General features: G+C 39.8%; 2 protein-coding genes across 3 annotated transcripts; one reads left to right on the forward strand and one right to left on the reverse strand.

Annotated features, from left to right (window-relative positions):
• The first annotated feature begins 7,018 nt into the window (after positions 1-7,018).
• On the forward strand, positions 7,019-13,314 carry CCK (cholecystokinin). The gene is made up of 3 exons (XM_041466547.1): positions 7,019-7,087; positions 8,607-8,864; positions 12,931-13,314. The coding sequence occupies exons 2-3, from the start codon at positions 8,609-8,611 to the stop codon at positions 13,065-13,067; spliced, it is 393 nt and encodes a 130-aa protein (XP_041322481.1). The 5' UTR covers positions 7,019-7,087; positions 8,607-8,608; the 3' UTR covers positions 13,068-13,314.
• A 5,014-nt stretch (positions 13,315-18,328) lies between these two features.
• On the reverse strand, positions 18,329-121,619 carry TRAK1 (trafficking kinesin protein 1). Of its 2 annotated transcripts, none has more exons than XM_041466841.1 (17): positions 121,495-121,619; positions 99,457-99,749; positions 83,797-83,991; positions 57,940-58,016; positions 54,597-54,713; positions 48,882-48,982; positions 47,973-48,081; positions 46,121-46,199; positions 45,598-45,728; positions 45,014-45,088; positions 43,668-43,805; positions 42,161-42,237; positions 39,862-40,098; positions 38,601-38,917; positions 34,172-34,387; positions 25,289-25,391; positions 18,329-21,311 (listed from the first exon to the last, which is right to left on the reverse strand). In XM_041466841.1, exons 1-17 carry the CDS (start codon positions 121,578-121,580, stop codon positions 20,513-20,515), a joined length of 3,150 nt encoding a protein of 1,049 aa, XP_041322775.1. In that variant the 5' UTR covers positions 121,581-121,619; the 3' UTR covers positions 18,329-20,512. The 2 variants fall into 2 exon arrangements, with proteins under 2 accessions (XP_041322775.1, XP_041322774.1); XM_041466840.1 differs by having other exon boundaries at positions 34,058-34,387.
• Between the last annotated feature and the right edge of the window lie 19,846 nt (positions 121,620-141,465).

Here is a 141,465-nt window from a genome sequence, read left to right on the forward strand (position 1 = left end):
GAGCATTTCAGGTATGGGTTATCCTGACCAAGTAGCCAACAACCACTTAACAGAGCCTGCATACATTCAAACAGTGGATACTCTATTGTACTGCCGGAACAAGAGGACAACGTGTACAGCTCTCATGAGGCTGATGGTTATAAAGCACCTGCGTTGCTGTCCTCCCACTGGCATTATCTCCCGAAGAACTGTGTCCTCACACAGAACCCCAGCAATCATGTGAGCAGTTAGATCATGTCACTGGATCCCAAAAAATACGGAACATACGTCACCATGCAGGCAACCACCTGTCAGATCAGTACAAAGCGTGATGCCTACACTAGGGGACACCCAGTCTGCTCCTCTTAAACACAAACTGGAGCAGGTGCCTGACACCCTTAACACAGCTCAGCTCCATCAGGCTGCTCCTAACAGTAAGCAGTGTATATCAAGGTCTGCAGGCTTCCAAAGAATCATTCCCCTTAGCTTTAGTTGTTCTGGGTGATAATTCTTGTGTGTTGTAGATTCATAGGATCATTAAAGCTGAAAAAGACATTTGAGATCATCAAGGTATACATCAATATGTGTTCTTAATCCCCAGTGCTTTCAAAATAAATTTATACCTCATAATTCAGGAAAAAAAAATAAATATCAGTTTAGAAGTGTTTCATCTGCTTTTTCAGGGAAGGCTCACTCACTAAGGGACAGGAGGGAGATTTTTTAAGAGCTCTGAGGTAACTGTTTCCTTTTCCTCAGAGTTTCAAGATGTTGGACAGGTTGAAACAATTTGACCTCCTGGAGGTTATGATTATATGGTGGTCACAGAGGTAGGTGTTTCTGAACATGGTAATACCAGAGCACAAATAAGTAAGTGTTGGACATGGCACATGACATGTAACGCCCCCCCCATCACTACACCAAGGAAAAATTGCTGGGCAATCAGTATTAGAGCAGCTTTGTCAAAAGTGGGGAATATTGGGTTCACCCAGTGGGCAATTTCCAGCTAAGTATCTTCTTTACAGCACTCTTAAATCAAATTCCTTTCTTCAGCTCACTGCAAGGCAATCAGAGTTGGTGTCCAAAGAACACTGCTATTTTTTTATTCCACTCTAGCTAATCTAAACAACTGTATAGCACTTACACCTTCCATGGATGTTTCTATCATTTCTATTTAAATAGGAATTGTCAGAATAACAATTCATATTTTTCATATCCAGGTTAACTCAATTTTCTTCCATATTATGAAGCATAATTTAACAGCAGAAGTGAAATAACAAGACTAGCTGTCCTATCTACTTACACATCAAACAAATACTATCTCCTCTCAAGGACACTAAAAAGCTCTTATTGGCTGTCCAATCTGTCCAGTGTCAAATTACTTTGCTATTCTTATGTCCTGATTCTAGTTTTAGCATATATGAAAGTATGCAAGTGTTTGGAAGACAAAATGCTAAAACATTGTACTTGTTATTTATAGAACTTCCTTTTTAAGGTTTTTAGTTGTTTGACAAACTTGATTAGTAAAATATTTCCCTTTCTGAGGAGAGTAGTGTGGAGCAAGCAGTGTCTCCTACAGCATTCTGTTAATTCCACACAATTTAAAAGACAATTTTGTTCCAGTCCATGCAGAGAGGTGGAGAGCACATAGGAAAAGCACAAAGTATTTTGAAAGATACAAAAGGTACAATGTATTTCCTTTCCGTAGTTGTCTATTTTTATAATAAATTAACTAATATGTATATTGAAGTGTGTTGGACTGGCTTCTCCTACATGATCATAAAAGGAAATATTAATTATGGAATAAAGTATAATTGTCTAAACAATAAACAATACCATCAGATTCCAGTACCTGTGAATATGTATTTTAGTTTCATAGATAATGGCACTACCACAGCTTCTTGTTCAAACAAAAAGCACCTGATGAAGCAGGTACTTCAAGTCTTAATGGCAGAGGACACAAGGTCTGTTAGAAACTTCTCTGAAGAAGACCAAAGACTTTCCTGAGATTCACGACATATATCTGAGGTAACAACAAACAAGAGAAGCTCCAACATAACCCTTAAAATACTGCTGAAAGCACAGAGAATTTGCCAGCAGCAGGCACTTCACATATCTTTCCTATTTTTATCTAGCACATTGATTTCTGTTTCCAGTTTTCAGCTTGCACAGAAGCCCCTATACTGTGGAGTTTGGAAGATACATATAGCAAGTTCCCACAGAAAATCAGTTTGGTCTTTCAGAGAGGAAAACATACAAAAAAAACATATAAAAAAGCAAGTGATTTGGGATTGGATGGACTCATAGAAAGTGACTGTGATTTTTTCTGTTCCACTTTGCCGTATCTTCTGGAAACTACAGGGAAAAAAATTTGAAGACATCACACATGTAACTTTTCCAGTTGATCTATAGGAAGCTTGCATACCAACTGCCTGAATTTCATGGGACACAGGTTAAAATCTGATTTTCTAAAAAATCCAACCTTTCTCCTTGGAAAAGGGATTTTTCTTCTTATTTTCCATCTTCACACAACTGCAAGATAGTGGGTAACTCTAATTACAATCCGTGAATTTGCATTAGCGCACATAGTTCACACCAGGAGTACACTTTTGAAACAGACTTCTTTACTGTGAGGCTGGTGAGGCACTGGCACAGGCTGCCCAGAGAAGCTGCGGCTGCCCCACTCCTGAAGGTGTTCAAGGCCAGGATCAGGGGCTCTGAGCAACCTGGTCTAGTGGGAGGTGTCCTTTCCTCTGGCAGGGGAGTTGGAACAAGATAGTCTTCAGGCTCCCTTCCAACCCAAGCCAGTTTATTTTACTATGATTTTTCCCACTTGATGTTCTTTTGTTTCTATTGCAGAGCAGTCTGTGAGTGTTCAAACATCCTCAGCACCAGCTCTGCTGACCTGCTTCTATGGGACCCTTCTTTAGGTACATTAGTCAGGGACTAATATATTAGTTTGAGGCACTGCTCTGTGAAAGGAGGTCAGAACTCTTCAGGCAGAGGACCCAGATCCCTTACTGCTGGTCACTTGCCCAAAATCAAAATTTCTCACTTAGTTTTGGCTCTAAGCAGACTTTACGTTCCTCTCAAGTAGGACAAAAGAGACTACCATGAAAGCACTTACATAGAAATCACTGAATTAAAATTTAAAATATTTGGAAAAATAAAATACAAAAAAATTAACGCCTAAATCAACACCCAAAAGAATAGCAGAACAATGCATTGAATTAAAATATATTCTCTATTTTACATCTAAAACTCATGCAGTTGGTCCTAATAATCTGTTCACTAATTTGTCTGTTAATTCCAGAAAACTATACCATTCCCTTCCTGGCTATACTCTGCCAATTATTCCTACTTCATTGTAATCCTCCAGAGTGACACTCCATCATCTTCACATCAAAATACAAACAAAAAACAAAAAACAAAAAAAAACAAACAATCCCCCTCCCCAAACACTAATTTGACTGAACATAGCACAGAATATTACCTGTAAGTGTTAGGGTCCAGATGGAAGTACAAAAACCCTGCATAGTGGTAATCAGAAAAAAATATAATACTTAGAAACAAAAGAATGTATTTCTTGTCATGCACCTGGACATGAAGGTGCCACAGGATATCTCCAAGGCTGCATCTCCCAGCTTGCTGCCACTCCGACACTCACAGGCAGGCTCTGCTCCAGCTCTCAGCAGAGAGACAGGGACATGAGCACCAGGGCTTGTGCCCTAACTATTCGTGCCAGCCATCCCCACTGCAGGACAGTCATAAGGAAACCTCTCCATCTCTCTGTTCTCATGCTGCCTTCTTGCTCCAAAACTTCCAGCTTTGTGCTGGCACAGCACAAAATGTGTGCTTAACCATACATACACACTCTTTTGCCACCTCAGCTGAACAGGAGAAAACCTTTGGCAGATAAATAGAGAAAGCACTTGAGGATAGAGGTGTCTTGATTGTCAGGAGGAAAGGTTAGAGAAACTCAAATCCTTTAACAGACTCTTGCCAGAAGACAAATCTTTAAAAGCCTGCAGTATCTAAACTATGGCATTTTTCAGCTTCCTCCTCAGGGATGTATCTATATTAGCATTTACTGCATTGCAGGGTTCACTTTAGGTTTAAATTTGTTTTGCATATATACTTGGGTTCTTGCAAGCTCAAGCTCTGGTGCAGTCTCTTTCCTTCCTGGTGCTCTGAGGCTGAAGCCTTGTGTTAGGGCAGCCTCTGTCTCACCCCACCCGTGATGGTGGCACAAGGCTCTCCTGTGGCTGACACTCTCTAATCCACGGCACACACCTAGGCCGAGCACCTGACAAAAACACTGGACCTGGAACCTAGAGGTCACTGCAAATTAAATCCCAATTCCTACCTTTTGTGCCACATCAATAAGTAACGTAATACATAGTCTGCGTTTCTGTAGGCAACTCACCCCAGAGTCCTGCTGTCATATTTGCTCATGCCAAACAGGCTTTCTGGTCTTCCATTCTGCTCAAAACAATTCTAAAATGCCATTAATTAACATATATTTACTGAGGACTGAAACTTTCCTACAGCTTCAAACTTTGAAGAAAAAATGAGTAAGTCAAAAAATAAGCACCAAGGATTGTTCATACAGGTATTAAGGAATTCAGTTAGGAAAATCCAGTGTTCAAAAGTCAATTAGCCAGGCTATAGATCATGCAGCATAGCTGACTTTAATAACCTGACATTATTCCTGTTTCCTTTATTCCATTTCATATGGCATTGCCGTTCTGTCTGTTCATGAGCACAGCTAGGGAGTTTGGTTGTCACACATATACACACACATACACACTCCCTCTCACTCCATTTGTCCAATCCCAGATATATTTATAAGTGAACTGATATTCCAAATCAGCTCAATGTAAATGTAATGCGTATTTGTTCAACCAGGCTAATATGTCACACTTAAATGCCTGCATTTATATCTGTCTGATGTGAATTATTCATGAGCGTGTATTAGCAAGTGCTCTCTCTTTCTCTTCTGTTAAGCTTTGAGCTGGTCCCTTGGGAGCTCATTATCTACAGTGGGTTTCACAAGGGCTTGATGTGACTCTACCAGAATTGTTATTGTACCTTCCCAGAAAGACTGTGATACTCTTTCCAGACACCTACAGTTCAATTCAGAGTCGACTATTTAATTGTCTAATAGCAATGAGTATTTTTTCCCACTGAGCCAAGGTAGTGAAATTGAATTATCTGGAATATTACCGGGTTTTTTTCCAGAGACAGACAGAGCCATTCGACAGGTGCTGCTGAAATAATCTCAGAGTTGTTCCTTTCCCTGGCAATATGCTTCGACTAACTTTTCCCTTTCCAAAGGAGGTTTTGATTTTGCTTGTTTTTTTTTTTTAAGCGCTTCGAGATGGCGATTCTGCCCGATGTGGGAGATGAAAGGCAGCCCGCAGCTTAGGTGCCGTATCCCGCTCGGCAGCAGTCAGCAGCTGGGAGGCGGAGAGCCGGTCCATCGCCGTCCCCGCCACCTCCGAGCCTCGCACCACCAGGGGTGACGGGACACGGGAGCCACGGCATCCCTCTCCCACGCGTCCCGCTCCATCATCACCGGCGCCTCAGCTCGGGCGCGGCTGGGCATCGGCAGCCAGGGCTCCCCGCGCCGAGGAGGCGGCGGCAGGTTGGCTCTTCCCCTCTCGCACGCCTCGTGGCACCGTCCTGCCGCGGCATCTCGTGGCTTTTCCGTGGATCTCCGTCCCTCGTGCCGCTGGATCTCCCCGGGGCGCGCGGGGCCGCGGCGCCCTCTGCAGGCCGCGGCGGGGCCGGCGCTGCGGGAAGGGCGGGAAGCAGGCAGTGTCCCCCCAGGAGCCCTGGGTTCACAGGCTAACAGCACACACGGCCCCCCGTGCCCTGCCTTGGCGGGCTGGAGCTCTCTCAGTGCCGCTTGGGCACGGCCCGGCCGGCGCTCTGCACCCCCGCACAGGCGGCTCGCAGGGGAGCCTCCGTGTCTCGGGGCTGCCCGGCTCCCTTCCCGCAGAGGGAAAAGCAACCCGCCCACTCGCTTGCCTCCACACTGTAAACTTTAAGGCACAGATTAGGCACAGTGACGCCTGAGGCCAGCGCTGGGTCCGAGGAGAGGCTGCTCCCGGGGGTTGAGCTGCGGAGAGTTTCGGGGATAGAGCACGGCTGCCCCCCGGCCCTGCCCGTCCCTCTGGGGCCTCGGCGTGGCAGCCCGGGCAGCCCGAGCTTGAGGGCACTTCCTCCATCCCCCGAAAAGCAGGAGGCGGGAGAGTGTCCGAGGCTGCTGCGGACACCTGGCGAGCATCGCCTCAGGGCAGCACGGCCCGGCCGAGGGCGCGGAAGGGACAGTGGTCCCGGCAGCGGCCGGGGGACACTCTAGTAGTTCTGTGGACTGTGAGGGAGAACCCACGCCGAAGGCACCTCCATCCAAGGCTTTCTGCGGGTATCGTCCATGGCTTTATGCTTGCTTTGCTTTTTAAATAAAAGAGTGTCCCGTCTTCCCGAGCAGATGTTTAGGAGGGGAAGGGGAGGATGGAGGTATTTGTGAGCCCGGAGGCCTCAGAGAATGGAACCCAACGCCCCAGACCCCGCAGCTGCCGCCGCCGGTAAGCGCGGCCAGGACGAGCCCTCCTGCCTGCGGGCGACTCCCGACTGCCGGTGCTGAGGGCATGAGCCCCACCTGGAGCCTCCGGCCGGGGAGGCAGGTGTGGGCATACCCCCGGTCAGGAGCATTTTAATGTTTCCAGCTCCTTCGTGCCCAGCCGGGCGCTTCCCTCCGGGGAGAGCCGGGAGCGCCCGTCGGGGGCCGGGCATTCCCGCGGAACCCGCACTCCTGGAAGCCAGCGGCACCGCGTCCGGCGGCAGGGAAGGAGGGCGGCAAGGAGCCCCGCTCCCCCCGCGGGGCGCACACAGCCCCGGTGCCGGTCCCCGGGGCGGCGAGAGGCGGCAGCGGGGCGCTGAGCGGGCGGGGGCCCCGGCTGCGTCACAAGTGTGTAAACACCGCCTCGGTGCCCGCCGCTATTTAAGGGGCCGAGGCTGAGTCTCCCCCGACTTCCCTGCTCGGGCGCACTCGGGACTCACTGCTCCCAACTCGAGTGGGACCTTGGGAAAGCGCAGCGGAAAGGTAGGGAGCGCTTCTCCTGACGGCACCACTGCTGAGGGCGGGGAGGCAAAGGAAATGGGGATGCCTGGCGCTTACCTGTGCCGCGGCTCGGAGGGCATCCCGCTCTGTGCCGGAGGAAACGCTTCCCGGCGGGGAAGAAGAATTCCGACGAGCGCGGGCAGCCGGGTGGACCCCAGCGCGGGGTGCGGGGAGCAGGGCTTCCCACCGCTGGGCAGCTGGGAAGGGAACCGGCCAGCAGTGGTGAGATGTGGGATTTGGAAACCGTAGCAAAGACATGAGTACTTAGATATGTGTGTGTGTGTGTGTATATTTATGTATGTATGTATGTATATACACAATATATATGTATGTGTGTAAAAAATACAAGACTTGGGACAGCTGAAAGGTGCAATGCACCGTCGGTCTCTGAGTACCCAAACCTCGATGGGTGCATCACTAATAACCACGCTGGAGTGATGTTTTGACATTTCAACTTTCTTCACTCATCGCATGAGAATATTTTAAACCCCCCCATGTTTTATATACTGTGAATTTCAATCTAGTGTATGTATTGGGTAAATAACCTTAATTTTTTCCCCTCTTAAAATTTAAAGGTTTTGTTAAGTGTACTGTTAAAGAACCGAAGCAGTTCAAAAAATCTCACATAACTGAGATAATCCATGTGTATTTATAAGTGAAAATTACCCCCATAGCATGAAGTAATAGTTAGTTTGTTTCTTCTAAGAATTGAAAGTAATTTCTTTGTTTCCAGGAAAAAATACCATTTCAGCCTATGTGATAAAACGATTTAGTAAACCAACATTGTTTTGCTTAGTACATATGTAAGGAAGCAGTAGAAATCTAAATTTTCTGTTTAACATGAAGAAGATTATTAAGTTACACTTTATTTCTTACAGCTTTTAACTATACAGTTTTTACCGCTCCAGCTATTAGATCAAATGTTTTGGGGCAGGAGTATTAGATTTTGGTTTTTCTTTCACTGGGGAAAGATTTTGGTTTTCTATTTGTGCATGATGAGATGAAACCTCTTGAACACTTAAGTTCAAATCAATAAAGGTAGAATAGAGGCTTTTCATAGAATTTGTCAAAACTGAGCGTCTGTAATAACAGCAGGGTTTTAATGCAATGGCAGAATACTGAAATATTTGAATCACGAGTTTTTTCAAGAGATGGATTCAAGTCCCTTAAGTTTTTATGCAACACAGCTTCCAAAGAAAGAAAAGCAAATAAGAATTGAGTAGATCAGGGAGATACAGCACATACTGGTGAAAAAACAAAAGAAACAAAATTTAGAAGAAACAAAATTACCTGTACCTTCCTCTTTAGCAAGGATATTTAGCTATTCACATACATGTTTGCCAACTTAAGACAGATCCTGCAGTTACCTACATCAAAAAAAAAAAACCCAAAATGAGGCTGGTTTCCTCAGAATCCAGCATCCCCAGTGGAAGATGGGGTTAGGGACTGCACGAACTGTAAATCTGGTTACATAACAGCCCCCTGTCCCTTTTCTCCCCAGCAATGTACAGCGGGCTATGCATCTGCGTGTTCCTGGCCGTGCTCTCGGTGAGCTCCCTCGGACAGCAAACTCTGGGCTCGCACGATGGGAATCCTCTGCCTGCCGAGCTGGAGCAGAGCCTGGCAGAGCATCAGCGGCACTCCCGCGCTCCGTCGTCCGCCGGGCCCCTGAAATCCCTGCAACGGCTGGATGTGAGCAGTGACCAAAGAGCCAACATCGGCGCCTTGCTGGCCAAGTATCTCCAGCAAGCCAGGAAAGGTACTGCTTACAGCCTGCTTCTGTGCCACTGGGATTTCCTGCAGGGCTTCCTAGGAGTTGAGATACCCCTGTCATCATCTAACATGAATTCCTAGAGAAGATAGGATTTAGATTTTGCCTGCTTGTCCCTGAAGTAGACAGCATTCCAAATGCTCTCTCTCAAACCCCTGCCAAAAAAAGGGTTTATTTGTAGCAGCCTCTGACTGAGAGTCATATAAAGATAACTGGAGAAAATGTCACTGACCTCTTAGGTTATGGTTCAGCTTTTATTTTTAACTATTTTCATTGCCTTATTATTTTGGTGCTCTTTTCAGTATGTTGTATCTCAGATAAAATAATTATGTTTTCCTTGAAGTCTTTCAATTTAGTTAAAATCCTCCCTCTTTTAAAGTTAGAAGAGCAGGAATACTTTTCTGAGGATAAATGCAGACCAAATGGCTAGCCTCACCTCCGTCAGAAATCCCTGTACCAAGGAAATATTCTGAGTATTGGATTTTTAATATATTTGTTCCCAGAGGAAATTACGGTAGCATGAAAGCTTTCAAAACACAGAATTCATATTTATTAGTGCAATAATTAAAACAAATTATAAGTAAAGGCATATTTGCTTACACACACATTGATTCCTGGTAGGTTTTGGTCTTGGGCAACCTGGGAACACAAACTTGCAGTTATCTGAAGCCTCCATGACACTGTGTAACAAGGACATGAAGAATCAGTAGAGTAGTGGGATTACAGGGCATTCTTATAATGAGATTTATTAGTCACTTGAGGAAACAATTGTATTACACAAGAGAAAGAGTAAAGCTATCCCTGTTGACACTTCACAGAATGTATATTACATAGGCAGAAAAGCATGCCATTGGTGCTACCAGTAAAAATGATGGCTCAAAATCATTGACCACTGAAACTTCCCCAAGAAAACATTTTTCCTGTTGAGCTGTCTCATCTCTGTACTGCTTGGTGTCTCAATAGAGTAAAAGCATGGGCAGCCTAATTGCTGTGGCCTTTTGGCTGCCAACCTCAGTGAGAGCCACCAGAGAAATTTTGTTTACTCATGAAAGCTTCACTCCAGCCTTTGCCCTGTTCTACACAGAAAAGACATCTAAGAAGGAAAGAGGGTTTCAAGAGAAGCCAGTAATTAGGATTAGGATTACCTGGACATACCGACATTGAGAAATTAATTCACACCCAGCCCCAGACAGTGCTTAGGATAAAGTTCACTTTGCATAAGTAGGAGCTTTCTCCACATAATGCAGATCATTTAACCCTCTCCTCTTGACAGCTTCCCTGCTGACCTCTATGCTAGGCAAAGTCCTGTGCTTATCTGTGATGGTGGTCTGCAATTAAGAGATGCCACATCTGGTTTTGTGCATTACATATGCAGCCATACACACGCCTCTGTGTACTCAGAACACAGCCAAATTAGAAACAACAGAAAAATGAATCACTTCCAATAGTGCTTGAAAGATTTCATCTCATGTCAGCAATTTGCACGATATCCATTAAGGAACTCCTTCTAGCTGTTCATGCAATTCAGTAGAAAGATAATTCAGGTATGAAATTCCACAATTCGGTGCCACACTTAAGGCTGTTATTGAATAAGAATGTTACTGCAGCACTCTGCAAAGCAGAATCCTCATTACCTTTCCCCAGCATAGTCATTGTTGTCCACCCACATGGAAACTGAGCTCCTTATTCTAGTTTATGTAGCCATTATATTCTCTTAAGTATGTGGCTGACACTTCCAAATAGATTAACCAGATAAAGCAAAAGAAAAAAACCCTTAGGATTTAAGATGTCTTTTTTTGTAAATATTAATATGAGGGACAATTTCCTGCATATGTGTTATTGACATATATAATTAATTCTAAAAAGAGTCTGTAAGCAGATTATGAGATTCTTGTGATGTGACTAGACTAGTTGGACTCTAGTTTGTAGGTGTAGTTGCTTGTTACAGGAGAGAAAATTCACAGGAAAAACAGTATTTACTTAATTTATAACATACATACAGTGTTCCCATCAAAACATTATATTCTCATTTAATGTGAAGACTCTGGGCAGTACTTCAGAAATCTCTGCAGAACAGTCACATCTACTGTATTAGTCACCATATAAACCATAATAATCACTAGAAAATTCTAGAGAAGGTCAGGTCTTTTGTTAGTGTTAGCAGTCACCAGTAGTGGCGTTTGTCCTCATGATTCATAGAAGGGCTGGTTTTGTAAAGTATTTCTAGTTAGAATAGTGATAGAGCTAAGTTCTCTCAAGGGCTTAGGGATTGATGGCAGCCCTGTAGCTGAACTGCTACAACTTTGTTTTTTGTCATACACTGATTCTGCAATTCCCACATGGCATCTCTGGTGGGTTGAGGAGAGGTAATTAAGGTGCTGTTAGGAAATTTGTGACCCAGGCTTTCAATTCTGTTCATCTGCAGGCCTTCAGCTTGAATCTGGTACTGTGCAGAAGAGATGTTGTAGCTCTCAAGCCTGTGACAGGCACGTTTAATGTCCTCTAAGGAGCCCTTGGCTGGCCAGACAGCAGTGGCAGCAGGGAGACTTTACGGCCCTCAGGTCATGGCAGGCTCAGAAGTCTCCTAAGCACCAACATCTGAGTGATGGTTCTGCATGGCCTCAGCCCTGCCTGGTTATTGTGCTAACGAGCCATTGTCATTGCCTTAATTACACTTTTTGAATTATGAATGTGAACTTCATGGCATTTAATGGCATGAACTTCATGAGCATTTAATGATAGACATTCTATTCTAGGGAAAATTAAATTTTTTTGTTGTTTTGTTGTAGGTAAGTGTCTTAATGGCTATTTTGTGTGTGTGTGTACCTTCAACTCCCTGCAACCACTAACAAAGCAATGCAGTTGCTTTTTGTTTCACTGGGTCCTGTCCATTATAAAGCACTACATGAGGAAGACCTTGAAATATAAAGCACAGAGCCAATAGCAGTTTCTTCAAAACACAAGAAACTGAAAGCAAAACGATTGTGAATTTTTGGATATATGGGATTTAATTTGGTCTCTTTTTCCTTTTTGATCAATTCAAGTATTCCTCAAGCCTCAGTCTGCATTGAATACTAATATATTAAATCTGTCCTTTCTTCACTCAAAGCTTAACTCCATCTAATTACTGTAATATATCAGTTTTGTCTGTTTTCAGGGAGTAGAGAGAGAAGTAATTTACCTGTCCCTGTATTTTTTAGTTACATCATATGATGCTGTGAAAGCAGAGGATTGCAGCCCATTTTTTAAAGCGTAAATTCTCCTTGAAAATAGTTTGTGTCTCCTTTGATGCCTTAAGGAAGGCATACAGAAAGGATAAGGCAAGATAGAAATCAGCATACAACCCTGCTGTGAAAATAATTATGAAGGCTTTGGATAAGCAATGAAAAAATCCCTGACATAGTAAAAAGCCCTGCATAATTCCACCAATAAATATCTCTAACTGTGAATTCCAGACACAACTTTTTCCATATCAGAACTATTCCCACTTTTCCACAAAACCTAGGATTCATAACTCTACCCTGCTTGTTGCCAAATTTGCACTGTAAGAGCTCCTGTACTTACAATTATGTCTTTTTAAGCAAGACAGGGCTGCGGTGTCTCAGGCTTGAGCCTGCTCTCAAGGGTTGTTTTGCATGTAGAACAGCTCTCCCAATATGAGAAAGCAAACGTGGGGCTTTATAGGAATAGTGAGAAATAGTTTGGCTTCTCTTTCTCTAGTAAAACAGGAAGAAAAAAGGAAAAAAATCTATCTATATTCCTTCCTATTAGACAGGAGCAGAATATTCCTGCAGGAGCAGAATATTCCTTTCGCAGGAGGTAGAAAATGATCTGTTCATTTTGCACTGAAAAAATCCAAGCCCCTTGCAGGACATTACCTACAAAGTTTCTGTTGATGTTTTCCCCAATGACGTGACAGTGGTGTTACATGACCTGTATTAGGTCCATTTCAACTATTGCAGACGTCTGCTAATGAGCACAAGCCAGATCAGAACACGGGTGAACCTGGAAAATGTGTCCTCTTACTCTGCTCTCCCAAATGCTTTTTCCTTAGGTTCCACTGGGAGATTCTCAGTTATGGGAAACAGGGTACAGAGCATTGATCCTACTCACAGGATAAATGACAGAGACTACATGGGCTGGATGGATTTTGGACGCCGCAGTGCTGAAGAATACGAGTATTCTTCCTGAAGAACACTGAACTATAGCAATGAGGAAAAAAAAAAATCACACTCCCATGTCTGTACAAAAAAAAGATAAATCAATTTGTTGTCCTCTTCAAATCAGTGTTTTAAACTACTTAAAATCATGTATTTGACATAAGTTTGTCTGTAAGACTATACAATGCAATATATGCGTATGCAGAATTTTCCAGAAAACATTTTCTTTCTTTTGTGGTTTCTCATACATTGATACTATATTAAAATTATTTCACTTATCCCTGCTTGTCCTGTCACTGCATGTTGCTGGGTGTCTTACTATAAAAGAGAGATAGCGTAATGCCTTTATTTGGCACTGTAAATATATTCCATGGGTTGAATAGTCAGATTATATATTTTTTCAGAGAAATCTTGTTCAATCCCAAAAGCTTTGAACTCTAGGGAACTTGCCTAAATATAAACACAGCAGCACAATACTGCCAGAAAAGACCAGCTATTTTCATGGTGACCCTGTTTGCAAAGGACTGAGTTATACACTGAGCCCACATGTTTCCAGTGAACAGCCAACAGTGCTAAAACAGTGAAAAAGAGAGATGACACCAACGTGCTTCATCGTCCTGGCTTATTTGTTTTATGTTCTGAATTCAATGTGAAAGTTTTGCTGATGGCTGCAAATCACAGAATAAACAGAGCATTCCCAGCTGTATGGTGAGCTAAGCAGTCATTTGGGAGGGGGTGAAGACAGCTTCCTGAACAGAGCAGAAGGTGATCCTGAGAGGAAGAGGTGTTGGAGCAGTCTAGTCACAGTGTCCTTACAGGAAAGAGGTGGCTCCCAAGCATCACGCAGGCTGAGCTGGGCATTGCCCACCGATGTGGAGAGAAGGAGGGAGGTTCTGTCCAGCTCTTACCTGGCTCAGAGCAGGGCAGAGGGCCCCAAGATCAGAGCTGGGCAGTGATCCCAGCTTGTGCAAAGCCAGCACCCTGCAGTTGCTGCAGTCATTCCCTTCTGCCCATGGGCAGGCTGCAAAAAAAGTGTTTTACCTGCACGCTCCTCCTCCACCACAGGTAACCAAGCTCTCTGCAGCTCCTGGGTCTCCTTCAGCAGCTGGATCTCGCATCTGAAGAATGCCCTAAATTCTAAAGGAGGTGATTTTTGCATTGCATAATTCACAGAGTTTCTCCCTAATGTATGCGCTAATACAAAAACAAATATATTTGTTACACTTGAGAAAGCAGGTGCTTGTCGAAGGAAAGAAGCAGCAATTTCTACAGCACTTGATAGGCAAACACAGTGTAGAAAACAATACACAGAAAATACTTGCACTAAACCAAAATTCTTCTAAAACCAACACTGGGAAACAAACCAAAATGGTTGTGCCAAGGGCTGAGCACAAAAACACTTTGAGGAACTGCTCCCAACAGCACCTGGGAGAGCAAACAAACAGCACTGCAGAATCTGCAGTGAGAGGAAGAATTCAGCAAACAGGAACAGGGAGTTTTCTTCTCTAGTAACACCTTTTTTTTTTTTTTTTTTTTTTTTTTTTTGTGCATCTCATACAGAAGACATGGAAGTGCTTTTCGGTGTTTCTTCCTCTCACAGTCCACCAAGCCACCTAGCTTGGCTTTTTTATGTTCCTTTCCAAGCATAATGAGTCCTAAATCACCTGAATTCTCTCATTGGTTTTGGTTATTGTTCACAGCAAAATAATGCAAAGTGCCCATTTTTTTCCAAAGCTTTCAAACAAGAGATTAAAACCAATTAATTATTTCTTTTTTTTTTTTTTTTGACTCAGGAAAATACAAATAAATCTAAAAATTCATTTATTTATACATTTGCCACCAAAGGGATGTTTCTTTAACTTGAGAGAAAACTCAGTTTCTGCTTTGCTGTCTTTTGAATTAATGTCAGGAACATTCAAGCAATATTTTTAAATGTTCCCACTCCTGGCTTAAATTGATGAAGGATGCAATATTGTAATATATTGCAGGGGGGCTGGGAGTGGGTGATGTTACAAATCAAGCCTTACTACTGCAGAATGTTATCATTAGGAAAAAACCCAAACCTTTTCTTTTTCTAATTTGTTTAATTTCCTACAGGCAGATGGATGGAGATACAAAGATGTTCTTTCCCATTCCTCTGTTCTGAAGATGTCTGTTAAAGTGCACAGCCCTCAGTGCAGTAAGGTGATGGGTTTGGCAGCTTTTCCGTGTTGCTTCCCCAGGACAGGGATGTCTTTGCCTGAGACACAAAAATGGTTTCAGAACCTGACTGAGTGAGGATTAAGAATAAAGGATTACAGGGGCAGTTGCAGTAGTTACGAAGAGGGACTGTGACTCCAGGACACTGTGCTGTTCCTCGAGGCAAGGGGGAGCTGGCTGCTAGTAGCTGTCTATTGGCAGCTCAGCAACATAATCCTCATTATCATAAAAATATCCATCACCTGCTCCTCTGGGAACAGAAGAAATTCCCCAGATGGGAAAGGGCTGTAAAGGTTGCTGAGACACCAGTCAGCAGGTGACCTGGAGGTGCTAATTTGAGCTAAACAGAGGAGCCAGCAAACCTGGGAAAGTCACACAGCCCTGGTAGCTGCAACCCTTATCCCATGGCTTTAGTGAAGCCACTCTCCAGGCTGCCCTGTTTTAACCCAAGGGAAACAGCAGCCTTAGGAATGCAGGCTCTGCAGCTGGGTAGGAGCCCCTTGCATCCAGCAAAGGCTTTGGGCCAAGAAGTGCCTCACAGATTCCAGCACACACAGCAGTGCACTGACACAACCTCCTGGTGCTGTCTGGGATGTGAGATTTCTGGCACTGCCAACTCTCTTGACATTTAATTTAGTTTTATCTAAATTTATCTTTATGAAAGCATGCGCATAGGTGCTAAATTTAAACTGGCAAAATAGCAAATCAATACCTTTTTGAGTTTAATTGCAGTTTATTTTCTCCATGAGCTTGATTCAATTGGTTCTGTTCCAGCTTTATTAACTTTATTCCAAAATAGGTGCTAGGCAAATCTCCATGAATGGAGCAGCTTGCTGCAAACTCCACATAAATTATTTGGGAAAAGCTTGTGGTTCTGCTTTTGCAGAGTTGTGCATACAACAGCTGTGAAAAGGGTGCAAACAGCAAGTGCTCCTTGTGGGAATGAAGGGAAACCCAGGCAAGAGAGAGGAACACCCATGCCTGGGGAGGGGGCAGCGCTCCCTCGGAGCTGGGGCAGCATGAGAGGGAAACCTCAGCAGCACCATTGCACCTGACCCTGAGCAGTCTCTGGTATTTCATACAGGAACATGTGTGGATCCTGCTCTCCTTTCCCCAGCTTTGATGCATCCCCAGCTGCTCCATCCTTGCTGCATGTGGGCTGGCAACATGCCCCAGCCAGATGTTTGCAGCTGCAGCCCAGCTGTGTACACGTCAGCAAGCCTGACAGCAGACCAGGCACTCCCCTCTCCAAGGCCTGAGCAGAGGAATTTGCAAGTCAAACAAGATGAACATTTCAATGGTCCAGCAGAGCAGCAAAAGGCTTCTCTGTGTGTTCAATTGTTGTATCCCCTAAGTTCATTAAAATTCCCTTAAAGAAAGAAAAAAATTGTGTGCTGTGGGCTTGTTAAAGCTCTAATAATTTCTAAGTACCTGTGTCAATTGAACAGCAATTGGATTCAGCACAGCTTGAAACCTATTTCAGCAGGACAAAGATCTCTGTCATCTTTTAAACACAAACATTACTGGCTCCTCAGGTGTATGCAGTTCTCACATGAAAGCCCACTGCCTACATTATAGCCAAGGACATTGCTTAGCACCAGTAACTTTCAGGCCTTTTATTTTCCTTAGCATTCTGTGGTTCAACTGGCTTGTTAAGTGAATTAAAGCAGGTCTGAGCAGCATCCAGTGAGATGTGGCAGCACAGCTGAACGAGGCTAATTCTTCACTGTGAATACAAGCCACAGGCAGCAGGGGCTGTCTGTACCAAAGGAAGGCAGGACACATCTCACCGGCATTGCTGGACTTTTCAATTCAATGCAGAAAGCTGCCAGGAAATGGGTTCAGGGAGTTGGGAGCAACTCAAACCTCTGTGCACAATAGCAGTATGTTGTGGGGCCATCCAATGCCTAGGATACATGTAAAAGGAAGAGAAGAAGCCTCAAAAGGTATTTTTAGCCAGTCCTGGCTCTCCAAAGAACATCCTGTGTTTCAGGATCCATCTACAGCCCAGTCTTAGACATGATCCTCAGCACCTCATCTTCCTCTCTCCACCAACCCAGCTTTCACAGGAGGACTACCAGAAGTGAAGATGCATCCAGAAAAGTTTCTGAGATACTTAAATATTGCCAGGGTGGAGGACAGTTTCAACACTTGCTCTTCTGTGCATCTCAGAACCAGCTCTCACCTTCCCCGGTTTGGCACTTGCTTAACTGATCCTGTTCCCAAGCCAGGAGGGCTGGATCCCCCCCGTTAACCATTAACTTTCCAACCACAAGCTTCCCTCAGGCTCAGAGCTGTGCAGAGAGGAAGGATGGGTGTCTGTACTCACTGGCAGTCCCTGGCTGTGCCCCTGGCATCAGCCTCTCTCGCAGCTGGCGTAGGGCACTGCGTCACACTAATGCAAGTCCTCCACAAGTTTATTTTGGCATTACTGCTGTCCCATTCTCTCTCTGTAGCAAGTATGTGATATAAATGCTATGATTTCCCTCTCCACCTCATACCCACACACACACACACACACCCTTCTCCTCAACGAGGCTGTCTAATCTTTCTATGAGTTACTGCCTGATTATTCCCTCCTCCAGGGAGCTTTTCCCATTACTTAGCTTTCACCGTGTGTGCAGGTGTTTTGAGCTCCTCACTGCCTGATGTTTCATCATTGTAATGTTCCCTTCCTCAGTAACGAAGATATTGGCTAACAGCAGACCTCAGTCCTGTCTCTTTTGAAAAACACAGGATAGTATTCTGTACTTTCACATTTTGTTACTACAGGCTTTGCACTGTATTACACAGGAGAGTGCAACTCCTCCTCAAAATACAGAAACCATACAACATCCAATTCTGCATTCTCACAATTCAAATTTAAAAATCAAAAGGCACATTTGCTTCTCTTTTTTCTTTTGACTCATGTTTCACTGATTTCAGCAAACTTAAAACCTGAAAACTTTCCAACCAGTTCTATGTCTAAGAATTTTCAAAAAACAAAGGATGACCTCTTATTTTGCTTTAACTAAGAGATAAGAGCAAGGGATCAAAGTGGAAGGTCTTTTATCACCTTAAAAGAACAGGAAAAAGTTGAGGAACACACAACAATGCAACTTTTCTGTTATTTTATTGATATTAGTGAAGAAAAAATTAAATTTCATCATTCTGATGTGTTACAATTGCTTTCTCTGGTGGGTGGACAGCTCCTACAGCTTATTTAAAGGCTAAATAGTACTTCCCGATTGCATTATTACCTTCTACACTTTAAGTTCTCTTATGGTATTGCTTTCTTCCTCTGGGTATATAAAATGGTCCATTAAGTCCATGACTTTTTTTCAGAATCAACTGTTATTCTATCTACTGGTTTAAGATACATTCAAATAAAAAGATACTTAAATTTACTTGCAATAAGTGCACACATACAACAGCAAACAGAGCTGATGGCATTTTACTAAAACATTGTAAGTTCATAGAATAAATAGAAGTCTTCAAACACATGCTGTAACTGACCAATGTGTTTTTTTTTCTTTCTCAAAAAATATCCTTAGTGTCCATAGCACTACTGCAATAACTACTTCATTCAGAAAAAAACAAACCACCCACCTATCTCTCGTCACAAAGACTAAAAGACAGTTTCATTTATACAAGAAATTATCAGTGCTAATAATTTAGTAACAGTCTGGTACAAATGGCAATTCACGGCAATTACGTGTAGTGTGACAATGGTAACAAACGGGGAGCTTGATTTTAGATGCCACAAGAAGTGCAAGGAAAAGAAAGTGGATGCTAAACCCTCCCTGCTTTGCTCCTCTTCATCCCCTCTTCCAAAAAATATTTATATATGAGCTCCACTCTAGAAACAAGCTCCCTCCAGTCTGTTCCAGTTCCAAGGCATTTCAACTCTCTCTACAAGCACCCAGCAGAAGGTTGGGAGAAACAGAGAAAAAATTGCGATACAATTAGGATTGCCTGGCAACTAAAGGTTGCATGAGGTCTTACGTTTCCTTTCTGAAAAAGTAGGGGGTTATATGTTTGTATGGCGGGAATTGCCCTCATTTTGAAAACACTGCGAAAATAAAGCATTTCCCCTACTTTTACCTATGCTAGGGTCCGACTTTGATGAAGAAGGTTTCTCTGAAGAAATGAAACAAAAAATGGGTGGAAAATATTCTCACCCTGCTTACAAGGCCACGGTCTCTGACATGCATGAAACACGAAGATCAGCACGAGGGCTGCAAGCTGCTCCTTCCCGCCTGTACCATTCCGTTACTAAATGTTTTCTGTGGTTCTCTGCTGAGGTTCAAGGACTCACCTTTTCCTAATACTGGTTTTGCTACATGTTCTTTTATAACATTCTTATCTGTCGATCTGTTCCGCAACTGGGACTTCTAGGAAGTCACTGCCATGTTTACCTCGCGAGTTGTGAAAACTGTTTTCTTTGGGCGCACTGACAAAGCATGTTTCAGTGGCAGCAACACATAGTAAAGCATTTTCCCCTCCACAATCCAGTGCAGCATTGAAGAACAAAACAAAACAGAACAAAAGAACAACAAAGAAAGAAGTTGCACAAAGTGTAAGTGTGCCAAAGGAAACAGCCATGGTAGGAATATGCCAATGTCCCAGGTACCCAGTAGGCCTGCTGACCTCAACACAGTATTAGTTCAAGTTTATAAATCCTGGGCAGGAGGCAAATACAGAACAGGGGAAAAAAAATAAGGTTTCATCCATTCAGGCATAATAGCCAGGCACTCCAATAACTCAGCTCAACTCATCTACAGAGGCAAAATTAAAACTTCCATATGTTAAACTGAGTGCTTTTTTCAGTATTTAATGAAGCACAAATGCTCCCATGCTTCAAGTGACGTAATGAGAGGTCTCACATAACACATTCAATAGCTTCCCATGCACCTTTGACTCAAGTTAGGCTAGCTACAGAATTCACCTTTTTCTAGTCAAGTTATTTTTTGTTGGTTTTGCTATTTCGCTTTTATTCAGTGCATCTTTAAAAAAAAAAAAAACCTTTTCAAAAGTTTAGCAAGTTAACCTTAATACAGCAATCATAACATAGAGCCTTTTGCACTTGTTTGAACAGTAAAATAATCCAATTAGTTACAATAGATCTGGTACATATTTACACATTTTATACAAAGTTTACACATTTCTCCCATTAGGCACAAAGTTGATTTGTCAAACTCAAGAGGCAATGAAGGGGTGGTGGGGAAAGAAAAAGGAGATTGGAGAAAGAATCCGAGTATTTTCATTTAAAAAGACTAGCTGTAAAAATAAAGTCCTTCATCGTAAGCTAGTTTGCTTCGGGAGCTTGGTTCCCATGAGGATCCCCGAAGTGAGGGACGTTGGGCCTTTCATCTGCATGCTGGAACCCACCATGGTGGGGAAGCTCCGATTCCTTCGGATGCCAGTGTTCAGCTGGATGCCCCCGATGGCACTGGTCACGGCAGGGCAGCCCAAGGGGAGGCCGTCAGGTGCCAGGCCTCCAGGGACAAGGGCCCTCACTGGTCCCTGTGCCCCACAGAGAAGAGGTCCCTGGTCATTGGTTAAAGGAGCAGCTGACGTTTGCCCTGAACTCACAACTTTGGCAATACCAAACCTCCTGACTTTGTCCACGAGATTAAGGTTGGAAACAGACACGTCAGTTTGGCTCTCACTGTTCCTGATGTTCTTTTTATTCCTCACCTCCTTCAAGATTGAACTAGCAGGCTTCGAAGCCAAGAAGTTGTCATAAGGTGGGCTGGTGCACTTGAACTCAAAAGATGGAGGGGAAGAAGAAGGTGTCTGCATGGGTGAGTTTGGTGGAGTGGAAGGAATGATTGCCATTTTCGGGGAGTACGTGTTCAGCAGGGTGCTCCTGCTGGCTCTGTCCCAGCTCTGTGGATTGTACACTGCTGCTGAGATGCCCCTTTCCTTCAGCAGCCACACCAGCCCCAGGGACGTGCTCATCGTTGTCGTGGATTCCCGGAGGTTGGTGAAGGATTCGGCCAAACTCAGACGCCGAGGAGTGCAGGGAGTAGCCACCGGGGTGCCCTTCAGATTGCTAATGCTGCCACAAGCTGGAGTAGGTGCTGCGTTAAGGCTGAAAGCAAAGGAGCACTCAAATTATTCTCTCCACTAGAAAATTAACATTTACTACAGGCAAGATTTTTAACTCTGAGCAGGGCCTTTTATCCATTTGGAGAGTGAACAGGACACTGACAGTTCCCAGCCTCCCACAAATGTGATTACAAGTGCAAAACCATCAGATCTTACAAAACACATCTCCACTTTGCGCACTTCAGAGCCCAACCTCACAGGATTAATGTCACTGCCAACACCCAGCACCACATTTCTCCTGATAAACTATTTACAAGTTTGTGATCAACACCTTCACTTTTTCTTCCTGATCGACTGGCTGTCACAACTCCCAGTTGCTTCTAAGAGACAAGAAAATGCAGGAGACTGGACTAATGGTATAAGCAAAATGTGCACTTTTTAGTGTCACTTCTGAGCACACAGAACTGAACACTCATTCACTAAGGCATGGTGTACCTAGTTATTCCAGAAACAGGGCATGTGGGATATCTATGACACTCCAAATTCATGTCTGTTTGAGAGAATCCCAAGAGTTCCATGCACCTTCAGAAAAAAAAATTCCAACTTTTTCTAACCACAAGCAAATTATGGTCTTTGCCACAAGTACATACACACAAATAAAAAGAAATTAAAAAAAGAATCCCACAGTAATATCTCCTAAGCATGGGTTCATCCCCTCTAATGGCATTTAAAGAGTCTTGAGCAATGCAACACTTGATGCTAACAAAGGATTTACTGACGTGAGCTCACCACTGTTCAAAGAAGGAAACCTACTCCTTTACCTTGGCAGGTTAGCAAGTAGAAGACACTCAGTAAAAGCCAGACAGAAAGTAAGGCCAGTTCAAGAAAGTGGGAAAACTAAGCAGCTGGGAGGGGAAGGAAGAGGGGAGAGAGTGGGATCTTCCCTTTTCAGCAGAGCCATGCTGTTGGATTGGCTCAGCCATAACGTGCGACTTTAACTTAAGTGGGGTTCTCTGCACCAAGAAAAGCATTTCAAAGAGCCACTTTGAGACAATCTGGTTGGATTTCCAAGAGAAGACTCTAGCTAATGACTAAATTACATCTTTTTTGCCCATATGAACAAAAGGGGGTGAGATGGTATCTTGACTGGAATTTTCAGTCTCATTTCACCTTACGTTAATGAGCTCTGTGTAGCCAACACTACTGTGCATATCAAATTAGACACCCTGGAATGCTTTGAGCTGCAGCTTCTGATGAGCTTAGAACATCATCTAGATCCATGGTTTACAGTAAGTAGGTGATTTGAATCCACATAACACTGGAAACTCTAGTCCCATGGACTAAAATCAGCATATCTTTAAGGCACTCCTTAATTAAGAAAATAGTAGCCTGATGATCTGAAATGTCAAGTAATGTCTTCTTTCCAAGGCTAAATAGGATCTGACCAACATGATCTCTAACAATGATTTGGAACTGTACCAACCTTTACCATAAGCAATTGAAATTGAGGAAGTTGAATTGCAGTTGCAATTCAGCAAGAGCAATCCCATATATTCCTCCTGGTATACTGCAGTGAAACACTTATTTGAGAAAACTGGCAGATGTGATTAGAAATGCAGCCTTGCTAAGTGGCTCTGGACTCAGTCTCCTTGCACCCCCGTGTGTGCTGTCGCTGTCAGTACAGGTGGCAGATGTGTAAGGCACATCCTGATGTCCTGTCCTTTCTGCCTGGGCTGAGGCAGCAGCAGGGCAGAAGGATCTCTCCCAGCACATGGATCTCTCCACAGCTATGGAGGCCACACACCCCCACTGCAGCAGCACACCCACTCTAAAGGCAAGGCTGAATGAAAAGAAGTTGGTTCACAATTCTTCTCTTAAGCACTGATTAAAGCTGGACCGTCATAATCCTCTTTCCAGTGGAACTAAAGAGCAGTGACATCCCACTGTACATCCACCACCACCCCAGTGGTACATCTCCCATACAGCTAAATACAGAATACAGAAGTCTTGAAAAGCATGAGGGAGAGAAAAGAAAGAGAAGTTACTGACTTTCTACAAGATATGACCATATACATTTCAGAAATCCAGACATATGGTGTTAATTACCAGGCTTCCAAGATATCCTAGTGACAAGATAAAAATTACAGCACTCCAACAGTTTAGAGAGCTTCACTCTTTCCAGATACAGATTTCAGTTGCAGAGGCATGTAGATTAGTATTTCTACTAATTTTTCAGCACAGTTATACACTAGAGTGCAATTAAAAAAACAAGCCATCCCTGCAAGAAAGCAGTTGCAGATGCTGCCTTTTTTTCCATTTCATCATTTTGGCATTGCTTTAACTGGGAAATGTTTTCCCCATCAAACTGACCAACACTGCAGGGTGCCCTGGACACCATTGCAGAAACAGACTCAAAGTGGCCTCAGCAGCTCAGCCCAGTGATGGTCTCAGAGTTAGACTGAGAAGAGAAACAAATAAGGGAGCATTTCATTTAGCTGGATGAAATTTAGTCAGGTTAGAGCAACACCTGGGGTAGCACAGGTTAAAATGTAACCAGGCAGGTAAATGCCAAACCTGTTGGGGTTAGCTGGTGCCACACACACTAGCATTCCTTGTACGTGACCCTGCCAACGCAGATGCTGCTGGCAGTGCTGCTCACCCCCGACCACGCTGGGTCACAGTGTCTGCCCTACACCTCCTCTCATCACAATGAGACATAACGAAGCTTCTCGTCCTCCTCACATGACCTGTGAAGAATCATTTATGGTTGGTAAGGAGGAGCTCCTTAAACATCTGCTGAAAACATAATTTTGTTTATTTTGCCCTTTGTTCTCTTGAACGAATGATGAACTTCCACTTAACTGAGGCAGCTGAAAATGCACTGAATTTAGCTGTCTTTTCTGGCTGATTTGTTACATGTAGTACCTAAAAAGTTTATTATGATCACAACTGAGAGAAATTCAACAACAATAAGAAAATTAAAATAGAACTGCAGCCATATAAGATGATCTCTTCAGTAACTGTGCTGAAGGGAAAGACAGAAAAGAGTAAAGAAAAGCCAGCCAGGCCACTAATAACTAACTTAGTTCAGAAAGTTAGGAAAAAGGAAAAAAGTTACATTTAAACACCATATATTTCCTTTCCACCTGACAGGTTTTCATATTCAATACCCTTATTTTTCATGCCCTTCATAGGCATTCAGTGCCTATCTCATGTCTAAACAAGTGTAGGCACAACACCTCTGCATGGGGACCTACACAGTGTACACTCCCACAGAGGAGCTGGAAGGGGCACAGAAAGCAATGAGACATTGTCCTTATAAACAGAAAAGAACATTCTGTAAATGCTGATTTGCTATGGGAGGAAAGCTTCCTCTTTAGGTATGAAATTCACACCACCCACCTCTGGTTCTCAGATCTTCACCTTCCATAAGGTGTGGGCATGCAGTGACTACACTGCCAATTGCTGTTGCATCACCAGCTTGTTACTTTCAGTCTGGCAACTATGAATTAATTTACAATAATTACACCAAGAAACAAAGTAGATATCTCCCTGTTTCCAATTAAGGCATATGTCCTCCTCCATTCCTCATGTAGTTCCTGGATTCCTTAACCTGCACATCCCTTTTTTTTTTTTCTGAGAGGAAATATTTAGACTTCCTCCCTGGAAAACCCTCTCATCTTTTTTGGTAAGAGATTATATCCTGGGCATTCACATATGACACTACAACTAGTCTAAGATGAGGAATAGCCCAGTTTGGATATCAGAAGCCAATATAGTTATGTCTGATCCTGCAATATCTTGAGACAACAAAATTTAAGAAACTTTGATTGGCTTTTTAAAACATCACACATGCCTCCCAAATTCAGGATGTGGTAACTCAAAATGGGAGGAATAATTGGTGGGTGTGTTGTAATTCACCACTGCAGTCAATGCCTATGCTTATGCTATTATTTTGCATTTGCTTAGAGGGGAAACTCTGATAGAGATGAAGGCTTTGCCATCATGAGAATCCCTTACCTTGGCGTGACTCGTGTGAGTTCATCGGAGGGGTGCAGAATGCGGCAGGTGGTGAAGGTGAAGGTGGAGTTGGTTTGTGACATGCACTTCCCAGGATGAGGTACTAAATTAAAAAAAAGCAAATTCTTTGCATTTTACACAGAAAAGGGGAAAACCAAACTTCTGTGTGCTGATAAGACAGATGCAAAAAGTGATGAGGCACCTTGATGGGATCAGTGCAAGAAAAGTGAAATGGCCAAGTCTGCGTTAAACAGACACTTGCTCTCCAAAATAAACACCTCTAGGACTCCAAGGCCAGTGCTAAAAAGGTCTGCTGAAACTTGCCCATGATCACAAACACTGCAAATTAAGTCTTGTTGAAACCAAATTTAGGCCAGGCAGTGCTTGAAATGCTAGTCCTTATCTAAACTAGCAACTTGCATCAGTGGGAAATTACAAGCAAAATTTTCTAGTACCAGCTCAGGAGCACCAGGATTTTCTAAATGCTTGTGCCTTTCAGCTTTTAGATTGATCCGCAAAAAGGTATCCCCATTACTTCTCAGTAATGGATCCATCTGGCTAATGCTACAGGAATACAGATTGTTGGGGTGGGGAGGGGAGGGACACACATTAATTGCTGTTTCTCTGACTTTTCATATCCACAATATGGAAAGTGGTAGTTTTTTGGATCCACTACTGTACATCTGTGACATTTCTCTTGTGCATGTGATTAGGTTCTTTAAAAATGTATGTCCTCAGCTGCATAGTATAGCAGTTTTCAAATATTTGTAGATGGTGCAGTAAGCAAATTTCCTAACAAATGTGGCTGTAAAACTGCCACTCTGGTGATAGATCAGTGATTTGGGAAAGAAGCAATACAGCTTAGTTTTAAAAATGAAGGACTTAGGCCAACTTCTTTCTTCTTAGTAGAAATACTTCTGTGGCTGTGTTAACCTGCTATATAATGCAGCTGTGGTCACTGCAAAAAAACTACAGAATTTAAGAGCCATGCATCTGAAAAGCTGGTTGAAAAACACCCAGAGTTAAATATTACATCAAAGATATCATGATTGCATAGGTTCTTTTACTTAGTAACCAAACTTAGCAGTGATCAAAAGACATGCACAATAAAAACCATGTGTAGCTCCCTCCCCACCAGTCCTACCCAACCCTCTGAGCCATTCCCTGATTAAGCCACATTTTAATACCACAGTACACAACTTTTCAACACATTGCAAAAGACAGACAGATCGACCAGCTGGACCAGACACCATTCTGAACTCCCAGAGCAGCTCAGCAGAAGCAAGGCAAGTCTTAATTGTGGCTGTGTTCCCTTTTCCACATATAAAGTATCACAGCTCCAAAACAGCGTGTGTGGTTAGGTAGCCCTTCAAGAACACGGGTAAGCAGTGTGGGAAGGGTAGAGCATGGGCAGTGTGAACAGTGGAAGCAGAAGTGGCTGAGCACACAGTGTGAGGTGACTTCTAGTCAGCGCTGGAATGTACGGCTGTACATTAGAGAAGGATATTTCTGAGGACCCACTGGAGTGTCATGTTAACACACTCAAATGTTAGCACAGCATAACATAACAACAAGCTCTACTTCACCTCCAGAGATGGTAATTATGATGCTTCAGGAATCCAGTTGCTTTAGAGATTAGTATGAGCACTACAAAAGCTATTACAAGGGAGCACAGCCTAGCAATCATGATTCTCTCCATATTGTAGAGAGTTATAAGAAAATCTGGAGAAAGAACTCAAATAACTGGACATGAAAAACTTGGTTATTTAGAGAAACACAGGACTTTAACATAAATCAATTAGAAACAAAGCAATTATCCCTGGATGATGAATAGAGAACAGAATAAAGCAATGCTGGTTTAAGATTGCAAGCTCAACCCAAAGCACATAGCTGTAATACAATCAGTGCATTTTCCCCATTTGTAATATCCACTGGGCATCCCCTCAGATTGGAGACAGGCACATTGAAGAAACATAGCTGCATTAGCAAAAGCAAGACTCATTGCTATTAATGAGTCAAAGATAGGAGAAGGCTGCTAAAAGTAGAGAAATCACTAACTCTAATCAGAGGAGACAAACTGAAGTGATGAAAAAAATCTATCAATTTCCAAAGATGTATTTCACCCTTCAAATACCACTAAGAAAGTCCTGTACCAGCTTCATCCTTCATCAGTCAACAATGGGTTGAATCATATTTCTGTAGCATTTTCCATCCTTTGGACACAGTAAAAAGAGTGAGAACCTGTTGCTGTAAATGAACAAAGTTTATCAAATAGAAACAAAATTATTAATTTCTAACTTAATAATTTTACAAAGGAATGGTCATCTCCTGAGGTGGTATAAGTTCATGAGGAAGTAATACATTTTTCTAATAAGACAGACTATCTTCACATTTACATATGTCAAAGTATTCTCTTGAATATAAATATCTGTTGCATGTAACTGTCTGAAACCAAATGTTTTACTTATACCCTCTTTTCCAAAGTAGTCGTAGTTTAACAACAAGGCTTCATATCTGTATGAAAAAGAATCTCAGCATAATTCAGTACTTAACAAAATTTACAGAAACTTCATGTACTTTCATCCATCAAGAACCCAACAGGTGCAAACTGTTAGTGCATTTTCACCATAAATTAAAATTAAATTCAAACCTAAGACTTCTGCTGTATCATGTTTTAGCACTCAGGAATTAATGATTCTTCACCTTATTAAGTTTTCTCAAAAAATTCACAGGCATTATGGAAAAATGCAAACCATCATAGCTGAAAGGAACTCTTCTGTAAGAACAAACACTATTGGAAAAACACCTTTTAAAATACTGGAAAAAAAAAAAAAAAAAAAAGGCAGGTTCCAGTCAAACCGAGGGCAGAGAGCTCCATCTTCTGGTAGAACAAACAGGACTTTCCTCACAAAACACAAAAACTGATTTTATGTCTCAGAGCTGTCTCAGATCCAGCTGCAGGACTCAGAGCCTGTGGGCCATTCTGCTAGGTGTAAACAGCAAAATGTTCAGGACATGACCTTCTGCCCAGGGAACTCTCAAATGGCCATTTTTACTGGATTTTCAACCAGCTTGTGCAGAGGAAGGTACAAAGTTACAGTAGGTAAACAAGTGGCCTGCCCCACACATAAGAAGATGTCAAGACAAATTAAGTTTGAGGAAGATTTGTAAGAGGTAGCTATACTAAGATGTCATTAACTTTCATACCATTGGATCAAAATCTAAATTTGTTGTTATGCTGAAATAACAGTGAGGAGGCAGAGAGCTCAAGGTGACCAATAAATCTTTGCATTTTATACAAACACTTATCCTGGCACATACAGATTTATTAGGAAATTAACTTCAAAAAATTTGGGAAATCTTTAGAGTATGGTTTGATCCAGACTGGCACAAAGTTAACACTTTAGTACAACAGTGAAGCAAGCCACTCTACTCCATCATTTTTTTGGCATGTTTCAAGAAAAGGAGGGAACCTGGTTCCCTGCTATTTGAGCAGGGAGCACACTGGAATTAGAGCATCTCTTTAGCACAGGCTGTGGAAACAGGGATGGAATGACAATCAGACTGAGGCATCCTTAGAGCAACAGATAGTGTTTTAAAGCATTAGAAGTTTATTGCTGAATAGAAAAGTTCTGCCTGCTTTAAAAGAGGATAATGAAGGACCATTAGGAGACTGTTTTTTCCTACTGTGTGATCATCTAGAATACAGGCTGTGGACTTCACTTTTGCCAGTTTGTGTCACTAATTCCATTCTTGGGTGCGATGAAATTACCGGAAACTAGGTCACAAAACCCCACTAGGATCCACGGGACAAGACAGTGGCTTCATGCACTGTCTAGATTTAGCAGACTTCATCCCCTTCAGGTGGCTAAAGGTGGGAGCTCTGATATCCAGTGCTACCTGTACTGAAGATGCCTGGCTGACAGAACAGGGGGAATATAGATTAAGCTGGATCTGATGCCTGGATTAACCACTACAACAAGAAGGAGATAAGTGACAAAAACAACAGCTGTAAAATGTGAAATGGTGCTCTCCTAAAGGTGCCACCGTGAATACTCAAAACCTCCGGGAATTCATACATCTGCACCAGGAGCATGGCTTTTGTTAAGTTTCTTAAACAACAAAATTATTTTCTGAATACCTGATTTTCCAAAATTTTAATTTATTTTGCCTTTGGAAACAGAAAGAGTGGAAAGACTGAACAAAGGCAGGTAATCTTTGGAGCAGGTGTTCTTCTGGCTGAGATCACTTTCTCATATGTTTATAACCATTGAGCATAGATGTAAAAAGACTTCAAAGCATTTAATGTGGCTTCAACATAACTTTATGCAGGCTAGGATCCCAAAATTAAAATTCAAGCATTTTAACAGCATAGCATAGAAAGCAACTGCTGACAGCTTTTTGTAAAAAAATAATTACTGTGAAAATATTCATGCCTTTGAAAATAAAGTATATTTAAATATGCATCAATACCTTAGTTCTGAGAAGAGTTACAAAATTTATTGCTTTTCTGTACAATGATAACTTTTTAGAAGCATGTGTAGTAATGCTGCTGAAAACAACTCAAACATAATACATTCATTATGTGTTCTTGTGATTTTGGGCCTCTATTTGAAAAGCCCTCTATGTCATGGTTAAGGTCTAAGCATGAAGTACAAGAGTGCTGATCCCATAATTCTGTGCACATGTCTATTCAAAGCAATCAATCAGTGGAACTAACAAATGCAAGTACTGAAAGACCATTTTATGCACCCAATACTAGCAGGCAATCAAACATACTGCATCAAGTGTAGCCCTTCCAACTTCAAAATTAGAACATTTATAACATTATTAAGTGCTTTGAGTGGCTGGGGTTTCATTTGTTTCTTTAAGGGAAACATGACAGCCAGCAAATTTAAAAAAACACAACAAACCAAACCAAAAGCCAACCCAAACAACCCCTCCCTCCAAAACAGATTCTGTACAGTTTTATAATATACTAGTTTCTTTTACAGAACAAAAACCAAAAAAAACATATTGAGGTTACAAAAAAATTGTGCTGCAAAAATTACTTGTCCCAGATGATTTTAAGAACACTGTGTCCTGTAACTTCTCTACAATTCCACTTATGCTGAGAGTCTACACAAGTGATACACAAAACTCAACCTACTTCTATGTATTAAGCTAGAACTGCAACTTTGGAATTTACAATACTCCATAAAGTTAACTCTACTCAAACACAGTTCATGGCTCCAATAGACTAACTGCAGACCATATGTCATATGTGTGCTAACTTCTCCTGAAATGTTCAGCGCCATAATTGGGATAGAATACACATTTATGGTGAAGAAGCTGTTTTATAGATCAATGGGTACTACAGGTTTCAACATATGGACAAGAAAACACAAGGAACATAACTTTACCTTTTTTAGTCAGAATGATTTCTAACTATCCCAAGAATAGAGTATCTATCACAATTGTTCTGAATACACTTGTTTTGGCTACAAGATATTTTTGGCACCAGCAGTGTTTGCTCTCCTGAGCTGGGAAGTTAAACTAAGTGCTGGGGCTCATTTTGAGCAGCACTCTGCACACACAGAATGGCAATATGAATAGTACTTGTAAGTGCTGTGACAGAGAACATATCCAGTGCAAAAAAGGCAAGATACAAACCTCAGAGCACACAATCAACTGAAGCAGAAACCTGCCCAACAGACTAAGATGATCTACATCTGCTGGGAAGGTCCTTGCAGGCACTGTATTACTAAAGACTTTTTGGTCTGAGGCTAGAAGACCTGTAGCTCTAGACTGGCACACTTTATGGCCTGCCAACAGCAAGTGTAAGAAGATACCTTCTGGTTTTTACAGACCTCTTGAATGAGATTTTTCCACAATAGAGCTATCCTGGATTACAAGCAAAGGCACTATTGCTAGAGACTGTGTGCAAGATTTTTTATTCCTTTCCTTTTTATTTTACTTCCACATTCTCTAGCAAGCGTTTGTTCTGTATGTTGCCAACTGGAACCAATTCCCAACTGGAATCAGGCAAGCAATGATGTTGTAACCTTGTACTCATGATGGGCTCATGATGAGGTGCCACACGTCCATACACACCCCTACCTGCCTTGAATTTCAACACAGAAATCTAGAAGAAAGAATGCTGAGGAGAAGCAATGAGAAGCAATGGCTACACAATATTTAAATACAAAATAAATTCATAAGCTAAGCATTCACCTCCTTCTCCCAAAATATATTCTTCAGCAGGCAGATTGTGGATCCTAAGAAGTACTGCTCCATTAGTAAGTGCCTATTATGAAAAAATCCACAATCATCTCCTCCTTGTACAATGCCTAACAAATTACTTCAACAAAAAGCAGACACAGTGTCTTTACTCCATTTGAGCAACACAACCAACAATGATATGGTATGGAAGCGCCTAAATCCTACGAAACAGGACAATTTGGAAGAAGGCAAAAGAATGGGAAATTAAAGTTTTCAGTGCACTTGTTCATTCTACACAAAGTTATTAATTTTGACCCATTTATTTCTGTAATGTATTAAAATGACTCAGCAAACAATAAAAGGTAAAATAAGATTGCTAGAGCAATTTCATTGATTTTATCTACTTTGTCAATTTATAAGGTGGGGAATTTGCTTAACACCCCTGTCTAAATAGACTTTTCCCAGGAAAAGTCTGCAGTAACCAGTAAATAACCTGTTCATAAACAGTGACCTTTATTCAAATCATAATGGAGACAGAAAATGGAAAGAAATACTAGGTTTTCTTACCAGTTTGTAAACATGAAGCAGGCCTACTTCTATTGCTCTACTTGAAAGAAAGAACTCTTTCAAATTATTATCCAGAAATGTTAGAATAATTTGTTCTTAAAAAAAAAAAAAAACCAAAACAAAAACAACAACAAGGAACTAAACTATATCCTTATCTATGTTTAGCCCATGACAATGAATCTTCTACTTTTTTGAAATGTTCCTGTGTTGAACACTCTTAGAGTTAGAAAATTCTTAAAAACGTAACCCAAGCAACATTTTTTTCACATTTACTCTGCTCTGAGTTTATGAAGAACTGCTAGTTCCCTTCCTCTCTACAGCAACACATTTTAAAATTAATCATATATTTTGTTGAATCTTTTATTCCCTAGATCCTAAAACTGCCAGTTATTTCATTCTTTGATTATTTCAGTCCATGTTTCTTATATCTCCAGCTTTTCTTGCTGTTGTTACTCAGACTCTTCAAAATTATAAAAACCTGGATAATATCCAAAATGGTACACAACTGCCTGAAGAGGTATTATTTATTTTCATATTAATATAAAAAATAATATAAACTTTGTTTCTGGGATCTCACAGAACAAGGACAACTTTTGCCAATGGAAAGGGAAGTTGAAGGGTTTGGATGTTGAAGCACTGGAACAGGCTGCCCAGGGAAGTGGTTGGGTCAGTACCCTGGGAGGTATTTAAAAGATCTGTAGATATGGCACTTAGGGACATGGTTTAGTGGTGGACTTGGCAGTGCTGGGCTAATGCCTGGACTCAATGATCTTAGAGGTCCTTTCCAGCATTAATAATTCCATAATTCGAAGTTTAACCTTAATAAGACTGACTGTAGAAAGTAGCTTACATTCAATAGCTGAAAGCACTGAACTGCCATTGCAGTGAGAGCTGAAGATACTCTGCATGTCATGATAATAACAGAAATATTATTGTTTAGCCCTGAGACAATCTAATCTTCCAAAGATCAGCCAAATATTAAATTATGATTTACCCCAGAAAATGGAGAGGGAAGGAAGCGTCTTCATTTAAAGTAGTTATACAAACACAAGAAGTCTGGAAAAAAAAGGAGTTCTGGCAATTTTCTGATTCTGGACTAAATACAATTCTTTACCAGAATGAAGACTATATAGCTTATTAAAACAAAACCCCCCAAATCCCAAGAACAAGAGAGAAACCACACAAACTCAAAACACATCTATAGTCTTGAGAATCTGTAATCTTTTGCAATAACAGCCTGCTAGTGTCAGTTCAGAGTATCTAACAACTCATGCAGTACTGTGTCACCTAAAAATGTTTACGTCTTAATACGGTATAAATAGGAAGGACAGGATTTAATAGTGTGCTGGAGAAAGAGTAAGGGAAATGTTATTAGTCACTGCAATAAAAACATTCCCTTAATTCTTTATCTCAGAAGGACTTTAAAAACAGGTAACTGTATCTGAGGTACGTGAATTAAACTTTCAGGATTTCTTTGGTGGTTTTCAAGGCACTCCATTTGTTTCAGCAAAGGCAAGATGGAGGCACCTTTAGTGCACCAATCATTTAGTCTTTGTTTTTTCCCAAAGTACAAACATCTAAAACATGGCATCACCTCTTATGAACTGTCAGAAGAGTATCTGCACTACAGCCATACAAAATATATGTAATCTGCACATTACACACACTTAACAGTGCACACTAAATACACACACAAGTTGAATACATGCCACACAAACGTTTGTGAATGAACCACTTCCTTTTAGCAGCCTTCTCTTATCAAAATAGAGTAAAATATTGACCACAGATGCTGTTACTGAAAAACAAATTAAAAGATTATCAAAGAAACGATTTTTGAGCCAATGTTAGAATGGTTATGTTCTAACCACCGCACGCACTATCGTGCAGATGCTACACACAAAGCCATATTATGGATGCTGTTCTGAAGAGACGTGAGAATGGCCCAGTAATCAAAATCCTGTAAAGATGTCAGTTTTACTGGACTTAATGAGTTTCCCTCACCAGACCCCTCATCATCGTCAGTCGCGGACTCCTGCATCTCCTCTGTGAAAGCCTGAGATTGGCGGGGGTTATTCTTGTTCTCTGAAACAGTCACTTGTGCTTGTGACCTCTCACCTGAGGTCTCTGTGTGCTGAACTGGCGTCGAGGTAGTTAGGCCCTTGTAAGAAATGTCACCTGTCTCATCTTCCTCATAGTCATTAAGGCAGTACACTTCATCCAGGTCCAGGTCTAGGGTCCTGAAGCCCTTAGTGACAACCCCAGGCCTTGGGTCCAGGATCCCACCCAAGTGAGGCTGAGCCAGCTGCTGCCAGTGGTGCAAAGTGGCAGAACCTTGAAAGGGAACAGAAAGACAACCAAAATCAATTAGTAAGCAATCCAGGACCTAAAACACAAAGTCCCACTTAATTTACCTAGAAGACCAAAGGTTTGGGAGCCCCAAACCTTTAATGTTTCTGGGTTTAATGTGTCTAGGGAGACATGCTACAGCACAAAACTGCACCTACGCTTCAGCATTTCCACACCAATGTGTAATAAACTGATCACATCAGCACTTGTGCAAAGCCTGGTGGTGAGAAGCAGCACACTTGTGCACATGCACATCCCCTCCCTGTAAATATCCTCATCCACTTCAATTCACAGGATTAAGCAGGAAAAGAAAGAATTTACATGGTAACAGTTGGTCTGAGCACCATCACAGAAAGCTCTAAGAGGAACATATACCACATATTCCCACATTAAGCTCAAACTAGTGCTGAAAACATGCCAGAATTTTCTGCCAGTGGCTAACGGGAGGACAGTAGTCACACAGACTGCACAGAAATTTTAGCTTTGTACCATATGTTAGAAAACCCCATCAACATCAGGCACGTGTAAGCAGATCTGAACTACACATCAAGTCTAAATACCTGTGTGGGCCCTATGCTACAGGAATTCAACTACTACATAACTAAGTGCTACTGTACCTGTAGCTTCATCCTTGGCAGAGAAATGTTTTGAAAAAGGAGGTGCATTTTACAGAGACGAGCATTCAATATTCAGGGTTTAATACAAGACAGTCAGAAATAGTAATGGATCAGGAAAAATTCATATATACACCGAGATGGACCCAGTGAAATCAAGGGAGAATTTATTTGATTCCTTAAGTAGCAATTAAACACTGGGGCCTGCATTTTCCTGTGTGCCCACCATCACTGTGTTGAAAAATGTGACTTAAAATCACACATGTCCTATGACACAAACAAAATATCCTTCTTTTCACCTCTGCCTGCAAATCAGAGCAGTTTTTGCAGTCTTATTCCTGTTCCCTCTCTGCAAAGCAGAATACCCATTTGTTCAACAAGCTGGCACACAAATGTCTCACCCATATTCAAAGTCCAAAAATATTCAATTTGTTACATGGTGTTTGTAAAAGCTTAAACAAGCGTAATGACTAGAGAAGGGGTGGCTCTCATATACATTTTTAATGTGAGAAAAAGCCTATGGAATGAGAAAAATTGCCATTTCACATATTGCACTTGAGGAAGCTTGGTGTAAACAGGAAGTGAACAGGGAAAAAACTCTTTCTCTAGAATGACTAGGAACAATGGGTGGCATTTTAATTAAGCCTATCTCACTTTTTAAGATCTGTAATTTTTTAGCTCAGAATAAATGGACCTGCTAGATTACTTTGGCTAATGACCCTATCTATTTTTTTTTTTTTTGCTTTTATTTAAATAAGTCTAGAGGGACTAGAGAAAATTTGCACCCTTGAGGCTCAAGTAGAAACTATTACAACCCCAAAATGAGAGAAGAGACATCCTTATAATTTGTATTTACTTCTGAATTGTCACAAAGGCCAAGTTTTTTCTTTTTATATAAAAGAAATACCCCAGAATGTGAAGAAGTGGCAGATATTGTCAAGCCTTAACCTAGGAGCAGAGGTTTTCTTTTAGTCTACTCCAAGAATTAAAGAACAAAGGAAATAAAAATTTCTTTCTGCACTGCATGCAAGTATAAAAAAGTTAATTAACTTCTACATGGCAGCTTCTGGAGATGTAATCTTTTTCACCATAAAGCACACCAAAACTTATACTTAAAATAAACTCAGCAGAATACAAGCACTTCATTTTCAATACATATCTCATATTTTTCCATAGGAAATATATTTACCAAAATATCTGCATTGTGAGTTTTAACATTTCTGTTGAAACCACAGAAATCAAAATGGCCTTAGCTCCATCACAAACAAGAGTATACCTGAGCCTAATCTTGATCTCATAAAATGTGTGCAAGGGAGCTTTAATTTCCTATAGAGAAAATGAAAAAAAAAAGTACAAAGGAATCCAACAACTGTAAATCCCCAACAAAAAGAAAAAAGAGAAAGCTGCAGAAGTCAAAGGAAGAGGGAAATACAACACTTCTTTGGCCTACATTCAGTCCCAGGTTCCTAGCAGATGGTTTTATAAATTATCAGAAACAGCTGGCATGAGGGAATTACTGTGTAACAGTGGGACATGCCACTGAAGTTAAGAAAGAATATAAGAACAAAATATATGAACGAAGTAAACTTTTTTCCTCTATTCCTGGTATCTCTGCATGATTGCACATAGGCATTGAGGATCAGAGAAAGCTTAGAAATTCACAGTGTGTTGCTCCCACAATTGCAGTGAAGTGGGTGAAGACATAGTCAGTCCCACTTTTTAGTTTTCCTACAGATAGTGCTGTTTTGTGCTTATGACACAACGAGTCACAGGTGCATCATTAAAAAAAAACCAAAGCAAACAAAACAAATCCCACTGGACTATAATTAAAACAAGTCACATCAAGCAATCCTCCTGTTTGACTAAAAGATAGCATGTATTGATTTTTAAAGGTGCAAAAATTAATTTCTTAGTGCTTCTGCCACTTTTTATCCTGGGGGATTTAAAGATTGCTTTAAAGAAGCAGAAGTCATTAACCTACAGTAAATTTATTACAGAACTAATTTTTTTTTCTGTTTTATGACATGAGCACCCAAACCAGCAATAAAACCAACTACTTATAAGAGTCTGCAGGTACAGCAGACTGTTTTTCCCCAGTAGTCTGAAGGCGTCCATGAAGTTGAAACAAAAACTAAGGCTCATGAAAAATATTCAGAAAATAAACTGAGCTGAAATGAAAAACAAAATCATGAAGATATTTAGCTAATAAAAGTTAACAAACACAAAACTTATGAAACAGGCAAGCACAAACATGCTACAAATAAAATCTAAAACCAAACATGGGAAATACTTTAAAAAGTGCAATAATTTCAAGAGAGAAATGACTCAGTGAAAACATTGAACAAAACCAGGGGGAAAAAAAAACCCAGACAGATAGAAAGATGATAAAGACTTTAAGAGTTTATTGGAAGACAAAAGCAGATATAATGGGATGGTGACAGAAATCTATTACAGTGGTAGCAACGAGAAACTGAAACAAAGTGGGATCATCCTTTCCCTCATGTGGTACAAGAAATTTTATGACCATTTAAAAGCAGCCATGAAAACAAACTATTAAAATCTGCTTGACAGTATGGGTTTGTGTGCTATGGCTATAGTTTCATTTGAATAGGTTGATACAGTACATCACTTTCTTCAGGACATAAGAACGCTTATGTTTGCTTCTGAGTACGCGTCATGCTATATGCTCCTTATAAATGAAATAAATTTGTTCTAAACAGATGAAAAAAAGGAACTTCTGCAATTAAAACACACACAATGCAATGTAATACAAGAGTTCTCTTAAAGGAAAAAGAGAGAGAGAGAGAGAGAGAGAAGCCAAAGCTAAATTATGTTACCTAGTGTATCTGTGAAGTACTACAGGGAAACTTCATTTGTTTTAAAACCTGAAGGAATTGACTCAACTAACTTCCAGCTATAATCTGAAAGAACTGAAGAAAGCCAGGCAGACTATACTACATTTGCTTTGACAGCTTTTTTTAAACAGTCTATTGAAATGAACTTTGAAATACAGCTCTAGCCCTGACTACCATCTATCACTATCTTGCCTTTTTCTGAGACAACGTATGAAGCAAATTTGACTTTAAAAAACCCCACCTATTTAACACATGAAACACAAAGCCATAGAGTGAATAGTGTGACCACTCAAACAACCCGTTAAGTCCAGAGATAATTTTGAATCACTATAACAGTCTTATTAGACCAACAGGACTTACTGAAGTAGGTAATGGCCTTTCCAGATAGTAATTTACAGAACTCTTGCTGTTTAGATTTCATAGGCTTATCCACCTTCCTTTTCCAATTATGAAATGGTAACATTTAGGTCGGATGCAAAGCTGCACTGATGATGTGCATGTGTGGCCTGTAATATTGATTTTACTGCTTTGGCTGGGATTGTTTCCTAACACTTTTAAGGCTTGTGGAAGAATATATTAGTTAGAAGATCTCAAACCAACAGCGTGGAGTACTGTCTCTAAAGTAAAAAGAATATGTATTGCAAAGATTTCCCGCTTTCTGGTAATGGATTAGGGACCACAAAGAGTCACTAATAACAACAGATAAAGGCCGAGGCCCTTTGTTATCACCTTCTAGTGGTTTCACAATCTGAAGCTTTTCTGGCAGGTAGGAGCGACTGCTGATAGACATTCCTGAATATCCAGTGAATTCTGAAAATCTGGAGTGAGTTCCCAGTGACATGATGCTCTCTGTGGGGGTAACGGAACCACTGTGGAGTTCTCCCTTTTCCGCCAGTTCCCGCAACTTCCTTTCCTGCTCTTCCTCAAAGAACTTGCGCTCCGAGAGGTAATTCTCTCGCCTGAGGGAGAGCCTACGCAGGGCAGTCTCTAGGTCACTGGAGCCTGGAGTCCCTGGAGTTCCAGGCTTCTTCATCCTGTCTTCATTTCTAAAACATAAAGGGGGACACAGAAAAATAATAAAAAAAAAAAGGTGGGAGGGGGAAAAACCCCACATTCTTAGAAATGTTTAAGGCTTCCACATGACAGTTTTGAGGCATTCACCAATACCTTTACATTACCATGTCTGGGAACAACTTGCTCCTCATGTGAAGAGCTCAAAGGCAAACGCCAGTCTTTTGTTGATCTTTCATAGAAAAAATTTTGAGTCCTAGTTCCTGCCTGGAAAGTCCTGGTTGGAAACCTGCACTTTACTTAAGAGTTTACTCCTACAAAGAGGTGAGAGTTGTCTACTTGTTGTGCGTCTCTCACAGTTACGTAAACTCAGGTAAGCAGGCCCCATGTTAAAGGGCCAATGCTGTAAGAACACCACAGTGAGTCACAAGAGTATATTATACTGACAAACATATATTGTTTTGAAGTATTAAGCCATTTTAATGAAAAGTAAATGCAGAATACAGTGTGGAGCTGCACTGGGCGAAGAGACAAGTAGCTAAAAAAGCCAAGTTCTGATTGGTTTCATTCATAAGTATTCATACTAGGTAACCTCCAGATGCACACTTTATTCATTTTTAGGATCAAAACAGTTAACTGTAGCTGCATCTGGAATCAGGACTTCCTGGCATTTATTTAACATGGTGAAAATGTAATTATTTTTAAGTGTTGACACATAAAAACAAAGGGTGGTTTTACATCATTTGGTGATGTTGCATCTCAGAACAGGTCTGAGTTGCAGATACTGATTGATACACAGTACTTGCTAAAAGCTTTCTTTTTTTAAACTTGAGTGCCCAAAACCTATAAGCACAAAATAGATTTTGAAGATGTATGCCACTGTGATAACTGCACTACCTAAGACAAAAGGAGGATAACAGGAACACTGCCTTTATGTCAGGAACAAAGCAAAAGCAAATTCCAGTGCTCTGCTACTGACCCATTGTCCGAGGACTCTGTCTCTAAGATGATGCTATTGGTCTTGTTGTCTATCATAATGTTAGAGATGTCTCCCCCATAGAAACTGGAACGTGGAGTGCTGACACAGCTAGAAATGACTGAGTTCATAGCAGAGGACTGGTTAGAGCCTGGGATATTCATTGGAGACGGAGTCATGGATCTCTGCTTGACAACTTGATTGACATTTCTCACCGTCTCGAAGACCCGCTTCTGATGGCTGTAAAACACACACACACACTCAATGACTAATTAGTTAATAGTTAATAATCACTCAGTTAATAGTTAATAATCACTCAATAACTTATTACCATGAGAAGGAACAGGAAGGAGCTTATTAACAGCCTTTCCTATTCACAGGTCTATCAAACACGTTGGTTTTATATATAGTTCTGTAAAGTAGTATGCATAGGGTCCCATACTAGCTACAGTCTGGCCATTACATTCAATCCATCAGCATAATTCTTCCATCACCTTAGAATATTTTTAACAGAACATTTGACAATCATGTGCATGGACCCTTTCAAATATTAATAAAAAATAAGTGAAAGAGCATTTTAGTACATCAGCTAAAACTGCCATAAAGCCATTATGTAAAAATGAGATTTTAAAAACCAGAATTGACCTCCATTCAACTCTTACCTATAAACTGACTAATCCATTTTAAAAGACAGTTTGAATTTACTGTCCTGAGGATCTCCATGCAAGAAAGTCCTGTATCTTTTCTGTCCAAAACCAATTTCCAATCCCCTTAAATAGTACTTTAAAAAAAAAGGAAAAAGATCCCAGAAATATAATGGACCAGGACTTGAGAGAGAGGTTGTCAAGGCTGGAAACCTAATATTTGATCTACTTCTACAGTTCATTCTTTATCACCATTGTCTTTATACCATAACAAACATTGTTCACCTGGTTCAAGACTGACATCAGATGACACTTCAGCAGAAATTTCTTGATAAAATAAAATTACCCTACACCATGCTCCAGCAGTGCCACTACTGCTTTATTTTACAGTTCAGCAATGGCTGAACACAAGGATAGCAAATTCCTTCCATGAAAGGTAACACTTCCAGGTTGTAACAGTGACTGCATGCAGGCTATTTAATGTCATTCAAATTTCTTTCCTTCTGTCCATGAGTGCCCAACCATTGCACCCTTTGTGTGGAGGCTCCAGGTCTATAGCAGTATATCTTTATGAGGTTGAATTTAAGGGTATTTATCAATAAACAGTCCCATGGAGCTTGCAGTTACTACCACTGCACAAATAAATAAAACCGAAACAAGTCACGCAATCAAAAAAAAAAAAAAAAAAAGTATCCTCCTCTGGTACAGGCAAAGTAAATAAGACATTCTATAAAGTTAAACTAGCTTCAAGTTAGATTATAGTGGAAGGATGAAAGGATCCTATGGGTTTGAGCATGCTCACAACTTTCTGATCTTACATTTTTCTAACCAACATTTCACTCTGTCAAAGCCTCATTTGCAGTTCTCGGCTCAGGCTCAGAAAAGGTCAGTGTATGCGTCAGGCATTTTGTAAATGCAATTAGAAGGTTTCTGGGAAGTGCCTACTGTACCTTCCCTGACTGTCCTGTTTTGTAAACTCTGTTTCTGTAACAGACCCTGTAAACTGGATTAACTTATTTCAAATTCAACAATCCATGCTTTGTACAAATCTGTGAGATAAACCTATTGGAGTACACGTGCAACTGGCATCAGCGAGGCCATTTCTGCCAAGCTGTATCTATCTATAGCTTTGGGGCTGTCGCAAGCACTTAACTTGTTTCAAACTACTCTCTTGTTTAATTAAACAGAACTTCAGCACAGGTGTAATGGGCATCACACTAAGTACCCAACCACTGCAAATCCCTTACTGCCCTGATGTTCTTCCTGTAAAAACTGGATTAGATCAACCTGGTAAATTATGTTATAAAAATCACCAAGAACATGAACTCCTCCTCTAACTGGTAACTGAAGAAATCTAGCATGGTAACACAAAAGAAAACAAACCTTTTCTCATTCTCAGCACTCACTAATGAGGAAAGAGGTTTACAAGACAAGGCAAAGCCAGTATATAGGTGTTTTCTTTTAGCAGATTTAGGAGAAAATAAAAACACCCCAAAAACTAGGCAATTTGTTTTCCTTTCTCTCTTATCATTCACATTCAGCTAGAAATACTTCTTTCTAAATATCTAGCTCAACTATTTCCTGTTTTTTCTTTTCTCATCAAATAATTAAATTCAGATATAACCAATCAATTAGGAACCAATTCTTTTCAGTCATACGCCAAGTCAGGAGAGTCGGGTTCATCCAAATGCAGTTCTTTCCTCATTGACCCTTCTATCTCTGCTGCCAAAGAATCCTGTTAAAAGCAAGCACAAAAGAGAAACAAATATCATAGCATTAATAGGTTGGCATGACAGAAAATAATAAATTACTTATACAAAGTAATAAATAATGGAGAGTATTTCTAGAAGAAAAAATGAAGGTTTAAATATGAAAAATGACTGGAAAACTAATGTAGGTATTTAAAGCACTGACAAAATATGGCTTAGCTTCATTTTCCTGCAGTATGTACCATCTGATGATACATAATATCTGCCAAAGAATCTTAAAAAAAGCATTGTAGGCAACAACATGATCCAGCTACCCAGACTGAATTCCATACTCAGTAACACTCACCTTTCATGTATAAAGTTTTGCTCTTTATGTTCTCATTTAGAATAAACATAAAACTCACAGCATTATCCACCCATCCACAAAAATGACATGATTCTTGGCATAAAGCACTACATACTTTCTCCGTAAGGTTACAGGTAGCAGGCCATCAATTTTCCGTAGCTGGTCACTAAGATTTACTGCTGGGTGCAGGGTCTAAGTATCAAACATTAACAAACCTAAATGATCTTTTGTCCCATGATTGAACGTTTGAAAATCATTTTCACACAAAACATGTAAGACCACCTCAGCACAAGCATACTCTTCACAGCTTTCAGCTGTATTTGTGCAAGGACAATTTGTATTATTTTTGCAAGCACAACTTGTATTATTAAATGTCTGCACTTTAATTTGGCCTGCGTACAGTCTCAGAGGAGAGCACAAAAAGGCAAGCAGAGCAAGTCACTGCACACATTCTTATCCACTCTTTTTTTTTCATTTCATTGAGGGTACCGCATATTTCCTGAGTTTAAAATGTCATAATCACATGAAATCAGATAAAGAAAGTTGATAACACCAGTGAAACCACCATAACTTGTTGCCATAATACAGATTAACAACTATCATTCTTTTAATGAACCACTGAATTCTCAGTCACTATAAAACAAGAAGTTATGCTTTTAACCCTGTTCAAAGGTTTAGACTGAAGAACTAAAATGTATATCATAAATTACTAGAAAGATGCCATGTCTGAAAACCATAGTTATGTTATTAGGAAGTTATATCTCCAAGGATATTGAAGATAAACAGGAAGCTCCTAATGAACATCAGCCCCCACAGTACAGGAGATGCCTAACAAAGATGTATAGAAGTGTGTAAGAACCTGTTAACCAGGTTTCACAGCATAAGCACAGACACTGCAGGCTGTACATAACACTGCAGCAGAGCTGCACAGCACCACTGTTTCAGAACCAGGTTTGCAAAACTGATCACTCAGGTATCCTTTAAGACTCTGCAAATACACATTTCACCCATGCTCATGTCAGATCTAGGATCCTATCCCTGAAACTGCAAGTCAGATGCAAATACACATCCTTTGCTTGGTGTGAGCAGGTTTTCCTTAAATCTGCTTACCATAGGGAAGAGACCAAGGGAGTGGTACCGACGTGATATAGCATTTGGCATTGTCTTGTTCCTAAGGTTTTTCAGCTCTTCTTGAGCCTCATGAAGCATTTCCATGCACTCTGCATACTTGTCTTCCAGCTCTCGCAACTGCAACATAGAGAAAACAGTCCAAGACCTTATGAGGTGCACTATTACCATAAAAATCCTACAATTTTTTAATACTGGTAAGCAATAATGGTGTAGGGAAGAATATCCCACTTTAAAGGAATCGATCTCCAACAACTGAGTATCACTGGAAGATCATTAATAACATGGATTAGTGATGGGAAGGCAGGTAGGGAAGGTAACAATGCGGAAGGATTTCCTTCCTTTCCTTCCATGTGAAGCCATTGTCAAGGAGAAGATACAGAGCTAAAAAACTATCTTTAGTCTGATCAGGTTTAGTGCTTAATCACTGCCATGATGACCACAGTGACAAACACCATGGTCTGAGGACAAGACATTCCACAATGGTCCAAAGGACTTAGGAATTTTAAAACCAGGACTTTCATGCATACATACATATACATGTATAGCTTTCAACAGCCTAAGACTATGCCTTATTTTTAGCTTTCCCAGGAAACACATCTTATGTAATCACTCTGTCTACAGATGTCTGTGTGTCCTCACAGCTTTTGGGTTCATCAGCCACTTCAACTAAGTTTGGCAAAGGGGCAGAAATCTGAAACACCACATTCCTACAACTTTCATAAAAATAAGCTATTTGGTTTAGAAAAAGAGATTTGGTTCATTTTCTTTCCTAAGAAAGCAATGGTGAGGCATGAGCCCAATCTTTGTTGAGCACCACAGATACAAAAGGTCCACCCACTGGAAAAGTTTCTCTGGCCATTCCCACCTTCATTACCAAGTAGTGCAAGTGCAAGACACATCCTAAAGGGATCAAGCTCTATTCATTCCATCTTGTCCACTTTTTTTCATGTGAATGCAGCGCCCATAATACAACCAAAAATGCTGGACTGCCTTATGTTAATACACTGAACAAACAGAGCATCAATGAGCTCTTCCATTTATCTCACTAGTCAAAATAGGCTGAAATTACCAGCCTAGAGAAGTCAGCCTCTAAAGGTGTTCCTATACAGCCCACAAGTCTGTGTTTCAAAATGTGTGTCATTTGAAGGAGCAGAGAATAGGAAAGAAAAGGAACATAATACTAGGAACATAAATGTCCCTTCATTGCATATATACAGGCAAAACTATTTAATATTTCTGATCCAACTCAGACTAAACCTCTCATGGCAAAGTGAACAGTCATTGCTGGGCTACTAAATTATTGTATTACTAAGCAATGTACTCACCTCTGCTGTGAGCTGTCTCTGGGCATCTTTAGCTGCTCCCAGATGCTGGACAAGTTCCTCATTTTCAACTGCACACTAAAATATCCCAAAAAATGTTAGAATTACTGCGATGTTTTGTCCTGTGATATTTGTACAACATACTACAGGTAAGTAGGAACACTGTAACTTTTCTCACCTCTCCTCCACAGCAGTATTAATTTACAAATTAGTGTAAAAACATTTCTAATATTTACACAAGAACTCACAGCATTAGAATGCACCTTGCTAAATGAACCTCCAAACAAGTATGTGCCCACTGAAATACTTGCACTGACATTCTTGTCTCACTGACATAACTCAGAGCAGAGTTTTGTATCTAATATTTAAAATAATTTTAACTATTGCATTTGAGAAATCATGTATGCATCTTTTAATAAATTGATGCTTTCTAATCAAGTATGCCAGATATTAAACACCAAACAAGGTCATCCACATAAGGAAGGTGGAATATTTCCTTTAGGCTCTAGTATAGAAAGGATTTTAATCTATCCTCCAGTTACATTAGCAGCAAATAACAACAGTAGTCTCTCAACTGGATTGCTTACAGCTTTTGCCTTTTTCTGCAGCTCGACTATCTGAGAGAGAAGATGAGTGATTTCTTCTTGCTGCCGGGCAGCATCTTCAGTTTTCTTTGCTAGCTCTTCGGAGATATTGGCAATCTGGATGTTTGCATCCCCTTTAAGATAAGTAATTGCAATTAACATGACAAACCCAAAATCAGAAAAGTAAGCATAAAGATGTTCTTTTGGAACATCACTTGCTTCAGCAGAATCCTACCCCCAGTTCACAGTAAGGTATTTTTGAAAAACACAGTAGGACACAAAACCAGAAAGGCATCAAGTGCTCATGCTGCAAAGGAGACTGAACACTTTCAATGCAAAACTGTTTTAAAATGAGAAAGATTTAGCTTTCAGCCAACATTTTCTGGTGTGAAATTTCAGCCCAGAAGTTTTCTCCTCATAACCATTTATAAAATGAAAATAATTACCACAGATAAACAGGACCGACTGGTCTGTTTTGGATTTTTACTGACCTATCTCAAAAAAGTATAAAGAAGTAGACACATACTTAGCTCTTTTACACAGTCATTGACAAGTTGTTGTTCTTTCTCTTCATAAGTAATTGTTTCAGTCTTCAGCTGACAGGCCTGTTCAAGAAATCCACATCAAATATGCTACATTAGCACATTTGTTCTTTGCCAGTCTGCTGTTGCACTTCCATCTGCTCCAGAAAGACAAGCTATTCTAATCACTCCTTCAGGAAGACAGTGAGAAACTACAGTTTTTGCCTGTCCTCCCACATGTTCTGGAAAAAGAGGCCAGGTGAACATTCAGCAGAGACATTATTGTATGGAGAAACTTGCATCATTATCACCATATCCCCACTAGATGTCACTTGTGTATTTTGCACTAAAAGTAAAAAGAAAAAGAAAGGCTTCTACATACAAAACACTATCATGCAGAACTTGATCTGCTCACTGAGCAAAGCTAGGTATCACCAAAAACTAAATAAATAGCGTGGTTTAAATAACTGAATTAAACATTCAAGTATTTAAAAAAAACATGCTATTTGATCCTATTTGAAAAGTTCTGGCACTGTAACCTACAAAAAACCTTAATGCAACCTCCTTCCCTGGTTTGTCTTTCCCACTCTGACTCTGGGAGTGCCAAGAGCAGCATGGCTGCAGCCAGCTGGTTCTGTCTGGCACCACCTAAGTGGGTCTGTAATCTATTCCCAAAGCTGGGGGGCATGCACAGACACCCACAGACTGCATCTACGGAGAACTGCACAGCTCACAGGTTACAGATTTGGCTTCATTCTCTGCCTCGCTGGCACAGACTACATCTCCCTGGATGGGAAGGCAGTGCTGCATGGGGTTTCCTACCAGATCCCGATGCAGTTCTACCAGCTCTCTCAGTTCTAATGTTCATTATTCTCAGACCATCTATTGCTCATCTTCCTTGTGCACCTTCTCAGTTAAGAGCAGTCTCCGTTACCTGGTGTCTCATGCAAAGATGTGGCACTACCTATTTACAATGGGCCCTACATTTGCAGTGGAAAATAGTAGTAACATTCTGTTTTTGTGTATTCACTCTTAGACCAAAGTATCTCTCCTGCTACATGTTTGCAAAGTGGTAACATGCTCCCAGAGTTTAAAAATTGGATTGAAAATATAAAATTATTCACTTCATATTCAATTATTAAACTTTAAAAAACTGTGTCATCTGTGAAACAAACAGAATATCATAAGAAATAAAGAGAAGAAAAGCACATTCAATTTAACTCCCTTGACTTGAAACACAAAATGAAAAATGTAATGCAAATTTAGGCTAGGAATTTGCATTCTGAAAAACACTGAATTGGTATCAGAGACCATGCCAGCCTACAAACTTGAGATCTGCAGCTCAAGTCACACTTATCTGCCAGGTTAACTCTTTACAACCTGTTTCAAAGTGCAATACTGGACTCCAAAACCTGCCCATGCTCCTGCACATTCTTACCGCACAAACACTGCTTTGCAGGTAGCTTCATTTGGGAAGAATTTCTTCACAGAAAAGGTGATACGACATTGGAATGGGCTGGAGTCACTTCCCTAGCAGGTGTTCAAGAAAGGACTGGACATGGCACTCAGGGCTCTGGTCTAGTTGATAAGGTATTCATTGGTCAAAGGCTGGCCACAATGACCTTAGAGCTCTTTTCCAACCTAAGCAATTCTGTGATTCTATGTAGCTTCCACATTTCAGCCTTTCTTTCATTTAAAAGGATAAAGGATTGTGATTAAACAGTCACAGAGAGATCCGTTATACGTGGAATTATACTCTTAGTTAGACACTCAGCTTTAAATACAAGCTTCTCAATACCTGTGTTCTGGCATTTAGATGAACAACTATATTAAGCAAAACAAAGGGAGCAATTTCACCTCAGATCTAAGCACAACATTTTCCTCTTCCAGGTCCTTGAGCTTCTTTTGAAGAGAGTCCAAATGAAAGTAGTTCTGGACGGAGGAAGAAGATTCATTCCTCTTCAGCCTTGTAAGAAACAGCAACAATTTTAAATAATTTTTACATATATTATGGCAAATCTTACAGAAGCACAGACTGAACACAGGTTTCAAAAGCAAACAGAGCCACATGAAATATAGCTTATTCATGCCAGTACTTTTGGGCAGCAATAAATTTGCAGTGCATTTCAAAAGAACATTTAAAAATTTTATTTATTGTTCTGCACATTTCCTATGGAAAAGTTGTTCAGCCAAGGCTATGAGAAAAGCAACCATGTTACTACAGGGAGCAAGCAATCCAATAGCTCCTGATTAATGCTGCACATGCTTCATCAGAATGCAGCAATAACTCTGCAAGGGCAGACAGCCCCTCAGAGCCTGCAATGCTGTTCAGGCAGCTAACTGCCTGGAACCCACGCTGTAAGCCATGCTTTATTTCTTTCCCTTGGCTTGGAATTTTTCCATAGTGCCTTCAGAGGTCCTTCAAGCACAAAGGTCACTCATGTAGCGTGTCCTAGCACATGCAAATGTGTGTGGTGTACTGGGCTGCTGTCAGTGCCACCCACGGCTGCCCCACCACAACAGTGACCCAGTTCCTCTGAAAGTTGCAGCGTTGTGCCAGCAGCCTCCCTATGTACTCTCCCCTCCTGGCTCCTGTAGGCACCTGGATAGCCAGCTGGCTCAGTGCAAGTCCTTCCAGCTGGACCTTGCACCAAGTTCTGAGTCCCATTTATAGTTCCAGCCAATACAGGGGCAATTTTACCACTTTTCCAAGTGATGAAATCATCCAACAGATCAAGGTTCAATACTGCATATGGGTTGACTTACGGGGTGGAACAGACGGATTCTGGTTCACTTTCTTCAGCAGCACTGGTATAGAACTGGAGCAGTTCATCTTTCATGGACAGCTCATGTCGCAGCTGAGAAACCTACACAAAGAAAGACCTCACAGATCAGTAGGCTGATTTTCCAGACACATTTTTAAGCAAAGTCACCACAAATTAGCCTGTTATTCACCCTCCAGGCATCATCTTGGACTAAATCAAGAGTTCAAGACTGAAACGGACCAGAACCATTTCTTTTATTTCTTAGAAAGAAGGGAAAGTGCACCTTTTAAAGTAGCCACTAAGTTATTTTTTTACAGGTCCAAATATGCAATTATTTGCTGCTATTAGACATGCTTCTCTTTTACCTTTTTTAAGATGAGCAATCTTGACTCACTGTTGCATTAGTCTAGATTCACATGAATGATAATGGATATATTGCAATGACACAGCAAGAAATTAATGTAGCATTGTCAAGCCAAACATTGCCTTGATACATTTTGTGTGATGACTGTCACCTTCTGACTTGGATGCTGACCTTGCAGGCCTCAGATGCCGACATCTCCTCTTCTCCAAGAGGCTTTACATAAAATTACTGAAATGCCTGTGTAGTGAGGTTACAATTGTGACTCAAGAGCTGCAGAACACCACCACACAGTGGGTGGCTGCTGTTCTGAGGCTGTTCCAACAGTGAAGGTTGCAGTCACTTTCCGGGTTTTTTTGGCTCCAATAACGTAGTTTGTGGGATTCCCATACTTAGTATAAGCATACATCAAAAATGAATGAAACATCAGAAGTGGGTGATTAAAAATCCTTGTAATTGTGAGCTCTACAAACATAGTCTTTGTTACTTTATATTGCTATTCTCCAAGAAAAGGGTTAAAAGCCCAATTAGACAGTAGCATGTACACCACTTCACAGCTGTGGTTTAAGAAGCCAGCAGCAGGAGATTACTTTTATTTGCCTTGCACAACTACAGACAGCATAACTGATCAGACGCATCCATTCCCTTCCACTTGCACTGCAAGACTTGGCCCTCAGTTTGCACTTTCCCATGTAAAAAATGCACAGTATGTTTCTTTTCAATAAACTTCTGCTTTTCATATTGTAAGCATACTTTTCTTTGTAGTTATTATTAGGAAAAAAAACAGAGAATATCAATTACATAGATTTGAACTCCATTTTCATTGAACAAAAGTGCAGACGCAATCCAAAAGGCACTTGAATTGTTCAGAATTTGAAGCCAACAAGGTCATTTACTTAACTAAGACTGTTCTGTATAATGAGAAGTTCTAAGGCACCAAGTCCTCCTGAGACGTGGGTTCTAAATAGCAAGGGGGAAAAAAACATCCCCATCCAACCATATCTTAGAAAACTATTAAACAAAATTTGTGCATCAATTTCAGGAGGCCCGCTTTCTCCATTTCAGGAAGAGGGAAAATGCTGAACCAAAAATAACGATTTACTTCCCTTCAGCACATTATAACTCAGCCTCTTTAAGAAGCAAGAATTCAGATGCTGTCTGTGGGTGGACACTAGATCATCTCCAGTTCTTGCTACTGTTTTTTTTCCTGTGAATTAAATAGACTGAGGATACTATTTTTACTGCCATTTCTGAGCATTCCAAGCCTCCAAAAGAGGGTGAAAAGTCAGAAAGGTTGATCTTTTAATGGAACAGGACCTGAAACAATAGGCATAAACTGAAACATGGGTGGTTCCTCTTAAACATCAGGTGCAACTTTTTAATTGTGAAGGTGACTGAGCACTGGCACAGGTTGCCCAGAGAGCTTGTGGGGTCTCCATCCTTGGAGACAGTCAAACACCATCTGGACATGGTCCTTAGCAATGGACTGTGCTAAAGGGGGTCCTGCTTGTGAAGCGGGTTTGGACAAGATTAGCTCCAGAGCTCACTTCCAATCTCAGTCAGGTTGTGAAACTGTGAAACACTCACTACAGTAACTTCCAGCAACACCTCCCTTTGATGCAGCATTTTGTGGTGTGTTAACTTTGGTGAGCAGCTAAGCACCCACCTGCTGGGCACAGTCTGCCCCACAATCCCCATAGGATGAAGAAGAGACTCAGAAGCTCAAGAGTGAGAAAAACTTCTTGCTGAGAGAGTTTAATAAGTGAAGTAAAGCTTCCCATGCAAGCAAAGTAAAAGAAGGAATTTATTCACTGTTTCCTATCAGCAGGTGCATGTTCAGTGACTTACTGGAAAGTGGGACCTTGGCACACAGAACTGTAACTTGTGAAGACAAACACCATAACCATGAATGTCCCAGATTCTTCCCCCTTTCCCTGACCTTCTGTTGTTGAACATAACAACATATGGTATAGAAAAACCCCTTTGGTCAGTTTGGGTCAGATTCCCAGCATCTTGTGCAGATGGTGGACAGAGTGATGAGGGGAAGAAAAAAAAAAGGTTGGGGAGGCTGGGAAGGGCATGAAGGGAAAAGAAAAGAGCCTGGTGGATGCTGTGCAAGCATTGCTCCGCAATAGCCAAAACATTGTTATCAACACTAATTTAGTCCCAAACCCAAAGCACAGCACCAGGTAGGCTGGTGAAGAATATTACCGGCATCCCAGACAGACTCAGTACACAATTTCACACTGCAAAACACTGAATTTGTTTTATGAACAGAAATAGCCTGTTCTACATTTTCACAAGCCACTGCCACATGTACCCTCTGGAGCGAATTCTGCCCCGTTATTATTGCACAATCTTGGTATTGTTACCAAGCAATAGAGACTGAGTCCTGGCTGCACATGGGGCAAGGCCCATGACATCTCACAAACCAAGCATGGTGATAACTCATGTCTTCAAGCTTTTAATTGCCTCTGTTAGCCTGACAGCTTTACTCAGCTTCAGAACTAACTCATGAAATAGATGTACCTATCTTAAAATAATTTCAGTAGAAAATAAAAACATCCTCACACAGAGAACAACAGTTTAAAGACTTGGGACCTAATTCACAGGATCAATCTTTACTGAATCATGAACAACTGTTTCAAGAGTAAAGTGATTTGCTTTTCCTGACAGCAGCTAAGTGCTTAACAGGTCAGAATTACTCAAAAAGAAGACACCCTGTTACACCATATGCAAACAGCTTGCATACAAGTACCAAGTCAAAGAGCATTTCTGTCTTTCCAACATTACTTTCTACTCTTAAAAAACCAAGAGCAATGTTCTCTTTTTTAAGCCACCATTCCAGATTATAATTCAACTTTTTCCTTTCCTTTCACTTTACACAGAACAAAATCAAACCTGGACTTTGAAACCTGCTATCATCAAAACACAAACTCTGACAGGTGATCTGAACTCGAATAACAGGTCTAGAGGGCTGTATTACCCAGAAGTTAACACAGGTTTGAGGTGGTGTTATTTGAGGACTGACACTGCATTGGAAGTGCTGCCATTTTAGCTTCAGAAACATAGGACAAAATATGTAGAGGAAAAAGAAGCAGAAACTTGGAAATCTAGAAAGATTAGGAGAAGCTAACACCTAGTGAGCTACTCCAGTCCAAATACAATTCACATTGTGCAGATTTATGGTTTACATTTCTTAGATACTGAGCTGTAATGTCAAAGGAGACAATACCAAAGTGTAAGCAGCACCATCCCAGAGAAAAGGAACATGGAGCTGCAGCATTTTCACTGAACAGCAGACAGACACACTGTACCTGGGAACTACACCCTGCTGCTGAAAAGGCAGACACCCATCTCTGTAAAGCAAAATACTTCACAATTAAGAATGCTTCCTCAGTATACGTTTATGCTTCTAGAATATAGTAGTGAAACAGTAAACTGAGACTGAAGTGTCTGTGCACACACTAAAGGGCTTGCTTCAGTCCACTCACCCTTTAGTTCTCTAGTACAGCAAAAAATCTCAGTTAGAACAGTTTTTACTGAACATGATCACAGCCCCTTCTTAAACTTAGCAAACAAACTCAAAAGACAAACCCAAGAATCTGATGCACTTTGCACAGGTCTTTATAACTTTGACGTGTATCTATCAACGTGGTATGTTCCCAGCACAAAACTCAGTCTGCTTAATGGAATGGACAGAAGGTTTTGTCATGACAAAGGTCAAAGAGATATAAACCTAAATTATTCAAGCCGTAATACATGTACCAATAAAACCTTAATTTTACACCACACATCAGAAATAATTTGTCCCTGTATTATAGAAAGCACATATCTCCCAGGCAAAACATTTTTAGGCAATTTTTACAGAATTTTTACAGAATTTTAGAAATATAAATCAATTTCATTTCTCTTATCTTTTGCCCTTAAAGACAGCTGTCTTAGTTACTGTTCTGTTCAAACATTCAAAATTCAGTTTTAATAGAAAATCTGCAACCCATTAAAGGCAGATTTTCAACACACAAAAGTGTCGTGACTTTAAAGTCTGATGAGCTCTGCCTCAAAAGCATCAGTTTCTGAAGGAATCAAAATAACACTGTGAAAGAGGGGTGTTGACAGAACATATGGCCCAACATACCAAGCCACCTGGTAAGAGGCTTATTTTTGGTGGCACGTTTCCTAATGCTGCTTCTCAGTCCCACTAAATAAAAACAGACGTGGACAGAGGCAGCCTGTCCCTGTCCTCCACCTTCCTCAATCAAATTTTCCACTGTGGATGGACGATATGAACACACAGTCCTGCTCAGTCACCTTGCACATACCTAGTACATGTCATACTGACCAATACACAAATAAATTGGTCTGCCTCATGATGGGAGTTGGGCAGCAAGCAACAGCACTCCTTTGGGAGAGAACAGAACTAATTTTCCATGCCAAAAAGGGTGGGCCACATCAAAGGATATTATTTCATTATGTGTGCTCCACCACAATTTATCACACATCATCGATCACTCCATCTGCACTTTATCCTTTATGTGAGATGTTCATAATACAACATCTCACACCCCTGAGCAGTGTTAATTATGAACAATTTTAAAAGTTTTTACTCCACTGTGGTTCATTGCTCTCTGTCTTGCTTAAAACCACATATGGGTGAGACTCAAAAAGCAAGGCCACTGCCTCAGAATAGGAGAAACAACACTGGCTCCTAGCTCATTTATTAAGTTGGAGTTTAGTGACAGTTGTACTTATAGCTAAAGACCTGTTTTAAAGCACAGGTGCTACATGAAATGATATAAGCTTTCTGGTGTGTTTTATTGATCACACCAATGTGTGCACTCCCAGCCCAGAAAGCCAACAGTACCCTGGGCTGCATCAAAAGAAGCATGGCCAACAAGTTGAGGGAGGTGATTCTCCTCCTCATCTGTTCTCTGGAGAGCACCCAGCTCTGGAGTCCTCAGGACAAGACAGACATGGACCTGTTCAAGCAGGTCCAGAGGAGGGCCACAAAAATACTCCTTCTCCTATAAGGGAAGGCTGAGAGCGTTTGGTTTGTTCAGCATGGAGAAGGTAATGCTCTAGGGAGACCGTATTGCTGCCTTTCAGTACTTTAAAGAGGGTTCATAAGGAAGATGGGAACAGACTTTTTAGCAGGGTCTGTTGTGACAGGATAAAGGGTAATGGTTTTAAACCAAAGGAGAGCAGTTTAGACCAGATATAAGGAAGATATTTCTAGCAGGGAGGATGGTCAGATATGGGAGAAGGTTGCCCATGGCCAAATGCATGGACAAGGTAAAGCTAGAACAAAATTCCTCCCATCACTGCATATACAGCATTCAGGCATAAAAATCTTACCTCTTCTCTGATGTGTTCTACTTGCTCCTCCAGGAAATCATTTCTTTCTGTCAGTGATTTATTCTTCTTTAACAGCGACTGGCCAATCCGAGCAGCTAATTCTAAGTCCCGTTCTTTCTGTGAAGCATAAAGAACAGAAAGCCAATTTCAATTTATATTTTTTAATCATCAAAGGATCAGAGGGAGGGTAAAATTGCCTTGAAAGGGATGAATAAAAATAAAAGTACTTTTTCCTTCTGTGAGGGTTTATTTGTTCAGGGGTTTTTGCTGATTTTCCTTTTATACTCTTGCATATCTTACAACAGCATTATTCAGAAATGACTGACCCTCTCTCAAAGCATTCTGCAGTTTCCACTTGCTCCACCTACAAATAAAAGGCAACGAGCTGTGCAGGAGTAGAAGCCAGTTCCACCACAATGAATGCTCAGCTCCTATTTTTGTGCATGCCAACCATCAGTGCTTTTGTACAAAAATAAATCCTAACTCTCTCCTTTTTGCAGATGCCCCAAACTACATTAAGTGGTTATTCTCATGTCATGCTTGGCCTCTTCCTCCCCCTCCTCTATGAGCACAGTACTGGAAATCACCCATCTTGACAATTCACCACAGGTATCAATAAAAACTAGAAGCTTATCCTGCTGATGACATGTACATAAGGATGTCTCAGCCTTGCAGAAGCTGGTACATGGGACTGTAATCTGCTTGGGAGAGGATGATAAACTGCATAAAATTTTGCGCTGTTCATTAAGCATTTCTATTTATCATTTTCTTATTTAACTACTGGATTTTTTTTTAATAATGGTAAAATGGTGCTGTGGTTAACTCCCTAACATACCCTTAGTTCAACACCATTTGAGGAAGAATTTTCTTCCTGTCACTGAAAATACTGTTTGGAGCTTACTTACTGCCCCTGACTACCACCCAGATTTTATGACTAAATGTTACCTTATGTCATGTGTACGTTCATGACAAAGCCAACAAAACGTACAGGTACTGTTCACATGGATTTGAAGTCAATGAATTTGAATGAAGAGGCTTTCATAATGGAAAAAAAAGTTATATAATAACCAGTGAATAAAAAGAGAGGTGACTGATCAATGCTGTATCTGCAAATAGCATTTTCCAAATGGTTTCTGAAGGTCAGACTTATATTTGCATTGAAAGCTACTGGCATTTTCAAACCATAAAATCTTTATGCAATCTTATGTACAATCTTTCAGAACAATAGATGCCACGAAGTTATCCAAAATATGTTTGGATATATTTTAAGCCAACTTATTGTTCACTAATTTGGCTCACTTCATAAATACTGAGTGGAAAAAATATATTGCTGTGGTTTTGATTCTACAGACGAGGAGCTATCTAGCAGCAATGTTTTTTAACTTCAAATCTGGGGAATGTAAGTCCATGTCCAGGCTCTTCAAATAACCTTCCCAGCCTTCCTACCCAATTTTTAGCAATTCAGCTCTAAATTTCAGTTTGGGGACAGGTCTCTTACTAACACAATGACAAGGAACCAATTTATTACAGCAATATGTAAAAAAAATAATACTGAGAAGCAAGACAAATTTACACTACTATTAGAAAAAGATGAGAGAGCAGATTCATTACAAAATCTGCTCCAATTTTTACCACATACCCAGGCAGGCCTGCTGCCATGTCCTTTCCTTAGTTTCAGGGCTATAGGCACATATTTCTGAAATATCTGCACACATGCTGTTTCAAGATCTTCTCTTTCCTATCTTCCCAAATTAAGCATCTTTCAATGTTGCAATGCAAGCATCTGAAGCTTGAAGGACAGACAAGGGGTATCTTTTGTTTTTTCTCTCACTTGTATGTGTGAAAGAAACACAAGGAGTTAAATTCTGCAAATGGCCGTAATCTCTAATGATAACCACCATATGGAGAACAAAGAAAGGTGCTGTAACTGCACCTATCCCTATGAACAGAGTAATTTAATTGGAAATGATGGTCAAACAAAACAAAAAGGCTCACTGAAAGTATTTGTTTTAATAAAGTTTGACATGTTGTACAGTCCCTTATTTTACCCTTCCAAACATCCAGATAGGAAAGTACACAAGACGCTTTAAAGCACTAGCTTAGCAAGTCCTTCAAGCATTGCTCCCGTGAGTGTTATGCCTGGATCTATAGACACTTGGCTACAGGGACTCAGGGGAGGAAACAGTTTGGCAGAATGCTGCCATCATTACTAGAAGGAGTAACAGACCAAATGCAGTAAATCTCAGCCAAACAAGGCAAAGGGAACAGGGCACAAACAAGTTAACAGACTGTTACTACAAGGTGATGAGTTATTCCAGAAGAAGTCTTTTGTTAAAACATCAGTTTAACAAAAACATCAGTTTTAACAGGTAACTGGTACAGAGGTGTTTGAATGGGTTTGGCTCAAAGCACAAAATATAAGACTGTACTGCATTGAGGGGTATCCAGAATAGGTGGGAACATGAGCATTCATTCCCATGCTTGTTTTATTGCAGAATTAGAAAAATAACAGACCATCCAATCGGCCAGAAATACACCATTTTCAACATTGCTATTGCAATAAGCAAGCAATTGAGTATAAAAGACTAAATTGCAGCCAGCCATGAGCTAACAGAATTGTAACAGTTTTCACCTAAGAATTACTCATAAGCATTCTTCAGAAAATCATTTCTCAAATTTACTGCAGAAAAATAGCTGATTTTAGTCCAACAATTTATCATGATTTTTATTGAACATAAGCATAGTACCATGACAGTTGTTTTTTGACATTTCTTGAGTGCTATGGATTACAAGAATACCAATTTTCATAATAATGGTGTAAAAACCCCACAAACAATAACCAAATCAACCAAACATAAGGGAAACAAGGCAAATGGAGTACTAGGTATTTTCTAATTTTGTGTCTATGTACTTCTGTGGAAAAATTATCTGAACAAATTATTATGAAAACAAGTCTGTGAGCTTTTTTTATAATTTTCTGAAGAGAATATATCCATCAATAATGATACTCTCAGCTTTACATGTACTGTAAAAATATGTGTCATTTTAAGATGATTCCTCCTCCTCCTCCTCCATTAGGGCAAACATTTGGCCAAGAACAAGTCACATGGCCTCAACTGAAAAATAACCAGAAGTAATGAATCCATTTGTCTGAGGCAAACAAATTATCTTTATTTAGAAAGAATATTTAGCTTACCAGTGAGATAAAGTGCACATACACTTAGAGCCCTTATTCTTCCACACTGAAGGACAATCTAGCAACAATGTTTATTAGTGGTACCACATAATTTCAGTACTACTTTGTCACACTGTGTACAGGTCCCTAAACAGACGTAGTACTTGCCTCTTCAAGAAGACGTGTTACAGCATCTATGTCATTGTATGTTTTAGTCATCTGGCCCACTCTTTCAGCACATAAAACTGCAAAGAAATAAAGCAAAACATTAATCAGATAGGGAGTACTATTGGGGGAGGATCACAGAATGTTCTGAGCTGGAAGACAGACAAGGATCACTGAAGTTCAACTGCCATCCATAGCAAGAAACATCTTTTAAAGTTTAGATGTGTGTAAGTTTTCATCTAAAAAACTGCTTATGTCAACTTTTGGATGAGCACATCAAGAGCTAAAAACTCAAAAGAAACAAAACACAAGCAAATAAAACTCAACAGCAACCCCCCCCCTCCCCAAACCCGCCCTCAAAAAAAATCCAAGACTCATGTGATACTGGTAATACAAATGCTTCTCTTGTAATAAGCACTTGCTTTTGTCAGCGGCAGAACAAACTTAAAACGTTAAAATTTTCTTCTCTGAAGAACAATATCTTGAGTTTATTAAAAAAAAAATCTAGAAGTCAAAACAGATGTTCTTAGATACATAATTAAGATTCCATCGTGTCACCTACTCATTGTATGACATGCAGCAGCATTACCCCATGAATGAGCAACTCCAATACTCTAAGGCGGGGGGCACTGTTCATCAGAAAGTGACTATATCATCTAAAGTTGATAAGAAGTGGGTTTTATGGTACAAGGCAGCAAAGTATGCACGCAAAATAAGAAATGTTTTTTGTAATACCCAGCCACACCACAGTGACCATAGTATCACCCATAACAAATATTTACTTAGACTGGTTAAGATTGTTGATCCTTAAGGTGGAACCAGGAGTTTTGTCAGACTGAAGAAAGTATGCACAAGTTCAGTCTACCACCATAGCTGATCCTTCAAGAAGCTACACTGACTTATCTAGAAGTCAACAAGTTTTCGAAAAATTCACCAACAGTCACAGCAAACAACAGCACTTTCTGCTTTACCCTTCTATTTATTTTTTTTTTCCCCAACTACACTTTTTCCTCAAAGCCTGTAATTCTGGGAAAAAGGACTGTTAATGAAATTCAGTGGATCACACGGACTATGAGTTATCAGGCTGCTGTAGCCTGAACTGCTCTTCAGGGGATTTACCCTTGGCAATGTCACTTAAGGATCCGTCTGGCAGATAAGCTAATGTTGTCCTAGCGCACACTAAGGCGGGGGAAGAGACAGATCAGGCCTAATAGGATTTATATACTGAGGAGAAAAAAAAAAGCAGAACTGTACAGTAATATTAGCAGTTTGTCACACTAAGGAAACAACACTACCTAATTAATAAATACACAATCTGCGTATATATAAATATACAGCTGATCACCACTAAGGCACATTGATAATACATGAAATGCAATATTACTTAGATATCTCTTGAAATGCTGGAGGATACCTAAACATCAGAAAATTGCTTAAATCATGGCAAGAAATTAAATTTCTTCATTTATTTTCCCATTTCTCTAATTCTACTTTTGCAGATCACATCCTAAAAGCATTTACAATATTTATTGACATGAGTAAACTCCAGTGAACTCCAAAGAATGCTATACAAAAGTATTCAAAATATAATTGCATTTATCCAAATAGTAAGTCTGAAAGTGGTAACAGTAAAAAGTTTATGTTTTGAAGTAATAACCTGACAAACATGATATATCAATAGAATTACTCTATCACTGCAGAAGTAAAAACACAGTACATCTGTCAACTACAAGCTATACTACCCAAAGGCAGACTAATAAGGATTCCACATAAAAAAAATGCAGTAACTTGCAGAAAAAGGTTTAACAGAAGTTTTCCATAAAAACTTCACATAAGAAGGTACAATGTTCAGAAGACTATTCATCCACACACACAAACAGACACCACCCTAAACTCAATTTTCTTTTAAATATAATAAGTTCATAAGTCATGCCATAAAACATCTATCCGAAACCCTGACGCCAGCAGGTTTTCAATACAACTAAATAGTTCCCCTGGTTACAGCATTCCATCACTACTATAAAATAATATTTGACATTGTCATTAGCAAGCTCATTTAAATTCTGTACCTAGCACTAACAATCACCAATGAGCAGGAGTGTGGCAACCTCACACCATCCTGATTCAAGTAAATGTATAACCTTCCTAACAGCCAGGCTGATAAAGGATGGTGTTCCCACAGACAGAGTAAAGTCACTCAGCTGGGAGAGTGATAAAAGTTGATTGTGTGGATACTCCCTTGGTTATTCCTACAGAACTTGCCATTTAAACTTTAACCTGGCAAGGCAATACCACAGCATTATAACAGCAGACATTACCAGTAGCAAAGTAGAATCTGGTCACCAACAGCTTTTATATCTAGAAATTTCCATCAAAGTTCTGTTGGCGATTGTCAAAACAGAGATCTTTGTACACTGCTGTGCCAGTATAAAAGGGTTACAAAGCAGAAGTGTCCTTTTATGCATTCTCTACATCCAAGTAGAAATAAATTTCAGTAGACTGCATATAATAAAATCTTTCAGTCAACTACTGTCCATACTACTACTACTACAACATACCATACTGTGGAAACACAGAGCTACTGGCTGAAAGGAAGGATTTCCTTTTGGAAGGAGGGCAAACTTGCAAAAAGGTGTTGCTTTCAATTACTCAGAAATCAAGGCTTGTGGGAAAGAGAAGGTGAAAAGTAAGGGGAGAGTGGAATCCAGAAGAATCATTAAAAAAAAAAAACAAAAAAAAACAAAAAACCTAAAAAGTATCTAAATATCTAGTTATTCGGCCTCCACAGACTATGAGATAACATTTGACTAATTCCTACTACAGCAGTTTTTATTTCTTTGGTGATCAAAAAATCTATCAGTGAAAAAACCAGACTATTTTGAAAAACTATTTAGAGGTGTTATCAGTGAAGTATGGAGTGGAAAAATACCCCTCCCCCTCCCCCTCATCACATATGTAATGGATCCTGCATAGTAGGTTTCTAGCCTGCTGGAGTTTCTGATGAGTATGAGAGCCTGGTAACGCTGCTGTAAAGATAAAACAAGAGCAAATGAAGGACAGTGCCTTGTAATGCAAAACCTACAGTGCCAAATTACTGACCTCTTTTTGCTCACTCACACATCAGTAGTTTTTTGCTTGAGGGTGACAGCACTGTGTCTAAGTGCATGGATGCATGCAAACAGCCAAATCAAATATACTTTGCACTTCTCAACGTACGGAGAAGGCTGACAGACAACACAGAAAGAAAGAACAATTTTTAAAAACTCACTGTATTTTGATAAATGCTTTGAAGCTAATGTCACAGATCCAAAATAGGAAACAAAGAACAGAGAAAGCTCCCTTCACATTATTTTCATGACAGCACTAAATACACGGCACTGGGGATACATTTGCAGTCCAAAGTATTCAGGGGTTTTTTTAAGCCAAACCTGCCAATGGACAAACACTATACAGATCAAACATTTCCTCTGCCTTAAAGTACCTAGCACCATCTTTATAACATCCTAAAGCCTACAAATTTACTGGTAACTACATTCCTATGTTTCCCAAAGTAAGTACAGCTCAAAGGATGTACCTTGCATTTATTTCTTGTCATCTAGGTAATGGTGCACTGATTCCCAAGCTGAAGATGCACTGGGATATGAAGGAACACATGCACTTTTCTGGATTTCTCCCTGAATGACCTATTCAACAAGTATGCTACTTAGAGTAAAGGATGTTTGCAGGAATGGGAGACAGCCATAGAAGGAAAGGGGAACAAGAATACCACTATTGGCAGCTTCTGCAATGAGCCACCACCTGCCAAACAAAGGATTCAAAGAGAAGGAGGAAAAAACATATATCACCAGTGCCAGCAGTCATAGGTATCCTCAGCTCCTGCTCCCTGCATCCCTCAACACATACTCCCTCTTCATTTTTGAGACCTATCAACCAAGGATAAACTAACGAAATAAAAGAGAGCTGCAGCTGCTGAAGAGGAAAGCCCAGCTCTCACTGCTCTTCTTCACATCTATTTCTAACTACTGGGAAACATAAAAGGGCTAACATGCCACTGTAAAGTTTCACTTTTGGGGCAGATAATATTGACCTGTATAATTATAGAGTCTAACAGGGAAGGCCTTAATGCATGAAGATTTCCGTACTACCAAAGTTAACTTCTTCAGAAACTCCATCAGGGGAAATGAATACTGTTCACAGAGCACAGATCTCTTGCCATTTAAACATCCATGCTTCTTATTGGCAAGGTGGTGGGAGGGGACTGTGCTTTTTTTTCCATAACAGTTCCCAACCCTTTAACTATGCCTTTAACTATGGCAAGGCCTGCTATATTCTTGGTCAGTCATGACAAGCCTTGCCTCAAAAACAGCTTCTGTCTCACTCCTCTCTGCTCACAGCTCTGTCCAAACATCAAAGATACACTGGCAAGGGCATTGCATCCTGAAGGTTGCACATGGAGGCACACAGAACACACATGGCAAATATGGCTGACTGAGCAGCCGCGCTCCCTGCTGCCACTTGGCAAACGTCAGCCATCAAAGACCCTGGCAGACTCGGACACCTCAGCTCTCGATGGATTCATTCCTCAAAGGCTATTTTTACACTCAAATGATAAAGCACCCACTAAAAATTACAGTTTCAGTTCCAGAGCCACTGATAGTTATGCTCTGGCACAGGTTACTGTGAGCACTACATCAACTTGAGCCAAGCACATGTGGAATTCTGAAACCGTGCCACATTAGGTATATCACCTTTCAAATAAACTCAGGAAAATTATAGCTGAAGTATGCTGTCAGCTGTTACTGATTTTTCACAGTTAAAGATAAATATTGTAGCTTCTCCTCCAATGCAGAGGTGTTTCTCACAGCCCTGGCTAAGCTGGGGCAGAGGCTTCAGATCTGCTGTTGCCTGCCACATTTGAGACAGCCCTAAGAGAATAAACCCATGTAAAGACCTTAAAAATTTTCAAGGTTTACTGTCACCAGAGCTTTAAGAATGTGCTTCTGAGTCACAACTTACTAGAAATCCAGATCCTAACAGAACAGCCCAGCAGTTCCCCCAGGCTCCCCCAGCACTCCCAAAGCAGGGAGCAGGCCAGCTGCTCCAGAAGCAGACGGGGAGGTCAGCGGTGGCGCGACCCTGCTTAGAGCGATAAGGAGCGGTCACAGCGCGCCAACTGCTTCACAACTGTCAGGTCACACCGTGGGCGAGCTCTGTGCAGGAGTCTGGAAGAACATGATGTTGTGAGAGACAAACTCAGTTAGCAAGTTCAACAGATAGTCCAATAGATTCTGGTTTTGTCTTCTTGAAATGCTATAGCATGGCCTTACTGTAATTTCAACGGCACCGTTTGCAAAAGAATATTTTAATATTAAGCTGCAGTTACTGATTCTTCTGGAAGAAGAGATTTTATCTTGCTGTTTAAGGCTATAGTTCAAGGAGTTTTTGTTTACTGCCATATCTCTCATAAGGTACTCAAATAGCTTAGCAAATCCAATATTAAAGCCTTACATACAAACTTTTGTTTTTACTTAAACACAGATTTGCAAAAAAAAACCCCAAAAACAACAAACCACAGCTTTTACTTCTTTTATAAAGCCTCTGCCTGAAACCTCAGGCAGGGAATAATTTCAAAGTACATCCTCTAAGTAGGACATGAACAGCACCAAATTTTCTAGTGATGAATGAAAAATCAAGCTAAAAAAAATTTCAAAAAGAGCATCAGACACTTTTTTATCCTTCTATTTAGCATAAACAGATCAAATGTGGTAACTTGGAAAATACAGACACAAAGTGAAACTAAGAAAATAAGAAAAAGTCCCTGGAGAGAACACCTTAATTCTCTTAATTGCCTTAATGCATATATCATTTACAGACACAGCTCAGGATAGCTCTTCTCTTCAAAGTTAAAACTTTTTTTGCAGGATTTTTTACTACTAGCCACTGAGTTACTGTCTTGACATTCCCTTCCATTCATTTTTTGTCAAGAAATGTCTAGACTGCAGTCAATGTAATTAATAAATGTGTGAAAGATTTAAATCAGGATCTGGACTGTACATCTTTAAAAATCCTAAAATGAAGTTACAAGCCTCTAAGTTAGACATTGTCAGCTGTCTCCTTTCTGAAATATGTGGTCTTTTCCTATTCCAGCTCTTTGGGAGGGAATGGTTGTGCCAAAGCTTTCAAGAATGGCTCCTCTCTATCTTTTTTGTTCTAGTATTCACAGATTCCAGAGCTCTGAATCGTCTCCATTTTATTGTATTCTGCATTTTCAGTCACATCCAGAAGGCAGATCCCTGGAGTGTCTGATTTAAGATTTTAATAGTGATCCCAAGGCCTTTTTTTTTCTTTTTAATTCAGCTGGAGACAGATTCTTTGCCTGCACTTACTAAGTACTTTAGATAAATAGGACTTTTAAACTACTACATGGAAATGGCTGCCATCATAGGTCCTATGTAGGTAAGAGTCTTTTCCTGTCCCAGCTGCAAAAGCAAGAATCAAAACATAGCTCCCTTTCAGAAACAGCTGACTCAACAAATCACTAACCAAAGGAAGCTGACAGGTTGTCCTTTCACAGCTCAGGTTCCTTTATGAAGAAAATCTGAGAAGACATTACCAACAGATATCCCTGAGCAAAGTTTCACTGCAATCACCCCAAGGCCAACTTATCAAATAAAAAGTAAACATATTGCTGTCAGGCAACTTTACAATTCCAAAGCAATGCCAATTCCAAAGGTGCCTTCCACTCTCATCAAGAGAGCCGACTGCAACGCTGCCAGGCATAATGTTAATTCTGTGACAGGCTCCAGAAACAGGACTTAGGGGCGTTACAGCATCTAAACGTCAGCACAGAGAAAAATGACTATGGAAATAACAGTCAAGAAGTGAGTACACATCCTGCATATGGAATAGGCCAAACAGTTAAGGAGCCTTAATGACACAGTTTCTATCCTCCTCTTTTCAATAACTATAACTATAAATGGTTGAAGTGAAGCATATCCTCTGATTTCCCATTTCTGGTACCAGATTTACAGCCAGATATAGCTAAAGTGTTTCCTTTGTTCAGGATGAAAAGGCTACATGCTGGTGTTTCCATCTGCTTTACTTACAGAATGGATTGACTCACCCATTCTCCTAGAGAAATACTACCCTTTGCAAGTACTCCCCCGTGCAAAGATACATAGAAATACCATATATAGGTTTTGTGTATCTGTATCTCTGCTACACTGAGTGTGTAGGCGATATGAACGCATAGGTGGAGAAGAAAAGGCATCTTTAGAAGACATTTCAAACACATACTGAGCTTTTGAGAGGAAGGCACTGCAGAAAGACAGAGCTAAATTTATCCCAGATAGAACTCGAATTTTTCTTTTTTCCCTCTCAAAATCAACAAGAGCAGCTTCAGACTGTTAGATCTCGATGAAAGGTAAAGTCAGCAGAAAGAACAAGAACAGCATCATGTACGCTTCAGTAATAATTTAATTGCTAAAATAACAGGAATAAAATATAAAAAAAAGTCAGCTGGCCTCTCTTGATAAGCTTCCTCTCCATCCCAATCCCCAGTTTTAAATTTTCTTTTTATCAGTATTTTCTTCAGCACCTTTCTTGTTTTACAGACACACAAATTCGAAAACTAGGTGGGATATTTGATTGTGAGGGAGTTTTTACAGGAAAATCCTATACAATGGCATTCAAAGAGCATGGTTCATTCACCAAGAACTCTGAACACAGGAACCATGAGGTAAACAAGGATGCAAATTCACAGCACGTCACATTCTCTGTCCTAACAATCCTTCAAACCATCCCTGCATCAGCTTTACAATAGTTTATTTGGAAGTACCGATCCTGTACCATAAAACTACTGCTTCAGAGGACAATTTACAGCATATGAAGTAACAGGAATGAGGCATTCAGCTTTTGCTACCTGAAACCCTGAAGAAGCTAACCAGATTGGCTGGAAGCAGCCCTAGGATAGATACCCTCTCTATACAGCAGGTGCACAGGAGGATTTTCAATGCATGTACATTCCCATTTCCACCTGAATGGGCCAGTTGTCCTTTATTTCCAGGAAGTATGACAACATTTTTGGGTTAGTTTTTATAGTGAAAATTTAAGTCATAAGACACTTGGATTATTTCTGTTTATGTGCTTTCAAATTCATGGATAAGCACAAAATTGCTGCTCTGTTCTAGAAGCACCTGCTGGGAATGACAACCTAAAATATACAGTTTCCTAAGACACACACATTTTGTGCATATAAAAAAATGCACCACAATTCCAGAGAGAGAAGATTTCCCAATTTCTGTTTCATTATAAAATAGGTATTGCACAGCCTTCATCTGTTGATCATGCCTTTCTTATTTAAAGAAGTATACATAAATTAATATTTATCTTATTTAGATATTAGACAAACATCCAAACATACTGGCTACACATGTAAAACACAAATTTTTGTCTATTTAATCCACAAATATCACTCAAATCACTTGTAGGTTGCCACGTGCTACCACCATGCAAGATTAAAAACAAAAGGTGAAAAGTACCTTCTTCCAAGATATCAAGGCTCTGCCTGTTAAAAGTGCTTTTCCTCTCATTTTCCTTTTCATAGTCATATTCATAACTTTCCTCTTCGTTTACTGACATTGCTGCAGTTATCCCAGACAGACACGAAATGATGCCTTAGTCTCACAGGCGATGGGAAGTCATTTCCTTGGAGGCTGTATCTTTGGGGAGAGCAGAGCAGGGTCTCCACAAAGCAGGATACCATCTTTCCTCACTCACATGCTCAGCCAGGGAACTCCGGAGAGACTGAGTACTTGTCCTTAGCACAACAGCTTTGAGTTCTACAGATGGGGTGGAGGAGGGAAGAGACCATCTGTCTAATAATTACTAGAAGGTTTATACTGCTCCTCAGACCAGCTCTGACAGTAGCCAGTTTTCGCTCAAAAGCCCCACTAACATATTTCAGACAAAGCCAGTGGGCTGAAAGACCCTCCCTGATACTGCTCACATCAACAAGGCTCCCTCTCCCCTGCCCCTGCTCTTACGAGTGAAGTGGTAGCTTCCCACAAGTGTCTCAACACGGAAGTCTGACCCAGCCTCTGTCTGTCGCACCTGGGGAAGGGTGTGCACCACACAGAGTCATAAATCACCTCTCACCTCGCCCAATGCAGCAAGACCTCACTGGAGTTGTGAACAGCCTGAGCCTGTGCACACCCAGCAGAGAGATCTTCATACCCAGGGCTATTGTGCAGTACAGTCTGACTGCAGCATCCACCACACACTACAGCCATTAAGTGAAGAACTGGGCTGGGGAAAGAAGCTTTATATTGCTTCTATGAAGGAGAGATTACACTGGTAAAAAGAACTTAAATTACATATCCCATTAGCTGCCAAATACTGTGTTTTCCATATTCATTTTTCTCTTCAGTCTGCTGTGGGAAAAGAAATACCTCACGAGTCCACACATGGCACCCAAGTGAATTTTCAGGCGTGCGTGCATCTCTTCTTTGTTCAACAAGAAACAAATCTCCTGTGCTCAGACCTCTTTGTTTGCAACAAGCTGTGTTTGCTAATCTTGACTACACACATAAGGCAGGCTAACTTTCTTATTTAACTTTTTGTAGCCATGGATATTTAATGTTTGCTAAGTTGCCTCCCTTACTTGCAGAGGCAAGCAGGTGCCCTTTGCTGCTAAAGCATTCCTATCCACATCACAGGGCAAAGCATTTGAGGCAAAGTGGGGGCACTGCAAGGCAAAGGCACCTCATCATCCTCTGAGGGGACATAACAGGAACAGACAGACAAACATTACACTACAAGCCAGCAGAATGTAAGAGTTTGGGTCATGTAGAAACAATTTTGCTATTACCATTTCTCTAATGGTGAGGAAGAACGGGGTAGTATGAGATGGGAAGCAACTACTTTTACACAATAATGATGAATTATTCCGTTCTACGTTTTAAACTCATGATATATGCATGCAAACAATGCAATAATGATTATATAAATAACAGCCAAAGGATATGAAATACATGTTAGTGGTTGCTGAGGAAAGAAACACTGATTTCTGAATAAAGATTTTGCCACTCAAAGCAACTTGATATTTGACTGCCAAAATTTACTGCAATATTCAAGAGCAGCAATAACCTCAAGAACTCATGGGAAAAAGTAGGATTGTCTCTTTCTCCCCACATCATTATATTAAAATATGTAATTTTAATAATAATGAGGATTACTTCTAATTTCTGAAGCTTAGAGCTTTTGTGTCTTCAGTTCTTCCCTGTAACAGTGAATCAAGCCTTTAAAAAATACTTAAAATCAGACAGTAAGGGTCTTAAATACCTACTTGCCATTCAGTGACCATTTATCACATTTCAGTAACAGCTAGAAAATTGAAATTGAGAGAGTAAGCAAAACAATAAGTCACATTAAAGAATGCAGGAAGCACCTTTAAAGCCTAGGGACAGAAAAGTCCACTCCTGCCAAACATGCTGTGGTTTTAATAATCCTGACAAGTGGTCAACTACAGCTAACTATCCAGTTTATGAAGGACACACTGAAAGGAGGCATGTTGCTGTTCAAAACACATGACAATATAAGGAGAATAACTGAACATTCCCACAAGCTGGCTTCTGAACTGTGACTAATATCAATTTGCACCACACAGGAGGACTCTGACGTTCAAAAGCTGAGAAAAGGTGTTGTAATTCCTATTTTGATATCAGCACATGATAAATGCTGGAGCAAATTTATAATGGGTGGAGAAGGAATGTATGCCCCACCCTCACACTATCAACACATTTTTCATGTATTCTGCATTACATCTCCTTAAGCAGTGCAGGAACATTTACTTGCTAAAGATTACGAGCCAGGTTTCCAACAAACACCAAACAATAAGCAGCTATGGATTAAAAAAAAAAAAAAACAAAACAGCTATGTTGTATTTCATTCTGAAAATACACAATCTAAACTGGAAAGATTCAAAAGAGAAAACAGATTTTCAATATTTCCTGTAAACACATACTCAGAGACTTTAAGAGTATACTAGAATGAAGATTCTTTTTAATGAGTTGTCACTGGGAAGTAAATTTGGTGTATTTGCTGCTATCCCCACTCTGAATTAGGAGGCTTTACGTCCTGTCAGGAAGCTGGTTAAGGGAGCTGCAGTGTTCCAAGCACACTCCCAGTACAATGGCTGCACTGAGGTACAGAGGATATTCAGCAGCTCTGCCATGAAACAGGAAACACACAAACCAGGGGCCAGTTTGAAGAAGGGTGAGGTTGGACACAATACAAACAAACCTTCATATCCTGACTCATTATTTCCAAGGAACTCCAATGCATTCAAATCATTTTAACTTTCCTTTATCAATAAAAATATCTAACTTCTGCACAATTAAGTCTTACTAACAATGCTGCATCTAGAACAAAGAGATTCTCTGTAAGCCAACAAGTCTAAAAACAGCAGATGAAATGGCAGCACTTAGATTTAAATATGCTGATGAAGAAATGTGGGTATTTTGGGGTGGTCTCTTCAGGGAGGGAGATAAAATTGGTTATTGAATGTGTCCTTTCTGTTAATATGTACAGTCAAGCAAAGTTAGTTTGTTCAAATTTTTACAGGTTTCGTGTTTCCCACACTTTCAAAATCCCACACAAAATATCTTCAGTCACTCAACCAAAAGGACAGCATGTTACTATTGCAGAAAGGGAAAGAAATGGAATGAATGGCAAAACACCTAGATACTTAGCAGTTGAACAGAATAAAACCAAAAAATATCTCTATGCTGCAATGTGTGTTGCCTCATATGGCTTATGTGACCTCATGAAGAACAGGGAGTCAATGAAGGAGTAAAGAGAAAGAAGTGGCATGGCAAAGAGCAGACAACTAGGAAAATGGTATCAACAATTCCATGAATGTAAGCAAAGTTCAGCTATATTTATCATATATAGAGACATGGGGGCACAATGATATCAACCTGAATGAGCATTTTAGCTGCATACCTATAGAGCAAGGGCTGTTTCAGAAACTGCATCCTAAAGGCATTCTTAAGATTCCCGCAGACTTCAGTAGCATAACCAGTGCCAGCATCCACTCAGATTCAGAGTAACACCAGGGTTACTCTGTCCACACGGATGACATAAAAGGGGCCAGTGTATGAGGGAGATGATGGGTCACCACACTAACATAAGCAAGGCAACAATAAGTAATCGCTCTTAAGAGATCAAGCAGAACAAGATAGCATTGCCTACTATTGTTAAAAAGAAAGTGAGCTTGCTGATAATTATATCAGTGGAGTGGAAAACAGAATAGAGGAGAGAAGCTCTAAACAATAACTGCAAACATAACAGGTGGTAAAAGCATTTCAATGTGAATTGGAAGAAAATACAGGAAGAGATGCTGGAACAAGATGGAGTGGCTCAGGCAAACATAAAAGTGGTTAGGAGGTTCAGCATCTGTAACAAACCAGGCACGCCGTGGGTCTGGCAGTGGAAAAAAGGGAAAGACACCACTTCCTCCACAAGAAATTGCAAAAACTCAGGGCCAACAAAAGGAGGAGGAAAGATCCAATTGCACATTCACAAAGTCATCTGGAGTTGTAGGCAACTGAACTCATGCATTGTTATAAACTGTTGAGCTAGAAATAAACAAGTAATGGAAGAAACTGCATGAAAAATAATTTGCTCTAAAGTCAGTCTGGATTTCTGTAGAAAGCCTTGTTCATTAGAAAAATATTGCACTAAGAGAGAGGCAGGGAACAAGCATATTCAGAAAAATTTCTATGGATATATACTTATCTTTTTGTTTACTTGTTTGGTAGTTTGTGTGGGTTTAGTGGAAAGTTTTTTTCACCCAAGTTGCATGCAAGATTTTTAAGAATGCATTTTTTTCTATTAAAAACACTTAGATGAACCTAAACTTTTACACTCTTATCTTTTGTAATAAGAGTAGAAAAGTTTCAGCTTTTCCTTTTTACCACTGGTTCTGTCCAAGTCTGCTATGAAAATAGTTATTTTCCTACTCAAGTACAGGCTCAGCTCTTTCCCCAGTCCACCTACACAATATACTTTGTTAACACCAAGTAAGGTGACAAGTGTCACTCATATTATAAAATATTACACTTGAAAATGTATGTAAAAAGCATAGTGTAGTAGTTATTTATAGAAGTTTCAATTTATTGTAATGTTAGTTAACACCAGTAATTCAAATAGAATGTGACATTTTATTGTCTATTTCCACCTACTCCTACCAAAAATAAACTCTGTAAAGGACCTTATGTAAAAGAATTAATTAATTATTCCAACCCTAGAAAGTCTTTGTCAAGACTTGTAAATTTTGAGCATTTTTTCTTTTGCAAGACATTAAAAAATTACCACTACCAAATGCAAGTTGAAGACATCATTACTCTCAGTCAGTACAGAAATTCATTACATCTGAGGCAACAGTGAGTTGCTGCTTTACCTATTAAGTTAAATAATAGCATTAAAACTTTACATCCGGATATAATTTTAGATTTTTTTTCTTTGAAGAACAAGAAACCATATGCTGTTAAAATAATTATTAAATAAAGGAAACCAAATAAAGTCATGGAAATCTGTGTCCCAAAGACTCTGACAAAGAATGTATGAACAATTTCATCAGAAAAATAATTCTGTAGGATATTACCCTGTGAAGATTCCTATTAGTTTTAATGGACCACCCACTATTTTCCAATGTTATGTTTATAACAAAGAGTGAACTGGGTGGGATTCATAAGTGAATGCACACATACATCTGAGCTCTGGAGAGTCCATGTGCGGCAGAAAAATCGGCTCTCTAACTGTGCTTCAATTTGTCTTAAAATAGATATTCAAAACAGGTCAGCTGAGCTGCAACTGCCTATCTCACTACACTGAATGTAAAAAGAATCTCGGGAAAATGACTCTGGGATCAAAAAAAACATGGCAGAAAAATAAAAAGCCAATCAAGAGACAGGCATCTCTTTTAGTATGTCATCTGCTTCAGGTTTTTGGAAAAGCTCTGTTTTCTAATATAATGATGCCTTTTGTCTTCTACCACAATTAGAACACCTTTCCCTGTCAAGGGTAAACACCAACATTGTCTTAAACCCAAATGAACATTCCAGTATCTAAGGCCAAACACTGTGTCTTCCATTGCATCCCTCAAATCTTCCTCTCTCTCAGACACCTGAACTCCAAGAAGCAAAAGAAAGCTAAACCCCATAAAATTCTGTGAATGCTGAGACTACTGTTCACCTGAGAGGCTGAGACAGGACTGACAGCACTGCCCTTCAGCAAGTAGAAACTAATACTTTAATTAAAAAACAATAGCAACCCAAAAAATGCAAAAAAGCACTATGCCTTACCTGCTGGAGGGATTATTTCCCTATCAGACACTAAACCCTTTCTTTCTCTTAGGGGGGAACTTCCCAAATACTTCAAGCAGACTGCCAGCATATACTCCAGCTGACTCTCCAGATCTCAGCTCATGGAAGAAGTATCCTGGGCAGGGGCTCAGCACTGACAGGAAAACCTGTAAGCCCAGAATCGGACCAACCACTACTGTGCACCTGAGGCTCTCATCCCACAAGGTATTTAAATGTTTGCCCAACACATGTTGCTTATTCCATTACCATGGAACTCCCACAGTTTCTCCAGTGCAGCACACAGCTTAAGACAAAATGGATAAGCAGATCAGCTCTTAGCTCAGACATTTGGGCACACCACCCTTCCATATGACACTTTGACCACAGAAAAAGATCACAAAAATGAACTGGGGGGGGGAAGCTACCTGTGGGAGTTTTAACCTGGGGAATGCTACAGCTTCTATGGACAATACAACTGGTCTGTTTCTTAAGCTTCTAAAAGCAGGCCAACTCAGGCTGTTACATCATGCAGATTAATCAGATGCTACACTATTTACTAGGGTTAAACTGAGAGGATAAAGGTTACGTAATGGATTCAATCCAACTTAAAGTGGTCAGATCTCTCAAATAAATATGCACCTCTTTCTTTGAACACCTGGACAGGAGTAATCAATTAAACATAATAGAAGTTCAAGTGTAACAAGCTTCTGAAACTGCATTCAGTTCTGAAATGGAGGCACATGACGCTCAAAAGAACCATAAGAAAAGCATTCAAATTTTGTCACCCTTATCTTTATGCCTCACATTCCCTCTGGTATTGTAGAGCACTACCATAGAAATATCTTTGTGTATTACATATGTACATTATCCCCTGGGCCTATGCTCATTCCTGCTTTCTGTGCTTTGCTTCACTGTGATCTTGGACTTGCCTTGTTTAAGCTAAGCTCTCCAGCCAGAATAAAATTAATGTAAAACTTCTGCATTCCCAAAGGCTGCATCTTGCTTCAGAGTGCCATCAATAAGGGATTTTGATTTTTTTCTTGCTGCAGAGAATACAGTTTTAGCAATTCCTTACCCTTTCTCGTGTGCCTTCTATCAGAAGCCTGTGAAAACATTCGGTGTCCTGATACAGAAATAACCACCCTAGCAAACATTACATAAAAATTGCAAACAGCACAAAAGATAATACTTGCCAGAGTTTGTAATTCTTCCAATTCAAAAAGTTAACCTGCTCACTTTTAAAAATCTACATTTTTAATGTTTTTCACTGACAAATAACCAGAGAGAAAACATGTACTGCCTAATAACACACAAAATATATACATATTACAGGATATTGGTAACGCAGAAAAAACACATACTTCAAACTTGAACCAATAATCAATATTACCATCAGTATATTTAAATTCACCTCAATTATTATAGATACAGTTACCTTTTTGAACATTCTTTCCCCTGCCCAAAGATAGCTCATACAGAGCATATGCTGCTCTGCCACTCCCTTCAGAGAGGAAAAAGCTATACAGCAGTCTCTTGCAGCACCACTCACAAGAGATGCTGAGGTGCAAAAGAGGTGCAGGCATCTCTGCTACACCTGGGTGTTGCCTTTTTCTGGGTATTTCCTTTTTAAAATCATTGAATAATGATGCTCCGGTCTTACAAGCTCCAAATTCTGCAACAAGAGACTAGAAAGAAATATTTACCATCCGTGCATTCTTCATAATACCAGTCCAGTTCATAATAATCTGCTTCAATAAATTTCTGCATAGTCAGTATCCTTCAGTGACATACAGGAGATTTGACTTCGCTGCTAAGGTCAAGTGAAATGCAGCCATGCCTTCCTGCCTTTGCAAAATGCCAGAGCACAAGGCAGCTCACGGGAAGCTGAAAATGAGCTGCACATCTTCACTGAGGCCACAACTAAAATAAAAGAGGGGAGGGGGGGGGTGCAGAGGGTGTATTTGGAAGGAAAAAAAAAAAAAAAGTAGAAAAAGGATGCAGAAAGGAAGCAGATGCCCTGGTGGCTCCTCTAATAAAGAAGCTCTGCACAGGAGCCTTGGATGGGTGTTAACAAAATCCTCCTATCAAAAGGCTGATGCGCTGACGTTGGGGACACACACCACCACCCGGCTGCTTCTAACTCATTCCTTTCCTCCCCAGTCTCCACATCTCTTTCAGGCTAATGTGTTGCCATGGAGACAAGCTGGCTCCAAAAGCGATGCAGAGATGAAGAAAATGCATTTTGCTTCTTCTGGCTTTACAGGCTAGAAGGAGTCCTCCATACTGGAAACAAAAATCGTTGCTAAGAAAGATGATACAACCCATTGCTACTGCTCACAGAACAAGAGCATCACACTGCTGCAATTCACTGGGGACATGTGGTACATTAATAATGAAATCTAGTCCATTACTACTGTCCTCCACACAGTTTCATAAAAGCCTGACTTCCCCATGGAAAATTAAACTATATTACTGCTTTGTTACACTATTCTAGTCTGATATAATAGAACCCTTTCTGCATCCTGATGTTGAGAAATGCCAAACGAAAAAAAAGAAAGAATCAGAACATCAGGACAGCAATAAATTTCTCCTTGCAAAAAAAAAGCTAATCTGTCCCTACTTTTTGCCCTCTCCATGAACCATTTTCCCCCCCTTTTTTTTCCTAAGCATCTAAGTCTCATAGCTGAAGACAGGAGGTTAGGCCAAATTTTCACTCCTCAATTGCTAAAAATGCTGAAGGGCATCATCCAGAATAACTTCATGTTTTTCAGTGTTTTGGAAATGGAAGAAAATACTTTTGCAGCCCCAAATAAAACTGTGTTTAAGCTATTAGGAGAGAACCTGTCTGAAGAACAAATGGCACTAAATCATCAAACACAGCAATTCAAAAAGCATTTCTGAATATGTGCAGGTACAGATACCAAGTGGACTGAACATCCATTTTGTTCATAACCAACACATAGTCTTCATTCATTTCTCCCCCTCTTTTGGGAAATGCTAATTCTTTGCAAACACCAGTAGAAGCACTGGGATAGATGGTGACTTAATATATCCCAGTAGATTAAGGTAGGAGGCCATACTGGGTCTGACCAGGGAAGTCTTTGGTGTCAGTCTAGCCAAAGACTCCATCCACAAGAATAGCCATGAGCAGGCAACAGAGAACTGTCCAACATTTCCCACAACTGCCCTCCCAACCTCTAATTTCTTCATCTTCAGAGACAACCTGAGACAGATACAGCTACTTTTAGCATGTCTTGAATGACTTACCCTCTCTGTTCTTGAGCCCACATACATATTTAGCATCTCCAACATTCTCTTGCAAAGAGTTCCACACATCTACTGCTCATGATATACAAACCCCCCACCTTTTGCTTTTTAACTCACATTTACTAACCGAATTTGATGCTTCTAGCTGTGGAAATCTGAATGCTCAGTCCAGCTCTCCTTTTCAATCACTCATGATTTTGCAGGTATCTGTTAAGTTCACCCTCACTCATGTCTCTTCCAGGTTGTTACCACTTGTTCTACTCCCCAGCTGGTAGCATTTTGCTTTACTGTAACAGAATTAGGTAAGGCCTAGTCAAGCTATGCAGAGGAAAATGCTTTGGTTTCTTGACCATATCAGTATTCAACCTTCCTGGTATAAGAAATTATCACTGCAGTAGCTTTGAGTCTTGCAGAGTTTCAGTTATGCATACACACAAGGAAAAAGCTATACATGCTATTAAATGCAATTAAGGCTACACTGTTAAAATACTGCCAGAGAAAAAGAAAGGTTCCTATGGCAACATCAACTCAATTGCTCTGCATATAATCTATTTGTTCCACTTGTATTATTTTTGTTAAAAGGTAATTTCAGTCTGGTTAATGTTATTAAATAAGCATTTAAAATAGAAAGAATTAACACTGGCTACCGCCTTAAATTGCTGCAGGGACAATCTCCTTTTTTTATTTGCTGACGTTTTAAACAAAGGAAATCTTCAACATGCTAGAATTTTCTTCTCTCTGTCCTTCCCACAGCAAACACACTCCCTTTCAATGAGACAGGATAAAAATAGTTCAAGGTAGGGCTTAGGGCTTTTTTGTTTGTTTGTTTTATTGATTTTTTTTTACAGATCTGATTGGAAGCATACTGGTATAATTCAGAAAGGCATTACTTTTCTGTGGAGAAAATCACTTTTGTGGCCAAATGATTTTAGAACTCCTCAAGAGACTTCAAAATATGGAATAAGTGTATTATCTTCCCAGCATGAAGACAGAAACCCTTGGCAGACAGAATACGATATATCCAGGTATCCACTCGCAAGCATGCCTCCAATTACATGAGGAATTGTACTCTATAAAGCTGGAAGGGTTGTCAAGTTGAATGGGAATTTGTGACCAAGCTGACAAAGCACACTTGCAGAACCTGCTTTCAACCTTTGCAGCCCTACTTTTCCTTCCTACAGGGGTGTATCAGATTCATTTTATAGTAAACTTATCAGAACAGTAAGTTTTTCAGGGGGACTGATTCTACAAACTTTGAACCTCTGTGTATTCCAATCTCCATATTGCAACACTACATTTGGTTGGGATATTACTGTGTTACTTACCTAAAAGTTCATATAGAATGGGGCTAAAAAAGATTTAGGGTAATAAGTCTGCGACTGTAAGGAAGCTCCATTTTTCTGTTCCAAACCTAAACACAGTTATTCATATTTGTTCAGCATTCCTTGTCAGCTGCTAAATTGTGTTCTATTTTTTACTGTTTACGTCTAACTAAACAAACCCCTCCCTTTATCTTTGTTCTCCACAGGGCAAAGCATACAGATTGATAAAGAATTCTGGTAGCCAACTGCAAACAGCTAGACTAAGCATTCCTTAAGTTTGTGGTTACAAAGGGGTTTCATTAGCAAGAAAAGATGGCTTGAAAAGCTCAGGAGCCCTCTCCTACCTTTTTGCTGAAATAAGTCCATGCCGTAGGTCAACATTAAACTGATGTGCCTAAATTACCCAGGTAATAAAAACCACACAAACCCTTCCCTTTGAAGAGAATTTTCAACAAAGGTACTTTCGTCTACCCCAGCAGCACACTCAAGACTGTAGTGCCCTGCGCTGCTAGGGTGCCAAGCAGCAGCAAGTCATCTCTGCTGACGAATAAAGTCTTAAAGAATGTCATTACATAGCATGTCACTATAAATCCTGTGTTTTCATGCTTAGTCATTCTCAGCTTTTTTCTCCAAACCTTTTACAATTCTGGAAGGATGCTTTTTGAAACTGAACACTGGAGTTGGATGGAGTATTTCCAAGGCAGCTGCAATGGATTACCTCCCATTTGATTACCTCTGGGTCACATTTCTTCTCTTGTCTACAGGCTCAGGATGGTTCAGATAATTAAATACCATATCACATCATCATCTTCTACAGTCACCAGTACAGTCACCACCACTCAGGATAAAGTTGCCCATCCCATTAGCATCGTCTGGAGTCCTTTTTTATCAGTGCAGTAGCTGTACAGGCCACCACTATGTAATGCATATTAATCACAGTCAAGCTTTGCCACAACACATACTTTGCAAACTGACAAAGCAGGCATATTTAAAAGCCCAACTGATTTTCAAGGAGGGGCTGTCACACTTATTTCTATACTGGAATCATCTACTGAAGTGAAGAGTTACGGGTGTTTTCACCTTCTAAAAGAACACTGAATAGGAGTCATCCTGTGACTACAGATTTATTGAGGACAAACAACTCTGGAACTTAGGACATTGATCTTTTCCAGTGTAGTCTTTTACTTAGCAAGAAATCTTACTTTACCTGGAAAAAGTAGAACCCAGAGTAAAATCTAGATCACTGAGGATATTATTACCAGCAGCTTTCAGAATCGGTATTTAGAAAAATGGGTGCTTCAGATTTGATTGACTCTTTTTCATCAAACTGGGATGACTATCCAGGGCTTCAAATTAGTACAAGTGTTTCCTCCAGAAGGGACAGAGCTTGTGGCTTCCCACCCTAAAGGTACACTGACCTCACATGATACAAGGAAAAGACTCTTCTAATGCAGCAGAGGGTCAAACTGCTGTCCCACTGAAACAAAATTATTTAACATGAGACGGGGCAGTTGGATGAAATTAAAGTACTTAATGACAAAAAGCTATTTTCCACATGAAAGGATTATTTCTCCCTTCCCCCAGATAATTACTGAAGAGCACTATTTTTGCATTTGTATAAAATCAAAATTGATGTCTTCAGCAACCTTCCTTCAAAACCAGCTGCGTAGTTCAATTAATGTATCACTGAGCACACTTCAACATTGTAAATAAGAGCATAATAGCAAGAACCAGACATATAAGAGAATACACCCCTATCAACAATTCAGAAAATCAAGAATAATGGTTTAAAGAAACAAAATTTGCAAACTGTTCACCAGGTGGAAATAATGTACATTACAATCTCCTCCTTTTTTTTTTTTTTTTTTTGGTTATATTTTTCACGGAGACAGCAAAAACATTTGTAAAATGAAGTTGAGCTTAATACCATGCTCAATTGGCTGGACAAAAATATTACAGCTGCATGGTTATGACCTATTTTTCTAACAAGGCAAAAAACCTACTGAGAGACATGATTACAGCTTCCTGGGAGAGGAAAAGAATGCATTACTCTGAAGGAATATAGACTGAGGGAGCCTAGAACGGGAACAAACACTCAAGGCGTGGCCTGATCAACATCGAGTACAACTCCCTCAAACTGCCACCACCACTCTTCCTAATACAGCTCAGGATGCCATCAGTCTGCTTTTCAGCAGAGGCATATTTCATGTCCACCTTGGGGTCCACCAGGACACCCCAGGTCCTTTTCTGCAAGGCTGTGTTCCAATAGCTGGATCCCAGCATCTACTGGTGCATGGGGTTGTTCCTCCCAGCTGCAGGACTTTGCACTTTCCTCTGCTGAAGAGCACAAGGCTGCTCTTGGCATGCTCTTGACTCGTGGCTCCAGCCTGTGAAGGTCACTCTGAATGGGAGCACAATCCTTTGGTGTCTCAGCCACACCTAGATCCTGCCTATGTCTCACCCGCCCTGATGCTGCACAGCCTGCTGATTTCCTCTCAACTTCTCCACCTGGTGACAGCTTTTCCACAGCAGCACACCTCCTGCATGAAAGAAGGCCATCTCTCTCTACCTCAGGACAGGGAGCTCTGGATACTTCCAGCAACCTGACTGTTGCAGACCCAATTGCCCTTCCCAGTCTGAAGCCCTATCTGGGCTAAAGTCTCTGCTCCGAGAGACAGGTCTCCAAAACCTGGAGAATGCACCCTGTGGCACACTGCCACCACATCTGAAGACTTAGGTTATTCTGAAATCAGATGAACATCCCTTCTTTGCACCATTCCAGAGAAACTACTACATCTGTTGTCTTGTTTTTTTGAATTCTTCTAAGCTTTCTGATGTTTACATTCTTGTAATGAACTTTCTCACGCATTTTATGTAAATAACTTATTGTTTTGCATTCTTTTATGGAGGAAGAGAAATGTGATGGACTGTTCGTTTGTCCAGTGTCATTGGAGAGGTGGCACTTTCACCCTCAAATCCACTGTCAGTTTTAGAAATCTATAAATGTTGGAGTCAGAATTAAACAGCCCTCTTTTACCTTGGAAAATCCAGCATCCACATCTTTCTGTTTCATGTCCTAGAGTGACATACATCTGTTGGCTGTATCTGATTATCCCCAATGAGCAGCAGCTCCAAAGAAGACTAGGGATACCCTTGGGTCAAGAGCAGCTGCCAGCTTCTCAGAAGCCACTAGGACTTCCTGAGGCTCACATCCCTGTGGCTCACCTTACACATAGCAGCGGGCATCCTGTTTCTCAGAGAGTTCCCAGATGGGCCCTAAGTCTCCCTAAGTTGCCAAGGAAAAACTCAGACTGCTGTGTCTGTTCACTGCCTCTGGTAGCTGTGCTCACAGAGAGCTGTGCTCTAGGCCTGGCTCTCACACAGACCTCCCCACAGCCCCCAGCTAAAACTGAGCTTGACTGCCCCTCATCTGGGGGCAGGGAGATGGAATGGCATTTTGCTGTATCATACCTTCATTTAGGCTTACTTAAAAGACACTCTGCCTCAACGAGACTGGTCAGATGACATTGAATTAATGTGATTATGCTTTAGGATAAGATCAGTTTTATTCATTCGGCAAAAACTGGCTCAGCCTTCCATCTGAAAGAAATAGTAACAAAGATGTGCTTTGGAGTTCCAGAATGTCAAAGAACAGTTGCAGGCCTAATGCTATTCAGCTCCTCCCAATCACCTTCTTACCCAATGGAAAACTAAATTTAAGAACTAATTCTCTACATCACCTATCCTGTGTTATAGCTTAAATCTCCACAAAAAGCACTGAATAAATTAAAATGCTTGGATATTTGACTGTTCATTTTTCTACCAGTATCTTCAAAAATTAATTAAAAATGAGAGCTAAGTAGCCTTATGTCCACCCTCTTGTGTAATGTAGCCCAGAAGATTCTTACTGATTCTGAGCCTTTGTGGTTGTGAATTGGACTGAGGATCTCAAAAAAACCACAGTAAGGCAGAAAAATCTTCTCTAACAAGCCACAACAGTATGCCTAAGGGTCGTTGCTGATTCTTCTTCTATATGGATCAACACAGTGTGCAATTCATCACATTTCCACCAACAGGTTATAAACACCATCAATCACAACACGCAAACAACTGCAAGGAAATTCTCATAAGTCATTGAAAAATCAAACTTTCAAAGAGACAAGCTACAGTATTTGCTCCCATCCTCATCAAGGTTTATGAAGCAAACTAAACAGGTAAAAGAGGAGTAGCTTAATTGCAGCACTGAAAATTGTGCAAGCAGTCACACCCTGGAACACTCTCCAAAGTGATGGTGGCATAATTCACAGAACCTTTCTGCCAACTTACTTAAAATAGTTTTTTTACTTTCATAGTTTATTGTGCCATGAACCAATGTTTGCAATCAATGCAATAATTTTGAAACATGCAAATTTATTATGTTCTTGCACTCTCATGTATAGATGGAGCCTGTGACTTGTTCACAGTAACTGAACAAGGGTAAAGTCAGATGTCAGTTTCCATGGTATCAGTCTAAGGCTAGACCCAAATTTGCTTAAACTTCCTGAACTATCTATACACAAGTGTCTGTCTGTAAGCAGTAAGAAATAAATATTTTTTTATTGAAAATCTCTTTGCTTGCTTCCTCTTTTTTAAGCAGTTATTTCCTAATAAAAGCAGAAAATACACACTGTGGCAGGAATCATACTCAGTTGTTTTTTTTATTCAAGCCAGCTGATTGGAAGAAATCTACAACCATAGCAACATGGTGAAGTTGCAGTCACTATGCTTGCAAGCTAAAAGCTAGATAAAATTGTTACGTATTTGCAATTTCAGGCAGCTATGCTGTCCAATTTCTCTGTTGTTCACAGCTTCCTTTTCACAGAGTAATAGAAGGGTTTGGGTTGGAAGGGACCTTTAGAAGTCACCTACTTCCAAACACCCTGCCACAGGCACGGAATCTCCAACTAGACTGGGTTGCTCAAAGCTTTATTCAACTTCACCTTGATAATTTCTAGGGATGGGGCATCCACAATTTCTTTGAGCAAGCTGTTCTAGTGCCTCACCACCCTCACAGTAAAGAATTTCTTTCATATAACTAATTTAAACTGACACTCTATCAGTTTGAAGTCATCATCCCGTGTCCTATCACTACAAGGACTGCTTAAAAGTCCCTCTCTTGCTTTCCTATATCCCTCTTTAGGTACTGAAAGGTGCCCTGAAGTCTCCCCAAAGTCTTCTCTTCTCCAGGCTGAACAGCTTCAACCTTGTTGGCCTGTCTTCACAGCAGAGGTGCTCCAGCCCTCTGATCATCTTTGTGTCTCTCTGAAACTTGCTCCAACAGGTCCCTGTCCTTCTTACATTGGAGACCCCAGAGCTGGACACATACTCCAGGTGGGAGTCTCACAAGGATAGAGTAGGTGGGGACAATTACCTCCCTTGACCTTGACCTCCCTAGACCTGCTGACTACGTTTCTTTGGATGCAGCCCAGGATACATTTGGCTTTCTTGGCTACAAGTGTACATTTCTGGATCAGGTTGAGCTGTCAACCAACACTCCCAAGTCCTTTCCTCAGGGCTGCTCTCAATTCATCCTCCGCACAGGCTGTATTTTGTATCCATCCCCAGCAGTCACACACCCACCATCACCTCAGCTGGTAGAAGGACACTGCCAGGGGAATTTTTGAGTTCCTTGTCCCACTAGCAAAATATTTTTCCCATGGTTATTGCAACAGTCCACCCACACAGACAATTTGACTTGTGAGACAGGCCTAATCAGGTTACTAAAGACCTTGGAAACCTTACATTTCAAAATATTTATTTAAGCCCGCTTCTGCCATCACTGTAACAGCACTAATAGGTTGCTACAAAACCAGCAGTAGTACACTTGATTCCACAGATCAGCTTCAGCTTGTCTCCCCACCCTTCCCACTGTTTTTGTGTGATTGGGGGTAGGTGAAAAGCATATGTAAGTTTTTTACTAAAATACTTCATGCCCTTTATTGAAGCATGAACATTAGAAACTCAACTCTTCATATTATTAATGCTTTTCTCTACCAGCTGGGCTCCTTACAAAGAGATGGTTCAGTTGCTTTAAAATGCAATGAAGTCCAGGTTTGTGCTGAGCCCTGTAACTCATCTCTCCTGAAGCTCTACAGTTGCTCATTAAGTCTACCTAAATCTACCTACTACTATAACCCATGTAAATCCACTGCTATTGCTTTACCATAGCAGTCATGGAGATGAATCACAGAAGTCTTCTCTAACTGCACATCTAAGTCAATATCTACAGTGGAAGAAACCAGAGACACGAATCCATTCACCATGATAAAGTATCTACAGGCTCAAACAAAGGAATGAATAATGACAAAGGTCACAACTGTACTCATGTTCCCTCTAGGCACAAATATTTTTTGTCTCATAGTATGAATATGAACATAAGAAAGAATGAAGGGACAAACCATCTCAACCAAATGCTCAGAGTTTGGTTCGTCACAAGGCCTTTCTAGAAGCTTAAGCTGCAGCAAAATGATTTCATGTCATTCTGTGATGCTGGCACATAGTGCCACCAGACAACAGTGCAACATTCAAAAACAGTGGATATGGAAAGAGGTCTAAGCTTTCTAAGCTGCAGATACAGAAACTTCAGTCTCTCTGAGAGAGATCACAAGCAAAAAGAAGTATTTCAGTTTCTCCAGTATTTGATAATGTGGAAAGGTGCATGCACAAATCACAAATGCAATGGCTGTCTTGATTAAATGTTCCCTTCATTTTCTGCCTACCACAATCTTGGAGACCAAAGCAGTAAATCACACACAGTTCTCTTGCTCTCCACAGTTTTCAAAGAATTGCACAGATACTTCAAAGAAGATAACAAAAATAGCACTATTTTATTTTTTCTCAGTACAGTTTCTGAGTTTTTTACTTACGGAAGTATTTCAAGGTCTCTTCTATTTGCTCAGTTGTTAAGTCAATATTCGCATCAGGGGAAATGAGAGGTGTGTGAAGCCAGTCGTCGTGGTCATAACCGTAGATTGTATCGGCTCTTAACTTATAATGAGGCAGCTGCTCTTCCAGGAGACTGATGATTTCAACTTCAGGAAGATTGGTACTATTGCACACATCTGTTAAGGGAAAGGGAACAATCTCTATTAGTTCCTTGAGTACTATACATACAAGGTTTCAAAAACTTCAGTTTGTTTTGATATGAACAAGATTTTGCTGCATGTAAAGAACAGCTGAATACAAATGAGTTTAGAAGATATGCCTGGCACAAATTATCCCAAAATATTGTATTTTCTAGTAATACAAGGGCATGCTCTCTTAGTGACAAAAAGCCTCACCTCTAGAAGCAGGGACATTTATTGAAGACTAAGTGGGCTAGGGTGGGAAATAGAGAGCTGGTTACAACTGGAGTATGAGGAAAGCATTAGTGCACAGAGGAATGTACATTTTTGATGTTCTACTTCACAGATCATTTTTAGCTTGCAAGCCTTACATATCTCCTTCACTTGATCTTGGATTACAATTTAGTACCACTTTATTTTTTTGCCTTTGCTGCTGGCAGATTTTTCTCAAGAAACAGAAATCCAGGACTGCAATAGCAAGCAGTGTCACAGTTCACACCTAAGACACACTGGTAAAAATGATTACAGGAACTTTCAGGGCACCTTTTGACACTATCTTGACTTGCATTCTGTGCTGCAGCCCCTCATGCTCACAAACACATCAAGTTTGCACACAGTTCTAAAAATGGATACTAACAGCCAACAACAACTGCAAAAATGTTACAAATTGAATTAGAGCTTTAAATTTAGGCCAAGAGATAGCTGACAAGTTTTAACAGAAAAAAAAACCCCAAATTCACAGTAGAAAGTTTTTTACCTTGAGGAGGGTCAAACAGGGGCACAGGGAGACCGGAAGTCAAGTAAACAATGCCATGAACATTTACTCTAAAAGGCCTGCCTTTAGTAGCAGTCAGAATAGATTACCTCCTGAGGCACCTTCTAACCTGTATTATATCACATTATAATGAAGAATTTTGAGAGTGTGTCTGTAGCTATGATATTTTATTAAAAATCCTTTCCTAGGATTTTTTCCCTCCTGAGGAGCTGGGAGCCTCAGGAAAGAAATGTAAACAATAACTATCTGCTGCTGTGGAATGCAACAGGTGCATCTTCCATTGCTCCATGTGGATTGTTCTCAACTGATGACCAATCACATCCACCTGTGCCGAGGCTGTGAGCAGTCACAGGATTTTGTTATGCATTCTATTCTATTCTTGTTCTTTGTAGCCTTCTGATCTTTCTTTTCTCTCTGTTCTTTTAGTATAGTTTTAATGTAGTATTTTAGTATAATATATAAGATAATAAATTAGCCTTCTGAGGCAAATGAAGTCAAGCCTTGTGTCTCCAAACACAGAGAGTTCACCACGACATGTGTCAATACCCAAAACAGTCACGATAGTTCTAAATATATACGTTTAATTATCATATACCATTAAATACAATGTCATGCTAAATATTTATTAAGAAACTGACCAATCCATGGTATGTTTTTAGTAAATAGTGCATCAATCTGCACATTTTCCATTTCCACACCAGTAAGAAGAGAAAACACCACCGTCCAGCACAACCCCTACCCCCACACACAAAGTAGGGAAGAGCTATCTAAGCCTTTTTCGGAAGAGCAATACACCAGAGCTCCCACTTTAACCAGTGTCATAGCTCTTGCAACTCTTGCTGAGACTTACTCCAGAGTGAACAGCAAAGACTGTCAAGACCCTTAGTGCTCCCATGCACCTTTACACTGTCATGACCAGGCTCCCCAGCCAGCACATTCTGCCAGGAGCTCCATGTACACCCCAGCCCCTGGTCCTGCCCTGTGCGGTGCTGTGAGCAGGCCTGTGCCCAGCTCTGCTCCCTGCTGACACTGACTCATTGTCCAGGCTTCCTGGATTGCTGGCATTTGTCTGATGATCGACCCCTGGAGAGTCAATTTGAACCGCTGCTGCCAGCACCTTTGTTCTGCATGGGAACAAAGGGACTGGGCCGTGCCAACAAGGATTGTGCCCTTCCCATCCTGTCAGCTGCCTATAATGCAGCCCTGCTCTCGCTGCTTCCTGACAAGGGCACCAATTTTTGTAAGAGAAACTTATTCTTTCTGGATTGAGGTAGACATGCAATTCCACAGTAACTTAGTGGATCTCACCTCTTTTAAAGAAGGGGAGGAAGGAGAGAATGGGGAAGTAACACATACATCTCTATACATCATTAATTACCTGTTTTTTACCTTTCTAAGCAAGAAATTACAATGTCAAAAGCATCCCAAGCACTAAAAGTTGCAACCACATTACTATTCTATCAGACAACAGGACAGAGAATACCAAGATGAGCTCATACTGTCAATCTCCTGCCTACATACTTTACAAAACCCTGATAACTAGAACTACAATCCACTTGGGAAAGTTGCATTGTACTTTATGGTTCAAGGAGTCTGCTATTACCTATCAGGAGCTATTCTCCTCTGCCTTCATCCACACTGTTTTGCTAGCTGTTGTACATATGTGAGTGTCTTCCAATCCTCCCTGCAGTCAGATGCCCACATGTGCATCTGTTTTTATAGAGCTCTGTGCAATGCGAGAATCAGCCTGCACACTCATTTTAAAAGGTCCTTGCAACCTTCTCAAAGGGATTACTGGCTTACACGGAGAAACAAGATCTGCTCTCCATGCTTTGAAAGATGACAGCCAGCCTGTAGCTACAAACTTCCCTTTTCCCTGGCTATCTTCTTAATGGCTGACAGCATCATCTCAGTGCCTGCAACCATGTGAGTGCAGAAAAGACAGCTGATCTTCTAAAAAACACCTGCTGACATCCAGTAGACAATCAAAAACCTTTCTGTGTACACGTACACATAAAAGAATTTTCTTTTATACATCTGTCTTTGGATTACCTAATTGCTCTCAATATCAAGAAAACAGAGGTGGATTTTTCCATTGGGGTAATTTTGCAGGAGCTTTTCTGCCCAAAATGTTAGTTTTTCTCTTCAGAAAAATGCAATAATCTACACAGCCCAAGAGGATGGTCTTGGGAACAAAGAAATAAAAACTTGTAAAAATTCAAACCGTTAGTGTCTTTCTGTTTTTTATTAGGATTCCAAAAGAAACAGACTTTATAGATGAGATGAAAAGTTTCAGTTGTACAGATAAGTAAACTGGCTTGTTTTATCCCAAAAACTAGTGAAAACTGAATGCAAAGGAAGCGACCAATAAAACATGAGGAGGAAAAAAGAACCTCATTCATGCACACACAGAAAAAAAACCCATACAGTTTTATTATGGAAAAGAAATTCACTAGAATGTGAAGGACAGGCAGTAAAGAAATAAGAATTATCATGGAAAACAAGTCAACCAAGAAAATTCTTCTACTCTATCATGTAATAAATCCTGAGCGTTTCTAAGCAATTCAAAAGGCCCAATAACCGGAAAATATGTTAGTGAGTAATTGGCAAGGCAACTTTTTATGACGCTGTTATGATGCTATTGTCATTAACTTCTACTGCAAGTTTAAAATCTGTGTACCAGCAGGAAATACGAACAGGCTCTGATGCAATTGCCTATTTAGAAAAACAGGACACCATAATTACACTTGTTCATGACTAGTTTGCCATTAGTTCGCCACTTAAATCACGGCAATATTCTCAGTGCTACAGTTACATAATCTCTCCCTGTTCACTTTTCCTCCCCTCCCTTTTCTGAAATGCACACATTTGTTATGAGAAGATATGCAGATTAACACCATCCCCCATCCTCAAACACCAGGTATATTTTTATAAGTCCCTGATTGTGTTTCCACAGAGGTTTTTTAATTATTTCTGATTAGAACTGCGAAGATAAACAATTAAGTAACTTCTCTACTAAGAACACCCAAGATGTCATCTGTGACTGTGATTTATGATTAAGTTTACTGATATCCAACAGACATAAAAGCACCTCCTCTTCTCCTAGGTGGTACCTCCATTTTATTGAGAAAAATGTAACACCTTACATTTTAAACAATTAACTGATAATTAATTTTAAAATAATACAACAAAATATAGCTGAACCATATAACCTTTTGAGTTGCTGTTATGGATTCTGAGGTTTGCAATCTAAGCAATTTTCAAATTTCAGTTTTCTGGAAAACACATTTGGCAAACAAATTTCTACAAGCAGATCAAAACCAACTTAAATAGTTAATAATTTATGAACTCATGATTCTTAGTAAAGCATCGATCATTCCAGGTTCTGCTTATGCTCTTGCAACTCTATAGCTTTCAGCACTTCATAGAAATAATTAAAGATTTTAAAAACTAATAAATTTCACTCTTTTCATACTAGTTTTGAAAGCAACATGTTCTACTGCTTTAGTTTCTTAGCTTAAATGTATGAACACCCCACCTCACTTGTTTTGTTGCAAATATGTGTTTCTCCATGCCCTGTTCCTCAGAAAATGAAGAAGGTGCTCAGTCTGCTTTGCAGTAATTTTTGACAACATTCCTCCGCATGCTCTCTGTTTTCTAAATGAGAATAAAACAAATGTTTTCAAAGACTTTTGTCCTGGTTAATTTCTTTTTACAGTTTCTAATCTTCTCTTTCCATAAAGAAGATGCAAAACAGGCAGAACACTCCAGCTGAGCTCTCTTCTGCATATTTCTTCCCACTTCAGTATCCCTTGGGTAGTTATTAATGGATTACCTACTAGCATGTTTTGTATCTTTTCATACAATTGACATTTGACTGGCTGGTGTGTCTCTTCCATTCTGGACATACTAAACCTCTTTAACCCATGCCTCTCAAGACAGCCACTCAAGTTTATGCTTCTGATCTAAGTCCCTTTGACTATTTCATCAGTTATCTTTCTTCTAGGCACATCTCTATCCATACAAAATGCTCTAAATATAGTAAACTCACTGTAGAGACTGAAGGGAGGGTGGGAGGATGGATTCTTCCTTCCCCTACTTTTTTTTTTTTTTTCAATTTTTCACATGCAGAGAAAGAAAGAATTTGCAGAACAGCCATGTTCATGAGAGGATACGAGTACACTTGGTTATTTTCAGATGCACATTCCCATCTTTCCTCTGCTGACAAGTGAGCAAGGAGTTGATCATAGAGAAAATGGAGTGAAAAGTCTAAAACAATGGGAGCTGACTGTATGGAGACAGCACAACTCCTCAAGGAATGCCTTCCCCCTCTGCACACAACAACACAGAGATCACAAGGCATTGTGTAGGATGGTCACCCACTGTCCTTTGCATCCTGTACTCATACATTAGGTCACTTCCTATAAAGAGTTACATACGTACTTAGCTGTCAGTGTTTTGGATGGGTAGAACTATGCCAGCATCTCATAAACAAGCAATTCAGCCTCAGTCAAACTAACTTCAACCCCAGCTAAATGCAACATGAACCACAGGTAGGCAGCTTTGAAAATCTCATTCCTATTAACATGGTCACCTAAAAGCATCTTATCCATCAAACTCTATTCCCTCCCAGGCTTTTGGGTTTCATTGGTTTATGGCTATAAATGTGTCTTACTGTAGGCAAGAAAAACCTAGCTTGACTGATAAAGAAGGAGCACTTGATCCATTTCAGGATGAACTTCACATTAGAACTAATGATAAATTCAGAGAATGAACCTAGAACAATGAGAAGGGACAAGGGCATGGGGAGTGTGGTGGCTAACAAAGAACACCCCAAAACATACAGAAACCATGCAGAGAAAAGGACCTACACAAATCTCAGAGCCTGGTATCTGCGGGAGCCTTTACAAACACAATGCAAACAGTTTATCAGTACAGTCCTCACAAAGAACACAAAATATATAGTTTCTGCCTGTCTGCATTCCGGTTCAAACCATCCCTGATCTTCATGGTTTTACTGCTTTGCTTGTGGGCAGAGCTCTCCTCCCAAGGTTAAAAGGACTCCCAGGACTCCACAGAACCTGCCGTCAGTACAAACTGCCACCTGCCGGCAGAACTGCCTTAGTACCCGAACCCACAAATCCCACAGGACATTTTGCCAGCCAGTTTCCTGCTTTCAGCCCACTCCCTTAAGTGGAAAAAACAATCACTCACAAATCCTGCCAGGAACCATTCTAGGGTCAGGGCTCTGATCAAGAAGGGGTGTGCCAGAACACACAAGTCATGACGAGAAGAGACCACAAGAAAACCACCAAGAGACAGTATCATTCCCAGAGCACAGTGCCCCTGAGTTGCAGTTGTGATGGAACCCAACACCTTGCAAACAACACAAAGTGGCTGTGCTACTCAGAAATGCCTCATCTGAGCAAAAGGAAACTGCTTAACAAAAGTAGTGTGTGCAGCAAAATAACTCCACTCTGGGTATGACCTTAGGGAAGTGCTGGGCTGCTTGGCAACCTTCAAAACACAAGCTTTGGTCATCAGGTTGTATCACATGCCTACCCCGAGTATCTTCCAGGAAACTCCACCACATCAAACCAGCAGCGGGTGCTCAGCCCACAGCTAGAAAGAGGCAGCCTAAATATCCTCTCATTCTTAAACACAAACAAAGCAAACAAACAAAAGGAAAAACCAAAATATGCCTCAGTAGCACACTCAGGCAAATTTTTCACTTCTTGCAAAAGAACTGAAACATCATAACTTATCATTACCTTTTGAGGCAGCTGAAAAAACAGAACTAGGTACAAGCACAGTAACAAAAAGAGACAAGAGAAACAAGGAAACGGAAGAAAGCTGGAAAATAAAGAAATCTACTACGCTACTTCGTGGGACCACATACTCCTCTCTTTGGTTTTCAGTCCTGTCCTATTTCCCACACACAGATTACACTCACTCTTGACACTTAGCTCTCTCGGAGTTTTTTTAAGTTCCCCTGCTTTAAATCTTTGAGAATGGAGAGTCAATAAATAACAATTCCAAAAAACAAAAAGCACACAATACCTGTACAGGGTCACATCCAGTGCTGGCTCCATACTAGTTAAGTAAAAGTAGGTTCTCTGCAGACAAGGGCTACAGCATGGAGGCTAAAGTCCAGCCACATGTAACACAAGAAATTGCAAGTTGAGGCTATTCCATGCCAAATACCAGAAGATTTTGACTGCTAATTTTGCTCCCTGTGACACTGAGATTAGCCACCTAATCTAGATCAACAAGAAGTCAGGAGGCCATGACTACATTAGCATTCTCCTTTTTCAGAAGACCCACAAGCCTAACCGTATTCCATTGATGGAAGCAAGAAGGATGGTCTTTCTCTAAATGTGTTTCCAGCAGATATTTCCTGGCTGCTTGGAACAGCCCAATAGCCTCATCTTCCCCATGCTTTCTGTCCATTTAGACAGTGATGGAATGAACTTGTCATTATCACTACAAACAGATCCACATAAAAATGAAAAGCAGAGGGAAGAAAGTTCTACCACACAAACATGGCCTGTAGTCATCCATTATTTGAGTTCTATAGGCCCACATAGACAGTCATTAAGTATTGACTGAAGTCTATAATTACAAGAATTCCTTGACTATTATTTAACAATTACATGTATATGTACAGAGCAATAGGCAAAACCCCAGAACTTACCATATTCCTTTTCAATGTCAGTTCTAGGTTGCCCAGAATGTGGCTAACTGTACTGAAACTGTACCAAAGTCTTTCAAATAATACAGCTGAACTTAGGACATGTGCTTCAATGTAAAGCAAGTAGTTAGTTTCTCAGGCAAAGAAAAAAAAAATCAAATTGACTGATTTTTCCAAAGGGAAAGATAGCCTTAGCATCCTTACACATCTGAAGTCTCACTGCTGGCTGCAAAGCCAAACATCTGGAAGAAAAGCCCTTCAGCATGAAAGCTGTCTCATACCTCTGAAACTCAGACTCCTCAAATAGCCACAGCAGCTTCTGTAACTTGACTGGTATGGCATGGCATGATTTGAAATTGCAAGTTTTGTCACACCTTTAACTGAAGTTGTTTAAGCAATGGTTCTTCTGCCTCTGAACATGGAAAAAACTGCACAAAATCCTGGCTTCCATGGGAAAACAAAAGATTCCATGCCAACCTCTTTTTGGCTTGGCCAAACACACCTGCTAAAAACTAGGATAAAGCTGAGAATGTCAAAGCTAACAAAGATGAAACCCCACAGTTCCAATGTGAGGAATGCCATTGTTTACCAGGCTGAAGTCTCCCTGCTTTGGTTCCATCCTACATACACATTCCTGCTACAAATAAAACCTGAGACAGATTTGGTGATTTGGTCCATTAAATTATTAGGACCCTACAGTACACTATATCATAAATTTAAATGAAGTTTGCATTAAATGAAAGCATGGAAATGTTTCTCCATGTAGATAAATGCACCCATAGTCATGATTTTTTACATTAAACAGAAAATAAAAGGAAACTTTGCCACCATGGCTATTCTTTTAGACTAAGAACAAAAGCTATTCATGTACCAAAGGCATTCTGGCAACGCACTGTTCAGCAGCAGTAAGAATAAACACATTCATTAACCATTAGGATCTTCCAGCTGCCAAGAGAGACTGCGAATGTCTCAAAAACCCATTGATAAATCACTGAGTACGAAAACCCTGAAAAGCAATTGTCCTGCTTTTCCTTGTTGTTCAGCCCAGCTACAAAATGTGCCAGCCACTAAACAATGGCTGTCTACAAAGCTTTCACAGAATCACAAGCAAAACATGAGAATTAAATCTTATGTAGCTTGCACTTTACAGATGCTTACTTTAAGTGAAAAATGTGTTGCTTCATTATGGACACACACACATACATTGAGGGAGAAAGGTAAAGCTGAACTTCATGTGTTATGGAACTAAATTATGGAATGAAAACTATTTTCACGTATTTAAATGCACCAATAATCAAATGTAGCTATTTAGTCTTCCTCACTATTCATTGCACCGCAACAGGAAAACAAAAAATGCAAACCAAAAAAAATCCCAAAAAAATCTAGTAGGCACTTGCCTTCAGTACTTTCTCCAAAGAACAAACCCAGAACACTGATCAACACTTACTGCTTTCATGCACCCCTACCTTGAATAAAGTACATATTTAGGAATGATAAGTGCTTCTCAAAAGAAGGGAAATCTAAGAATGCCTTTAAAAATGTCACACTGGATTTGTAATTCCAACAGTTGCTTTCATAGTGACTTCAGAATTACAGTTTACACTAAAAAACATGGATCATATTAGAAAGCATAAGTAAGAGAGCTATATAGGGAGCACAGCAGAATTCTGCTTAAGGGAATACCAACCAACCAAATGTCATCAAACCTCAAAACGACAATCCTTGGTAAAATAAAAACATATGACCAAGATAGAGATTAAGAGGTAGTGTGACAACCTGACACAGGAGAGGAATTAGAAAAAACCACCAGGTAACTTGAAAAGGATAAGATCTGGAAAGCAACTGTGGGAGTATATGGGGCGGGGGGGGGAAGAATCTGTATGAAGTTGACTGAGAACATACCAAAAGCCAGACAGAAAATTCAAAATAGAGGCAATGATGTAGCAGGCACAGAGAATAAGATCATTTTGTCAGAGTATGCTAGACAGAAATAGTCCGATTCATAAAATTGTTCTAGTAATGCTGAAGGAGCTATCTCATGTCAACAGGACTGGCATTTTCAGAATGCTTTAGAGAAAGGAAGATTGTTCAGAATTTAGCAATCGCTGCTTACAGAAGTGTCAAGAAAGAAGGAGAAGACACCAAAACTAGATCAAGCTTACAGGATGAGAATGGTGACAATAACTTAAAATAAAGTAAATGGGCTGAGGAAAGGACCAACATTCTCATAGCTTTATTTAAAGGAGAGACTAAGACAGCTGGGAGAAGAGTAGACAGGGCTGTAAAAACGAAGAAGGTTTTTCAAAATCATGAAGACAACTTCATAAAGGGAAAGAAGAACTGATATTCACCAAAATCCTGCATAACTAGGACAAATACTGACAGAAACTGCAAGATCTGTGTCACTGTACACAGGAGTAGCAACCATGAACTTCCAGGGTAAAACAGCTAGCAGATCCAGGTAAGAAAAAGCTATGGACAGGTTCCAACACTGAATAGTTCTGCATGATGGGGGTACTTAGGCTGAGAGTAGACTACTGAGAGTGGCTGAGTACATGATCTCCATACCAGTACCTGCAGTTTCTGGAGTCAGAAAGAATCCTGAGCCGGCTGGTCCAACACAGCAGAGCATCTCTTATGCTCTTTGCTTGAGTTCCAGAATCTCTCATATTGACAAAACTGAGAAAAACATGGAAGTCCCATCCCAAACCAGGAGCAGAAAAAGAAGCAAATGCTCGAGCAAGTTATGCTCCACTAAAAGAGAAATGTAACCACAACAGAACTCAGAGAGATTCAAATAACAGGAAGCAATTCAAAACTGTTAATATTTTATCAATAATTTTTTAGCCATTTAAAGCTCAGAAGTCAACCAGCAGGCCTGTAACAGGTACCAAAACTAAGCAGAGCACCCTGTTGAACTGTCTCAGAATAGCAAGCACATGGTGTCTAGTGGTAACCCACACACCTAGAACAGGACAGCCACAGGTACAGCATTCTCCCCATCACCTGCATAACAATAGTAAAGTAATTTCTCAACAACCTGTAATACCAAAATCCCTATGGATTCATTTGGAATAAACATGCTTTATCACACTTGAAACAGAAGGAATAGAAATTCAGCCTTTCAACACAAAAACACATATCTTGGGGGGGACACACATACAATGGAATGGAAATTCTGTGGGCCCTAAGCATGTCTTTTAAAATAAAGTGATTACATAAAGAAATGGTCAGAACAACACCAGTTATCTGTAGGATCAGTCAGTTATCAAAATTGGCTGATGTTGCCATGAAGATGGTAATCCAGTGTAAGAGAATGGAATCTCTTTCATATGGGAACATATTTAAATCTGAATAAGGATAGAGACAGGATAAAAACCCAGAGAAAACTTTCTGCACCCAAACATTGCTAGGAGATTGTGTGAATGAGACTTGGCAGCAAGAGAAAGTTGGTTTCTCTGGGTGTTATGACTCCTTCACTGCAGTCACTGCAGTAACGTCCAAGTTACACAACCCACAAGGAAGGTCAAACAATACCAACTCTTCTCACTGACACCTTCCTGCTGAGAAAAAAAAAAGACATTTTGTTTCATCCCTCCAGTAGTGGAAATTTGTTTTTAGAAATTTAAAAATAAATTTTAAAAAACCCCACAAAAACCTACTTGTGTTAATTGTAAACAAAGTAAGACAGAACAGAACAGGTTATGACCACAGAGCATTTCCCAATAATTCAACAGCCCTCAGGAAATTGTCCTGAACAGCCAGAAAACACATTCCTACGTGTGTTTAGTAAGAGTAATTAGTACAATGAACAAATGAATTATGCAAACTAATGAAGGAGCTGGGCAATTTAAATTACAGTTCATTCATTCTCTCCCTTTCCAGAGAAGGATGAAGGAAACCTACATAGCATATTAAGCAGTTAGCTCTTGAATTACAAAGTACACCATACCAAAATCAATTCAAATAGTGAGTATTCAGACATGCAAAAGCAAAGTTAACTTACTGAAGATGTCTAAGGATACTGCGTTAAGCATATTTTAAGAGAAAAGAAAGAAAAAAAATCAAGAAACCTCACAAAAATACTCTGGCAGTCAGACAGCTATCACAAGAGTAATATCCAGTGATATCTGACTTCCGCCCCCACTGTACTCCCCATTTCCAGAGGGACGGGATTTGTCAGACAGCAGGTAACAGAAAAGAAAAAGGCAATCAGACTAAGAGGCTTTTGTAACTCATAAAATTGGGACTACTGACCAATTTAGTGATACTCTGCTTTTTCATGTCAAGATTACAGCCCTTCCTGCTCTACAAAAAATGGGATGGGGATGGTGGTGCTTGTGGTGGTGGTGTTAGAGAAGAAAGCCCCCAACTCCAGTTGCTGTTTTCATCAACATCTGACTGAAAGTATTCAGATCTGCACTGCAATTACAAAAAAGACAGACAGACCTTGAAAAGCATTTCCACTCCCTTTCTAGCAAAAAGAACACTAGATGGTGCTACATCCGTATTCCTATCTCTACACTCTCAGAAGATGAGAGTAGCAAGAAAAAGAAAAGTTAAGAAGAAAAAAAACAAAACCCTAGGACATGATAGGTGCCTCCCACATGTAGCAGCACCATGACACTTCCATACAGTGCTGCCCTACTGTCCACCAACCTCAGGGCTTGACTCTCCTGCCCATTTACCTGCAGGAGCTCCACAATCAATAGCAATAGAAAACTTGAAGTCAGACTACATTGATCTTTTCTCCTAAATCTTGCTAACAAAACCTAGAATTAAATATTACAAAACAAAAAATCTATTACAACTTCTACTGAGTCAATTTTCAGGTTTAGTGTTTAGAGAGTATGTGCTCTACCATACACAAAGTATGTGTTATTATTTTTCATAATAACTCTTAAAACATTCACAAACAATTTTTTTCAAGGATTAATTATCCTATTTCATCTGCCCTTCTGTGCTGAAGTCAGCACAGATTCAAGTGCATTTACCTGCATAAAGCTTCATAGGTGCTACTTGCAGTACCAAATTCAGTGGGAAAGGTGCTTTTAGGGTGCTGTCCCTCTCACAGACATTGGCTCAAGGAAATTTTTCAGCACACTGCTTTTGTCACCTGGACCCAGCCCTACAGTGCTTATTGCCTCTGTTATGCCAACAGAATTGCTTTTAGGACATACAATAGGACAATTAAAGAGGTGTGACCTAACTAAAAAGTATCTCTCATCTCCCCTCTGACACAAAAGCACAGCAAGGATTCTATCCAGACCAGTTGCCTAAAATACCTCTAGTTGCACTCCCACAGAAATCTGTTCAAGCCCAGTTCTGAGACGGTTTGGAGACAAGAAACATTTAAACCAACCCTATATCCAAGAATACACACTTAGCACAATCAGAATGCTCCTGGGTCCCAGGCTGAAAAGATGGTGCTGCTGACAAAGAAACCCAAAGTACCTCTCTACTGCCAGCAAACACAACAGGAAACAAAAACAGTAACAAAAAGAAAAGGAAGCAGCATTAAAAATTCTTTGAGCATCAGTGGTCTGGAAAAGTTAAATAGCAAAATGTGCACATCATACAATTTACTATTAGTCATACCAGAGATAGCTCCAATTACCATTAGCTTGCTGCATTCCAGAAAGCATCACCACACCACACTGTGCCTCAGTTTCCCATTCTTTTCTTAAATGTGCCCAACCATTTATTCGCAAGTATTTTTGCAGATAATTTGTACAATAGGCTGTAGGTGTTAATTTAAGACTAAAAAAAAAAAAAAAGATTACCCTGATTGCTGAATTTGAGCTCTAGGATTAGTCAAGGCTTGGTATCAGAAGAAAAAGTATAGTATATGCAGACTTGATATGAGAAATTTTTTTCCCACTAAACAATTTTAAAATGTAAATAGTGATAACCTGTCAATCAGAACTAAACAAAGTCTTCATGTTAAAGTCTCTGACAATCCTGACAATTCAGTGTTTATCTTTCAGATTGTTTCAAGGGTATACGCTACACATCTGCACACAAAACTGATAAAGATTTTAGAGAGGGAACATGAGACAAGTTCCTTACTTCCATCCTATGCCCTCTGATGCCTTTAAAATGTGCAACAAAAAGCTAAAACTCAAAAACCCATAAACACCAAGAAAAGCCCCCAGATAACCAAACAATCAACAAAACCACTGCTGTTTCTACTGCAAATCACATAATGTTGTCCTCAGGTCACAAACAGTACAAATCTGACACCGCAGAATGGCAAATCCATTTTAAAAAGCAATTTAGAATCACTCTGTATACAACACTTGGCTGACAGCTAAGCAAGAAGAAAGAGATTCAGAAACTACATCAGGCTTGAAAGAATGTGAAGTAGCAAGAACATGTGCTGGCCTCCATTTAATAAAAACTTTTTAAATGTTAAAAAGTGAGTTTGTCTTGCCTTTCAAGAAACCATAATCAAGAAGGCATCTTGATTCATGAAAGAAGTTGGCTGTCCTGGCTTGTTGTCAGAAACAGAAAAACAAAGTGAAATTCCTATTAAAAGGGGAGAGAGGAGAGGGGCTGAAGGGGAGACAGGCCACAGCCAGCAGAAGAGATTGCAAGATCCTTCTACAAAGGGCCTGGAAAACAGAATTATATTATATATATATATTATATGCACCCAGAATGCATTTATGTGATGAGCAGTTTCTAGTCTGCCTAACTACATGGAAGTCAAAAGGATGATCATTTTTGAACTGACCAGTTAAGTAGCTCTAAATCCATGAAAACAAGGAAGGAAGGGTGGCAAGTAAGTTTGTTTATTTAAACAAAATATTTATTTTATATAGATGCATACCTGACAAAGTGACTCCAGTGTTAATCCTGCTGCTTGCCTTCCCAAAGAAACCAGGGTGGACTTGAGAGCACCTCTGCCCTTCTTTCTATTTTCTTTTTTTCGTAATATCAGCCCTCAGTAACTACACAGCTGTTGGGCTGATCTAAGCTAAGGCATGCTACTAAAGCAGCTGCTGACAGTCACCATTAGCTAGTTCTCTGATTTAAAGACAATTCTAGACAGGGCTGACAGTAACTCAGGATAAAAGTATCTGGCTGCCAGTTAGAATGGCCTTAGTCTTATTGCTGTTTTTCTCAGACATCCCATTTCTCCCTTCCAAAAACTCAGCTGACTCTTCAAACATTCCCAAAAGGACTTAGAACTCACAAGGTCATGTTAGGCTAAAAGAAGCCTCACAGCTCAGCAACAAACCATGGACTTGGAATGGAAGCTGCCTGTCATTTCATGGCCATAACCATGACTAAACTGAACAGTGATTATTCAAACACACAAAAAATGTGTCAGCTGACCACAGCACTAGGAATCAAATTTTATTTAAAATACCATACTTTGACACATTTTCCATTTATTTGTATGAATCTATAACAGGGTATTCGACCTTTCATAAGCATACAGAAGAAGCTATTCCATATACATTAACTTTTACTGTTCCAGAATGAATGTGAAAAAATGAAATGGCTTTAAAAGCAAAAGTACGTACAGTAAAAATGTTAGATCCTATTTCTCACATCCCTATTTCTCACATTCTTCATATGAGAAAGCAATTCTCATTTCTATCTTCAATATGAAGATAGAAATCTAAATCATGCTGAACATTAGGACAAGTGTTGCATAAACTTTAAGGTGCAGTGTTCCCTTCTCCTCATCCCTGACTTTGGTTATTTTCCAAACAAACTTTCAAATGGTTCAATTTCCCTAGTACATAAATACAGTAACCTGGTTTCACAGCTGTCATTGGTCTGGCCTATATGCAAGGACCTTAAACATTACAAAGTGCTTTCATTGAAAACCCTGGTGCCTGGGAAATCACTTCTTAAAGAAGAAAAAATGTGCAGAACAGTGGCAGCACCGTCCATGAAGCAGATACCCCACCAGGAGCTTAAGAACAGACGCTTAACTCTACACCACCACATGCTCACCAAGGTAAAGGATTTGATTGCTTACCAGTAATGGTGCAGGCATCTCTGTACTCTCTGCAGTCTGGCACATCATCTTCCACGCCTTCGCTTACATAGTGCTCCTCGTGAATGCCTGTGTCGCAGGCTAGGACTGCATGGTTCGACAGCTCCGAGGGAGGCACAGTGGCGGCCAAAGTGCAGTCGTGCAAAGCTGTGGCGTCCAGCTTGGCAGGTTTCACAGGCTTGTACAATGTGCCATCAGGGGGACCAGCACTGGAGACCGGGGCTGGCTGGCACAGATGGAACTCCTTGTCTTCGCTAGAGTTGGCTTCAAGAAGTCTGCAGAATACAAAAGGAACAAATGTTCAATTCAAGCCATTCCAAACAGTGTATACCAGGACAGATGGTTTTCTTTTCCTTAAACATTAGTTTAACCTGACAAATTCAGCAAATACTGAAACCCCTACACTCTTCACAGGACAGCTGCCTATCTCTGCACTTTGCCCAGTGGTGTTCACTCTGCACCTTGCACAGTAGCAAAGTGTCAGTCCTTGTACTGTTTTTTACTAACAGCTGATTAAACATCCATATTTTTGCCTATCCCAGCTTGCAGTAAGCACAGTCATGAATGAGCAACTTAGCTCATTCACCAACTTTCTCTCATGTCAGCCAGGTCAAAGTTCTGTGTAACCCAGCATCGGTATGAGCCAGTTCATACAGACAGGCTGCATATCCCTGGTTAATTTACTGGAACTTTAATAACACCATAATTTGAAATCGACTGATAGCAAACAAAACAGCAATGATTAGAAGTTTATACTATAACTGTACGAGACTTTCCTCTTCACTCTACAGCCAAGCCCCACACTGACAGACTGGCAGCTGGCACCTCTAGCTCCCTTTACAGGGAACACAGAAAACAAAACTCAAGGTGCCCTGGGTTAAAGGACTGACCACACTGCTTGCTCCCCAGTGCCTCAGCCTCAAGCTGGGAATGAAGTCCCTTGAGGCTGGATACTGATGTCCCCAGCAAAATGGAATTGGCCAGATAAGGAATGAAGAGGAGCACATTCCTCCCAAATCTTAAACAAACATTTTGTGTAAGGAGCTTAAGGCACTGCAAAAAATGATGGTATGGTACTGCTTTTGGTTATCAGCAGTGTAAGGAAAGATGTGGATAGATAGAATGTAAGAGAATAGATAGTGGTGAAGGTAATCTCACCCCTAAGGTGAGAGTTACAGCTGTGCTAATTATCAAGAATTAGGAACAGGCCTGCCCTTAATAGGCCACAGCTAGATCCAATTAGAATGGGTATCGTAAAAGAGTAGGTTGGCTGCTCAAGAAGATTAGATAGATTTTGTTGGCTGTGCTGAGAAGGAGTCAGTGCTGTGAGGAGCTGCCCATGAGAAATCACCAAGAAGGTACAAAACCTTTGCAATAAGATGGCAACAGAAAGATTCAAATGCTCCCTACTGCTAGGAAAGGAAAATATTATCGTGGGATTGCAGAAAAACAGACTTGGAAAAGGACTTGAAAGACTTTATATATATAATAGCTACAACGCATAAGCAACAGCTGAAGAACAAGCCACACAGGAACACCCAGACAACATGGGAAAACCAGGAAGACAGCAAGAAAACACAATTACACTGATTTGCAAGCAGCGGCTGTGAATGCAAGTCCATATGTAAGCACAGCAATAGAACATGCTATGTTCAGTGCTTCACTGAGAACCAGAACAACAGTTTTCTTGAGAATTCTGTGTGAAAAAGGCTCTCTCTAACCTCTGGAACATGTCCAGATAATCTTATTTTGCTGTTAAAGTTACACTCAGTATTTCAGCATCTTGTTTTCTGGCATTTCTACCCAGTAACATTACTGCTCCAACAGAACATGACAGTATTTCTAGAAACTCACTGCAAGACTCAAATATCAGTCTCTAAACTGTCAAGACAAAGATCAGGTGTTTAGACCTTTGGGGAGTAAGCCCCAGAAAAGACTTGCAACAAAGCTGGAACACTGTACCAGCACCAATTTTCTCTACCTATTTTTCCCCTTCAGCACAGGTATAAGAACAAAAAAGCAAAATTCTCTCCCCCTTTCAGAGGGTCTAAACAAGGATACAGTTGCACTGAAATCAGAACACCATAGCTAGAAAACAGATGGGCAATATTAACTCTTGGAAAAAAACAGCCTTATACACAAAATAACATTTCATTAAGTTTTCCTTTATTACACACACTTGTATTCCTGCATGGTATCATTTAACCTGGAAATACTTCTCAGACTCAGACTCAAAAACTGTATTTTGTAAGGACAGTAACAGCTAAATGAACACACTAAATTGAATGACAAATTTATATCATATCCTAATAAAAATGATACTCTACTGTGGCAGCTGCAGGAAGAGAAAGTTTCACTCGGGTGCTTTAACAGAAAGTGTTATGGTTCCCCTGCAGAGCATCCATTATTCCTGCACTACCACAGTACATACTGAAAAGAACAATGGGGTTACTGGTACTGATTACTTTTGAAATGGTCCCCTTTCAAGTGGCTCCTTAGGAATAACTAGAGGGAGATTAGTGATATTAAAAATTATTTGCTCAAGTGAAGTTGGAATCAAAATGCAAATCTTAATTTTCCCCTCTGCACTGAAGATAGAAACAGTTTAAGCTATAAACAAGAAAAAGTACTGGAAATGCACAGACTCACTGATTAGATGCGCCCAGTTTTGTCCTAACTGCTGCCACACATCTGTGAATTACATTTGTTTTGGGAAACTGTTAGATAAGTCTGTTGTTATGAACAAGGCCTTGACTAGGATTAAATAACTAAATGTTCCAACAGCACTTTTCAGTTTTTCTTGCCCTCCTCTCCCCTCCTTCCCAGGCCCTGCCTTAGCAACCTCAGGAAGCCAGTAAGAAAACAGCACTCCTGAATGAAATAACACTGATAACCAAGGTGTGATTTGTCTGCAGCCTTCAAGTGAGTTCTGGGAATTTAAGATCTTGTAACTTTTCTGAACAAATGTCATCCAGCATCTGACATACCTGACCACCATTTCTGACTCTCTCCCACACAATCCTCACCAAAAGTACTTTTGGCCACATTCCCAACATAACATTCCAATTTGCATTAGAATTTTGTGTTGAACGAGTTTCACCTCTTAACATTCACTCTACTGAGGTACCATGGAACCAGTTCTCCCCCTCCTGTAAGCTCCATCCCAACCCTTGGCTCTGCTAAGAGTAAACAGAGATACGCATTCAGAAACAAAAGTCATCAATGCTCTTCCTTCACACAAACTGTTTCACTGTTGTCACTTATGGAAACTAGAGGAAAATAAGCTTTAAAGTACAAAGAAGGAACAAAAGCTAAACTTACCAAAATTCACAACAGTCAGTCTGCCTGGTCTACTACAGAAACACATGGAGCATCTACATGAGAAAGTCAAGTTCAGGTTTAAGGAAGAGAATTTGCCTTGATCTTAAAACCTTGTATCACAGAGGAAAGAAAGCCAGCATAAATGTGTGTGTCTGCTTCCTTTCAGACTTATTAAATATCCTCAGTTTCCATAAACACAGGGGAGAAATGTTGTTCATTCTTCTAAAACCTACAGAGGCATTGTTTGCATGGTATCTCTTGCAAGGCAAATATTACCACCTAATTCAGGCAGTGAACACTTGTCCTTTAAACTTCTATATAAGTCTTCCTATTGCAGAAAACAAAAATAAACTGCAATTGAACACTTTTTACCGGATTGTCAAAACAGCCATAAAGAGAAATGGACATGGTAGTTATTGTCCCCAGAAAATACACAATATTAATATTATTCTTTCGTCAGTGTCACCTGCACACACAATATTTGTAAACAAGGTGGTACAAATTGTTATTGAACTCCTTGGTATTCACTCCTTCGGACATACAAATGAGGATATAAATAATTATCACAGTTTTGTACCTAATCTGACATCCAAACAAGTGCAGAGTTTGTAAATCAGATTTTAACTTTTAATGAAAATTCAACACAAATTTCATTCTTTCTACTGTGTATGTCAACAGAAGCCTGGATATAGGATTTAAGTAACTCCTCTCCTATCTAATATGACATAATTCAGCTTTTGCCTCAGTATGGGACCATTGGCTGTATTGTGCCATTTCTCCCACTCTAAATACAATGAAAGTTTGAGGGAAATAGACAAATGTGGTACTAAAGTAAGATTTAATTTGGAATGTTTGAACAAAATCCTTCAGTGTAAAACTGTTTGCTGAAAGACCAAAATTCCCTAAAGTTATCATCTTTTTAACAAAGGTCATTCTACTCTGAATAAACCTAATATGTCAGTTGTTTGTTGAAAGGCAATCGTTTCAACCTTGCTCCGTGTTAGAGTGATCAACAAGTACAAAGAGTTGCTCCTGAACACCACCTCTGCAGAATGCCCAGATTTTGGTCTAACCCAATGAATGCCTAAAACAGAGTACTAGCATGATTACTACATGAAGACCTTAAATTCTACATACAGCCAACACCTCTGCAATCTAATAGTACCTCCACACAATAGATTGGACTATGACTGCAACGTAACCAAGATGTGATGAAGAAGTACATTGGGTACTGACTGCAGTGTACCTGTGGCAGCCCAGATTACAGAAGGCAAGTCAGGAATTGAGCTGTGATTAGTCAGCACTGTGTTCAACATACAAAAAAAAAAAAAAAAAAAAAAAAAAAAAAAAAAAAAAAAAAAAAAAAAAATCCAGCTTTGCCAGTTATCTAGGCAAAGCAGTTCAAAGCTAAGACACATTTACATTAGACAACAGCCAAAATTTTATGGTTTTGAGGCAGAGGGAAAAAAAAATCTCCAGAACAGTCAGCCATTTCTGGGTTCTGGACATGAAAAGAAATTTGTTCATTTTTTCTTTGTGGTTTGTTTTGTGGGGAAAGGGTTGAGTTTCATACATTACAAATTTCATATACAAGCAAATAAAATAAACCACTTGCTTTTTCACTGCCATTTGAGATGAAGCTTTTCTTCATTCAGCACTAAATGCAACTTAGCTCTCAATCTAAATACTCAAATGACTTTAAGTAATCCTTCTTCATCAAAAGGAGAAAAAGATACAGAGATATTCAGCCATGTGCTTACCTAGAGCTCAGCAAAGCTGAGTTAGTTATCCATAACTTTGCAACATTATTCTTACCACCATCTTGGATTGTAGCAACAGTAATTTATTGTAGTCACAAAACATCTGGAAGTCCTAATGTGCTACCCAAGAGCCACATGCTGCACCCTTTGGTGATTATTAAGCTTTGAACCATGTTTAATTATCCAGCTCAGATTTTGTGATTCAAACACTACTCTTATTCAATAGTTCAAAATGACAACTGGGACACTCTGAATGTCTGCCAATTTAAAGAAATACTTCCTTAACAGAGGGGAAAAAATATCTTTCCAGAACATCTGACTAAAATCTTCCAGGTCATCCTTTTGCTATGCATACTCTCATATGTAATTCAACTATGCTGTTTGGTTTAGAGAAGAAGCAAAACCATTTACTGTGAACAGCTCTGGTACATATGAACAATCAATTCCCTTTTGAGTAAGAATCTGAAAACTCTGCTGCAAGATGCACTTCAAATGCTACTTGCAGTCTCACAGAAACATGAAACTTCAGGTAGCCCCATGGGCTACCTCACTGACAAGTCATCTGGCATGCACTTATTAAATTTTATCCTTCAAGAAGCTTCAAACTGCAGGGGTAAGAGGGGACATTCAGCCCAAGGTGACAGGCTAAATCTAATCTAAAGTAACCCCTTCAAATCAGTAATAAAGATTTATGAAGCTCCAGAGTTTTGATCTAGTTACCCAGCCCTACTGACCAAAGTATTTGCTAATTTAGACAGAACCACAAGATATCAAGGGATTGAGAGAGCTTTCTACTCTTCACATCTGCCTGGAGCTTCAGAGCCCTGATCTGGTATTCTCATTTACTAATTCACTAATTCTCATTTACTAAGTACTAACTGCTACTTAAACACATCAGAGGGTTTTAGAATGTGCAAACTCCACCCTTTTATGTACTTGAAAGAGTCCCACCAGAAATATCCTTCCTTGTTTTGTGCATCACGTTATAATCTATTAAGCACCTCTGTTTTAAACTAAGTCTGGTAAATTTTACTAAGCTTCTTAAAAAGAATCCTCAAGGTTCTTATCTACCCCCCACCAAAAAAAAAATTCTTCAGATGCAAAATGCTCCATGTAGACACTGAAGCAAATCAAAGCTATGTATGTCTTTATATGTCTGTCTCATATGTAACAAGATTAATATGCTCACCTACCTTTGTTGTTTGGGAAAATAATCAACTGAAGCAACTTAGAATTGCTTTAAATATCCAAATTCTTATTTCTTTTGTAATGCAGATTTTGAATTGGTAAGTTTTGCTTTTTTAATTTAAAAACGACTTCTTCACTAAGTGGGTGGGTTCAAAAGCCAGTCAAAATGCCTTCTTCCATTTAAAGACCTTGAAGAAATCACCATTTGCAGAAGGTCTGGCTTTTACACACACCCATACACACACACATATATAAACATTCACTGTTTAACTTTTAGATAAAGGCTGAATATGGTCCCAAATAATTTACTGAGTTGTTTTAATTATGTGCTGTAGTATATAACATTTTATAAACCATGGGGGTTAGCTTCTGCTCAGAAGCTGCCTTTTGAACATGCAGAATGCTGACTGCTTAGTTAAAACCTCTCACTCAAGGGACATAAAGAGTCCAGGCATCATAGATGTGTGACAGAATGTGAGAAGCACCTTATTTACTTTCAAACACTTTACATAATTCTGCATTTCTCATGTTACAAGACTTACAATAATTTTACAGTAAAAACTAAAGGGACAAACATCTTGGACAAGTCCAGACTACGTCCTTATCCAAAATTTTAAAGCCAGTCAAGGTCCTTTTAATCAAACTTCTTGCTGAAGTTTCCTATCTTTATAGTACATTCAGATCATATTCCACACTTTTTGTTAGTTTTGGATTTTTTTTTTCCTTCATAGTGGGGTTAGGAATGCTTTGACCTAGCCAAATGCAATCTTTCAGAAAAGTATCAACACCCAGTATTAATGCCACATGCTATGAAGGATCTTCCCAAGGTATATGCCTCCCAAAGAAAGGCCTTTCTGCCTGTGCAACTATAAAAAAAAATTTTTCAAGATAAAGAGCTGTAGGGTTTCTAAAATCATTTTTATAAAGCCTCTTAATGAACAAGTACTAAGCTGATGAAGGCATCCAAAACCAGAACAATACCTGGTTAACTGCCAGTGGCACGGTAATGTCATTTAAAATAAAATAGTCACCACATGAGAATAAAAGACAGAATAGCAGCAGCAATAACCAAGAAGCTGCTTAAACCATAATATAACCATGTACAGCTTGAAATCTCACTCTCAAGATCCCCAGAGCTGCTGCTGTGACCTTGTTTAGCTTTATTTGACAATTAAGTCATCAATCAAGTCAGTCATGTTTTCTCAAAAAAACAAGGAAATGAAAACATCACAAATAATAAGCCTCTTAAAAGAAAACCACACCACTGCTCTCCACAAACCAAAGTTTCTCACCACTAGGATTTGGCCTTCAGAAGAAGCCCATCAGTCTCTTCTCCCCTCAGGGCAAGGGAGAGTGGAAGCCTACTGTAAGACAAGCCCTGGGTTTGACCTTCACAGCTGTGAGGGCACAAGTGTGCTCTCACCCAGCTTTACATAACACTGCCCCACTCTGCTCTCAAGTTCCTTCAGGCAAATATTGCAGGGATCTATAAATAGCTCTTCCTTGTGTAAGGCTCACATTACACTGCGAGCTTTTTACAGCTCCCTCTCCATTTATTAAATATAGGCCAAAAACCATGCTCTCCGCACCATACCCCTCTCTCAGTGAACAAACCAAACTGCAAAAATGTAAATGGTGCGCTCCCTTTCCTGCAACACCTCATGCTCTTGGCTGGGAGATCTTCAGCTGTGTACCTGCCTTGGAAAGGGAAAGCTGTCCAAACACCTCCACCACTAAGGCAGAGTGTATGAGAACTGCATGTGCAAGCAAACAAGGAATTCATGAAGAAAGAAAACAAAGCTCAGAGGTATGGCAATGCAAAGTGTAAATACCCCAAACATGTACTTTCTTTTCACACCCATGTGTGTGCAAGATGCTCACTGAGGTAGATCACTACAAGATGGGTTCAAAAGGCATGGACCAATACTTGTTGAAGATAAGATCTTATGACTTAAAAAAGGCAAAACAAAAAAAACCCACCTAATAATTTTGGATTAGGCTGCTGTTATATTTAGTATGGACTCCAGCCTCAAAAACAGTGAACACACAAGCTAGAATATAAGAGCATCAGTTTTGGTACATAAACACCATCTCTGCCAGCATATCTCCTTTTACCACTACAAAAAGGCAGGTATCAAAGATTTGTCAGAGGTCAGGTATGGGGGAAATGACTACATTAACAGCAAACCAGGTCCTCAAACAATATGGGTGAGAACAGTGATAACAGAAAAATGAAAAATTCTCTTTATTTATGCACCACAAGTGAATGGAACTCCCTACTTCTTTACATCTCCACAAACCTCAAAAGCTTTCAAATGAGAGTTTTGGGTACAGCTTTTCTGCTAGTTGGGGTGAGCTGTTGATTACCACAAACTCTCTGAACTGCAGCAGCTGAAGTAACACCACTGTCCTTGCTCTTGAGTGCTGAGCTCACTTCCCATCCACAGGAAGGATCAGTGGGAGCACTTGCCCAGAAGCAGAGGAGGGAGTCACAAATGCACTACACAAACATGAACTAGCTACTTGTACAGGGGAAACAAAATAAAACCCCCCAAGAACTCACTGAAGAATGGCTAGGCCTAAGACAGCAGGCAGTAGGTAAAGATATTCAAATTTAAATCTGTTCCCATTCCAAGCTAAATCCCTGATGAGCCAGCCCAGCCATACTCTGCTCCTTAGGGCAACACTAAAGAGCAGGGGAAGACAGCCAAAAGACCATGCTAGTATGTTGGTTTCCCACCACCACCACACTACTGTTTAATCAAAAATACAATACAACTAATTGCCAGCAAGTCAGGGCCAAGAGTTTTAGTCAAGTAACTCTAAACAAAGAACAGACTGGCTCAAACCAAATATAACCAAATATTTATCATGGTTTAAAACCTGTGGGAGAGGGGGGAATTTTAAACTTGTTTTTCATTACTATTGTTCTTCTCCTGTTACAGGAGGAATTTCTCCTTTCTCACCCTCCACAATGACTTCTAAGAGTCTACATGGAGTTGGTAGACTTTAATTTTTTAAAAATATTGATTTACAGTATTGGAAAAAAGTGTCATTATTTAAAATTTCAATAGCTGACCTTTTGAAAATGTTTGCACAAAATCTCATATAACACAAGACTGCTGCTTTTCTTTACTGTTTCTTATTGCACACAGTCAGTGAGAGCAGGGATAAGAGGAATGAAATTCTTTGCAAACTGCCTGAAAAAAAACCCAACAAAACAAGCACAGAACTCAAAAAACTCAAGACCCACACACCGTTAACTCCTGGGTCCTTATCCATTTATTTTAAGACTGAGTTTATTGCTTTGGACTAAGCTGAATAACTATATTAAAAGATGATTAAAAAATAAGACCAACAAACAAATCAAAATCCCACCTGCTGAGTAGGAACAGCCTTTTTTTTCATAAATGAAGAAATTTAAATATCCTCTTGCTGCTAGAAGCAATTTCAGAGACAACTACTGGGAAGCTTACCTCCAAGGACAGTCAGACCACCAATTCCTGCTCTGAGTAAGATGCTAAGTCGATCTGCTTTGGCTCACTAGCATCACTGGCCCTCACTCCCTGGCAGCAAACCTCCCCACGTGCTCGAGCAACTGGCACAATCCAGTGAGAGCCTCCATCATTCTTCAAGGTTGCCTTACAATCCTGAACGTGCACAGAGTTTCTCAAAGCCTATCCCACAATTTCTTAACTGGCTGTTAATATCCCTGGGCCTCATATCCATTTTCTTTTGCCATCTCTGATTAAGTGTGTATGGGAGCAATGCTTTCAACCATACACTGTTATGTTTGAGAGGACACGAGTGAACTGAACGCAGCTCTGTCACGAGCTCTATAATTACAGCCCCTCCCTAAAGCTCTGGGCTGGGGGGAATGCAGATCACAGCCCTTTTCAGCCCGGAGAAAGCCACATCTCCAACACTTGGTGATATCTGAATCTCACAAGCCACTTTAGGTACCACTGTTGGGGAGTGACACAAGACCACAAGTTCATGAACAACAATCCAGGGCCTTATACCAAAGCCTTGGTCACATGGCCTTCCCAGCAACTGAGAGACATGTGTCCATGACTAATGAGGGTGCATCTCAACACACCATTCCATGCAGGACTGCTTCCCTCCACTCCCCTAGGGGCCATTGGCTACAGCAAAAAAAGCCATTTCATAGCCCTTCTCAAAAAGCAACATTGTAGTTTAAAAATCTTGAATGTATTAGTTTTAAAATCTTAAATGACTTCTGTTGAGCCATTTTTCTGCTACTGATGCTTGCGTGAAAACACCAAGAATAAAATAAGAAAATAAGAATTTGTTGTTTAAAAGTTGCTCTGTATAATCAGTATATTAGCATATATATGTGTCTGTGTCCTTGGGAACCTAGAAATGTTTATCTTAACAACAGGCTGTGGAATTTTAGGAAACTGAGCCAATTATCCATGGCTTAGTGCCATTAAAGTCAAAGTCACACAAGCAAAGATTTTAAACCAGAGTTTTTTAGAATTCAAGGGCACTAACATGAAGATGGCAAGGACAAAGCTGTGATACAGTCTTTACACACACACATACACACACAAAAACACCAACCCCAAACAAAACAAAAGAGAATAAACTCTCCTTACAGGGGAGAACTACACAAGAGCTTAAGCTAGGGGGTATAAATACAGATTAAATACAAGCTCAGTTTTTGCTTCATTTGCAGACTATCTTACTTAGATACAGACTGAAACTGAAATCCTGCATTGTGGCCTTCCCCAAAGAACCACAAAAACAGAAATTTGGATTCACTCAGTGCAGATGGATCAAATGGTTCCAGACCATTTGGAAACTGACTTTGGAAAATAGTTGTGATAACCATTAGACAAGGCACTTTCTGAAGCTGTCCTCAGATAAATTGCTGTGTGCATGTACATGTTCTCCAAAACACACAACAGATAGTCCTGGACACTGAACCTCACTTAGCAGATTCATGGCACAGGCAGTAAGAAAGCATTGGACAAACTGCCCCGACAGCTCCAGCTCAGTTGGAATTCTCTGCTGAGAATGAAAACTACTGTAAGTGGACTAGACAAGCTGACTTGCTCTACCATCAGCCATTTCAGTTCCCCACTTATCAACATGCCTTGTGACTTAGTTGTATCTTAGCACCCATTCAGAAAGCATTCAGAGTCTACCAACAGCTTCAGGCAAGCAACCCAGCCAGCTTTCCATGAGGAAAACAGTTATTAGACAAACCTTTTTCCTATATGTTAAGGATTTTATTCTTTGTGTGCAAGACTGAAATTTCTCTGAAAGTGGAACTTTTCACTACAGTATCAAAAACAGCCCTTGCTTGGGCAATAAAAAGAAATTGAACCCATTCAGTAAAATATTATAGAGACATGCTGAATGTAAAAGTGCAGAGAACAACATGAAGCTTTACAAGGTTGAAAAGCTCAGCATTTGAGGCAATTTTTATTCAGTTGAAAAGTATTTTTTAAAAAATCACTAATGTTGCCCATCTGCAATTTAAAAGAAATCCTCTCTCAAAACAAGTATATTATGATGCTTAGAAATGTCTTCCTTCAAAATGCTTCTTCATGACCTAACTTGGCAGAGCAATGGTCCTATCAGCCTCAGAACCACAATTAGAATTCATTTCCCTTGACTCATACATATTCTAGCATAAGGAAAGTTATCATTCCCAATACTCAGTTTTCTCAAAATAACTGTAGTAAGACCGGAACATGGTCTGGCCACAATTATATTTGAAGATGATACATTTTGAGATCATATGAAAGTATCACTAAAGCCAAAGTATTAATCTGTCTGTTTGAAAGACTCACATTTTTCATTTTTTGTGCACGAAGAAATGAGCTTCTATCAAGGGAGTTGTGGAAGATTCAGATTTCAAGAGCAACAGGTAAAATGGAAAGCAAGGCCTACAAGTACAATCCTTAATATAAACACATGAGTTCCTGAAAGGAGCAGATCTCTCTACCTACTCTTAAATTCCCTGTGTGCGTTGCTCGTTTGATATATAAACTCTTATTTGAGCTAAAGAAGTTTAAAAGAAGCCAAGATGTGACAGCTGAAGCCAGTAACATTAAAAAGTGCTTGGAGACAGCACACCCTCAATTTCATTATTTAAGCCTTCATTAATTTTCAGTTCTCTGTCCAGTATGTTCTTACAGCAGACCTCAAAGCTTTATCATATCTCTTTTACTGTAAAGAGAGAACATGAAGCTCTCTTTGCTATTGAAGAAGGTCTGGAGAGCAATTCCTTGCAACTTAATGTGGCAGAAGGAAAAAATGAACTTGTGTAGAAAGGACTGCATATCACATAATTAAAAGCAAGAAATTTTAGAAATATACTTTTATATTCTGTGTAGGCATTGACTTCCCTGAAACAAAATCAATCTACTTAACTTGTTTTACAGTTAATGTAGAAAAACTTTTGATTTAAATTTAGTCATGCTTTAAGCATAAGCAAGGTGAAATATTATAGTGTATCTGCCTGGGGGTTTGGGCTCAAACACCATTTTAAGTAAGAAATGCTGAAATAACATTAAAAAGTATGCCAAATAATGGCAAAATCTCTGAGCTATCACTTGCCCCACACAAATAAATTTCAGCTTTTGTTTAACAAAGTGTTGGTCATCCCTTTGGTTAGAGGAACATAGCAGTCCAGACAGTTCATGCAGCAGTTCAAGCAAAACACAAGACTGTATTCTAAAGTGAAAACTGCAGTATTTCCTCTACCAGGATACATGGTATTAAATACTGTAGCTATTCCTAGTGCATAGTAGAGATGTGGCTACCCTAGACCACCCTTACATCCCTTGCTGTTCTGAATCCAGATGTTCAGAAATGCACTGTTATTCACCTGTACCAAACACAGGGTTCAGCAAGACCCTCAGTTTCTACCAAGAACCATTTTCTGTTCTTCTCAGTGAAAATTCTGCCATCACTTTAAAACCTTCTCTTTACAATATTACATTTCTCTTTTCTGCACTTTAATGTCTCTGTAAGGTCCCATGACTCAGTTTTCACACACCTGTCCCTCACCATGGAAACAGAAAAGGAAGAAGAAATAGAATGTATATACCTCATTTACACTATTGAATAAAAACACTCTATTAATATTCTTCATTAGGTTGGAATCTCCATGGCCAAAACAGGAAGCACAGATAAGTTTCCCGTGACTCAAGCCTAGCAGTAATTCCCTTGTAAACTTCCATCATCACCAACGCCAGCAACTGACAGGTCAAGGCCAAAATAAGCCACTGTCCTGCAGTTTAGAAAGGCAGCCAGCTTTCAAGGAGCAGTCAGTCTAGCACAGCCTCTCTGGGGTGAATGTGTTGGCAGCGACAAGTTGCACCAGAACCTTCCTTGACCTCTCTCTCTTTTAACAGATTTCCGTGGCAGGTTTGCAGTTCCACCACTTGTGCCCTTTCTTCAAAGCTGCTGCTCCGTGCAGACTCCGCAGGCACAGACACCCAGAGCAGCTGCAGCCCGCAGCCCAAAGTGTCTCTGTGCAACCCGAGAAAGGCACGCTGCCACCTTCTCGGCAGGGCGAGACACTGCTGAAATGCTCTTCCCCAGCCTCGCTCTATACACTGACTGCAGGACAAACAGGAAGGTATATTAATAAGCAGGAGGAACAGGTCAGCAGCTTGACTTGGATCCACAACTTTCTAGGCTAAGATCACTTGCACGCTATGCCAGATGGGTCAGAGAAGAGACCAGTTCTGCCAGAACAGGCCATGAAACTCCAAGCAAACACCACAGCATACACCCATGTGGTCTCCCACAGAATCCTACTGCTGAATTAGTGTTCATACAATCATGGTGATATGGAATAGAAGGGTGTTTTACAGCTCCCACTGATTTCTGATAATTCATGCTAAATCTGCAGTAAGGTAGGAAAGAACAATGTAAAACAAGTCCAGACACAGACAACAGATCACTTAAGAACTGGCAGTACACTTTGGGGTTTTTGGTGCGTTTTGTTTTTTTCTCAAGTTCTCAAAAAGCTTTTGCATAATAGTGCCATTTCATAGATTTCCATTCTTCCTCAATCTTTATGTTGTGTTCCGACCTGAATGACTGAAGAACAAAGCTGTTTATTTTCAAAGGGCCCTGTACAGAGATATCAATTTATAGTGCAATTAAAAAACCACAAAAACCGCAAACACACAGCTAGAACAAAGACTACTCTTTTCTTGCTGCTGCAGTGCACTTGTGACTTACTGGAGGGTATTTAGGTACAGGTTACTCAATTCTGACAGATTCTTCCTCTTTCCCCTGTACAAGTTTATTCTCATTCAATAAGAAGCTTGATTTTGCAGTCATGCGTCACAACTACGTCACTGAAGAGATATTAATCTATTCTGCTCAGTTCTTTGAATTTATACATTTATTTACAAATCAGGGCAAAATAATGTAGAATGTGCATTAGTGCACAGTGACAGTGAATATTCCTACAAATGAAAGCAGGAAGGGAATTTGAACATGCTCTACCCTTGGTCCAAACATATGTGCAGGTAACACAGCTGCACAGTGCTGAAAAGACATTGGCAGCACAGAGTTAAAGGCAACTAGAGAAGACACTGACCGCACCATTTTTATGTTATTCAGCACAATCACCAGCCTCAGCAGAGACACACATGCCAAAAAGTCTTTAAAACCAAATATTTCATGTTTGGCTACCATGGTACAGTTTGCATTCATCATCAATTCCCTTTGCTACAAGACAAGGGACACCACCACAGGCACCAGGTTTTAACCATTATGGCCTGTGCTCTTCAGACAAATTACAAACAGCTGTAAAAATAAAACTGAACTTCAGCTAAGCTAGTCTGCAAATTATCCAGAGTACATCACATGTTCTACCTGACAGTGAGCAGAAAATATCCAGCTCAACACAACTGAAGTGCCATATGCAAAGCTTTCCCACAAACATTCTATACAGACAATACAGACACGATAGTGCACCACTGGATCAAGCCCCAAAAAATCCACACAACTGCACATATAGCACAGAAGTTGGCCATCACACAATACTGTAAGCAAGACCAATGCCTACCAGTCAAAACAAAGAGATACGACATTCAGCATGAACCCATCCTGACTGGTCTGAGGAAACACAGACAAATATCTGTCTTTCAAATTTATTTTCCAGTAAGAAAGGGAGAAGTTTTTTCATATCAGATAAATGACACTTCTCCAGTATAAAGAAATAGTATGGTGGAACATATAAAACCTACCTCAAAATAGTAATAAGAAAGAAGGATGCTCTTCAGCATGCCTGCAGGCCTTCTCTTGCATGGAGTGTTACTTTATGAACACTTTCAGTAGCAATTGTCACAGCCTACCTTACTTCATCTTTGGTGTCCTACAGTAATGAAATACACATCACTGAAACGTGTCTGCTATGTGGCAGCATTCCCAGGTATGTCATTTAGAGAAGTCCCAAAGCACTCTGAATCCCATGTTAAATTCTCCACCCACAGATTTTCTTTGCAAAGATAAACATGAAAGAAAAACGCATTCACTCAGCCATGCATGTGGAGACTGAAAGACTGGGAGTGACCTTTGATTATGGCACTAAAACAAAACACACATTAAAAGTAAGAAAAAGCTGGAAGAGAGGAAAAGCACAGCAATTTACTTAGGTGAGTCCCACTATCTATTCTGCCATCTGGAAAAAACAGCAGCTTTCAGCATAGCATGTGAACTGGTGGATATCTGATATCCACATGATATCTGAGCTGTCTATATTAACCCTCGTTCTTTCTGCTGTTTTTCTACATCAGCAATCTTTTTACATAATAGTTATATGAATAAAATAGGTCAAATTGAGTCTCTCAGGGGTTTTATTAAATTTGAAGCATTAAAAAGCTGCTTGTAGCTGAGTATTACGGTCAAATTAAAGGTTCCACAATTTAAAACAATTTGCTTTTTCAGTGGCACTGTTGTCTGCATTAACTTTTCTTGGGTACTAACTACACAGTCAGGAAAAGTCTGGTATATTAGCAAATGCAGTGAACAGATTACTATAACTCTGACTTCATACAAACTGTCTCAGGTCAAAGCCTTTCCATTACGGTAGAGTGAAGAGCAGCACCTCTCAGATTCACTCTAGTTAGAAGGTGTCTGTTGAGATCCAGGCAGCCCTTGAAAATCATCATAGCGAAAATGGAAGTTTCCACTCATGAAATTCTACCAATTTTGCCTCGGTAACACAGAGATTATTCCCAGCCAAACACAAACCTGGGAAATGTGCCCTTTCTTTGCAAGTTACCAGGAAAGATCAATGTAGTCAAAACCAGAAAAAGATGGTTGGGAATGAAAGGTACCATTTTCCCCTCTCCCATTCCTATCCATTAGCAAGCAGCTCCCTTTTCCAGATCTGCGCCAGGGTTCTGTCCCTCAATGACTCTAAGAGTCTCACCAGAGTGCTAAAAATAACTTCTTAACTACAAGACATGCACATTATCAGCGGAAAACATTTCTGCAAACTTAGTAACAGCTCCACAGCTCAATCTGATGACAAGAGAGACTGAAAAGGCAGACTAAAGAATGGTTGCTGAGGTAGGGAAGCCTTTATTGCATGCCCATCCATGACCACCACAGACAGAACACATATTTTTTTCCCCAGATGACAGATTTTTTTACAGGCAAACTCAAAGTTCAGGGTTTTGCATTATAAGCAATACTTACTGTAAAATCTAAGTATGTTAGTATCATATTGATAATTTGAATTTAATGCACTTAAATAGATACTGCTTTGCAATTCAGCAGTCTTCCATGATTGTTTCTGTGGAAGTCTTCAGAAAGAACATGTAATAACACATGTAACATTCTGTAAGCAAGTGGAAGGCTCTCCACATTCAAAGTTATTTTTCCTGCTACAAAACAGTAGTAAAGCAGTCAGGGGATTAAAAGACTTGCCCAGGTCACATCTGTATGGATACCTGCATTGTGGGTTTTGCTGCTTCACTGCATGCTGTGATCATCACAGAAAAATGCACATGAAATCCTTTATTACTCAAAGCTCTGAGCTACAGAATCAAAGTAGGCCAGTTAGTCTCCAAAAGGTATGCAAAGCATGTTTCCATCAAGCCTTGAGAAGGAAGAATAATTTTAATGGCACTTATGAAATGGAAAGAGTGCTCCAACACAAAAAATACCTACTCACTTGTTCATCTTACAAACTCAGTATTTGTGATTTTTTAATTCAAAAGAAACTTGCCATCTCTCAGAAAGACACAGAAAAAGCAAGACTTAGAAACTTCATACACAAAACTGTCCTCCCTGTGAAGATCACAAACTTCTGCAACTTCTACCACTCAGTGCTACCAAAGAATACTGACTTAATTATGAAGGACGAACAACGTGGTTCTTGTGTTTTGACAACAAAAACTCTGCAACCAACTGCTAAAAGCCTGGGTCTGACTCTTATTCCTCCCCTTATTCTACATGGTTCAAAGCATTTCTTTTTTCACTGACAACTTAAGTAGTGGAACATTCACCATCAGTTAAGAAAGTTTTTGAACATGCAGGTGTCCTACTGACTCTGGTTTTGTCAGGATTTTTGAGGTATTCCAGCTGTTCACATGGAGGACAGCACTCTTGCTTTCATAACATTACTTCCCATAACTAAATTCAGTTATGAAATTATAGATCGATAAGTACAATTACATGTCATAAATGGTGATTGCATTAAGGACTGTAATTTTAGGAAGACTCAGAGTGATATCAACACTACCTACACCAGATACATTTTTTCTTGTACAGTTAAAATCCCCAGCTCCTTCCAAACCAACAATATTATTTTATTCCAAATAAATTTCTGGTAACAGCTGAAGTGATACTTGAAAACCTGGGAGGTTTTTTTTTAAAGTAAAGATTTAAGAGTATGGGTCACTTTTTTTTTCCTAAGCCTGATAGAGATTTTAACAAAGCACAACTTTCCATAACTACTGTAAACACAGAGGGAATCCACCCGTCCATTTGTTTTTCCCATGACACTTTCGTCAAAGGGCAAGTCACATCAGTTACACTGTGACCTTCCTACTGATGTTTTGTTAATGACCAGGCAATAAACAAGGAGTTTTCTGAACAGAGTTAAAAATCAGTGTACTATTGATGTAATAGCTATCATTTGAAGCTACAATACTGGGAGACATACAAATAAACTAGTTCTAAGACACAAAGAGAAAGAAAGGAAAAAGAATAGAAATCCCAGTGACCTTGCATCTTTCAGAAGTCAAGCACTTCTCAGCAAGCAGAACGACATCCTGACCAGAGTCACTACTTATTTCACTTATTCTCAGCCAAAGTTATCAGGAGGAGCACCAAAAAAGTTTACTGAAGACTCCACTGAAAGCTGAGCAAATCAAAAGAAGTGCCAGTACCAAAAGGCCAATTTTCCTTCACTCTTCCTGGTACGGTCAGGTGTAGTTGTGCAGTAACAGCTGCCATTTTACTGCATTTCCTGAGAATAAAGAGTGGGGTTAAAGGAGGGAAGCAAACAAATAATCTGATCAGGAAAAATAAAAATAAGCTCAAGGTCTCTTATATCAATACATGTCTATATTAGAGTTTCCACATGATATCTGAGCTGTCTATATTAAGCCTCTCAGGCCAGTCTTCCACTAAATTAAGCTCTTGAGTGGCTTAAAGTTCACATGATTTTTAGAGCCTATCTAGGCAGCTATTCTTTTTGCATCTCCTCTATTGAATGTCTTTTTGTCAGCTACCTTTTTCACCTTCAGTTCCAGTTCTCTGACGAAACCGTGTATGTGAGAAGCCACATGACATCAGGAAGAACATTGCATCTCTTTTAGAGAAAAAGGATTTCAGAATGAAGTGGGATCAAAGACAAAAAATTATCACAGTTGATGAGAAAATTGTTTCAGTACTTGAAAATCTAACAACATGGAACCCAAAAGGTGAAATACACTCCAATCACTTCTAATTCTCAGGTTTTCCCAGTAAGTCCTGTAATAGACTCATGATAACTTGAAGGCAAACTGTACTGCCCTAAAAGGCCATACATCCTCAGTCTTTGACTTCATATTTGAATTGTCCTAGTTAGGAAGGCTAGTAAATGTATTTTACATCAGTCCCTATACTTTCAGTTTTGTTTAAACATTTAAGTTATTCTATTTCCCTGCTAGTCTGTACAGACTGCAAGTTTTAGTATAAACCTACTGTTTGCTTTCATCCAAGCTCCCTTCACACGTGTAGAACCAAACTGCTCACTGGACAAGACCTCCTGTTCCTTACAGCATTGATATAAATTTCATCCGTATTCAACTTTCCTTCCTAGTACACAGTTAACCAGAAAGAAACAATTCTTTCAATTGCACTCTATTTCATATCACATACATTGAACATTACATTTCATATATTTAACAGAAACAGCTGGGTTACACAAAGGGGGGTGTGGGAAGGGGTTTAGGGTTTGACAAGAAGTAAGTCTGTTGAAAGTATTTCTTTTAACATGTTCCTTCCAAAAGACTTTCTCTCTACAAACTGAAAATTGCTCAACACCTGTGCAAGGCAGCTGTTCCTCTGTATTTTAGAGATTAACAAGAAACAATGAGGACAAATCCTGAGCCACTCTGATAAATGCAAGCACCTTACTGGAAGTAGACTTATCTTAAAGAAAAAATAAATGTGGGTAATTTAAGTAAATAAGAAGGAAAAAATCACTGTATTCACTGTACCTGTATGTTCTTTATCAGGAAGTGAAATGTGAATTTACAAGAGGAAAAAAATGTGAGCCACACAGAAATGAACAAGAAGAACCCATCAGATGCATTTCACTCAAAAACACTTCAGATTTTCTTTAGTCTAGTCCCTAAGGACATGGGCTTCTACCAGAATTTAAGTGCAATTCTGTTGCTATATAATCCTACCTGAACCACTGGGGATGGTTTACAAGGGGGATTTAAAAGAACCAACAATAAGGGTATTCTTTCTGCCTGATATGAGCTCCATCTCTGCCCAACTACAATTACATTCCCGTACTTTGCAACGTCATGTCAGAGATGCTAAAAGCTCTACAAAAACATCTTGTTTCCTTCCCCTTTGCTTTCCTGCAATAGTTTGAAAACAATTGTAGCACTGAGATTTTTGACTGTGTTAAGGATTTTAGGTATTGCAGGTAGTACATATTCAAAGTATTTTTATAAAGTTTTCAAATGCAAAGCTTTTCATTAAGAAATGTCAGCTTCCTTCAAGTCAGCCAATCACAGAGCAAGAAACAGCTATTATGGGCATTGTTCCAAAGCTCAAAAGCTCCCAACGATAAAAAGGTCCTTTAAACTACTTTGGAAGTTGAAATGGGTTTTGTAACAAAGAACACATGAAAAATGAAGTTAAACTTGATTAGAAGCAGTTGCAAGGTTTTTTTTTTTACAAATCCACCAAGCATACTCATTCTTTTCATGGAATTCAGACACAGCCAAGTTGTGCAGTAGCAAAAGAACTACCAAATTATAAAAAGTTGCTCCTTGTTTGATTATAGCAGTGAAAATCAAGTTGGGGGAGGGGAATCTAAAGAGCTTTCCTGACTTCCAGCCACCAGAATACAGGAACGTAACTCTCCAACAGCAATCTAATATTCCAGAGCCATTGGATTTAAAAAGCAAAACTGTTCTTTAAAAAAGGTCTACAAAGAAAACAGTTCATATTGTTCACAATTCATTAATAATTTTGAACCGGTTTACTTTTATTTTCTGTTTTAAAGTTCTGGCTTTGAATTTAAATTCAGATGAGAAAAACAAACTCAAATCACATCCGGAAAATAGGACTAATAAAATGACAACAACCTTAGTCCAGGTCCTCACATTTCAAAGGAAACACTCATGTCTAAGCTCCTTATACTGCAAGAATTTTCATTTTAACAGAATGAAGTGCAGGATATCAATTAGACAGGCATCACTAATGGCATGTTTCAATAAATGGGCTAAGAGCTACCAAATTACCTATCAGCATATACAAAGATTAATACACATAGTATATAAATATCATCACCAGGAGTGCCAACAGAAATTGGTGACAAATTAATTGTCCTGCAGATATAGGACAATACGAGTACCTCAAACAACTGCAATTTCTTTGCAACTGAAAGCCTGCAAAAGCAGGCAAGCAATTCCTCTTGCATCGATCTGCCAGCTTCCAACATAGCACATATTTAACAATAATACCACAGCTTAAGAGACCTCATGCCCAAAGCAGTTTTATCTGTAACCTTAAAATATTAGCTCAGATTCCTTCTGGTTTATTGTCAAAAAAATCTCATGGTGGTAAATAACATGCCAGTTTACTAACATTAGATGTGGAGACAGGGAGGGAGGCAAGCACAGTAAACAGTGATCCTTGACCCACTGAAGCAGAGTACACTGTCACTAACCTACTTTTGAACACCAAAGCATAAGTCCATACTCCTGCCCCATGAATCTAAAGCTGCATCTGAGAACACAAGAGCAGCTCAGCTCAGCAGTATTTGAGAAAGACGCCGGGCAGCGTTATGCAGTGCAATAGCCGAAAAACAGCATTCAACTAAACTGCTGAGTAAGGGAAAATTAAAAGTACCGAAGCAGCGCTTGCCATATTTCTTTCTTTTGACTGAGTTAATTTAAAGCATGGCCAGCGATGCCTCTGCATACACACTACATACACACGACAGTCAAAGCTCAGCTCTAAGAGCAACAACCAGTACTGGGGGATTACGGCTCCGAAACAGCCCCTGCTGTACCTGGTTTTAAACTCCTTCTGCTCCTGATCATCCTCAAAGCATTCTTCCTTTCTTGTGTCTCCTTTTCCCCACCAGAATCTCACCATTTGGCCAGCAGGCTTGCTTTAAATGTTGCTTCTATTTGTGTTTCCTGCACATGAACAGTTCTTGATGCCGTAAGGTCATTTGAATGCAATCGTAACTTTGGCTCACACACAAGTTTCCTCACCCTCTCTTGGCAGAGCAGTTACACAAACTACCAAACTGAATCAAACAGGGTTAGCCTACTCCTTTTTTCAGTCTGCTGCATTAAAACCTTGGCCTTTTAAATGCATATTACAGTATCTGCATTTGTAACCACATCCAAAATTTTTAATTTGAGAACAAAGCTGTATAGACAAATATACACAAAAATCCTCTGGACAGAACAGATGGTAGAAAATTTCTTCCTTCTAAAACATGAGGAAAACACTGCAGAGTGTTTCCAGAGTCTTCACAAAAGTAGTAGGATTTATCTACAGAGCAAAATAAAGCCATACTTTAAAACTGCACACATCTCAGAAGACTAAGGCTTTCTGGTGCATGTGTTGAAACACTCATGAGTGAACAGAGCTACAAGCTCATCTGGCAATCACACATGTACTCCAACAAACTAAACTCCTTTTTCCTGAAATTACCCTTCAAGGTAAGGCCAGTCACAAACTCTGCCCTTCTCAAAATGGCATTTTTGTGTAGGGTACAACCTGTCACCTCAACAGACTTCTAAGAATTTGGAGATATTCCATCATTCCTCAAGAAAACTGTGAGCAATTTCCTTTCTTAACTTCTCCTCCAAAACAAGCCACAACAGTTCTTATCAGCCAGCCTTCTATTCCCTCACATTAAAGACAAGCTTGGCATTGCAGCCTACACTTCTCCAAGTACCAGTTTTTTTCATGGACTGATCCAACTGAAAACATAGTGCCAAAACAGAGGATGTGTAAACATTGTCTTCCAGGAGCAAGCCTGCACCAAGGATAAACTTTTGAATCTTTGTAGATATGAAATGCAACTCCTTTTGTGAAAAAAGTATTCCCAACCAGATGCTCCTTCAGACATAAGAACAAATAACACAACTTTAAGCACTTATCTGATTTGGCTTACTAGAAGTCATGTCTCTGATCATGTCTAACTAAATAGATTTTTAAAAGTTCAATTGTAATTAATCAAAAGACTCACACTTACATGGTTCCTTACAGTGCTTCCTACTGCATCAAGCTTTTGGCTCCTGGCAACTCTACTCTAGTAAAAAATATCCTTTTAAAGTCTCTTCTAACCTAAACCATTCTGATTCTACGATTATTCCTCAGTTCCAAACTGAGCATAACTGTATGACTGGATAACATCCAGCCTTTAGGATACATGAACTGTCATTTACTTGATCAGTGAGCTGCAGGTATTCCCAATGCCTTTTCACAGCACTGTTTTCCTGCTTCACAACAGTTCTGACTCCAAGTTTTAACCCACTAAAGTGCAGAAGTGTTCCAAGCATCAGGCTATGATTACAGCAGACTGAAATTCACCATATGGTGAATGGTTGATTTGACGAGGTGATTTACATTTGCAAATATAATTCTATTCCCCTGTGAATTCTATACTTCATCATAAACATGAACTGAAACACCTGCAGTAAAAGAAATTAAATTTGAGCCTGATAGTGAAACAACAAGATTTAAAGTAAAAACAAATAAGAATTTTTCAAATAGAAAAATCTTCTCCTTTCTTCCCAAAGAATGCAAAAAAGAAAAAAAGAAAGGAAAGAAACACAGCAGTAGACCTTCAGCAATCAGTTAAAGACAACACAGAACAAATATTTACAGCAATATGCAAATGCAGCACTTTCAATGGTCAAGGAAGGGAATAAAATGCTCTTTTAAAGGCTGAAATTGCAGAGAAAACTCTTTCTTTCTTCCAGCAACATGCAGAACTAAGACAGATTTCCTGTTCATACCCTTTCTGTACCAGTTGGGATTTCAAGAGATGTTTCTCCAAAATCACAGGAGGTAGTAAAGTATCTTGTGAAAATCTATGTTTTGTTTTCATTATTTTTAAGTTGCAAAACAATTTTTCTGATAACTAAGAATTTTTCAACCAACACTTTTTTTTTAGGTTTCCCAGAGTCCATTTAATTACCATCTCCCATCTGTCTTGCCCACGTATCTTCAGCAGCAGGAACATTTGCTGACACGATAAGCAAGACCGAACTGGCAGTAAAATTATTTATCCTCTGCCAGACTGTGCCACTGTTAAATATCGAGGGAGATAAATTAGAATTTAACTCTAGTTGACTGGTAACTAAATATTGTATAGATATAGACAGATAAAGCCTATTTACGCACAGATTTTTATGAGGTCACCTTGCTGACACACTAGAACTTTGAAAGCCCCAAGACATTAACCAGGTGTCTCCTGCCCACCCATAAAACATTGTGTCAACATAGTAGCACTAGTTCAGCACTGCATGACACGTATACCATCCATCTACTCACACTGCACATCCTCAAGACTGTCTGCTTTGTGATAGTACAGCAAAATTATTTCAAGTAATTTAACCTATTGTCTGGCACATTTATTCTTTGATAGTCCATTTGCTATGGGAAAAAACACCCCAACCAAAAAGTACCCCACCTTTACAATAAGCCTACATGCAAAGCACAAAAAGTTCTTGACTTCCTTTACCTACAAAGTATTTCAATTCAATGTTTCCAAATTATTTTATTTTATTAGTTTGCAACATAACTTTTACCACCATCTTAGCTTGGTGGTAAGGAATGAAAAGATCATTGTCTTTAAAAATAATCAAGAGAGACTGGAGGAAGGAGCCACTTGCCTGTGCTAATAATTAGTGTTATTTTACTAATGCAAGGTAATAAAAGTTTATCTTTTGTAGTAAGTGATATTGGGCCCAGTGAGTGTTAAGATCTAAACTGAAACAACGAACCAAGAAAGTTTACAGAGAAAACTGTGGATCATTTTTCTGTGAAGGATATCCCCTGCACTGCCCTTTCATACCCACACAAGCAACTATGTGCTCAGTGTGAAATCCTCCCCCTGCAGCTTTTCTGAAAACACTGTATGTAGGCAGGACAAATTATTACTCAGAACTAGAACATTTGGAATGTGTCTCAGCTTTTCAGATACCCAGATATAGTCAGTAAAGAGCTCTGCCCTGGACAAGTGGGCAGAGTTGTAGACTGTCTTAATATTAAAAGTATAAAATAATTTATATGGCTACTATAAGAAAGCTGTAAACCAAATACAAAGTTCAGAATTTATATAAAAACATTTAAGCTAAATACAGATGAAGTTCAGAATTAATTCAGACAGATTTAAGACCTTGCAAAAAGGTCTTAAATCAAAAAGGCTTGAGGAACACAGGAACTCTCCACTTTTTTTCCTCATCTAATGCACATCTGTGGTCTAGTATCAAATTAAGTTAAAAGTAACTCAACCTCATAAATAAGACTTAAACAAAAGCAGCATTTCTCCCAAATACTCCTTTTCTGTCCTGGCAGTCTTGCACCCAGAAAAACAAAAACCAAAGCAACCACCATCTTCACTCCCCTCTACCAAACAGACAACTGAGGAAAAACAGAGGCCTTTTGCCAATCTGCACCATATAGACAGAAAACAAAACCCTGTGGGCAGAAACAGAAAGCAAAAGATTCTTCCCTGCCTCAGTTTGTGTGATATTCCTATGGCAGTACCCAACTCACCTCCGTCAGTGAGTTACACAAAAATGTCAACCAGCTGAATTTACCTGTTCCAGACAACCAGCAGAGAAGTTTTACTGAGGATTAAAACAAACCAAAGACATGCTGAAGCCTCTTCCCCACCCCTGTTCTCCTTCTCTACACACAGTGTGCTCACTCCACATACCCACACTACACAAGACACACTACATAAAACACACTGCAAGTGTGTCTCCATGGGATGTGTCAAGTAAACAAGTGGTTTCCAGTTTGAATGAACCACTGTGGGTCATTCTTCTTAAAGATGGAAAGAACAGGTTCTTGCTCAGTTTGGAGTGTGCAAATTTTCTTTTTTTCTTTTGAATTATATCAAACAATTCTTGCCTGGGTTTTACAACATATACTAGCATGAATGAAGCAGGAAGTTCACATTTAAAAGGAACCTCACCATTCAGTGTTAGCATGAAAGGGCACAGGAGAAGACAAGCAGTGATGCTTACAAGGGGTATCTGAATGAAAATGGCTCTTGGGGAAAAGAGGATTTATTAGAGTTGAGCATCCATTTGACAGACCTTCACAGGAGCCCATGCCAGGGAACTGGAGGGACTGGCTGAGGAGCAGAGATCAGAGCCAGGTACAGCCAGCCTGCGGTAAGAGGCAGCAGCTGCAGAGGGCTGCATCAAACATTCTGTACATCTGCCCATATCCATGTGGGAGTCTCATTCTCCAGATGGCAAACAGGTACCAAATACTGTGTGGCTTTTTTCTGAAATCAGTTTAAAGAAAGGCAGACAGCACAAACTGAATAGATTGTCAGTTGGTTTGAAACAAGAACTGGCTTCCTGTCATCCCGATTATGCTAAAAGGCCCCTAGACAGTGTCAGGAGGTTCCCAGTAGAAAAGCAGACAGTGTGCATATGCTGTCCCTCCCTCAGGCCCAAATTCCCAATATAAATAATAATAAATCCATTATTAAATAGTGGCTGTAACTATTAAAACAAAAATATTTCAGAACAGACCTTAGAATAAAAGCAAAAATAAGAATTCCATACTTACATTTTCACCCACAATTCTACAAAAAAATTAAGTGTGCTTTAGGGAGTAGATAACTTAGGTGATAACTTTCATCTTAACATTAGCGAAGACAATTCTAACAAACTCCTGCATGTCTCTACGCAGCCTAACCTTTGTTCAGCCTGCATCTGCCAATCCAAAACACTAAATTGATCTCTTCGTTTTTCAAATGTCACCACTTAATCACCAGGATTGTTAAGACTAAGTTTATGTAAGAGTAAAGTCAACAAAAAGTCCAATTCTGCCTTCAGTTATAGTCTAGTAAATCCAGTTAGTATAGCTGTGACACTTCGGATTTACACAACAGTAGTAGTGCAGTGGAGTAGAATAGAGAACTGAAAGTTACCAGCTAAAGGACAAATTAACACTATGACTGCTTAAGTAAACTTTTTGGTTGGTTGGGAGCTGTAAACACAAAGTCTCCACCAAGAAAAGTATCCTTATCAGTGAGCCAAGCTAAGCTAAATTACTTATACTCCAACAACCCCTTCTAACCACACATACCCACAGAACATTTAACCTCTCCATTTGGCAGCCCAGTGTTGTACTCAGATATGGCACCATTTAATTATGATCTGGATTGCTACAAGAGAATAGGACAGTTAACTTACTGCTGTTTAATGAGCACGCTCTTGTTAGTTGTGAATACATTCACTGTACTCATTAAATCAGGAGGCACTGGAGTTCTGAATACATCATTAAAAGGATCCAGGAATGTTGCTGCTTTGTTCAGCATGACTACATGCTCTGCTTGACAGTTGGAAAACGAGCAAGAAATGCAAGCCCCTTCCTGTTAGACCAGCAGATCTAATTTTAAACTAGGACAAGGGAGAGAGAGTGGGAGACCTGCCTCTTCAGAACTTCACTCATTTTAGAACACAAACTTCTCTTCCTACTGATGACTTGAAGCAGAAATATGCTCAGTACTGTAAGATAGCAATAAAAAGGAAATGTCAAACTTGCAGGAGAGAGGGCTATTTAAAAAAATAAATTACTAAGTGAACAAACAAATCCACAGTCCATTTTCAATACATCCAAGGAGTATGCATTAATCTATCAGCCTATCAATTAGCAAAATGAACCTTCATCAAACAAATACACACATACCCCTAACATGGTAGTTCCCACACTATTTACAATATACTGATTAAGGCTGAAGAAGGAGTGAAACTGACCAGTAGGCTCCTGTACATTCTCACAGAGGAGACTTAGAACATATGTTCAGTGAGAGGATGAGTTTTTCTCCATCTACCCAGAAAGATACGCACCTACATGAGAACCTATATGTCTAAAGCAATCTAGAGTTACAGAGAAATTAAAATATAATCGTCAACTGTTCAGCTCAAACCCATTGCATGGAAGCAGTTTCTACCAAAAAAGGTATGTGAACCAGCATCACTGATGGCATCACTGGAGTTGCAGGGCGTCCTGAAAGTTAAGATTTAAGCACAGCTGCTTCCTCTAAGCACATCCTTGGAAGAGGAAAATGTATTTCTGCAATGTATTTGTAACAAATCTTCCTTCTCCTCTCCTCCTACCACATGCGCAGAGAAGTGAACAGGCTGCTGAATTTCAGAACTGGGGGAAGAGGGGGGAGCTGACCCAAGCTTAATACTCTCAGTGCAAGGCTGTGCAAGACTCAACCACTTTAATCCAAGCAATTATTTTTCAGTTAGAAAGTAGTTGATACAGTAAGAAGCTATTCTAGTCAATACTCAATTCTAGCCAAACAAGAGCTGCCACCTATGAAGGCAAGCTTAATAACACAAGCACATTTAGCTCAGTCTCCTCCCATCATGCAGATATGATAGTTCACCTCTTACCTGAGAAAAACGTGTTCTAACCAGTCATGTTAGCACAATAGGACTTGCTTGCTCCAGGCCTCAATACAAGCCTCTGGAGCTCATCAAGATCCCAATTTTACCACTTTTACCAACAAAATAATCTTCAGGAAAAAATCCATCTGATTAAGCAGTCAGGCTTAATGCAACATGCTATGACTAATCCTCTTAAATTTTCTCTGGGTCCCACACTGTAATCTCAGTAACACAGGAGAAACTGTTCTTTTCGTAGGAGCTACGTGACTCTGTGAACTGTCACAATCTTACTCAAATAGCAAGTGATTACTCACTGCTATCAACCTGAGTTATCAACACACAAGTTTCAGCACACAGTCCTGCTTACTCGGGGTACAACCACACAGCAGTACTCTCAAATGACCAGACATGAGCTGTAGAACAGCACTCACATCAACCACCACAGACTTCTAGAGTCACATCTCATTGCTCCCACAGTGCAGAACACGGATGCACTTAGCTCTTTTAGACCATGTTGTGGAAACAGCCTGATAAACTACCTGGCTCTCCAATGGTTTAAAATAGCACCCTTACCAGAAGGTAAAAAGATTAGCAGTTTGGGGATAGGAAAATCAAAAGAAATCACATTCAGACTAGATTTAGAGACATATCCCTTATCAGCAATATACACCTACAAGTGCATCAGAGCATTTTGATTAAAATCAGTTCACTGACTTAAGAACAAAAAAAAACCAAAAAACTTTAGGTCATCCACACTGTTTCCTTGGTGTCAGATAAAACAATGCAGAGAATGAGTACTCAGATCTTCTGATCAATGGTATGGTCTGTTCTTCTAACATCCAGCAAGAAACATGCACAGAGAAAATGCATGCAAAAGAGCCTCAATAGGAACTGCATGTTAGATTGCTTAATTTGGGTTTCTTGTCTCTTTAATCATACTCAAAAGCTCTGTATGAGAGAGCTGCCTTGTAGAGTTCAGCAGCTGAGAGATGGACACATAAAAAATCATAAATAATAAACTCCTCAAGTGCTGAATTTTCTTCCCTTTGTGCTCAACACAGGGAAACTCATGCACCATCTCAGCTGCTTTAACTCAAAAACATGACATACTTTGATGACTGAAAGGAAAGGATGATGTACAGGGAATTGTTTAAACATTTGTTGTTCTGCTTAGCAACAACACACTTCCATGGCTAAAAAACCTGTAACACATGAGATATAGAGACATACTTGTTACCTATTATAAATAGTTTGCATTCTTCAGCTCCTTATGTACTTTTGGTCTGCCATTAAGTCAGACTTGCATCTTCCTGGCAGATACCTCCCTTCTGCATTTTGTACAACACAGAGCATATCAGAACTCCACAGAGAAGCTTGTGATTTATACTTTGAGGGTATTTAAACTGGTTAAGTGACTTCCAGAGAGAAAAAAAAATTACACATTCAAAACAAGACACACATGTCTTATGACAACAAAAAGAAAGAAAAAACATGCTTTTCTTCATGCCATGTGCTATATCACCATAACATAATAAGCAGTATTCTGTTCAAAGACTTTAATCTCATTATTAATACCTCTTTGCTCTGTGTATATTACCTCTTCTCTTGTGTCTCATCACCATAATTCAAAATCTTTGCAGGTACAGCTTTGCACTATACACCTACACAAAAAGTAATCCAGCAAGGATCCTTTCTAAATAGCAGTGGTAAGGAAAATAGAAAACAAATACTTAAATGGCAAAACAAATGCACTTCCAAACTTGAGTTCTGGCTAGACCCTCAAGTCCTCCTTTTCAAGGAAAGCACTTATATTTGCTCTTATATGAACACATTTTTTGTTCTTGTTTCAAATATTTCAAACTGGTTTTTGATACATTCAAGTTAACAAATATCTTGTCCAGTTACACAGGGGGGGAAAAATTTAAAAATCTGTTTGTTGAATGGGAAAACAATTTGTCAGAATTTCTTTTTCCATGTATTCCACTGGACCATACGTGGGGGCTGGAGCAGAGCCTAAGAACATCTGCCATGGACTTTACAACCCCTAATAATAGCACAGCTGGTGTCCTCAGCCTAATGATCTCAGCATAGACTCACGTGGCCACTCCTGACTCTGGCCCCCAATCCAGGCAAAGCATAGAAACCCTCAAGGGTTGGACACATTCATTAATTCTTAACTCAATTTGAATTTCACTAAAGAACCAACACAGAAAGCAAGTTGAAATCCTTTCATTTTGAGCAGTTTAACAGTCACTGTTTCCATAGGATTTCCCCACACTCCTTTCATTTAACTCCAGTTTAGCAGTATTCCATAAAATGAAGCTCCTCAATAAAATAACTGCAAATCTCAGGGATCCAGGGTTAGAAACCTAAAATGCTCAACAGCATTTAACTATATTACAGAGGTGATGTTTGCCTTTTTTTCTTCCACTAAACGCATGGACTGTCTTCATTCCTGTCCATTTAGTATACTTACAAATGAATGCTTCCACCAGCTTGCTTTTAAATGTGTTCAAAAGTGCTGGTTTATTGACAAGAAATCCCATATTCCAAAGAAGGAATAAAAGAAGACAGAAGAGCACAGAACTCAGAATATGAAACTATGTTTAATCTCACACTGAGTCAGCATTGGGCTCTAACAGGTATTTATCACCCAGATGTTTCATGCCCAAAGGATGCAACTCTGTGAAGGTGGGAACAAAGAAAGCAGTATTCCGGTGGGAATGAATACTGAGACTTTCATTCCCTTAAGTCCACATTCTGCACCCTTTACTCTTTCATCTATAAAAAAAATGTACGTAGGTTCCAGCAGTCAATGGGCATGAGCTCAGTTTAACATAAGGCGTGCAGGTGGACCTGTGAAAGGCACATTTAGTCAATGGCAAATCATGAAGAGGTGCTATATATCCTCATCAGAAAATGTTTTCTTTCCTGTTTCTCATGAGGGACAGAGGGGAGAAAAATCCCAAAAGCAGAGAGAGGCAACATTTTGTAAATTCCCACACTGTCCAACAATATTTGCCCTCTTAAAAGAAGAGACATTTAGCAGATAATCATTCTTAATTTGTACCACATCACTGAACAAAAAAGGAAAAGAGAAAACACAGTGCAGGATACTTGTTAGTTTTATATAAAAGCACCAAAGTCTGAGAAAGTGCAAATACTAGATGAGTATAGCTACAATTTGGCTGTGACAAACATACTTACAGTCATGCATCAGTTATACGCTTTACTACTTCTACTACCCTCTATCTAATCTGTAACTCTTCTTAGAACTGTAAGATGAAGACACATTCTAGGTAGCATTTTTAAATCAAGACCAAAATTGAGCCATTAAACTACACATATGCTCTTATTTCTGATTTGACTATGAAAAAAAAAAAGTGTATTTTAAGGAACTAGGTGAATTGTCCCACCTTTTCAAACAAAGCCTAAACATCAGCAAAAACTACATGAATGGAGAAACAAAAACCTGCAGCAGAAGAGTATCTATAGAAAGAAAAGATACAGCCTCAAACAACATCCGTTTGACCATAAATTCTTAATTCCAACTATACAACGCAAGTACCAACAGAAGGCTGTATGTATGTGGTTATGCTGTAGACTTCAGACTGTAAATAAGAAAAACCTGCTTCAATTTTACCCTATACTCCAACTGGGGAGCTCACTGTGCAATGGCAGCGACAGCTGTATCACAAGTGTTGACGGTGGTCATAGCAAATATCTGGGCTGGCACCAGTAATGAATTACACTGCTTTTTAAAAATAAATTTGACATCAGACACATTAAATAAGTCTACTGTTGCTGTGCTGTGGCTTGTGTAACAGATACAGTAGCCACATATAAGACACACGATGTCCTTCAACTTGGCAGAAAGGGCCACTGTTCCAAAAAAAAGCATAATCTCTCCGAGGCACAAACAATTTGCAGAACAAAGTTCTCCTGTGTAAGCCAGCCCGTAACTGCTGGCTTGGTGCAGGCACATACCTGCTGTCTCCAGATTTTACTTCCTCACATGCTACAAGCCAAATTTTTATTTCTAGTGTTGCATGCTGTAGCTACAAGTCCGCTGTGTCAGAAAGCAGGTAGAGACAAGGAGTCCTTATAAGTGGGTTAGTAACTCCACACTTCAAAGAGACTGACCCTGGCTATCTGCACTATTTCAGACAATACAACTATATCTGCATAAAGTTTCCAGGTGCTCAGACTTGCTTTACTCACAAGATCAGGCTACTGATTAGGGAAAGGCCAGGAATCATAACCTGCACACTTTCCAGCCCATCTGCATGCTATGTCCTTCCTCTCAGCAATTTGTAATTTTCCCAGAAAACAGTTTTCTCTTCCTGAGTATTTCAACATGTGCCTTTATTAAGCAGCTGCCTGACAGAACCTGTATTTTTCTATTCAGGAAGCTACACGCTGGGGTGCAAGACAAATAAGTCTGTCACAGGACAAAGACAGAAACAATGCAAACACTGTATAACTGCAAAGTGCCGTCACTGGTAGACACAGCTACCACAACCTGTAATAATTCCTGCCTGGCCTGATTCCCATCTCTCTAGAAGTATGTCTGACAGTAATGCTGCACGCAGTCTGCCCAAAATGGGGAGTGGATGGTGGAGCTGTTCTAACACAATAAACTCATTACAAAGCTCACAAATAATATCAGATTGCAGTGCAGTTACGAAGTAGAGTCCTTCCAGGCCACAACTTAACTTGGTTAATGAGACAGACCCCTACTTTAAACAGCCTTAATATTCAGAATTATGGTTTGATTCACACCAGCTATCATTTTATATAAAGAGGTGATAGGCTCCAGTGAAAGTGACTTGGCTAAACTCAGCTCAATGAGTAATAAGCCCTTGAAGCACACACCATGCAATAATTACCTATATCACTATGTCTGAATCTTGTACCAGTTGTTATCCCCATCTTGATCAAGTATCCAAACAAAAGAGTTAATAGAATTGGATAGCACACTCACATTACTGCAACTTTGTACCGACTTGAACATAGTCTGCATACAGGAAGCAAAACCTGGACAAAAGATCCAAGGCAGCATCACTGTGCTCAGCTGCATTTACCAGCACTGAGCTGAGACACACTAAGAGACTAAATCTGCCCTCCTGCTTAAAACACCTCCCATCAAACTCCCCCATTTGCAAACCCACCCTTCCAGGTATAAATGTTAACTAGAACAAATACAGTGTTGCCAAGAAATAAATTTTCTCCTTTCCTACCTTCTTCTCATTTAAGCTGCATGTGCTTTACCACAAGTATTGTACCCCAGGGCACAATAAAAAAGCGGAAGCATCAGTGCTTAAGTATTAGAAAAGCCTTTTGCAAGTGCAAAAGACAGTTATTTCATGCTCTTATTCGCTTTGTGGTAATTTGGAAGTATGCAACTACAAAAGCTCCAAATAGAGTAAAACAAACATACACTGGGTGCAGCTCACGTCAGCAGAGATCTCTTAACCTGAAGGTCATATTGTCAACACTACAAATGTGGAAGCAGCTGCTGACATTTTGACATGGTCCCTAAACTGCAGCATGCAAGATCTAGGAGACTGTAATTCAGAGGCACATTTGAGGTGTCAAAGATTCCAGACTCCGTCAAGGATTCCAGACTCTCTGTCAAGGATTCCACTCTTTTACCTCCACAGCTGAGATACTGTATATACTACCTATACTTAGCCTGGTCACCCTACTGTATCCAGTAAGAGTGATTTGGGCTTTTTTGTTTTGTTTTTAATTAAAAAGCAAGAAGCTCAGAGGTTAACATAGGCTTCCAAGTAAAATATTGGCCAATTTGGACCAAACATCATGTCTTGTACTGTAATAGGTCATTCAAAATTCTACTCCCCCTCCCTCAAAACACACCCACCTACCCAATCACTGTATTCCTTTCTCCTTATCCATGTTTTTCACTTCAGCCAGCATAAGAGGGATCTTCACACAAAAGGAAGCAAGTAAGAATCTGTTTAACCCTTGTGACTCAAGTCTGTGTTTGGCATGACAAAGCGTAAGTGGCAAACTATGCTGACTCTACAACATTTTGTTATCTCCTGCAATTATTTCCCAAAGAACAAAGATAACCCTCAAGACACAAAAAGCAAGCAAGGAAGCAAGCAACTCCTTTAAAACCAAAAATTCACATCTTCATGACCTGAACTTTACGCAAAGAATCACTCCTGAGTTACAGGGCCATATTCTCCTTTTCATAATTGATAGGCATTTACATCTGTAAATATCCTAGTTCCAACTTCTATTAAAATCTATTCTCCAAAAAATTACTTAATCCACTTCTTCAGAAATGCTTTTGTTTAAGCCAGTTTTGGGAGGCACTTCGTTAAGATTTTGCTAGACAGGCAGTACAGGTAGCACAACAACTTCTTGGTATCTTTAGCAAAAAGGTATCTAGAAAAAAAAATTTATAAAACAATTATTTGGGTTTGGGTTTTCTTTTAAGAGCTAAATCTTAAATAATAATTTATATGCATATTATGAATTCCGTTTAACCATGTTTGGTCATGCTCAAAGTCTGCTACTTCCAAGAACTTTACAAACCATTAATAGATATCCTGAAGAAAAAGAAGGGGAAAAAAAATGGATTGCCAATTTCTCTCCAATGCCTTAACATTCTGAAATCCCAAACTCATTTCAATTCTCTGGTGGTAATGGACTACAGCATAAAACAACTACATGTCCAAAGCACTCCCAACCAAAATCTATTCTTCAGCTTCACATATACTCAGTTCTAAGCTGGCACACTGCTGGATTATAGATCTTCTGACACAAAGCAAACAACACTTTCCACTTAGAAATCAGGGCAATCAGGAACCACTAGTTCCCACTCAGAAGAGAAATTAATTATCTGTTGTAGGATTTACATCAGAGCCATAACAGCCTGAAGCCCTGTTCCTACTTTCCCAATATCTGAAGTTCAAACTAAGTATTTTAGAGCTGCTCAGTTTAAGGACTCACTAAATAAAAAAAATAAAAAACACACACAAAAAACTTTTATTACCCACAGTGTAACAACTGCTTTCTTACCTTTTCCAGGGAGAGGTCTGAGGAACAAAGAAAACAGTATTACATTTGCTATAACAAGTAATGTTACAAACTGATCATTTTCCTGGCTATGCAGCCCCTCCTATTTCCTCTTACTCACTTCTCCTGCTGCAACATTATATCATGTTTTATCTTCAAGTTATTCCTGCTGGTCATAGGATCAAAACAATAGGCTTGCTCCTAGGTGCATTTAGGAATTTCCTCTCAGCCTTCTTGACAAACTAATTAGTGCTAATTTAACAGATAAGAGAGACAGGACTGGGTATTCAATCCTCCCTGTGCAAATCTGCTAACCAAGAGTACTAAAATGATGTTGCTGGCTTTCTTTTATTAAAAAAAAAAAAAACAAAAATACCCCAACAAACCACAAAACAAAAACTCCCACATAACTAACAAATCATTCCAAATCCCAAACAAAAATACCCCAACAAACCACAAAACAAAAACTCCCACATAACTAACAAATCATTCCATTTTGATGGCATTAACTCACATTCTTAAGGAGACCTACATAATTTAATTAATTCTCATTTTTAAAGAGACCTCTATAACTTAATGCCCACAGGCTGAATACATGGTGTCATATTATACACCTAAAGCAAACTAAACGCTAATTGGCCTTGCCTGCACATTCTCGTGTTGCCTTTCTGCCATCTCCACCATTCACCTAACTCCCTAAGAAAGACAAGCTAGCAATAAAACTAAAACTAAGGAAATCAAACCAAATTTTCAAGCCATGTTTTTCAATTTGCCTCCTTGGCTTCAATTTTACTCCTTGGGGTAACAGTCAGTACGAAAGATGTGTGGACAAAGGGGTACAACATACATCTGGTAGGACAAGGCAGGACTATCCCCAGCAGAGATGGCAAACTGAGAGCCCAGCTAATCTGGTTACAGAGGCACAGCCTTCAGGCACATGCTTTCCCAGGCACCTCTAGCTAATATTAGTGTAGGCTGTCCTTAAAGCACACTGTCACCCTACCAGCAGCACACGTACTCTGGTGCTATATATCCCTCTTGCTCATTTTTCCTCACAGAGACATTGGTGCTTCTACCGCTCCACATCAATGTGATCAGAAATGCAACCTGGCTGGAAAGGCTAAGCCAAGGGGATGGGGAAGTCAAACCACTCACAGGCACTGTGTTGGCTTCAGCTGTGTGGGTTTTCAAATGCTGGTGTTGCAATGCATTCTTCCAAGCTTCACTGCCACAAAAATAGCAATCCCTGGTGGGACTCAAACCATCAGTGCACTAACTGATGTGTGTGCTTAACCATGACACAACAGGGCTGAGGGACACCAGTACGGGGAGGACCCAGAGCCAGAATTTACAGATCTTACACAAGTATCAGTCAACCCAGGACTCAATAGCAAAGGCCTCCTGTGCAGTTAGATAGATGAGGTTTGGTTACCCAGATGAATCCCATAGCCATATGAAACTGATGCTTACAAGCTGACTGGCAACAGAAGAGCCAAGAAACATCTTTATTCTTGTTGTATTCATACCTACTGGAAAAGCAGCTCTGCTAGATTTACAAATCCAAGAAATAATTCATTATTAGTTGGTAGAAAGGAAGAAAGGTCAGCTTTAATCCTAAGATTTTTTAAAGGAAAAAATTAACTATGATTGTGGGAATTCATAAAATTAAAGGGTTTTGAGAAAGCTGTAAAAGGCAGGCTTTAGAGACAGCAGAACTGTGATTAGAGTTAAGCAGTAGCTATAAGATAGGTTAGTAGAAAAATTATGTAAGAAGTAGAAAAGTAAGGATAAATAGAACAATGGTTTGTGCATTAACGCTTGGCTAGAAGTATATTTAGTGAGGTATTAGGAAGTTCTAAGCTTAATAATGGAGTTTTGTGTTCTAAGGCTTATAAAAAGGTATTGTATTCGAAATCAGCAAGCAGTGTTTTAACTGAAGGTATGTGTTTATAGTGATTAGATGGAACTACTGTCATTATGCTTTTAAAAGTACAGTTTTGTCCACCCAAATTGAAATCTCTGTCTAAAGACCAGTTGACTAGCCATGTGAAATTTTTTTAAGGGAGCATCAACTTTAATAAATAAATTTATTTCAGTTCTTACTTCTTACTGTAAATATTCACATAGATCAGATAATGCATTTCACACTACTTTTTGATAAAAACCCAAAAACATTCAAAGTCACACTTCATAGCCATAGCTATATTTTGGGTTGGAAGGGATCTTAAAAGTCAACTCATCCAAATCCCTGCAATGGGTGGGGATGTCTTTCACTAGACCACGTTGCTCAAAGCCCCGTCCAACTGGGCTTTGATCACTCACAGGAACAGGGCATCCAGAGCTTATCTGTGTGTATCATTTAAAGTCCTATCATTATGATAAATTTCCTGTCATGAGGTCTATTCAACAACCATTTGGGAGCAAGAATAAGACACAATAGTCCTATAAGAATGAAATAATATAATAATAAAATCATGCACACTGTATTTAAGAAATCCATTCTCATATTCAGGATCCACACCCAACATGCAGTGACATCTGACTGCCTTTTCCACCACGGCTCAGCAGCTCTTCATTATTTATGTAACCACTGTGAACTGGTAATTCTATGTTTATTGTCTTCAAATTACACCTGATTATGATCTTCACCTTTACATACCAACATTTCTAGATTCAATACATTACTTATTCCATAAAATGATCTGTATTTATTTTTTAAAGACAGTAATACCCCCATGAAGAAAACAAAAAAAATTGTCCTTTTTTCCAAGGCAAAAATCATATTTCCCTCCTCTCTTTCCTGCTATTCAGTATAATAGTACAGAAGGACATAAATGAGAAAACCTTACCATTTTCTTCCTTTATGTCAATATACAGCAGATGTCCTCTGAGAGCTGATAAATACTACAAAATGGGTGCAGTGTTTACTTTTGGAGGGCGGATGTTAGTAAGTCAGGCTCAAGAAACTGAGACTGCCTTACCTTGAATATTCATCAGTGAGCAAAGTGAGATAACTGTGTGTCTTTGAAGCGCTCTGTTCCCAGCCTGTGGAACCCAGGCTCCCATTCTGAACACTGATCTTTTTCATAGCAATATTCCACTGTGAGCTTAATAGTCCACCTATCTTACTAAAACAATACTGCAAAAGTATCACCATCTTATTATGCATAAACCATCTGCCAGACATATGTTTAAGTTCTGTAAAATGTACTCAAATTACTTAAGTTGTACACTCCTCAGGGAAAGTCTTCTGGGCCACCTGGAATGTTTATTTTGTAAGAGAATTAGCAGTGCACACTATCAACCTTAGTAATGTAGGAAAAAAAAAGTGCAGGTGCAGCACACATGTCTACTGAGGTTGCTGCCTGTTTCACATACCCTGTCAGGCCCTAAATAGCTACAGAATGTGCCAATCCACTGACCCCAAGAGACTGATAGCCTTTAAACAGAGATTCACAAGAACTGGATTTAATTCTAGTATTGGCACGAACTCCTGAATTACCTCAAATACTTTTATCTTGCTGCCCCTCTTCAACCATTGCAAAGTAAGAGAAAACTGATGTTGTGATTCATGAATGCTGAAACAAACTTGGTGCATTAGAAGTTCACACTGAATATTTTGCAGCTTTTGCAATGTTAAAGGACAAAGTATTTAGGAAAGTTGCATTTGCCTGAGGCACAACAGTTCCTAAACGAAACCTCATTTAATAGATAAAAGCAGTACAAGTTAATGTCATGGACAAATCAATATTCTCTGCAGAAAAAAAAATTATAGCAAAACATACATCCAATAATTTGACAGTACACACATCTCTGGACTTTGGGACAAAGGACTCAGACAGAGAAATGCAATATTTAACTTTTGTCAGCCTCTGCATTCTAATGGCTTTTGATGTCTTGCAAAATCACAGTTTTTGAGAAAGCCACTAGAAGGTAAAATTCTCATGAGCAAATACAAGAGTAATTAAAGGTTACAAACATTTCAGACAATCAGAAAAAGCATTTTCAGTTGAGGTTGCCTTATATTGGAAACATGTGGCTCTCAGGTCAGTCACAACTCACTGGGTCAAGCCATAACATGTTTATCTACCATCTGATAACATTACACAACCCTCAGGAAATATAGGCATAAAGGACTGATCTTAACATGGCCTTCACAAATGTAGTTTTGCAGAATTCATTACAAGACCAAAAGCTCCAAGAAGGTAATATTTTTGGTTAATCCTGGTCTCCACCCCCTCCATAAATACCTGGATGTTATTATTATGCAGTATTACATGAACACAACAGAAGCCCACAATTTCTTTCAGATAGCACTGAAATTTCTGACTACAGCAGAAGATCTACTGCAAAAACATATGTTAAAAGAAAGATTTATTTCCACCTCATCACTTTACATCAACAGTGCTTAATACCTACTCAGAAATAGCTATTATGAGCAGAAGGCTGCAGAGAAAGAAATTCCGTATAAAACAGGTATAAAGGACAGTCTAAGGATTTTGACTAAAATTTTTGACAATGCCTTCCAGTTCTGCTAATTTTACAGGTCTCACTGTGGCAACAGGTTTGCATGGATTTGAACTGCAAGGTTTCTGCTTACTGCAGAGGAGTGTCTGCTGCTCCCCTGCGAAGTATGCAACTGTGCAGTAACTGATAGTAAAATTAGGCCTTCTGGGACAGGCAATGTTGTTAGTAACACAAGCTCCACTTACATAAACATTAAAGAGGACAGTAAAAGTCTTCATTTCCCATAGCAGACATTTATGAGATTTTTTTTTTTTAAATACCCCTCTCTTGAAACAAAACTGTACTTCAGTCCCCCTGTGACACCAAATTGTGGCTGCTGTCAGACCATAATTCATACAGGGTCCTGCTTTGCTTGAAATTAGATTCCAATATGACATGACCAGCAGCTGCCTTTAAAAATATGAAATTTAGAATTTGCGTGAACATACAATGCAAAAATGCACTGACTGATTCCAATTTGCAGTAGTCAACTAAGCTCTTCAAAGAGGCACATGTAACTAATTCAATGTATCCATAGTTTTCATTCTTCCTCTCTCGGCTATAAAAGTTCCCACTGTATGAACATTTTCCTAACCTTTGGTTTCTATTAAAAGATGGAACAAGCCAACTCAGCATTAAACTTCATTGAAAACTAATGATGAGCAGTTTTTCTGTGTTTTGTTTGAAGCATGGAATTATTAAATAGCAGAGCAGGGGGTTCACACATTTTTTCCTTTAACTGGGAAACCAGATGAGAGATGATCCCTCCCCCCTAGTGGGCACTGGTGAGGCCACACTGGGGTACTGTGTCCACTTCTGGGTTCTCCAGAACAAGAAAAAGATGAACACACTGAAGAGAGGAGAGTGATGGGCCACTAAGACAAAGAAAGAAGAACAGGGCATTTCTCCTGTGAGGAGAGGCTGAAAGAGCTGTGACTGACAGCTGGAGATGAGAAGGTTCAGGGAGATCTCATCAATGGGTATAAATACCTGCAAGGAGGGAGGACAGAGCCAGGCTCTTTCAGTGGTTCCTAGACAGGACCAGAGTGATGGGCACAGACTGAAACATGAGCAGCTTCCTTTGAACATCCAGGAACATTTTTTCCCTTTGGGAGTGACCAGGCAGTGACTGAGGTTGCTCAGGGAGGCAATGGAGTCTCCAGCCTTGGAGATATTCAGATGCTGTTGCTACACAGACCTGTGCCAAGTGCTCTAGGATGACCATCCTTGAGCAGGCATGTTGGACCTGATGACCTCCAGAAATCCCTTCCAACTTTAACCAAGCTGTTATCCACCAAAGAAGCAATCTTTCTACAGAGCTCAGTATTTCTCTCTTCTATTTATACAGGTACTTGGACCCAAGAACACGACATAAGCACAAAAATATGCAGCCAGTTACTGTCAGCTTCAGCATTTCATCTACCAATGCACAATTAGTCTTGGTTATATCAGAGCTTGGAGTGTAGCAGTTTCAAAATCAGCTCATATTCACTAAGGACTACTCTCTCCTGACACCAAAGTCCCATCCACTTACTACTATTGCTTCCTTTGCTCCCTGCTAACAGCTGCTCAGCTGCCCAGGATGGACAGTCTGAAAATGAACTGGAGAAACAGCTCTTGCCTGCGTCAAGGACTCGATTCCAAGCACCATAATATGGAAGGGGATAGAGGAGGGAATCCACATCCATGGGAAAATGTGCTCTGCTGGGCAGCATCATGGTCTAATGTCAAGCTAAAGTGAAACTTTGCAAGGGATTTTAAATTAAGCTCTTCCCAGATTTCCTTCCTTCTTTCTAATACTCTGCTGTAGTGTT

Source organism: Pyrgilauda ruficollis, unplaced genomic scaffold, assembly GCF_017590135.1.
Source record: "Pyrgilauda ruficollis isolate IOZ18807 unplaced genomic scaffold, ASM1759013v1 scaffold2, whole genome shotgun sequence".
Lineage (NCBI taxonomy): Eukaryota > Metazoa > Chordata > Aves > Passeriformes > Passeridae > Pyrgilauda > Pyrgilauda ruficollis.

Excerpts from the sequence above, each read along its gene's own strand:
- TRAK1 (XM_041466840.1), bottom strand. The coding sequence starts at position 121,580 with ATGGTGAGATTCTGGTGGGGAAAAGGAGACACAAGAAAGGAAGAATGC. Across the intron at positions 38,918-39,861 it reads ACAGAGTCCTCGGACAATGG|AAATGAAGACAGGATGAAGA; the intron begins GTCAGTAGCAGA and ends TTTATGTTTTAG. Across the intron at positions 25,392-34,057 it reads TGACGATGATGAGGGGTCTG|TACCTCATCCTGGGAAGTGC; the intron begins GTGAGGGAAACT and ends TTTTTAATTTAG.
- CCK (XM_041466547.1), top strand. The coding sequence starts at position 8,609 with ATGTACAGCGGGCTATGCATCTGCGTGTTCCTGGCCGTGCTCTCGGTG. Across the intron at positions 8,865-12,930 it reads TCTCCAGCAAGCCAGGAAAG|GTTCCACTGGGAGATTCTCA; the intron begins GTACTGCTTACA and ends CTTTTTCCTTAG.